Source organism: Bos javanicus, chromosome 6 (genome assembly GCF_032452875.1).
Source record: "Bos javanicus breed banteng chromosome 6, ARS-OSU_banteng_1.0, whole genome shotgun sequence".
Taxonomy (NCBI): Eukaryota; Metazoa; Chordata; class Mammalia; order Artiodactyla; family Bovidae; genus Bos; species Bos javanicus.
Genome location: NC_083873.1, coordinates 11,313,994 through 11,458,172, shown reverse-complemented (window position 1 = coordinate 11,458,172; position 144,179 = coordinate 11,313,994). Strand labels below are relative to the sequence as shown.

Genomic DNA, 144,179 nt, shown 5'->3' with positions numbered 1-144,179 from the left:
TCTAAAGTATTTAATATCTGCTCATTTACAGAACAAGTTTGCCCACCCCTGAGGATAAGCTTAACATTTTGTTAATTACTGGAAGCACTCACTGGCAATCCTGATGCCTTCGCCTTCTCAATTTTTAAAAATAACATTTATCACATTGTACCATACACTGTCTTTGTAAATTATGTATATTGTATCTCTATAAGAGCACAAATTCCACTAAGTCAGAGAATTTTGTCCACTTTATTTTCTGATATACCCCCAGTGCCCTGAACAATGTCTGATACACAGCAAATATTCAATAAAAATATTTCTGGAATGAATGAATTATATGGAAGATACCTGCAATTAAGCAGAAACATATTAAATGGAGTAGTCACAGAAGATTTCAGGGGAAGATGATATTTCAGGGTTGTTCATTGCTAAATTGTGTCCAATTCCTTGCACACCTGGCTTCCCTGTCCATTACCAACTCCCTGAGTTTGCTGAAACTCATGTCCATTGTGTCAATGATGCCATCCAACCATCTCATCCTCTGTCACTCCATTTTCCTCCTGCCCTCAATCTTTCCCAGCATCAGGGTCTTTTCCAATGAGCCAACTTTATTTTAGTGTTAAAAGGTACTAAGGATTCGGACAGCATGTCTCCTGAATGAAAGAGATGTACTGTGTACAGTAGCATGGATGTAACACAGAGCCCATGAGGTTGAGAGAATCTGGAGAATCCATAGAGTCCAGGTTGTGAAAGACTTGGAATGTCTGATTAAGATGCTTGGATATGATCTTATAAAAAATTGGATATTTCAGAAATATCTATCTGATGATTGCTATATACAGCATGAGTTGGAGTGGATAAGATATATGTGAGAATTGTAATAGCCTGGGCTCAGATTTCTAACACTGGACAGAGGTAGATGGAGTGAAAGAGAAAGGATGCAGAGCGTAAGGGAGGAGGAACCATTGGTACCTTCAATAACATGAGTCTTGATGAAAACATGTCATTGTCAAAAGTTGAAAGGCAGCAGAAAAGAGAAAGCATTAAAAAATAAAAACCAGTCTGCTTCAGTTCTTTGTAGTTTATTGAATAAATATGAATACAGTTCCCAGCTTAAGACTTCTGTAGATTTTCTGCCTCAGAGAAGGCATATGTGATGGTAAACCTGACAAATTAAACCAATTAGACTGAGCGACTTCACATTCACTTTTCACTTTCATGCACTGGAGAAGGCGATGGCACCCCACTCCAGTACTCTTAAGAGCCTGGAAAATCCCATGGATGGAGGAGCCTGCTGGGCTCCAGTCCATGGGGTCGCTAAGAGTCGGACACGACTGAGCGACTTCCCTTTCACTTTTCACTTTCATGCATTGGAGAAGGAAATGGCAACCCACTCCAGTGTTCTTGCCTGGAGAATCCCAGGGACGGGGGAGCCTGGTGGGCTGCCGTCTATGGAGTTGCACAGAGTTGGACACGATGGAAACGACTTAGCAGCAGCAGTAGCAGAGTTAGATTAGTAGTACTTCAGAAGTCAGAATAGGTTTCACTCAGCTAGATTTTAAGTCACCTGTGCCATCTATGTTGAATAGAGACAATAAATCCAAATGTCCATGATAGTGCCTAAATGTTTTTTTGTGAAAGTAGTAGCATGATATAATTCTAAGTGAAAGACAAGAAAAAAATATCATATACAATTTGATTCTATTTACATAAAATTTTATACATATTTAGGATGGACTTTCCCAGGTGGCTCAGTGGTAAAAGAATCTGCTTGCCAATGCAGAAGAATCAGGTTTGATCCCTGGGTTGGGAAGATCCCTTGGTGTAGGAAATGGCAACTCACTCCAGTATTCTTGCTTGGAAAATTCCATGGATGCAGGAGCCTGGGCTACATTAGGAGTGGGCTACAGTCAGTCCATGGGTGAAAAAGAGTCAAACATGACTGAGCAACTGAGCCCACACAAGATGGGATTTTAGTCTGTATATTCTTCTCCATATTTTCTGTATTATTTGACTTTTTGCAATGACAATATTATTTTTTACAATCATAACAAAATTATTTTTATGTTAAACTATTAAAAATGACAGGCTAGATGTATAGCAAAAATCTCCATAGATTTGTTTATATATTAAGAACAGATTCATGCTACAAAGTACTTATTTGCTATGAAGACTATTAGGAATTAGTCAGCAAAGTCTGAGATAGTAGTTAATGTTCAAATAAACTGTCTGTCAAGTATATTTGAATTTCTTTTAGTCTAATAAGAACAGGCAATTGACTGATTGAACTAAGATTATGAATTTTGGAAACTAGACCTGTGTCCAATGCCAAAGAATCATTTGTTGCTTAAGTTTTAAAAATGGATTATGGTAATCCTTTCTTAAATGGTTATTTAAGTGAATTGATATGATAAAGAATACAAAATACCTATCTAATGAGTAGCTGTTCCAAAAATGATAGTTATTATTCTTGAAAAATGGGTAAGTACTAAGGTAAAATAAGAGTTTGAGAATCAAGCCACATTTACTTAACCCATTACTCAATTTGTTCCACTTAATGTCATGAACTGTGTCAAGCACTGGCATAAAAATGTAACAGCAAGAGCCTGCCTGCTCTCTCTTTAAGGTATGACCAATAAGGTGTTTAATAAGGTGTTACAGATGCTATGACTCAAGTTCCTACGGAGCAGAAAATTTAAACCAGGCTACCTCCCCAGTGAAAGTTAAGCATATAAAGTCATGTGCTTTTGTGTGCCCCGAGGCTTTTCACTGAAAATATATGTAAAAGCACTTTTATTTGGAAGCTGTTCTTTTATTCATCCATTCATTCAACAGTTACATGTTCAGCATCTTCCATTTTCATACATTCTTCTTGGAGCTGGCCCTATATAAACAAAGACAAACCAGATTTCTTCTCCTATAAAGTTCCAATCTTATGAAGGCAGAAAAATAAACTAGGCAAAAATAGACACAATAAACTCAGTTAACACTAGAAAGAAAATCAAACATGGTGGAATGTTGGACTAGGGTAATTTAGCTTAGATGATTGAGCAAGGCTTCTCTGAGCAAGGGGTATCTGACCTGAGACTTGAAAGATGAAGCTTCCATCATGTAGAGAGAGAATATTTGGCAGAAGGGAATTATAGGTTCAGGAAATGGCTAGTACAAATCACGTAAGGCAGGAGCAAATTTAGCCAGTTTTATAAACAGGAGTGTTTAAAACTATGGTTGAAGAAACAGGGGAAGGAGGAGGAAGCTGTGAAGTCAAAGAAGTGATCTCTTCATCACTTGAATATGAGCTTCTCTAAGTAGGAGAAAGGGCTTCCCAGAACACTACTGGTAAAGAACCTGCCTGCCAACACAGGAGACATGGGTTCGATCCCTGGGTCAGAGATATCCCGGAGAAGGGAATGGCAACCCACTCCAGTATTCTTGCCTGGAGAATCCCATGAACAAGGGAGCCTGGTAGGCTATAGTCCATAGGGTCCCAAAGAGTTGGACATGACTGAAGAGACTTAGCATGCATGCATGGATGTAGCAGAAAGTTACAGAGAATGCTGATGTCTTGAAATGCAAGGAATTAATTCAATATTCTAGAACACAAGATCATCAACTCTACCTTACTATGTAAATAATTTATTCAGTCAACTAATATTTGACTGTGTGGATCACAATAAACTGTGGAAAATTCTTAAAGAGATGGGAATACCAGACCACCTGACCTGCCTCCTGAGAAATCTGTATGCAGGTCAAGAAGCAATAGTTAGAACTGGACATGGAACAACAGACGGGTTCCAAATCAGGATATGAGTATGTCAAGGCTGTATATTGTCACCCTGCTTATTTAATTTATATGCAGAGTACATCATGTGAAATGCTGGGCTGGATGAAGCACAAGCTGGAATCAAGATTGCCAGGAGAAATATCAATAACCTCAGATATGCACATGACACCACCCTTATGGCAGAAAGTAAAGAGGAACTAAAGAGCCTCTTGATGAAAGTGAAAGAGGAGAGTGAAAAAGTTGGCTTAAAGCTCAACATTCAGAAAACTAAGATCATGGCATCTGGTCCCATCATTTTATTGCAAATAGATGGGGAAACAATGTAAACAGTGAGAGACTTTATTTTTTTGGGCTCCAAAATCACTGCAGATGGTGACTGCAGCCATGAAATTAAAAGACACTTGCTCCTTGGAAGAAAAGCTATGCCCAACCTAGACAACATATTGAAAAGCAGAGACATTATTTTACCAAAAAAGGTCTATCTAGTCAAAGCTATGGTTTTTCCAGTTGTCATATATGGATGTGAGAGTTGGTCTATAAAGAAAGATGAGCGTGGAAGAATTGATGCTTTTGAACTGTGGCATTGGAGAAGACTGTCGAGAGTCCCTTGGACTGCAAGGAGATCCAACTTGTCAATCCTAAAGGAAATGAGTCCTTCATATTTATTGGAAGGACTGATGCTGACGCTGAAACTCCAATAATTTGGCCACCTGATGTGAAGAACCGACTCATTGGAAAAGAACCTGATGCTGGGAAAGATTGAAGGCGGGAGGAGAAGGGGACGGCAGAGGATGAGATGGTTAGATGGAATCAACGATGCAATGGACATGAGTTTGAGTAAATTCTGGGAGTTGCTGATAGACAGAGAGGCCTGGCATGCTGCAGTCCATGGGGTCGCAAAGAGTCGGACACGACTGAGTGACTGAACTGAACTGAACCGAATATAAAGCCTTCAAGAAATTTAACCCATACAAAAGCTTTTTCATGGGCTGCTGTAGATAAAATAGTTGATGGTACAACAAGGTCATATTTTTAATAAAGACACCTATGTCCTAAGTAATGACTCTTAGATCTATTTTTTCAACTTGAAATCACCTATCCTCCTGCAATTGTCAGGCACTTGTCATATATTAGTATAAATAGGGCTGGTGTTTGGGTAAATTGGACAAGAGAAAGATTTTTTAAGATTTAATCCTAGTTAAAATCCTAAGATTTTAACATGTAATCCTAATGTACTTTCTGTCAGAAGTTAATGTCTCCTGCAGATAGGGAGGGATCATTTCTTGCTGTGTGAATCTGGAATTTTTATGGTCGGCATTTGAGTGAGGTTAGGTGGGTAGTATTTAGACATAAAATACAATGGTGCTGAGGGACACCAGAAGGCATTCTAGGAAACAACATGGATAAAGGCATAGAGATTTGTTTAGATAATAATAGTATGCTATTTTAAATTCCTCTTATAAAACACCTTGAGTTCTAAAATTCAAGAGATCATTGTGAAACCTTAACTTGACCTTGTCACATTTGTCTCCCACTTTTCTTTGCAAGAAATTATGTGTGTGTGTCAACAGGAATTCTGTGAGCTACACCACAGATCTTCTACATGCATTGAGCAGTAAGGAGAGATGAGGTGGAAGGGCCATTCCTCCTAACTTCACTGTATAGTCATGCCGGGTCTTGTAATAAACAGTAAAATGAAGGAGGAAAGGCCAGAAGGTGATGCTCATCAGCTATGCGGTTCCACAAGGACGGGGTGATCACCAAGGCTACTAGTTGTTTGGGCAGCCCAGTGCCCACCAGGTCTGGTATAGTGATGTTAAAACTTCAGCTCAGCCCTCCTTCTTAATTTGCTTAAATTTAACACCCAAACAAGATCAAACCAGTCAATCCTAAAGGAAAGCAAACCTGAATATTCATTGGAAAGACTGATGCTGAAGCTGAAGCTCTAATGTTTTGGCCACCTGAGTCAAAGACGGCCAAAGTGGGCTGATGCAAAGAGCTGACTCATTGGAAAAGACCTTGATACTGGGAAAGATTGAAGGCAAAAAAGAGAATGAGATGCTTAGATAACATCATTGAATCAATGGACATAAGTTTGAGCAAACTCTGGGAAACAATGGAGGGCAGAGGAGCCTTTGCACAAAAAGTGGGTCCAAACCAACAGATTACCAATTACAATAGAGCCTGACTGCCATGGGGTCTATCCTACTGTGTGGTCTGTAATGACTCCATTCTGCCACATTTTTTAACTTAAACTAATGAAAAACTTTCCTTCCTAAAGCATCTTATGCTGTTACCTGGGTTTCATTTGATGAGAACACACCTGTGACACAAACTCAAATGTGAACACTCAAATTACAGATTGTCTTCCAAAAGTTACAGAATGCACTCAAATTAATTTTGATTTCACATAGAGAATTCTAGAACATCAAAGAGTACATACCAGTTGGAGAAATTCTGACCTAAATGAAAAACAGGCCATTTCCATGAACACATACCCTGTTCATGCAGTGTTAACATCACAGCAGCTACAGTAGAATTAAGATGAGGGAGACATAAGGAAACAAGGGCCAAAAGAAAATGAAATCTCTTTAAAGGCTACGATACAGTTTAATAAATTGCTCATGTAATTATCTTCCTGACTCAGGCCTTGTTCTTACCCCTAAAAGACTAAAGGGAATGGAAAGATGGAAAATCTATTGAAAAGTCACTATACAGAGGCTTATTGAATCACAGTCAAAGCTCCATCTTCCTAGGAGAATATTGCTTGTTTTTTACTCCTCAGAGGTGAATGAGGAAGAGTGTTAGATCTCCCCAGATTGCTAGAGTTTAGAGTGTTTAATAACAGCTAGTCTAAAGGTGCATGATTTAGAGGAGAACACAGACAGCATGTGGGGCATTTAAGAGTTCTGGGATTCCACTCAGGAGATATGGAAACCAGGCATTAGTGGTGTTGACTTGACGCAAATCAGTTCATTTTTTTGTTCATCATTTTCCTTTCCTTTCAAACAGAGCAGCTAGACTATACCGAGGTTTCTGCAGTGCAGCTCAGAGTTGAGGTCTTATGGCTCTATGAGATGGTTGTATAACATGATGGAGGAAACCATAGTCAAGGTTTCATGGACTCGAGCCATGGTGCTACCCTGGTGTCTGTTTTGTAGGATATCATTGAGATGTTTTAATAAATAACCTTCTGCCTGGTTGGTTACAGTTTAAGACATATTCTCTGTTCTGCTATACTCAGAGGGACATACATTGTGTTCCAGTTTATGTTTCTGGAAGGTAGGGTGGAACTTTCCTTCTTGGGAACAAGTTGCTCCACTCTGACTTTTAAAAGGATTGATAGAAATCAACGTTAAGTTATCCAGGAAAAGCAATTTCAACACCATACCCTAAAACACATTTAAGGAAATAATATTTCATCACATTAGTCAAGAAACAATCAATCTTATTAAGGTCATAACTTGTCATATGTGTATTTAGTCCTTATTTCACAATATAAGGGTGATAATGCTACAGTGTGTGTGTTTAAAGCAGTCATCAACTGCAACTAAAGGCAGGCATGTTGAACTAAGAAATGGCAGAATCAATTCCAAAAAGAAAGACTTTATGTATATTATGAACTATATATTATAAAGTTAGTCATATGTGGATGGCTATTTCTTTAAATAACTTGAAATATATCCTTGTATATCAAATTTAATAACTTCCAAACTTTGTCTTCATAAGAACCACCTGTAGCTTTTGCGAAAAAATACTGATTCTTGGTCACCATCCCTGACTTCTGGGATCCTTCTCTAATCACTCCAACCTTGGTTGCACATTGAAATCACTGGAGAGCTTTACAAAATACTCATGCCTGTGAAATAAGCCAGACAGAGGAAGGCAAATACATCTGATCTCACTTATATGTGGATTCTAAACAAACAAATGAAAAATAACTCATAGATACAAAGAACAGATTGGCAGTTATCTAAGTTCAGAAGTAAGGAGTGAGTTGAAATGGTGAAGCAGGTCAAAAGGTACAAACTTCCAGTTATAAAATCAATAAGTCATGAGGATGGATGGTATGGCATGGTGACTATAGTTAATAGTACCATATTGTATTCTTGCCTGGGAAATCACATGGACAGAGGAGCCTGGTGGGCTATAGTCCATGAGGTCACAAAAGAGTTGGATACAACTTAGCAACTAAACAACAAAACAGCAAATCATATATTAAAATTTTCTGAGAGTAAACCTTAAAAGTTCTCTTCACAAGGAAACCAGCGTTTGTTAACTATGCACGTTGATGGTTGTTAAGTAGACTTATTGTGGTGATCATTTCACAAGAACAACAACAAATATTGAATCATTGTGTTGTCCACATGAAACTGACGTCAATTATATTCCAAGAACAAATACTCAGGCTTGGACGAAGCCCTAGAGATTTTGTGTGACCTGGATATCTGGATTTTAAAATATTCCCCCAGGTGATTCTATGGAGCAGGAGAAATTGGGAACTGCTGCCCTAGGAGATAAAGCTAGGAAGGATCTGCTTCACTAAGTTCCCTAATCACCAGGTAAGTGTGTAGAACTTCAGATGATCATCTTCCCAAGATGTTTTCAGAACCCATGTGGATTTACTTTACATTGTGTTCCAGGTCCTGAATCCATATCACACTTTTCTAGCTTACTCTCATTCCAGTGCACCTAGCTAACATTTAAAGCAATGACTCTTTTGCATCAGCAATTCTCAACTAGTAGTTGTTCTTAAAAATGTAGTGAGCCACACTCCAGACCTTTTTCTTTTTTAAAATTATTTTATTTTAATTGGAGGCTAATTACAATATTGTGGTAGTTTCTGCCATACATTCACATGAATCATCCATGGGTGTACATGTGTCCTCCGATCCCCAAACCCCTCCCATCTCCCTCCCCATCAAATCCCTCTGGGTTGTCCCAGTGCACCAGCTTTGAGAACCTTGTTTCATGCATCAAACTTGGACTGGTCATCTATTTCATATATGGTAATATACATGTTTCAATGCTATTCTCTCAGGTCATCCCACCCTCGCCTTCTCCCACAGAGTCCAAAAGTCTGTTCTTTATATCTGTGTCTCTTTTGCTGTGTCACATATAGGGTCATCTTTACCATCTTTCTAAATTCCATATATATGTGTTAGTATGCTGTATTGGTGTTTTTCTTTCTGACTTACTTACTTCACTTTATATAATAGGCTCCAGTTTTATCCACCTCATTAGAACTGACTCAAATATGATCTTTTTTAATAGCTGAGTAATATTCATACTGTGTATGTACCACAACTTTCTTATCCATTCATCTGTCAATGGACATCTAGGTTGCTTCCATGTCCTAGCTGTTGTAACATTGGGGTACATATGTCTCTTTCAATTCTGGTTTCCTCAGTGTGTATGCCCAGCAGTGGGATTGCTAGATCATAAGGCAGTTCTATTTCCAGTTTTTTAAGGAATCTCCACACCATTCTCCATAGCAGCTGTACTAGTTTGCATTCCCACCAACAGTGTAAGAGGGTTCCCTTTTCTCCACATCCTCTCCAGCATTCATTGCTTGTAGACTTTTGGATAGCAGCTATTCTGATGGGTATTAGATGGTACCTCATTGTGGTTTTGATTTGCATTACTCTGATAATGAGTGATGTTGAGCATCTTTTCATGTGTTTGTTAGCCATCTGTATGTCTTCTTTGGAAAAAATGTCAGTTTAGTTCTTTGGCCCATTTCTTTTATTGGGTCGTTTATTTTTCTGGTATTGAGCTGCTTATATATTTTTGAGATTAATTCTTTGCCAACTGCTTCATTTGCTATTCAGTTCAGTTCAGTCACTCAGTTGTGTCCGACTCTTTGGGACCCCATGAATCGCAGCACGCCAGGCCTCCCTGTCCATCACCAACTCCCGGAGTTCACTCAGACTCACGTCCATCGAGTCAGTGATGCCATCCAGCCACCTCATCCTCTGTTGTCCCCTTCTCCTCTTGCCCCCAATCCCTTCCCAGCATCAGAGTCTTTTCCAAGGAGTCAACTCTTTGCATGAGGTGGCCAAAGGACTGGAGTTTCAGCTTTAGCATCATCCTTCCAAAGAAATCCCAGGGCTGATCTCCTTTAGAATGGACTGGTTGGATCTCCTTGCAGTCCAAGGGACTCTCAAGAGTCTTCTCCAACACCACAGTTCAAAAGCATCAATTCTTCGGCGCTCAGCCTCCTTCACAGTCCAACTCTCACATCCATACATGACCACAGGAAAAACCATAGCCTTGACTAGACGGACCTTTGTTGGCAAAGTAATCCCATTCTTAAAAATCCCCTTGCTTAAAGTTTCCTTTGTCCTGCAAAAGCTTTTAAGTTTAATTAGGTCCCATTTGTTTATTTTTGTTTTTATTTCCATTACTCTGAAAGGTGGATCATAGAGGATCTTGCTGTGATTTATGTCAGAGTGTTCTGCCTATGTTTTCCTTTAGGAGTTTTATAGTTTCTGGTCTTACATTTAGATCTTTAATCCATTCTGAGTTTATTTTTGTGTATGGTGTTAGAAAGTGTTCTAGTTTCATTCTTTTACAGGTGGTTGACCAGTTTTACCAGAGCCACTTGTTAGAGATTGTCTTTTCTCCATTGTATATTCTTGCCTCCTTTGTCAAAGATAAAGTGTTCATAGGTGCATGGATTTATCTCTGGGCTTTCTATTTTGTTCCATTGATCTGTCTTTGAGCCAGTACCGTACTGTCTTGATGACTGCAGCTTTGTAGTATAGTCTGAAGTCAGGCAGGTTGATTCCTCTGGTTCCATTATTCTTTCTCAAGATTGCTTTGGCTATTCGAGGTTTTTTTGTGATTCCGTATGAAGTGTGAAATTATTTGTTCTAGTTCTGTGAAAAGTACCATTGGAAGCTTGATAAGGATTGCATTGAATCTATAGATTGCTTTGGGTAGTATACCCATTTTCACTAGATTGATTCTTCTGATCCATGAACATGGTATATTTCTCCATCTATTTGTGTCATCTTTGATTTCTTTAACCAGTGTTTTATATATAGGTCTTTTTTTTATTTAGTAAATTTATTCCTAAGTATTTTATTCTTTTCATTGCAATGGTGAATGGGATTGTTTCCTTAATTTCTCTTTCTGTTTTCTCATTGTTTTAGTGTATATGAATGCAAGGGATTTTTGTGTATTCATTTTACATCCTGCAACTTTACTATATTTATTGATTAACTTTAGTAATTTTCTGGTGATGTCTTTAGGGTTTTCTATATAGAGAATCATGTCATCTGCAAACAGTGAGAGTTTTACTTCTTTTTTCCCCAACCTAGATTACTTTTATATCGTTTTCTTTTCTGATTGATGTGGCTAAAACTTCCAAAACTATGTTGAATAGCAGTGATGAGAGTGGGCACCTTTGTCTTGATCCTGACTTTAGAGGAAATGCTTTTAATTTTTCACCATTGAGGATAATGTTTGCTGTGGGTTTATCATATGTGCCTTTTATTATGTTGAGGTATGTTCCTTCTATGCTTGCTTTCTGGAGAACTTTTAGCATAAATGGGTGCTGAATTTCATCAAAGGCTTTCTTTGCATCTATTGAGATAATAATATGGTTTTTAGCTTTCAATTTGTTAATGTGGTGTATCACATTGATTGATTTGTTAATATTGAAGAATCCTTGCAACCCTAGGATAAAGCCCATTTGGTCATGATGTATGACCAGTTAGACCTCATTGATATCTATAGGACATTTCACCCCCCAAAAATGAATTTCATCTTTTTCTCCAGGGCATGTGGAACATTCTCCAGGAGAGATAACATCCTGGGCCATAAATCTAGCCTTGGTAAATTCAAAAAAATTGAAATCATTTCAAGCATCTTTTCTAATCTCAATGCAGTGAGATTAGATGTCAACTACAGGAAAAAAAAAAAAACTATTAAAAATACAAACATATGGAGGCTAAATAACACACTTCTGAATAACTGACAGATCATGGTAGAAATCCAAATGTGCACAGAAACAAAAGAAAATGAAGACACGACAACCCAAAATGATGGGACTCAGTGAAAGCAGTGCTCAGGGGAAGGTTCACAGCACTACAGGCCTACCTCAAGAAACAAGAGAAAAGTCAAATAAATAACCTAACTTTACACCTAAAGCAACTAGAAAAAGAATACAGGAGGAACCCCAGTTAGTAGAAGGGAAGAGATCATAAAAATCAGAGCAGAAATAATTGAAAAAGAAACAAAGGAGACTACAGCAAAAATCAACAAAACTAAGAGCTGGTTCTTTGAGAAGATAAATAAAATAGACACACCATTAGCCAGACTCATGAAGAAAAAAAGGGAGAAGAATCAAATTAACAAAATTAGAAATGAAAATGGAGAAATCACAACAGACAACACAGAAATACAAAGGATCATAATAGACTACTATCAGCAACTATATGCCAATAAAATGGACAACTTGGAAGAAACGGATGAATTCTTAGAAAAGTATAACTTTCTAAAAGGGAACCAGGAAGAAATAGAAGATCGTAACAGACCCATAACAAGCACAGAAATCGAAACTGTAATAAAAAATCTTCCAACAAACCAAAGCCCAGGACCAGATGGCTTCACAGGTGAATTCTACCAAAAATTTAGAGAAGAGCTAACACCTAACCTACTCAAACTCTTTCAGAAAATTGCAGAGGAAGGTAAACTCCAAAAATCATTCTCTGAGGCCACCATAATACCAAAACGAGACAAAGATGACACAAAAAAAGAAAACTTTAGGCCAGTATCACTGATGAACATAGACGCAAAAATCCTCAACAAAATTCTAGCAAACAGAATCCAACAACATATTAAAAAGATCATACATCATGACCAAGTGGGCTTTCACCCCAGACCTTTTGAATGAATCTGGAAAATTGCAGTTCAAAAATCTATACACTAACAACTCAGAAATTTGCATTTCTAAGCCTCCTGGGTGATGTCTGGGTATAGCAAAAGTTGCAGACTATAGGATTAAAACTTGCTTGGCATGGGATAGCAAAGAGTCAGACACAACTTAGCAACTGAGCATGCCCACATGGCATGGAGAACAAGAGAAGACAATGAGTTATGGGAGCACAAGAGGCAAATAATACCCTGCTCTCATTTCCTCTAGTCACAGCATCTTTCCCACAGTCCAACTCAGCCACTCTCTAGTAATACTAAAGAAAGCTTTTCAAAGCATTTGGTGTGTGGGTTGTGAGAACTGTACATATTTACACTGAAAGGTAAATATGACTCAAGAGGCAATGAAATTGCACCTTATAAACAGAGTACATCATGTGAAATCCTGGGCTGGATGAACCACAATCTGGAATCAAGATTGTCTGGAGAAATATCAGCAATCTCACATATGTAGATGATACCAATCTAATGGCAGAAAGTGAAGAGAAACTAAAGAGCCTCTTGATAAGGGCAAAAGACAAAGGTGAAAAATATGACTTTAAACTCAACATACAAAAAACCAAGATCATGGCATCTGGTCCCATCACTTCATGGCAAACAAAAGGGGAAAAAGTGGGAGCAGTGACAGATTTTGTTTTCTTGGGCACCAAAATCACTGCAGTGTCTTCAGCCACGAAATTAAAAAACATTTGCTCCTTGAAAGAAAAGCTATGACAAACTTAGATACCATATTAAAAAGAAGAGACATCACTTTGCTGACAAAGGTCCAAATAGTCAAAGCTAGGGTTTTTTCCAGTAATTATGTATGGATGTGAGAGTTGGACCATAAAGAAGGCAGAGTGCTGAAAGCCAGTACTTTGGCCACCTGATGCAAAGAGCCAACTTTAAAAAGATGCTGATGTTGGGAAAGACTGAGGGGAAAAGGAGAACGGGTCAGCTAAGGATGAGATGGTTAGATAGTATCCCCATCACTGTCTCAATGGACATGAATTTGAGCAAAATCTGGGAGATAGTGGAGGACAGAGGAGCCTGGTGGGCTACAGCCTAAGGGGTCCCAGAGTCGGACACAACTTAGTGACTGAAAACAACCTGGCAAATATGCTTAACTATGTATTTGCTTGGACACTTAGGTTTTGGAACATGGCCTAAAATTAGGGAAAGTAAGGATGTCAGTGGGCTTCCCTGGTAAAGTAGGCTTAGCAGTAAAGAATCCGCCTGCCTATGCAGGAGATGCAGGTTCGATTCCTGGAGAAGAAAATGGCATCCCACTTCAATATTCTTGCCTGAGAAGTACCATGGATGGAGGAGCCTGGCAGGCTACAGTCCATGGGGTCGTAAAAAGTCACACAGGACTTAGTGACTAAACAACAGCAAACAAGGGTTATCAACACATTGTCACTTTGTAGCTCCTTAATCTTGCAAAGTTTCTGTGTAATACAAACTTGATTGAGATAATAAATTCATTTCCTAGAAAAAAATCTAAAAGTTTTGATTCTTTACCATCCAGTTGTACATTAAGAGGTATTTTATTATTTCCACCAAAGACCTCCCTCAAAAAACACTCAGAAATAAGCAACCTAAAGTTACATACTTTTCATAGAGTACCCACTTGTTTAACCTCAGTTTACCCTGCCAGAATGTGGGCAGTGCAGGAACTGTATATTCAGTCTAGTTCCTGACCATCACTTAATAACTGTACATATGACCTTGTACGGGTCAAGTTTCAGTCAGGACAGAAGCTTGAATGTTACATAAGGGTAAAGTTGTTATTTAAGTTACAGGAAGTAGAATTCTAAATTTCTTAGAGGTTGCAAGTACTGTAAGCAGCCCTCATCTCTAATACGTACTTGGGAGGAAAAGAGACAAAGTTATTGAAATTTAGAACCACAGACGGAGAAGGCAATGGCAACCCACTCCAGTACTCTTGCCTGGAAAATCCCATGGACAGAGGAACCTGGTAGGCTGCATTCCATGGGGTCGCTAGGAGTTGGACACAACTGAACGACTTCACTTTCATTTTTCACTTTCATGCATTGGAGAAGGAAATGGCAACCCATTCCAGTGTTCTTGCCTGGAGAATCCCAGGGACGGGGAGCCTGGTGGGCTGCCGTCTATGGGGTCGCACAGAGTTGGATATGACTGAAGCGACTTAGCAGCAGCAGCAGCAGCAGCAGCAGCAGAACCATAGAAGAAAGGACCTCATGAGCATGGGACCAGGATCTCTGAGGAGAGGGGCTTAATGAATCTAGTTCTACTAGAGTTGGACAATTACAAACTGGATTTTCATGCAGATAGAGAACGTACTTCTGATGGAGTGAGAAACCTTCAAGGCAAAAGAGCCTCTTAATGAAGTTAAAGAGGAGAGAGAAAAAGCTGGCTTAAAACTCAACATTCAGAAAACTAAGATCATGGCATCCGATCTCTTCACTTCATGGCAAATAGATGGGGAAACAATGGGAACACTGATAGACTTTATTTTCTTGGGCTCCAAATCACTGCAGATGGTGACTGCAGCCATGAAATTAAAAAAACGCTTGCTCCTTAGAAGAAAAGCTATGACCACCCTAAACAGCATATTAAAAAGCAGAGACATTACTTTGCCGACAAAGGTCTGTCTAGTCTAAGCTATGGTTTTTCCAATAGTCATTTATGGATGTGAGAGTTGGGCCATAAAGAAAACTGAGTGCCGAAGAATTGATGCTTTTGAACTGTGGTGTTGGAGAAGACTCTTGAGAGTCCCTTGGACTGCAAGAAGATCAAATCTGTCAATCCTAACGGAAATCAGTCCTTAATATTCATTGGAAGGACTGATGCTGAAGCTGAAGCTCCAATACTTTGGCCACCTGATGCAAAGGACTGATTCATTTGAAAAGACCCTAATGCTGGGCAAAATTGAAGGGAGGAGGAGCAGAGGATGACAGAGGATGAGGTGGTTGGATGGCATCACCGACTCAATGGATATGAGTTTGAGCAAACTCCGGGAGGTGGTGATGGACAGGGAGGCCTGGCGTGCTTCCGTCCATGGGGTCTCAGAGAGTCGGACACAACTGTGTGACTGAACTGAACTGAAAGTCCATAGCACATACAAGCAGACAAGAAGCCTGTAGGAATCCCACAGAAAACAGGAAAACACATTCCCCTTCCTCCAACTTTCCAGTCACCCTCACACACCCTTCTTGGCAGAGATTAACATAGATCCAGACAGAGATACAAAAACATTCTCAGGTTCTCAGCCTGAGAATCACAAAGCACAGGGAACAAAGATCAAGAGATAAGTTAATAACTGGTGGAAGAAGCATAATGATAGGCTGGGCTCCCTGGGTAATATATCAACTTCTCACCAGCCATCTGTTTTACATATGGTAGAGTATGTATGTCTATGCTGCTTTCTCCATTCATCCCACTCTCATCCCCTACTGTGTCCGTAAGTTTATTCTCTATATCAATGTCTCCATTCCTTCCCTGCAAATATGACCTAGAGGGGAGGGGTCGGGGGAGGGCAGGGAAGCTCAGGAGAGAAGTGATAAATGTATAATTATGGCTGAATTGCCTTGTTGTATGGCAGAAACCAACACCACATTGTAAAACAATCTTCCTCCAATTAAAGAATAAAAAAAAAAAAAAAAAAAAAAAGCACAACATTAAGTGTTGCATGGTAGACGAGAGGAGACAGGTAGGTTGCCCTAATTTGGTTCCTGGCCCCATCACTTAAAAGCTATGTGATCTTTGGTTCCTTACACTTGATGGATTAATTTGCCCTAGGTATAAAACAGGAACAGTGTTAACATCTAGGAACTGTTGTGAGAAGTGAATTCAATAATGAGGTTAATTGCTTATCATACAAGCACAGATGAGTATGTGACAAATGTTAGCTATTATGAATTTTATTTGTATTATACAGCAAGATATATAATGGTATATTCCAAGTAAAAACTTCTGATGTACACTACAGATTAGTGGTTTTCAATGGTTGATGAGTCTTCAATACCTGGGAAAGCTTGTGTTTGTAGTAATATACCTGGAAATTGGACTTCCCTTGTGGCTCTTGGCAAACAATCTGCTTGCAATGCAGGAGATACAGGATATGCAGATTCTTTCTGTGAGTTGGGAAGATCCCCTGGAGGAGGGCATGGCAAACCACTCCAGTATTCTTGCTGGAAAAATTCCATGGACAGAGGAGCCTAGCAGACTACAGTTCATGGGGTCACAAAGAGTTGGGCACAACTGAAGTGACTGAGTATACATGCACCTGGAAATTAATATGCATATTTCAAGAAGTAAGATTCTGAATATGTATCTACTGTCATTCATTAATTTGTAACCTTCCCATATGTGCCATGTCCCCGTCATTGTAGCATTTATAGTTTAGCAGATGACAGAGACAGCTGAACAATTACAATAAAGTAGCATAAAGGCCAGGAGAGGGGAAGTATAGGGATATGACAGAGATGGATAATGAACCTCAGTAAAGTCTCAGAGGATGTTCTCTAAGCAAGAGAAACCTGAGGCCCGAGTAGGTTAGCTAGGCAAAGTTTTCAGGGAACATGGCAATCCATGTACTTTATAAAGTTAAAAATAAAGAACTTACAAGCAAAAGGTTTCACACCAATGGAAAAGCTAGCATTTGGAATATAATGAGATCTTCAGATTGCACAGTGAAAATGTTTAATCCTGTATCTTGAAAGGTTTAAGACAATGCCATATATTTTATTCAGTCTTTCTAGAGAATTTAGTGCCGTGCTGAGAAAATAAAGCTCAATATGTATTTGTTAGAAAGTACAGTTCTATGGTTTTGTACTGTTATGGCTCAGGGTCTGTCTGGTGAGATTAGTACCCACCCTGATAGCTCAGCTGGCAAATCTGCCTGCAATGGAGGAGACCCTGTTTCAGGGTTGGGAAGGTCCGCTGGAGAAGAGATAGGCTATCCACAACAGTATTCTTAAGTTTCCCTGGTGGCTCAGCTGGTAAAGAATCCATGTGTAATGCAGGAGATCTGGGTTCAATCTCTGGGTTGGGAAGGTCCCATGGAGAAGCGAAAGGCTCCAGTATTCTAGCCTGGAGAATTCCATGGACTGTATAGACACGACTAAGTGACTTGCGCTTTTACTTTTCCATTGGGGCCTTGAATTATTAACTGAGTATCTTGACATACTAGAAAAGAATTACAAACTGGGGAAGGAAGTGGACTGTATTCTGTTAATCCATTTAATAATAATCCAGTTCATATCTCTGTTACGTATATGCATACATTATTCTTTCAGAATTCTATTATATATGAAAAAGTGAAAGTGTTAGTTGCTCAGTTGTATCTGACTCTTTGCGACCGCATGGCCCATAGCCCACCAGGCTCCTCTGTCCATGGAATTGTCCAGGCAAGAATACTGGAATGTGTTGCCTTACCTTTCTCCAGGAGATCTTCCTAACCCTGGGATGGAACCCAGGTCTCTTGCATTGCAGGCGGATTCTTTACTGTCTGAGCCATCTATGTATGGATAGCTGTGTATTTCTACTTACAACAGTGATACAGTGATGCAGCCAAGGCTGTTGCATCACATTTTTTTCCTTCTTGGTCCCTGGTTTTGATTGCACATCCATCGTGTGACAGAGATCAAAGCACTGTTGCTATGAACATCTTGGTGGAGTTATTGTCTCAATGTGAAATGACCCTAGACATCCTGACTTCTTTTTACAGTCAAAACAACACCTTGATTATAAAAGATAATTTTTTGTTTTTAGTTTTCATGTATGATGTTATTTGTTGTACAATATCATTAGCCAGAAAACCTAGATCTCTTAGTTCCCTTGCAGATACGCCTTTAATGATCTCTTATGCTCTCAGCTAATAGTCATACCTTGTGCTAGACCATTATTTCTTTACAAAATACATGTGATGTTTATCATCAACTACCTCTAAGAATTCTACAAATGATTAGTGAAACAATGATTTCAAATCTGTCTAGTATTCTCTGGTGGAAAAGTACCTTGCATGAAATTAGTATTAAATAGAAGAATGCATCCATATACAAATGAGAAATAATGATAATCCTTACATTTTGTGTACTCAAACTTTATTTAGAGTCATCAGACTATTTTTATAATACTCTCTATCAATAGGGAAAGGATAATGAAATATAGATGTCTCTATATATGTGTGTATGTGTGTTTTGAGGAGAAACTCACTCTAGGGAGAATAATTGGAAAACACAGAGATTCTTGATGCCTTAATTTCAGTACAGATATGTCCTTACATGCAAAATGACCCTAATTATAGGATACACAAAATAACCATACACTGTTCAATAATCAAATGAGGAAAAAAAGACTGAGAAAGGGAAAGTTATTTTTACAAAGTCACACAAATAGATGGCCAAGAGAACATACTTTTTCCCCTTCCAGATTAAATCAATAAATAATAAGCATGTGCCAAGCATCCTTTTTGAGAAATGTAGGAGTAAAGAACAGTTCCTCAGGAATATACAATTTAGTATGGTTTCCAGCTCTTCATACATTTATATGGTATTAAATGTATTGTGTTAAGCAATTTGAAGAAAGGCATGAACTGGTGGTGGGGAGTGGGGGGGGGCGGTCCTTGTGATAAAAATACATCATTTTGACACATCCAGAGCAATGTGTTATATATATATACACACACACATACATATATTCCTGCAGATGATACCACTGTAATGTTAGAAAGTGAAGAGAAACTGAAGAGCCTATTGATAAGGGTGAAAGAGGAGAGTGAAAAACTTGACTTAAAACTCAACATTCAAAAAACTAAGTTCATGGCATCCGGTCCCATCACTTCATGGCAAATAGATAGGGAAAATGTGAAAGAAGTGACAGATATTATTTTCTTGGGCTCTAAAGTCACTGTGGATAGTGACTGCAGCCATGAAATTAAAAGACACTTATCCTTGGAATAAAAGCTATGGCAAACCTAGACAGTGTATTAAAAGCAGCAATATCACTTTGCAGACAAAGTCTGTATGGTCAAAGCTATGGTGTTTCCAGTAGTCATGTATAGATGCGAGAGCATAAAGAAGGCTGAGCACCGAAGAATTAATGCTTTTGGACTGTGGTGCTGGAGAAGACTCTTGTAGAGTTCTTTGGACAGCAAGGAGATCAAGCCAGTCAATCCTAAAGGACATAAATTCAGCTTTATACATATGAATAAGGTTTGCCTGGTGGCTCAGCAGTGAAAAGAACCTGCCTGAAATGCAGGACATGCAGGTCTGATCCCTCAGTAGAGAAGATCCCCAGGAGAAGGAAATGGCATCTTACTCCGGTATTCTTGCCTGGGAAATCCCATGGACAGAGAAGCATGGAGGGCTACAGTCCACGGGGTCGTGAAGAGTTGGACATGACATCAACTAAACCACCATGACAACATATGATTAAAATGAACATCAGCACAACTTTGTGCAATATACTTAAAGATTATTAGTTTTCACATATGAATATTCTATGTCCATTCTTTCAGATGGACTTTAGAATAATTTTCTTGAGTGCCAACACTCTTAAAAAAAGGATAATACGCATCTGTTGTAATTAGCTACAATTATTATATTGTTACTATTTCATTTTAATTACAGAATTCAAATCAAGGTTAATTCTAAGATATTTCATAGAAACTTATAATCACAATTTATGATAATTTCAAAGCTTCTATTCTCTCTAAAATTACTGGAACTATACAAATGCCTACAATCAAATTGCCTCAGTTTTCTCATCTGTACTATAAAACAGTGAAATAATCGATTAATTCTGAATCCAGCTGGTGATCAAAATACAATTGGAGGTACTTCCTTGATGGTCCAATGGTTAAGACTTCACCTTCCAATGAAGTGGGTGCCGGTTTGACCCCTAGTCAGCTGAGATCCAATGCCTCGTGGCCAAAAATCCAAAACGCAAAACAGAAACAATATTGTAAAAAATTCAATAGAGGCTTTAAAAATGATTCACATCAAAATTAAATCTTTAAAATAATAAAATTGGAATCTTTTTAAGTTTTCTTATTTTTTATCTAATGTCCTTTTTCTGTTTCAGGACTCTATCCAGCATACATTACATTTAAACATCATATTTCCATAGGCTCCTCTCTTCTATAGTAGTTTCTTAGGTTATTTTTTCCAAGACCTTTACAGTTTTGAGAAATGCCAAGTATGTTGTAGAATGTCCCTCTATTGGAGGTTACTTCATGATCCTTACTAATGTGTTATTCCTGATTAAACTGGGGTTATAAGCTTTGAAAATAAGACTGAAGATTTTCTAAAATATACATTTCTGTATTTATTTATAATTGTGTGGATCATGCACGAGAATTTTTCAAAACCTCTTCAGGATTCAATCACTGCTTAAGTTGTCTCTTCTCTCAGGTGCTATTTGCTCTGTTTAGTAACAATCAGACACCAGTTAAGGATTAAGATCTGAGAATCTATTTTCTTCAGCTTTTGGAAAACTCTTCAGTTCAGTTCAGTTCAGTCACTCAGTCGCGTCCGACTCTTTTCAACTTCATGAATTGCAGCACGCCAGGCCTCCCTGTCCATCACCAACTCCTGGAGTTCACTCAAACTCACGTCCATTGAGTCAGTGACGCCATCCAGCCATCTCTTCCTCTGTCGTCCCCTTCTCCTCCTGCCCCCAATCCCTCCCAGCATCAGAGTCTTTTCCAATGAGTCAACTCTTCTCATGAGGTGGCCAAAGTACTGGAAAACTCTTAGCTATATTATGTCTTATTTCTTTTTATAGTTCCTCCTTTCTTTTCTTCTGAAACTCCACTTACAGGTAAAATTGAGTTAATATATCCTCCCGGTCTCTTCATGTTGGCATGCACGTTATGTGTGTCTGTTTTTTCTCCTCCATCCTGAATTTCTCAGAACAATCTTTAGATTTACTAATTGCTCTTCACAAATGTGTAGAATTTATTCCTCACAATGAACTTTCAAGATTTCTTTTCCTTTCTCATTTTCAAACTTTTTTTGAGATATTTTTGCCTTATAAATTCGAAATGAATTTGTAATTTTGATTTTAAAAGCTTTGTCAAGTAATTCCATTAATATAATTTACGAAGAATCCGTGCTTGGAGCACTGAGGTTTTTGTTTGCTTTTCTTAGAGTTCTTCCTGTGACTTTAGTATACATTTATCTTGACTGGAGGAGGACAGCTTTTTCCCTTGGTCTGGCCTTTCTGCTCTAAGTTTTCAGGTGCCTGTGACTGCCTTCACCTGGCACTCTTGAACCACCAATCCAGAACCAAGTTTGATAACAGCACTTTAAGGTTCTTGCTCTGGGGAGATATTGGGGGTACAAGCTTTATGCAACTAGAGTTAGTGAGCAGCTTGATTTGATTCCTAGTTTGGAGTCCACACCCCCTTTAGCTACTGTTTTCTATGTAGCCGGGTTTTTAGCCTTTCATTCAGATTCCATTCACATGGGTGGGAGTCCTGGCCTCGCCCTTAGTTTCTCTTCCCGAATGGAGTACTGAACTAGTTATCTATTGCTGGATCACACATTATCACAAACTCAGCAGACTGAAACAAGATACACTTACTATCTAACAGTCGTGGGTCACAGGAATGTGAGGACCGATTACCTGGGTCTTATGACCAGGGATTCTCAAGGCTACACACCAGGCGTTGGCCAGGTAGCCTTTTGGCTGGGAAAGAAGACTTTAAAGTGCATTCAAAAGCAACTATACTCCAGTTAAAATAATCTAAAATAAATAAATAGGTAAAATCAGTTTCTTTAGACTGCGTTAAAACAAAGGGGGAGCATTAGGTTGTTTGCAGAGTTCATCCCTCTGCAGCCGTATGACTGAGGACCCTGGCTTCTTGCTGGCTGCTGGTTGGAAGCCACTCTTAGGTCCATGAAGCTGCCTTCAGCTGTTTGCCACAAGGATTTCCTCCACATGGCCCGTTATTTCATCAAGCTTGCAGGCAGGGTCTCTCCTCTCAAGAAGGACCTTCTACTTTTAAGAGTTTTCCCCTGATACCTTTAAAGTCATACACACAGAGAATAATATCCCTTTTGATTAATTCAACATCACTGGATTTGGGACCTTAACTACATTTAAAAAATCCCTTTACCTTTGCCATTTATGGGCTTGCCTTGTGGCTCAGCTGGTAAAGAACCTGCCTGCAATGCAGGAGACCTGGGTTCAATCCCTGGGTTTGGAAGATCCCCTGGAGAAGGGAAAGGCTACCCACTCCAGTATTCTGGCCTGGAGAATTCCCTGGACTGTACAGTCCATGGGGTCACAAAGAGTTGGACATGACTGAGCAACTTTCACTTTCACTTTCTTTGCCATATTATAAGGACCAGAAGCAAGTCAAGGTCCCACCCATACACGAAGGGAAAGAATTACAGACAGCATGTCAGGAGGTGAGAATCATGGGTCACCCTGGAGTCTATTTACTACAAGCACCTTCAGCTCCCAAACCACCATTGATGTCCGGTCCCAGAAAACACAACTCTTGGCCCCAGCTTGGCTCTCTGCTTTGCATTTCTGTTCTTTCACTAGCTCAGGAAGATGTTTTCATTGTTCCTTACTTCCTCTATGTCTATCAAGTATTTTATCCTTTTATATTCTATCAAGTGTTAAATTTTTGTTTGTTACAGAGAGGTTTTGCAAAAGCATAACCATACAAAGCCAACTTACCCCATCAAAAGTGTCTATGTTATCAGGGTTAGGACAGGTTTTTGAAACCTTGGTGTGTTTTAATGGTAAAGGACATGCAAGCAACCTAGATGTCCATCAGCAGACGAATGGATAAGAAAGCTGTGGTACATATTCACAATGGAGTATTACTCAGCCATTAAAAAGAATACATTTGAATCAGTTATTATGAGGCGGGTGAAACTGGAGCCTATTATACAGAGTGAAGTAAGCCAGAAAGAAAAACACCAATACAGTATACTAATGCATATACATGGAATTTAGAAAGATGGTAACGATAACCCTGTATGGGAGACAGCAAAAGAGACACAGATGTATAGAACAGTCTTTTGGACTCTGTGGGAGAGGGGGGGGATGGGATGGTTTGGGAGAATGGCATTGAAACATGTATAATATCATATAAGAAACGAATCACCAGTCCAGGTTCGATGCACGATACTGGATGCTTGGGGCTGGTGCACTAGGATGACCCAGAGGGATGGTACAGGGAGGGAGGTGGGAAGGGGGTTCAGGATGGGGAACACATGCACACTCGTGGCAGATTCATGTTGATGTATGGCAAAACCAATACAATATTGTAAAGTAAAAAAAAAAAAAAAGATGTATTTAACTAAATGGCTTGGGGAAGATGACTAAAGAAGAGGATTATTTTTAGTGTGAAAGGATAGGGAATTGGTCAATACAACTGGGGGCATTTAAAACTTTGCCATCACATTTTAAAAACAATTTTAAAAGTAGTCTATATCTGCTTTACAGCAACAGCCTCAATTTCTAATTATACTCTGGAAAGACCCACACAATCTTCATATCTTCACACTATAGAAATAGCATTGTCAATGACTAGGTTTTTCCCTACCTGTCTTTGTAAGGGATACTTCATCAGACAATTTATTACACCATAGTTCTTTATGACACAAAAGTAAGGGAGGCAATGAATGAAAAATAAGGCAAGAAAAGAGATACTCAGAACAGGATTCCAACCATAAAATAAAATACACACGATAATTTAATGATTTGAACACTAGGGGCAAAGTCCTTAGTGTTTCTTGTTTTTCATTGATACAGAAACCCTCTTTCTTTGCAGACCTTGGGAGAGTTACACTTAGGGCTGACACTTATGAACAAAAATATACTTAATAGTTTCACCTGAGAGTTAAAGCCTGACCTGAGAAAGTGACAATTTAAACACTGTGATTTTAAGATAACCGTATGAAATAAAGGTCACAAAATATTGTTTATATCAATCTGCCAGGGCAAGTCCGCTATTTCTTTTCTGAAAATAATTGGTTCTTTATGTTAAAAGGCAGAGGATATAATCCTTAAAAAAATGTGGATTCTGGGGTTCTTTAACCTTCTCAATAAATGCAAGTTGACTAGGCAGATAAGTTAATGTTTACTTTGGGAAGCTCACAGACTGTGGTACCAGGGGGATATATTTTAGACATATTCAGAATGGCTGTAAAAATTAATGCCTGCAAGATGAATGGGGAAGGAAGCTGCTGTGGCACGGGCTTAGCTTGGCTGTCATGTAGTACCACCTGATTCTCTCTCTTAAATCTTGGTTGGTATAACTGACAGAGACTCAATACAGGGCTCCACAGGACATGACTGAACGACTTCATTTTCACTTTTCACTTTTCACTTTCATGCATTGGAGAAGGAAATGGCAACCCACTCCAGTGTTCTTGCCTGGAGAATCCCAGGGACGGGGGAGCCTGGTGGGCTGCCGTCTATGGGGTCACACAGAGTCGGACACGACTGAAGCGACTTAGCAGCAGCAGCAGCACAATAGAGATACAGAATAGCAAACTTCCCAGTTCTGAAAGGCCAAAGGCCTTAAAAGAGATGTTCTGTCTCCATACGTTTTCCACAACTAACTTTGAACGGAGTTTATCACGAAGTGTTAGAAATTATTTTAAAAGATTTTAACTGACTGGTATAGATTAGAGAGGGTTTCCCTGGTGGCTCAGTAGTAAAGAACCCACCTGCCAATGCAGGAGCTGTGGGTTCTATCCCTGGATCAGGAGGATTACCTGGAGAAGGAATGGCAACCCACTCCAGTATTCTTGCCTGGGGAATCCTATGGACAGAGTTCATGGGATCGCAAAAGAGTCAGATACAACTGAATGACTAAAACAACAATAAACATAGATGATAAAGCAAAGTCTTATTGAAGCCATTTTCTAATCATGAAGATAAATACTGCTTTAGAAAGATATAGAATAAACAATAAATAAGGACATACAGAATAAGTTACATGATGTCTATCTGCTGCTGTTGCTGCTAAGTCGCTTCAGTTGTGTCTGACTCTGTGCGACCCCATAGATGGCAGCCCACCAGGCTCCCCGTCCCTGGGATTCTCCAGGCAAGAACACTGGAGTGGGTTGCCACTGCCTTCTCCGATGATGTCTATCATGTAACCAAAATTACTAAAAGTATAAGATTTTTTTTTGACTTGTCCTTATATCAGATATTCCTTTAGACAATTTAAAGATATATTTTTTTATGAGAATAGAAGTTCCCCATCACTTCCACAGTTCTAGAAATCTCTCTTTGTTTCTTCAATCATTCTTTGTTACAATTTGACCCACAGATCAGCATTTTTTAAAGAAGCCTATAATGCATAATAAAACAGAATTAAGTTGAAAATTGCATGTATTAAGCTTATAAAAAATGAAAAAATGTAAAAATGTACATATTTTAAAAATGGGATATGACACTAAGAAGAGTGTATAGTTAAACCTGAAAGCAGGAAGCAGATGTTTGCAAGAAAATAGGAGATGATGAGAAAGGAAAAAGGAAAGAGCCAAGAGGAGAAGGTGAAGATGTGGTAGTGTGCCTGTTTTTGTCATATGGACTCTGCATGATCTTCATTCTGTTTGCCCTCAGGCTTAGTGTTTTTACAGAGAGTCAGAGTCCATAGGAAATAGGAATTAAACAAAATAATGGCCACAGTTTTAAAGTAGATACACAGAAAATAAGCCTCTCTCATCACTAGGTATGTTTGCAGTGTGATTGCATATTAGCAGCTGTTTGGGGGTGAAAGAGAGGCAGCAAGACAGACTGGGTTTACAGGTTTCTTGAATTCCGAGATTTCCCCAAATGGCCAGGCTGCCTTTATGTACTTCAATGTTTTCCCCGACCAAGTCTTAAAACTGTACTATGAGATAGTCTGAGTAGACATAGTGACTCAGGGCATGATCTTTGATTCAGAATTCAATTCCCAGTTTTGTCAATTTCCCTCTGTGAGCTTGCATGTTTGACTCTCCAATGTTCTACTACTCTACCTTCCATAAGGAAAATGATATTATCTACCTCCAGGATTTTTATGAGGATTACATGAGATCAGTCTTGTTAACTTAGCATTGTGCCTGAAATTACACTTTAGAAACTCAAGTAGAAACCATAATAATCACTATTATTATTAATATTATGGAGTGCAGGACCAAATTAGGCCTAAAGGGTTTTTATGTACCTTCAGACTCTCTGAATTCCTCAGAGCTCTAAAATAGATAGTCACATTTCTTAGGAACTCAGCAGAGCTCAAACATCTAATTTGCAAAGTCAGTGATATTTTCACTCATATGATACCCCACTGTGATATATTCAGATATTTGAGACAATTAGCAAGGGAGTGTTGGAATGTATAGCCATGATTAAACTTATTCCCATTCTTTTATAGTCTATATTATATCATTTACATTACAAGGACAAATGATATAAAACTGTACCATTCATAACTGATTAAAATTCCATAGTTCATGGTTAATAATCACCAGGCTAAGCTAGCATCCTTCATAAGTTATTTTTTTTTGACTCTCCCAATAAAATCATATGGACCCAACTGGTTGAAGAATCATGAACATTAAAAAAAAAAAAAATTAACAACTGAGTATACTGATACACTTTGTCTACTGAAATAATGAGGGAATTTTAATAACATACTTCAGGGTGGCTGGAACTTCCTTACTACAGATGTGCTATTCAACATTCTATAAACTAAAGCTAATGAGCAGAATTTCATGTGAATCTGGATGGGAACTTGGAAAATGGATTTATGAGACATATGCATTCATCCTTGAAGAGAAGTAGCAAATGCTTTCATCATTTACTTTATCCAGCCATTTAGTCAATAATATTAAGTGTTAAATGCTGGTAGATCCTTAAAAAGTAGAGAAAGAGACTCACCGATTTTTTTGAATAATTTCAAGCTCCAAAAATGCAATTCAAGTATGTATACAATGACTGACTTAATATATTTTAAGTTATGGGATGTCCTTTGTGTCCAGAGATGTGAGAAACTCAACAATCTTTATATAAAGAGTGTTGTAGGCAATAGACAAAACAAGGAAACAGCAAACATGGATATATCCTTACATACTAGAGCAACACATTTTCTTTCCAAAAGTCTGACAAAATGTTACTTGACGGTTAGTTTACATGACTTTATTAAGCAAAGGATTGTGACACAAATTCTTAAAAATTTTTCATACAATTGAGTATTTTTGCTTAATTTCTAGTACTTTTTTTAACCAAGAATTTACAAAAACATTATCCAAAAAGTAGCTTGCAACTGCTTGAACGATTACTTAAAGCTTGACAGTTGAGAGAGGGGAGCTTTTAAAGTAAATGCTTAAATTCTCTTATGTCAGATTGTTATCCGTGTTTACATTTTAGGCTTTTCTAATGAAATTAAATGGAAAATGATTATAGAGGTCAGTGATCTCCTTTGGTCAGGTACAAAGACTGAAAAAAATATCCCCTGTGTTTCTAATCTGCAAAGAAGGTAAACACATTCTTTTTTGAAATCCACGTTTAGAAGTCTATCAGTGAACTTTGGACTCTGGTACTTAAACATAGAAACATAAATCAAATGCTAATAGCAATGTATATTAGTTTGTTTTTTTTTTTTTTTTCCCTCCTTTTAATGTTAAGTAATACTATGCACAGTAAAACATAATTTCCGTTTTCTTTTCTAAGGGCAAAAAATCCCAACCTATTTCTGAAATTCGGTTTGGAGCAAGCAAAGAACTGCTTGACTTGGTATTTTTTAAAATTCTCGTGTTTGGTGTTTAAACGTATAATGTTTATGTGCAGCGGCGGCATCTTAGCTTCTGCAGCTTACACCCCAAATGATTTGTAGCTTTTCTGAAAGCTATGTCGTGTATATATACATTGAATACATAGCCAATCATGCTCAGAGGAAAAGCGAACAACTATTAGACTTTCCTAGTTCCCAGGAGGACAGCACTCTAAGATCAGACTCTTAAAGGTACTTGGGCTCTGATTGGGGAAGAGGGGAGGGAAGGTGAGGTACCACAGCAGTTCTGGGTATGCAAAGCTGCTTCCTGGCTTTCTTGCCTGGACGCCAACTTGGCGAAGATCTGCTTCTGGCAAACACAGATCAGTCAGGATAAAGTCGCCACAGACTCAACCAAGCAAAGCATAAATGGCTCTTTTCAGCACGAGTCTGTGAGGAGGGATGTTCCTGAGCCCAGCAACCCCATTTCCTTCCTCCAAGATTCCCAACTCGCCTTTTCTAAACCCTTTCTGACTTACAAGGCAGGTGGCTGATCATCTAAGCACCGCCCCCCCCCCCGACCCCCGCCTTTCCTTCACTTATCTCCTTCACCTCCTAGCCAAAGTTCAACTTTTTCGTGGGTTCGGAAAGGAGGCAGACTAGCAGGCTGGGAAGTCAGGGCAGGCGCGCTCCCACCGCACCACCAGATTCGAGAGGCGCTGGTGCGACGGAAAAAGGCGGGCAGGGGACCAGTCGGGAGGTGGCAACGAGGGCACAGGGCACGCCTCGCAGGGGAACGGGGGCGGGGCCACGTGCCAGTCCCAGGGTTCCCAGCTCCAGCACCGGAGGGCTCGCGCGCCCCAGCCCGCCCGCCGCGCCACCCGCCCGCTAGGAGCCCGGTCGTAGGACTCTGCGCTTCGCTCAGCCCGCGAGCGCGCGGCACGAAAGCGCGTCGGCATCCATGCCCCGGCCGCGGGAGCAGGAGGCGCTCGCAGCTCCAGGCGTGTAATGCGAGGCTGAGCGCTTGGCGGCCCGCGTCGTGCCCTGCGGAGCCAGGCGCGGAAGGTGAGGGGCGCACTTCAGCTCAGCTCGCAGCGCGCGGGGCGGGGCGCGGCTGCTGGCGGGGCCCGGCCGCTTGCGGGGAGCCGCGGAGGAGCAGGCGCTCTGCGGACCCGAGGCAGGTCACGGTTAAAGCTTTGCCATCAATTCCGAGTCCAGAAAGTCCGTCCTAAGCTAACACGCTAACTCTGCAGCCTCCCTCACAACCCCAAGCCACCGAAGGCGGCGACACCTGATCCAGCACACAAACACGGGTCCCTTCTGTCCCCGGATACAATTACGCGGCGGAGACACACTCAAACTCACGCGCAGCAGCCAAGAGCCGAGGTAAGCGGAGGGACCACGAGGTTCCAGCGAGGGGAAGGGGGGCGGGTAGGCAAGAGGAGAGGGGCGTTGTTTGATCCCGGAGGTGAGTACTGGGCGAATGACTGCGATCCTCGGGTGGGGGTTAGGGATCCGAAAGTGCAGTTGCGGTTGGGCTGAGGGAGTTAAGTGTTGGGGGTGGGTGGGAAGGAAGACTGTGAGCTGGGGCGGAGGGGTGTGAAGGAGATCTTTCTAAGCTGCCCCAGTCGCGCCTGTGCGCCCTTCCCTCCCATATGGCTCTCGATTGAGGGTCCTCTCGCGTTCGCGCGTGCAGCCTGAGAGGGCATAACGCGGCGCGGATCTGGCCAAGGACTTTGCACTTGACCCTGAAGGGATGGGCACCGCGGAACCCCGAGGCCATAGCCCGCTGCCAGCCAGGGATGGGGGCCCCGGGAGGTGCTTCTTCGGAAACTCTCCAACTCTCCTCCACTTCGTCCTCTCCTTGAGGGGGAACTAGACCTGGGTGCGTTGAGGAAGGGCATGGCTGGGGGCACCGACAAAGGGACCTTTCAGTGCCAGCAAGCCTGTGCAACCCTGGGGAATGCACAGTAGTGGCAGGGTCTCCGCGCGGATGCGGGGACCATATGGCGTGCCCTTGCTAGGGAAGCATGTGCGGGTGAGAGAGGAATCGAGAGAAAGGACGCGCTGCCGAAAGTAGGGCGCCTTCCATGGACCGGAGGAGCGGCGAGGGGGCCTGGGATATGCAGTTCGGAGTTGTACCGGGCAAACCGCGTAGGGGCGCAAGCCGTGCGACCCGGCAGAAGGACGGTCACGGGTGGCGAGGGGTTTATTCAGTCTGTATATGTAAATTCACTGCTTTAATAGAGGGTTTATGAAGTTGAGTACCGGAACGTGCCGCTCTGCAGCACTTCCTTAAGAAAGGACCACCTCTGTACCTGTACCGCTGGTTCCCATCACCTCAAAGCAACTCTGGGGGCCAGGAGGGAAGAAAGTGAGAGAACTTCTGAAAGTCTGCAGACTAACTCAGTCGACTGGGTTGTGTTAACTAGTCATCCTCAAGGGGAAGAGGGCGTATCACAGGAGTGAGGAGTGGGTAGCATTTTCAACTAGGCATGACCCAAGAGTCACCTCTATTATGAATCAGTGATAGAGGCAGCCGTTTATTTCAGGTGGCTTCTATCCATAAAAGGTAGAAAAAACGCTACTCTAAACCTTCCGTTTCCCCTAAGGCTGTCATCTTGTATAATGAGTTTTTCAAGATTAATGACATGAAGATGTGGTAGTTTGGCTAAATGCCAAGAGTGCTGTTGTTTCTATATCTGATAATTTCGTGTTCAAAGAAAAATGTCTCCACTCAGAATTGGTGTAATTGGTGTGCTTTATTTCCACTTATTCCCAGAAAAAAAAAAAAAAAAAGCCACTTGAAGAAAGGAGGGAAAGTGCTTTTTAAATGGTATTGTAATAGTATTAGAAGTAATCGCATTTTATTCCCTGGAGATTTTTAAATTAATTGTAGAGTCATGCACATCAATATTGTATAGTGAGGGAATCTGCACTTTGCATTCATTGAATCCGATCATAAATCAGTCTATGTTTTTTTCTGTCTCAGAGAAACAGTGGACTAGTTTTCTCCTATAGAAACTTATCTCCAGGCAGTTTGAGGTTTGCTTTTGGAATGTCTCTGTTCAACTATTTTAGATAATTCCAGAAAAAAACACTGGAGTATTATTTGTTTTGCCTGCCACCCACAAGGTAAAATTTTGTGGTTTACTGCTATAGGAGTGTTTAAAAACTACAATAAAGCATAATGCCCTGACATTTAGTAATAGCCTGATAGTATATTAGTAGCTTGGGTGTAATTGAGTGAAAACTGTACTTGTGACTTTCTCTTGATGATACTGCTATAGATAATACTACTATAGAGATCAAACTCTTATATCTAAACTTTCCGGAGCTCTATGCTTGTGGTGTTAATGCCTGGAGCACATATTAGAATAAGTAAACCAATGCAGTAGGTAAAAATACTTATAACAGACTTTATCTTTTGTAAAGTCTTTTTTTGTATGTAAAGAGTTTGATAGTTCACATTTGATTTAAATTACTTAAAACATTTCATGGTATCTTATAAATAACCATCAGCTTAATTACTATGTAAATGTAGATGGCCAAGGAACAAAATAACCACACTCTCAATTCTTAGACTCCTTTTCAAGGTTATTATGTACCTGTTTATCAGATAATATTGACTTGATGCTGTTTAATTCACATTAAGTTTCCAAAGTACACCGAGAGTAAGACACTTTGGATTGTTTTTGCAATATATAATGAAACCGCATTTATTTGACACCATCTGGGTTGTTGCTTATTTCAGTCAGTTCAGTTCAGTCGCTCAGTCGTGTCCGACTCTTTGTGACCCCATGAATCGAAGCACGCCAGGCCTCCCTGTCCATCACCAACTCCCGAAGTTCACTCAAACTCAAGTCCATTGAGTCGGTGATGCCATCCAGCCATCTCATCCTCTGTCATCCCCTTCTCCTCCTGCCCCCAATCCCTCCCAGCATCAGAGTCTTTTCCAATGAGTCAACTCTTCGCATGAGGTGGCCAAAGTACTGGAGTTTCAGCTTTAGCATCATTCCTTCCAAAGAACACCCAGGACTGATCTCCTTTAGAATGGACTGGTTGGATCTCCTTTACATAAGCACATTTTCTAAATAGCTGACCCCTCACACCATTCATTACTGAAACTTTAAAAATTTAGCTATTAAAACAAGCAATGTCTAAATGTTCCCCTCTTAGTTGGTCCCCAGGATGTAAGCTAATTTTTTTGTTGGATTGTCTTTATGAACATGAATTCATAAAGAATTGAATAGTGTTATATTTCTTGAGGTGTATAGAGCTGTTTTTGTTTATGGTAAATGGTCTCAGCCTGCCCAGTTGAAATACTAGAATGGAGACATAAGTACTATTCTCTTTCTCTCTCTCTCTCTCTTTTTTTTTTTCTTGTGGTTTTTCTGGGTCCTCTTTCTGTTATCAGCTATCACTTTCTACTGCTGTCAGACTGTAAGCGGGTCCTGCTGCTGTATCTGTTGTCTTTTTTTTTGGCTTCTGAAATGATGTGGGCTATTGCTTTAGTATAAAGCCTGTGTAATTTGTGACAGATACATGCTGTTCTCATCCTTTGTTTCTGGGCTGTATAGTGAGCTCAGTTGCTGAGGTTCCTAGATGGGTAGCTTCTATATAAGTGGTTTTAAAGTGTTTTTAAAGTGTTTTTTTAAATAGAAAATTTGTATATGAGATCTTTAGAAGGGTGTCTTAATTTCAGACATTCAGTCTTCTGGAAGATCTTTGCTTTTCTGAGAAATCAAAGCAACCCTTTAATAAAAGAGTTTACTTTTCTGATGGTAGCCCCAGCTTATCTTTGTGTAAGGATACATATATGATGATATTTTACATCCTACTTCCTGCCACTGAAATTGACTAGCTGTTCACAATGTTGACAATATTTTTCTTCTCTGAAAGCCACGAATAGTGTGATTTGATAATCCTGGTTCCCATACTTGAAGCTAGGTGAATCATTTCAATACTGTTTTGCATACCCATGTACAGAGGGGCTACATAATCAAATGAATTTGAATAAAGTTGTTTTAGTTAGTCTTGAAAACAGTGGTAATCATATCTTCCTAAAGTATTTTACAAACATCCTTCTTTTTTCAATAAATACTTATTACTTTCAATAAATGCTTATTAAATACATACTATGCATTGGGCACTGTGGTCTTGTACACTGGGGATATTGCAGACATAAAGACCATGGGAGGACTCTGGGTTTAAGAGGATTAGATAGACAGAAAACAAGTTAGTTTCAATATAGTTTTAATATAGTACTGTTTGTTCTGAGAGTGCTGTGATAGACATACTCAGAGCGCCCTAAATAGGCATTTGGATGTGGCCAGTTCCACATGGGGACAGACACTAGAGAGGCTTCATAGGGAAGGTAACAGCAGAGGTTAACCAGACACAGTAATCAGAAGGTAACCAGTTAAGGGCAAGATCATGGAAGACTGTCATCCTAAGATGCATAGACCATTTTCTCTTCAGTGTTGTTTTAAACTAAAGAGTGATGAGAAGACAGCTCTCGCAGCTGTCTAGCAGGATTGATCTGAGTTGGGAGACAGGAATAACAAGTCAGAAGGTATTGAGGTGATCTTGTTAAGAGAAGTTGAGGACCTTACACCAATATGGTGGCAGTGAGATGAAGAAAAGGGCTTGGTCACACAGATGTTAAGGTGGTAGAATCTCTTGGATTAGATGACTGGTTAGCTGGTGGGTGGTATGGGAGGACAGGATAGAGACTTTAACGGAGAAGCAGGTTCGAGGACCAAGGATGGTAGAGTTCAGTTTTGGAAATGTAGAATAAGAAGTGCTTATAGAAAATCCAGCTGGAAATGAGTGTCCAATGGATCATTGCACAGAAGTTCTGAGCTGAGAGGTCTGGGCTGCATTTGTTGTTGTTCAGTCACTCAGCCATGTCTGACTCTTTGCGAACCCATGGACTGCAGCACACCAGGCTTCCCTGTCCTTTTCCATCTCCTGGAGTTTGCTCAAACTCATGTCCATTGAGTCAGTGATGCCATGCAACCATTTCGTCCTCTGTCGTCCCCTTCTCCTCCAGCCTTCAATCTTTCCTAGCATCAGGGTCTTTTCTAATGAGTCAGCTCTTTATATCAGGTGGCCAAAGTATTGGAGCTTCAGCTTCAGTATAAGTCCTTCTAGTGAATATTCAGGATTGATTTCCTTTAGGATTGACTGGTTTGATCTCCTTGCAGTCCAAGGGACTCTCAAGAGTCTTCTGGCTGGATAGGTAGGTACGTAAATGGGTGAATGAGTAGGTGGACTTCTTTAGCCATTTTCAACATATAGGTTGTTGCCAAAAAAAGGAAGTCAGTGGATCTTCTAGGGCAGGTTCAGAGAGTAAGAGGGAATTAGAGGCCTGGGGAGATCCTAAAATTTAAGAGTTGGTAGAAATACAGGGAGTAGTAAAGAAAGAGAAGGTAAAATGCAAGTTGGGAGGATAATTACTGGAGAGTTGTTTTTAGCAACTGAAGGAAGAATTTCAAGATATGAGAAGCTGAATACTAAGATGGGGGGTATTAGACAGTCCTGGTTCTGCCCCTGACTATCTCTGTGAGCTAGAATTCAGAGCTTAGTTCCCTTTCCTCATTTACATAATGAAGATCAAAGCGTGACTTCCCAGGGCTACTGTGAGGATCAAATGAGGTAAATCAAGCTCAGTGACTGGAAGGTTACTGGTTTGTGTTCAATAAGTGCTAGCTGATTTTATGGAAACCTCAGTCACGTCGGACTCTTGGCAATCCCATGGACTGTGGCCCGCCAGGTTCCTTTGTCCATGAAATTTTCCAGGCAAGAATACTGGAGTGGGCTGCCGTTCCCTTCTCCAGGGAATCTTCCTGACCCGGGAATCGAACCCAGGTCTCCCGCATTGCAGGCGGGTTGTTTACTGTCTGAGCCAGCAGGGAAGCCCTTTGTGGAAGCAGAACTTGGATTCTGTAGATACTGTTGCTTTTAGCAGTCCTCCTTTTCAGGGTTTAGGGAGGTTGATTAAAAGATCTATTAAGAGGGGCTTCCCTGGTGGCTCAGATGGTAAAAAATCTGCCTGCAGTGCCGGAAACCAGGGTTCAGTCCCTGGGTTGGGAGATCCGCTGGAGAAGGGCCTGGCAACCCAGTCCAGTATTCTTGCCTGGAGAGTCCCATGGACAGAGGAGCCTGGGGGGCCACAGTCCTGGCCTCACAGAGTCAGACACGGCTGAGTGAATACTCTTTCACTTTAAGATGGAAACTTTATTATGTTTATAGCTTTTGGGGAAGAAGCCAGTACAATAGGGGCAATTGAAAATTTTGAAGGGAGAAGAGAGAACTTTGGAACCTGTTCCTGAAGGGGCGTGGGTGGGGTTGGGTCAGGATCTCTGGAGAGGATTTAGTGTCTTCAGGGAAGGGCATGCTCCCACCAGCCTGGAGGGTCCAGAGCAACTTGGCTGCTTTTTAAAAGCCTCTGGTAATCAAATCATAAACATTTTTAACATTTTATTTAAAGTTTCTTGATATTTAAGTGAATTTAAGTGAGTTCTAATTTCTCAGGTAATCCAATAAGGCCAAAGATTATTCATTTTAAAAGACTCTGAAAACAAAAACAAAAAAGATAGGTGATATTAAAGCAACAAAATATAATTTAATGTTTGTTTCAGATGGCACTTCCATGTCAAATGGTGTCTTAAAAATCAACACTGTGGAAAGCAGGTATTAACCTGTGTAGTAGAGGAGGGACTGATTCATAGATTTCTTAAAAAATTGAGCTGACCATAGTAATATTTTAAAATATCTCCTTTTTTCCTTAGGATTTTCTCTATTTGGTTGAAATAGTGCTGTATATTGGAAACATCTGAAATTAGGTTTCTACTTTAATATGTATATGGATTTTTTTGCCATGCATTTAGTGGGTATTTTGAAAAAATATTTACATATGTGAACTGGTTTGGGAGCCAATCAACAATAACATAGTGCATACTGTTTACCAAGTGGTAGTTAGGCATATTGGTGGTTAATTAATTAATTATTATTCTTTTTTAGTTCAAATTAAGAAGTCTGTTTCAAAACATACTTATCAACATTTACTCCTTATCATTTGTTTATATAGCATGAAGAATAGTACATGGTTTTGGGACACCCAATAAATGTTTTTTGAGTAAAATGAAATTAAATATTCAGTATTTTTAAGATGAACTGAAGTTCATTATGTATGTAGTTTTTAACCTGTGATGACCTTCTTTCCCTGAAGTTCTTTACCCACATTTTTGTTATCGGGACCTCTGTGTTTTGGAGTTGAGTTTTGGTCTGTTGTGCTAACTCCCTCTCAGTGTATGGTCCCACTCTTGCAAACCATAGTGGCCTATGTAGGTGATTTTCAAAGACTTCTGAAAGTTCCATATTGTATATTCACAAACTCAGCTTTGGACTCTATATTGTCCCGTTCAGGACTCCCTTACAGAGATGACAGATGCCACAGTAAAATTGACTTAGACATGAGGTCAGCATTTAGGGGTTCAGAGCCCAGATGAAAACGGAACTTTTGGGTTTGTGAATGGCAGGGTGTGTAGGACAGCCAGGTCAGTTCTCAGTCTCTGGCAATAAGCAGTAAAACATTTGAATTAGGTAGAAAGAACATGTAGTTAGGAATGTTTCAGAGATACTGTGTATTTTGCTAATAACTCTCTTCTGTTTGTCTGAATTTTTAATAATGGAAACAATTACTATATTGGAGGTATAATTTCCCTTGACTTGATTGAGATAACAGAAATGCACCTAGAGGTATTGCCTTTCACTAAATAAATTTATATTGTAACTGCTTTGGTAAGTATTTGCCTCATTTGAGAATATTATGAATACAGACATATGTGTAAAATCACTTCACACTTTTCAGTTAGGTTTTAAAGAAATTTAATACTTGAAACATTTTCAAGACACCAAGTTATACTTTTTTAGCTGTATGTTGGCCATAACTTGCTTTAATAATAACCATGGGGCTGATTTTACTCCACGTGAGATATTTTAGCTTAAACAAAATGTTCTCTTGGATTAAGAAAAATTTTAAGCAGTAGAATCATGTGCAGATATGCCTTGATTTTTATAATATGTTCCTGAAAAGTTATATAAAATTTAGTTTTTATAAATTGAATCATATTTGTAGAATTTAAAAGTTTCAAAACACTTCAAAGTAAGGCAGAATTTAAACTTTAAAATATAGGTGATGGGTATACAGATTTTTTTTATATTAATCTTTATACCTTTCTGTATGTTTGAAATAGTTGACAGTCCAAAAAAATATGGACAATGATTTTAAAGCATATCATATTTAAAATGTACCCATTTAAAACAATCTCAGATTCCTTGATGGTTCAGTGGTAAAGAATCTGCCTGCCAATGAGGGAGATGCAGGATTTATGGGTTCGATCCCTGGGTTGGGAAGATCCCCTGAAATAGGAAATACAATCCAGTATTCTTGCCGTGAAAATCCCATGGAGAGAGGAGCCTGGTAGGTTACAGTCTGTGGGGTCACAAACAGTTGGATACAACCGAGCTACTAACACACACACACACACACCAAGCAATCTCAAAGTACTTCTCTCTCTAAAAAAAAAATCTCATTCTGATTAATCTGTTTTGCAAACTCAGACTTTCCTAATGGACTTAAGCAAACACACACAACAGCAACAAACCGCAAGGACACCTCTGTACCACACAGTAAATGATATAGTCACATCCAGCATCTTAAACTTGTAAGATAAAGGCTTAATCTGTTTCTCAATCATAACCACATTGTAATATCCCTTGTTCAGAAGAGAATGCATAGACAGGGATTTTTTTTTTAAAAAAAACTAGCACTAGAGTGAGCCCTTCAGTGATGTTGCCTTCCTGCATTGAGACAGCTGCCCTGAGACTGGGTGGATGGCACAGATCCCTAGCTGTGGCTGCTTCTTCTGAAGGCCATGTGCTTTTCATAGCCTTTGCATTTGTGCTGTGAACCTCTGGTTCATTTGTACTGTCATCCAATTGGAAGAGCTGGACTTAGAAGAAAACTAGTCAGACAGGTTTGCCTGTCTATTTACAAAGGGGCGGGGGGAGCTGGGGGTGGCAGCAAAATTTGTGCGTAAAGTTAAGGGTGAAGCTATTTTAAGGAATATTAATGCTAATCACTGTTTTTTCCTGGTTTTGAAAACACTTCAGTGGCATTTGTGAGAATATATTAATACCTTATTGGAGCTAAAGTGATCAGAAGACAAACTGGAAGGAGAAGTAGATAAGAAACAGGGAATTAGAGCAAGATGGAGAGTGGGAAAGGAGACTATATGGGAGGGGAAGGAAAAAAAAAAAAGCAGAAGAGAATGAGTGCTTCAGTGGCCTGTGTGGGCTTTGTGTGAACCTGGAGCACCGTAGCAGGAGACTATAGTATTGATCTGAGCATGAGTTTAATAAAATCCAGTGCCTGTGATCCTCCACATTCAGAAGAAGGAACACTACTGGCTCAGGGCTGAGGTGTACTAGGAACATTGGTGGCCAAATGTAGCTACCATCTCGGACACTCCCTTTATGTTGCAAATACTCAGTTCCTTTGAGCAGCAGTAAAATCTTAAGCATTGCTTGTCCAGTAGTGTTAGTCACACAGTCGTGTCCGACTGTTTGTGACCCCATGGACTGTAGCCCACCAGGCTCATCTGTCCATGGAATTTTCCAGGCAAAAATACTGGAGTGGATTGCCATTCCCGTCTCCGGGGTATCCTTACACAGGGATCGAACCTGGGTCTCTGGCATTGCAGGCAGATTCTTTACCACTGTGCCGTGTGGGGAAGCCTGTCCAGTAGGTCATCACATCTTCCAAACCATGGAGACACAGCGCTCTGAGGTCACCAGGACAGGTGTAATGTTTGGACCCGGGCTCCTGGCCCTTCGTTTTCACCTGGCAATGCTGGCTCTCAGAGCTCCCTGTTATCGGGCTCCCCTCTGACCCCCCCTCTCTACTTCCTCCTGTCCCCCGGCATGGTTCTGTTCACTGGGTTCCCTTTGTCTCTCTAGGCGTTTGCTTCAGGATATCCCCTATCTGAATAGCTCTGCTTTTTTCCCTCTGGGCTTGCAAACTGTCATCCTTCATGGTTTCGATACTCAAGTCCCAACTCAGACTATTGTGTCCCAGTTTCTATTACTTTCCTTTGCCTTTCATTTCTGTATTTGGCTGTGATAGTTGAACACTTGGTTATGTTAATTCTCCCTGTGAGAAGAGTATGTGCAGTTCGAGGGTGGACTTTCACTCTGGGTTTCCCCATAAGGCCTTGGACAAACATACTAATCAGAGATAAGATATTTAAACATGGTTGAATGATACCTCCTGTAACTCAGAACAGGAAAGGAGGTAAATTCCCTAAAACGCTGTGTGTATATTGATACTTTTTTCCTGTTTTTTTTTTTTAAAAACCACATCATTCAAACTAGAAACATTCTCTTTCTTTGTAAATGAATCGTCCTGCATAGACTGCTGTATCATTTAGTTATGACAGCAAAAAAAAAAGGTTTGGTCTGTAGAAAGATCATATTATAGGTCTTTGAACTCTTTATTATAAAATATGTAATGGTTTGGTAGATTTTTAAAAAATTTTTTTAAATAGTTTTATTGAGATATGGTTCATACATCATCCAATTCACCCACTTAAAGTATACAGTTGGATGGTTTTTTTATATATATATTTTTTATTTTATTATAAATTTATTTGTTTTAATTGGAGGCTAATTGCCCTACAATATTGTATTGGTTTTGCCATAATCAACATGAATCCACCACGAATGTGCACGTGTTCCCCATCCTGAACCCCCCCTCCCACCTCCCTCCCGGTACCATCCCTCTGGGTCATCCCAGTGCACCAGCCCCAAGCACCCTGTATCATGCATCGAAGCTGGACTGGCGATTCGTTTCATATATGATATTATACATGTTTAAATGCCATTCTCCCAAGTCATCCCACCCTCGCCCTCTCCCACAGAGTCCAAAAGACTGTTCTATACATCGTGGAGATTTTTCTTTTAAAATTTACCCAGGGCTTCTAATGGATGGAAGTACATTCACAGCTAATTTTAGGAAAGACTAATAAGAGGAAATAATGACACAGATAATTAAGTGTATTTAGTTTTTAATTTGTATTTATGTTTGAATATGGACTTCCCTCGTGGCTCAGATGGTAAAGAATCTTCCTGTAATGCAGGAGACCCAGATTCGATCCTTGGGTCAGGAAGATCCTCTGGAGGTGGAAATGGCAACCTATTCCAGTCTTCTTTCCTGGGAAATCCCATAGACAGAGGAGCCTGGTGGGCTGTGGTCCATGGGTCACAAAGAGTCAGACATGACCGAGTCAGACACGTCTGATGTCAAGAAACAGTAGTTGGAGAAAATGATTACACATATTAGGAAGCTCTAACTTGAAGCAATCAAATCATCCTCTCTCCCTGACCCCCTGATAAGACCTTCAGTTAACCAGAAGCACAGGATGAGTTCTTTTCCCTCATACCAAAGTTTTCTGGTTCATAGTGTCTCTTCTTGCATGTCATTATGGGCAGGGCTGTAGGAGTAGCAATAGGAATAAGACTGGATCTTAAGAAATCTCAGCAACAACAAAAAAGGAAATTGACCAGGTAGGTAAGACTGTTAATAAGAACTGATGCCTGACTCTGTTATTTGCCAGTTTTAAATAATTCATGTGAGCTTTAAGAAGTAATTTTGTTTTGATCAGTTAGACTTTATCTGAACATATAGGCTTCCCTTTGTGGTTCAGCTGGTAAAGAATCCGCCTGCAATGTGGGAGACCTGGGTTCGATCCCTGGGTTGGGAAGATTCCCTGGAGAAGGGGAAGGCTACTCACTCCAGTGTTCTGGCCTGGAAAATTCCATGGATTGTGCAAAGAGTTGGAGACTGAGTGACTTTCACTTTCACTGAGCATATGCCTGAGAATAGAATGTACTTTTTGTTCAAATTTCTAAATAATGAAAACCATGCAGAAACAAGGTCCTCTGGCTGTCCTGCATCTTCTTTTTGCTGTCCCACTCTTTCTTTCTGTCCGCTTACATCGTCTTCCTTTGTGAAGATGATGTCCCTGCCTTTGTGGTGAGCTCAGAAGAGTGATCCCAGTGATCGGCTTACACATTGTCAGGTAAGGATGCGGATAGAGGTGTGTGTGGAGAGGGGAGGGCGGTGGAGTCTGCCCATTTCTAGAGTAGGATCTGGTCATTTTAGTCAAACCATCCTGTGTACCAGTTGCCCAGCCTCTGTATAAGCCCAGATGCTTTATGCTTTCTCATCAGTATTTTTACCAGTAAAGATCACTCAGCTTGCCATTTTGATACTAAGCAAATGCAGCCCTATTCCTATATCCCTCCTCTGCTCACAAGGGCATGGAAAGGGAGAGACATTTTGAACCAGACATATTGAATTCCAGGAGGTTTGTGAGATGAGCGTCTGTAACAGAGAAGAATTGATCCAACCATTCATTCACAAGCAGCCTATTATGTGTTAGATGTCTTCTGCCTTAGAGCCAAAATACACAGTGGTTTTTAAAAATCTAGTATAACATTGAAAGGCTTTTTGAATATTGCTGATTTGCTTCGTGTACCCCAGAATTTAAAAAAAAAAAGCCTATTATCTGACATGTGGCAGTGGCAACTTCAGAGAGTCTTTTTATGGTACAGGTAAGAGATACTGAATTAGGACCCAGGAAACCTGAGTGCTAGTTCCGACTCTGCCAATGAGTAACTAGGAACTAGCCAAGTGATGCTTGGCAACCACTGCCTGAAACCTTGTTCTTTTTCTACAAATGAAAGGGTTTAGACTCAGTTATCTTTAGTTTTGAAATTAGGACTTTGATTTATTTTATAAAATGTGAAATACATATTTTAAAACATATTTGGCATCATTTCATAACAAATGTATTAAGTACCAATGTTTAAGCATATTTATATTATGTTTTCAAGACTGTTAACAATGGCAGTGATATACAAAAGCCTTCTCTGGCCTTGCTTCATTCTGTTGAACATCAGGTTTAATCCTAGATGCTTAGAAGCCACAAAACTACGTTTTCACTTGTTAACAAGGGAGTCTCAGAGAATGCATTCTGTCTTTCTGTAGAACCTACCAAAATCTTCCTTTTCTGGGGACTAATACAACTTTGCAGTTTTATCTGATACTCCATAACAAACTTCTCTTTCTGACTTCACTAGCATTTTATGAGACTACAGTTGGGAAATGTGTTATTTGCTCATTCTCCAGGACTTTCAAGGAATTAAATAGGGAAATATCCAGAGTTATTTTAAATTTGTTTTTGGTTATATTTGGTCAGACATTTTTTATTTGAAAACATGTTAAAAATAGCACATAAGGATTTTTCTTTTGATTCTTAATAATGTTAATGTAGATAATGTTTACAATTTAAACTAATTTAAACTAGTGATATAAAGGAAGGGTATTATTAATAAGTAGGAGAAAAAAAACTCATGATCTTTTGTGAACCTAGTACATTTCTGAAACTTTAAGATTCTCTAGGTGATGGTGTATTGAAAAGCTCTCTTCCCCCACGTATGATTTTGTCCCATTGTGGCAGGATATGAAAACTTGATCTGAATTTCCTCCGCATTGACTGTGGTATTCTGCTAATTAAAATCCCAATGAATGAGAGCTAATAAAAGCCCTAATGAAACATTTTAAAACATGAATCAAACGTCAGTTTTTTTTAAGAAAGCAAATGCCTACCGGAACTTAAAGCCTCACACAGAACCAGTTGTATGATGTAGGAAACTTTTCTCATTTGTTTAAGGATGAGATCAGCGTCAGAACAAAGAGTTTCCTTATTGTTGGTTGAGTGTTGAGCGCATGGTACAAGAACATGGAGATACCTGTGCCAGCCTAGCAGCAAAAGAAACCCACGCTGCATCTGTGTGTGTGTGTAAAATCACAAACTTTTCCCTCTATTAATGATTCTCAAAATGATCTTCAGACCAGTAGAAACATCACCTGAAAATTTGTTAGGCGTGCATCCCAGATCTCTGGGAACAAACAGTGGACAGGCCTGTAAGTCTGTCCATTTACAGCAAGCTCGTCAAATGATTCTGCTGCTTGCTGAAGTGTGAGAGCCGCTGATCTGTGATAATAAATGTAATCATTTCCAGTTTTCTCATGTAATGAAAAATTTCTAGTCATTTTAGGGACAAAAGAAAAATCCAATATGAATTTCAAAATGTTTTCCTGCTTAACACTTCCTGGCTAGTTTTTATAACCTAAATTCATGATACTGTATTTTATATACTAACTGGTTATTTAGGAATATTCAAGTATTCTTGGTTCTGCCAGCACACACATATACATACACATACACACACACACAAGCTCCTCAGTTTATTAAAAGACACCACCAGAAAGTGGGTTGGTGGGAATGTAAATTGATATAGCCACTATGGAGACCAGTATGGAAATTCCTTAAAAAAACTAGGAATAAATCTACCATATGACACACCAATCCCTCTACTAGGCTTATACCCTAAGTGAAACCATAATTGAAAAAGACACATGTACCCCAATGTTCATTGCAGCACTATTTACAATAGCTAGGACATGGAAGCAACCTAGATGTCCATTGACAGATGAATGGATAAAGAAATTGTGGAACATATACACAATGGAATATTACTCAGCTATAAACAGGGGTGCATTTGAGTCAGTTCTGATGAGGTAGATAAACCTAGAGCCTATTATACAGAGTGAAGTAAGTCAGAAAGAGAAAAGTATCTTATAATAATGCATATGTATGGAATCTGGAAAGATGGTACTGATGAACCTATTTGCAAGGCAACGGTGGCAACGCAGACATAGAGCACACGCTTGTGGCCACAATAGGTGAAGGAGAGGGTGGGACGAATTGAGAGCATATCACCGAAACATATGTACTACCATATTTAGAATAGATAGCTGGTGGGAATTTGCTCTATGACACAGGGAGCTCAAAGCTGGTGCTCTGTGACAGTCTAGAGGTGTGGGATGGGGTGTGAGGTGGGAGGGAGGTTCAGAAGGGAGGGGACATGTGTATACCCATGACTGATTCCTCCTGATACATGGCAGAAACTGACACAAGATTATAAAGCAATTTTTTTCCAATTAAAAGTTAATTAAAAAAAAGAAAGTGGGTTGGATTAGTTTACTTTTGTGTATTTTACTGTGATTTTGTGTAAATGTGACCTAGCGGCTTTCAGTAGCATAATCCCCTGGGGAGCATTAAAAAGAAAACAAAAAATGCTAAGACCTAGGTAGGCCCCATCTTCAGAAATTCTGACTGATGTAGGATGGGGGTGGCAGGTTTTCGGGTGTCTCTGGTTTTCCTGGGCTCCCCTGTGACTATAATGTGCGTTCATTGTTGAGAGACACTGGAGGGTCGCCCTGTGCTGGAAGATTGGCTCCCTGCCACACATATCAGTTCCTTAAAAGAAATGTATATTAGGTTGCTGCTGCGTTGCTTCAGTCGTGTCCAACTCTGTGCGACCCCAGAGACGGCAGCCCACCAGGCTCTCCCTTCCCTGGGATTCTCAAGGCAAGAACACTGGAGTGGGTTGCCATTTCCTTCTCCAATGCATGAAAGTGAAGTCACTCAGTCTTGTCCAACTCTTAGTCACCCCATGGACTGCAGCCTACCAGGCTCCTTTTGTCCTTTAATTGTTTTAAGCAAATTGTCTTTTGTGTGTGATTAACAAATAATTTGTTTTCCAGGAGGTTATTGGTGGTGTTGACTCACTGACCGCTTTATTGACCGTGTTTTATGACTCTCCATTCTGCCTCTTGGCTTCACTCTACATCCTCGCTTGCTCACCGTGCACTGCGCATACCTGTAGCATCTTGTGTCACCAGAGAGCTTGTCAGAGATAAATCATCTGGGGCCCCACACCAGACATGCTGAATCATAATTGCATTTTAACAGTATCCCTATGAAATTTATCTCCACAGTAAAGATTCTCTAGAACATAAAGTTTAAAGTCAGGGTAAATTGCATTTTTCTTTGTTTTTTCCTCAGCATCCATTGATCTGGCCTTAACTATTTTTATGATTCAAATCATTTCAATCTCATTAAACCTATTCTTAACCTCATTTTTCAATAAGCTTTAGACTATAAGTGGTTTTCCAGACCATCTAATTTAATATCCTCACTGGCAGGTGAAGAAAATTAGGTGCAGAGAAATTAAATGACATGGCCTAAATTACCAAGACTATGGATTTGGGCATCCATAGTTGCTTATCGTCGGAGAAGGCGATGGCACCCCACTCCAGTACTTTTGCCTGGAAAATCCCTTGGATAGAGGAGCCTGGTGGGCTGCAGTCCATGGCATTGCTAGAGTCAGACACGACTGAGCGACTTCACTTTCACTTTTCACTTTCATGCATTGGAGAAGGAAATGGCAACCCACTCCAGTGTTCTTGCCTGGAGAATCCCAGGGACGGGGGAGCCTGGTGGGCTGCGGTCTATGGGGTCGCACAGAGTCGGACACGACTGAAGCGACTTAGCAGCAGCAGTTGCTTGCCGTGTGTGTGTGTATGTGTTTTCCTTTGATTGTAGGGACATCATGATAGGGTCACTTACAACAATTTTACTATCATAATATAAACAACTTGAAATGTGGACTACCTGAAATGACAATCAGGTTACTCAAATATGACATATATTCAAAACACCAAAATTTTAAATACACGTTGACATTTATTTAAATTATATATCTAAAGCAACATTGACATACTTTACTAATAAACTAATATTTCAGATTATAATTTGTGTAATTTAATGGTGATGGGAAAGTAGAATATGTGATATTAAACTTAATGAAAACTGAAAGGTAATGCATGTCCTTATAAATTACTAAAACTGTATCCATGCGTTCCTGAGATATTGCAGGCACTTTATCACAAGACATTTAAAATATTTGGGGAGTGTTTATTTGTTTATTCTGGGTTCTTCAGGATCAGGGGATGGGCCTTGTTCTTTTTCACATCCCCAGGAGAGTTGAGCTTTATCAGATCTTTAGATTTCACCACACATCCACTTCATCACTTGTGTATCTCTCATTGCAGATAAGGATTAAGTGTGAGATCCTTGTCTCTCAAACTGATGGTTAAATTCATCAAAAACCCCAGCTGCTTCTTACAAGTGCAGATTTGGGGATTTCCCCCAGACTTCATAATAGCCTGTGTGTTGAAAAGACTGGAATCTGCATTTTTAGTTAGCACAGTAGGTGTTTCATTTGGATGCACACATTTGAGAATCGTTTCATTAGGGGATTACATTTTGTTTAATATAGTTAAATTTAATTGCTACCATTGAGCATTGAATACATATATTGTACTAGGTACTGACTGCCATGTCTGTTAGTATCCGTATTATCCTGTTTTTCTTTTCTCTCTATTTTCTTGTTCTTTTAAATCTTAGTTTCTCACCTGATGATTTCAGACAAGGATCCCAGGTGCCTCTGGGCCAGCTCTCACTGATAAGCGAACAGCATTGGGCTTCTCATTACAGCTTCCCCACCTGTACTCTAGGTGTCTGGAAAGAGATAACTGCAGGTGCTGGCAGTGTAGAAAGTGATAAGTGCAGCTAGCTTGGAGTGCTGTAACAGCAACGAGAACCATAAAGACCACAAAAACATTCCTTATAACTTCTCCTTCAAGAGGAGGTTTTTCCTGTACCCTTGTGTTGCTCATCAGAGTCCCAAGGGCAGAATTGATTTGTTTGAACGGTATTTCTAATGTTTTATTTCCTTGAGTAGTTTACATTTCTGTAGTTGAGCTGTGCATATCCAGACAAATCAGTTCAGTTCAGTCGCTCAGTCTTGCCCGCCTCTTTGCGACGCCATGAACCGCAGCACGCCAGGCCTCCCTGTCCATCACCAACTCCCGAGTCCACCCAAACCCATGTCCATCAAGTTGGTGATGCCATCCAACCATTTTATCCTCTGTTGTCCCCTTCTTCTCCTGCCTTCAATCTTTCCCAACATCAGGGTCTTTTCAAATGAGTCAGCTCTTCACATCAGGTGACCAAAGTATTGGAGTCTCAGCTTCAACCTCAGTCCTTCCAATAAACACCCAGGACTGATATCCTTTAGGATGGACTGGTTGGATCTCCTTGCAGTCCAAGGAAGTCTCAAGTCTTCTCCAACACCACAGTTCAAAAGCATCAATTCTTCTGCGCTCAGCTTTCTTTATAGTCCAACTCTCACATCCATACATTACTACTGGAAAAACTATAGCCTTGACTAGATGAACCTTTGTTGACAAAGTAATGTCTCTGCTTTTAAATATGGTATCTAGGTTGGTCATAACTTTCCTTCCAAGGAGTAAGCGTCTTTTAATTTCATGGCTGCAGTCACCATCTGCAATGATTTTGGAGCCCAGAAAAATAAAGTCAGCCACTGTTTCCACTATTTCCACATCTCTTTGCCATAAAGTGATGGGACCGGATGCCATGATCTTCGTTTTCTGAATGTTGAGCTTTAAGCCAGCTTTTTCACTCTCCTCTTTCACGTTCATCAAGAGGCTCTTTAGTTCGTCTTTGCTTTCTGCCATAAGGGTGGTATCTGCATATCTGAGATTACCGATATTTCTGCCAGCAATCTTGATTCCAGCTTGTGCTTCTTCCAGCCCAGTGTTTCTTGTGATGTACTCTGCATATAAGTTAAATAAGCTGGGTGACATTATACAGTCTTGACGTACTCCTTTTCCTATTTGGAACCAGTCTGTAATATATGGTCATAATTGGCTTCAGAACACAAGATATTGTTTACATATGAGAGTGAAATGTTTAAACCCGGGCTCTTTAACAACTCTATAGCAATAAAGCTGAATATTCCCCCAGTTTGTCCACAGTCACAATATGTTTTTTCAGCTTCGCTTTCTTCCTGTCTTCGAATGGTGGGGTGAAAGTGGATTAAAAATGGATATGAAGCTCTGCAATATACTAGGTAATTTCTTGTCTCAGTCTTATTCTCCTCATCTGTAAATGGGAACAACTATTTTTGTCCTTATCTCAGTATAAAAAGAGATAACGCTCATAAAGCCTGTGATGCAGAGAAGGTACATAGTACACAGTACAACTCGCTTTACGACCTGCTATTTACTGAGAGTTTTATGTTACGGTGTAGATTTCCAGCTGTGGCATGACAAGCTCCTTCTGGTTTGCCCAGGACATTCCCAGTTTTAGCGCTGAAAGCCCCGCATCCTGGAAATGCCCTCGGTTCTGGGGTGGTTGGTCACCCTACTGCTGGAAACAGTCTGCGAATGACAGTTTCAGAAAAGTATCAGGAGTTTGCTCATGGATGATGGTTACAGTGGCAGAGCAGACAGGGCTGATACTCTGGGGGCACAGTGCTAAGTGTCTTTGTTCTGACACGTTTCCTGGTTTGTGCTTCTATCCTGTGGTCCAAGATGTTAATCATTACCAAGTCCTCATTCCATCGGGCAGAAAGACCAAAAGTGAAAGCTCTCAGGGTGTAAATGAGAAATTGCACATACCACCCTGCTTCTGTCCCATCCTGTTTACTAGAACTAACTTTTGTGGCTAAACTAGCTCCTAGAGAGGCTGGGAAATGGCTTTAGTCTTTTTTGGCTGAGCCAAGCTAAAGTAGAGGATTCCATTACCAGGAAAAAGAAGAAAAATATATGCCACGACTGTCTCTTATATGCCTATTTATGGCATCCAGTTTCCTTTCATATTGTGATTATTTAATAAATGGTCATTTGCTTGGCCATTTACAACATTGCTGTGAATGTATAGGAAGTTAACAAACAACATGAAAAAAGACTCCTAGAGTTAAGGAACGGAGAAGGCAATGGCACCCCACTCCTGTACTCTTGCCGGGAAAATCCCATGGACCGAGGAGCCTGGTGGGCTGCAGTCCATGGGGTCGCTACGAGTCGGACACGACTGAGCGACTTCACTTTCACTTTTCACATTCATGCATTGGAGAAGGAAATGGCAACCCACTCCAGTGTTCTTGCCTGGAGAATCCCAGGGATGGGGGAGCCTGGTGGGCTTCGGTCTATGGGGTCGCACAGAGTCGGACACAACTGAAGCGACTTAGCAGTAGCAGTAGCAGCAGAGTTAAGGAAAAGCTCTAATGAAATCTATTCTTTGACTTGATAACTTTTTCCAATTGCAGTACCCATTAGCCAGAAATTCTCTCCATAATTTAAGTGGGTAGCTAACTACAGTGCCTCGGGCAAAGCTTTTGATTTAGAATTTTGTTCAGAAATAAGGCAATAAATATAACTACAAGTTCATTCATTTCAGATTAAAGGACAAAAAAGAGTCCATTGCTGAAGGTGTATGTGGTCCAACTATGTATCCTGGTTCAGAATCACAGTCACAGTCCTTCATTTAATAAATCTTTATTGAGCGCCACATGGTCAGGCCATAGGAATAAAACAGTTATAAACCTCTACTACAATTTCTACCCTTTTGGAACTTAAATTATGCTACAGGAAAATAGATTTTTAAAATAAATTTGCATTTATTTAAAAGCCCTATTAATGATCTCCAATTAGTTTTTACTTTGCTGGATTTATTTTTCTTATTTTTGTTTTACTGGATGGCATTTTCCAAGGCTTAACTTGTAGAAGGTGCTTAGAAAAGAATGAAATTACTCAACAGTATTTCATGTAGTACCAAGGTCAACCTGTGGTGGCAGTCATGATTGATACATTTTCTCTTCTTATTGCCATCCACATAATCCTCAATGCCAAGGAAACTTAAAAGCACGAAGAAATTCTGCTATGCAGCTTGCTAGACTATATGACGGAGAAGGCAGTGGCACCCCACTCCAGTACTCTTGCCTGGAAAATCCCACGGATGGAGGAGCCTGGTAGGCTGTAGTCCATGGGGTCACTAAGAGTCAGACACGACTGAGCGACTTCACTTTCACTTTTCACTTTCATGCATTGGAGAAGGAAGTGGCAACCCACTCCAGTGTTCTTGCCTGGAGAATCCCAGGGATGGGGGAGCCTGGTCGGCTGCCGTCTCTGGGGTCGCAGAGAGTTGGACACTACTGACTCGACTTAGCAGCAGTAGCAGTAGCAGACTATATGATCTGTGTTGACGACTAAATCACTCTGTTTTTCTAAATAGCCCAATTCACTATGTACAGACATGATCTTAAATTTCCCATTAGCCCTTGTTTTTCCGTTATCATGAAAAGATTTTGATTAGTTCTTGTTTAGAATGTTAGACTATGAATTGTTGAGCTGCTGGGATGGTAGGCTGTCAAAACCTGAGTTCTAATTTTGTTTTGTATTTTTCATATTTTTTTTCCTATATAGTTCATTCTCATGTATGTTTAGTTTAGAGTTATTAATGATCTAACTTCAAATAGAAAAAAAAAACTAGAAATGATTCTTTCAAGTGGTGGTCAAATGTTAGGCACCCTCCTTTTTTCTTTTTAAATAATTGGATGGAAATAGAAAGGTTGCTGGAGGTCTAGCATAGTGTTATGCTCTGATATTTGAGAAAATGGGAGCAATATGGGTTCATAAAGTCTATTGTTTATCTTTTAAAATCTCAGTGGTATGATGGGATGTTCTTGTGTTAAGTTTCTGCCTTTGTTAACCATTGTTGCTTAGGAGCAGGAACAAAAGAGCTATTAATAATTAATTTTTTCTGGTGCTCTTAAGGGGTTTACAAACGTGGGGTCTTGCAGGGATCATTTTTGCAAATGAGTGTTTTGTAGAGGCAACATATAGGAGAATTCCATGGGCAGAGGAGCCTGATGGGCTACAGTCCATGGGGTCACAAAGAGTTGGACACAACTGAGCAACTAACACACACACATACACACACACAAATAGGTACACCCAGATATTCTTGTTTTGCCCAAATTAATTCATAATTAAATGTTGAATGGTTTTCATATGGTAAGGGGTGGGCACACTTATTAAGACTAGCATTGTTTCTTATCTTGAATATGGCCCTAGAAATAATTTTTTATATAAAAAATTTTATATAAAAAAGGAAGGGTGGACTGATAGGCAACAAGAAATTTGTTTTGTTGTGTTCAGTTGCTAAGTCATGTCCAACTCTTTGTGACCCCATGGACTGCAGCACACCAGACTCCTCTTCACTCTTTCCAAGAGTTTGCTCAAACTCATGTCCATTGGGGCTTCCCTCATGGCTCAGATGGTAAAGAATTTGCCTGTAGTGTGGGATACCTGGGTTCCATCCCTGGGTTGGGGATTGAGAATTTGTTTAAAGACTTTGAATTTGGGATTTTTGTCAGTATTCTGGCAGTGCAGTACAGTCAAGTAATAGTTGCATCTCAGAAGCCAAGAGAGAATTTGGAGCAGGAAGGCAATGGCACCCCACTCCAGCACTCTTGCCTGGAAAATCCCACGGATGGAGGAGCCTGGTGGGCCGCAGTCCATGGGGTCGCTAAGACTTGGACACGACTGAGCGACTTCACTTTCACTTTTCACTTTCATGCATTGGAGAAAGAAATGGCAACCCACTCCAGTGTTCTTGCCTGGAGAATCCCAGGAGTAGCCTCATGGGCTGCCATCTGTGGGGTCACACAGAGTCAGACACAACTGAAGTGACTTAGCAGCAGCAGAGGCTCAGTAGTATCTCACGTGAAAGAAAAGCCCAGTCAGGTAAGTACTGGGAAAGAAAGGTGTTTCAGTGAATATTAGGAGATATTTTGGCTTCCCTGGTGGTGCAGTGATAAAGAATCTGCCTGCCAATCCAGAAGACATGGGAGATGAGGTTTCTATCCCTGGTTTGGGAGGATTCCCTGGAGGAGGAAATGGCAACCCACTCCAGTATTCTTGTTTGAAAAATTTCACAGACAGAGGAGCCTGGCAGACTACAGTCCATGGAGTCACAAAGAATTGGACACAGCTGAGCAACTGAGTACACATATAGGAGATATTTAGTGCTCTTGACAATGAGTGTTCAGGCAGAGTTGTGGTGGAGTCAATGGCAGACTGTAATCATTTGGGAAATAAGTGGGGTCCAATAAACAGAGACTGATGTTTTAAGACACTTGACTCCAAGGGGAAAATGAGAATAAGACATGATCAAGTGGCATGTACGTTTTTGGCAGAAACCTTCAGAAGTCCGGAAATATATAACTAGGAAAGTAAGATAAAATCACTCAGTCTGACAATCCAGATTTACTACTGATAAGAGTTTTGATATTTACTTTGTTGTTACTATAATCGTTTTGAAAGTGAAAGTAAAAGTGGTTGTTGCTTAGTTGTGTCTAATTCTTTCTGATCCCGTGGACCTCATTGGCCACCGAGCTCCTCTGTCCATGGAATTCTTCGGGCAAGAATACTAGAGTAGGTTACCATTCTGTTCTCCAGGGGATCTTCCCAACCTAGGAATCAAACCCAGGTCTCCTGCACTGCAGGCAGATCCTTTACCTTCTGAGTCACCAGGGAAGCCCTATAATCATTTTATGTATACATATATATGTGTATGTGTGTATGCGCTCAGTCGTGTCCAACTCCTTGTGACCCCATGGACTGTAGCATGCCTGGTTCCTCTGTCCATGGTATTTTCTAGGCAAGAATACTCAAGTGGGTTCCCATTTCCTATTCCGGGGGATCTTCCCAACCCTGGGATAGAACCTCTGTCTCTTGCATCTCCTGCATTGGCAGACAGATTCTTTACCACTGCAACACCTGAAAAGTCCATATATATATATATATATATATCAGATTAGATCAGATCAGTTGCTCAGTCCTGTCCGACTCTTTGCGACCCCATGAATCGCAGCATGCCAGGCCTCCCTGTCCATCACCAACTCCCAGAGTTCACTGAGACTCACGTCCATTGAGTCAGTGATGCCATCCAGCCATCTCATCCTCTGTCGTCCCCTTCTCCTCTTGCCCCCATTCCCTCCCAGCATCAGAGTCTTTTCCAAGGAGTCAGCTCTTCACATGAGGTGGCCAAAGTACTGGAGTTTCAGCTTTAGCATCATTCCTTCCAAAGAAATCCCAGGGCTGATCTCCTTCAGAATGGACTGGTTGGATCTCCTTGCAGTCCAAGGAACTCTCAAGAGTCTTCTCCAACACCACAGTTCAAAAGCCTCAATTCTTCGGCACTCAGCCTTCTTCACAGTCCAACTCTCACATCCATACATGACCATAGGAAAAACCATAGCCTTGACTAGACGAACCTTGGTTGGCAAAGTAATGTCTCTGCTTTTGAATATGCTATCTAGGTTGGTCATAACTTTCCTTCCAAGGAGTAAGCGTCTTTTAATTTCATGGCTGCAGTCACCATCTGTAGTGATTTTGGAGCCCAGAAAAATAAAGTCTGACACTGTTTCCACTGTTTCCCTATCTGTTTCCCATGAAGTGGTGGGACAGGATGCCATGATCTTCGTTTTCTGAATGTTGAGCTTTAAGCCAACTTTTTCACTCTCCACTTTCACTTTCATCAAGAGGCTTTTGAGTTCCTCTTCACTTTCTGCCATAAGGGTGGTGTCATCTGCATATCTGAGGTTATTGATATTTCTCCTGGCAATCTTGATTCCAGCTTGTGTTTCTTCCAGTCCAGCGTTTCTCACGATGTACTCTGCATATAAGTTAAATATATATACATAACATTCTGTTTCTTGCTTTCTTATGTTATAAGCATTTTCTCAAATTAAAATTGTTTTTAAAAGCATGGTTTTTGATGGTGCTAGAGTTTTCCATAGTAAAATATGCTATACTTTTTCAAATTAATTGATTTTTAATTGAAGGATATTTGCTTTACAAAATTGTGATGGTTTCTTCCATAAATCAACATGAATCAGCCATAGATATGTATATGTCTCCTCCCTCTTGAACCTCCCTCCAACCTCCCACCCCATACCATCCCTCTATAAAATGCACTATACTTTGATCAATCCTTTACTGCTGGCTTCTTAGTGGTTTCTGGCTGTTAGCTGTCAGAAGTGAATGCAGAGAATATCTTTGTAGATACGTGTTGGCAATTCTGATTTCGGATCGTTTCATAAATGTAAAATAATGGCCAATTGTTTTTCAGAACATTTGTGCCTATTTAAATTTTTACATGGTGCTAGTATTACAGGATTGGAAAAGGTCAGTTTTCATTCCAATCCCAAAGAAAGGCAGTGCCAAAGAATGCTCAAACTACCGCACAATTGCACTCATCTCACATGCTAGTAAAGTAATGCTCAACATCCTCCAAGCCAGTCTTCAATAGTACGTGAACTCTGAACTTCCAGATGTTCAAGCTGGTTTTGGAAAAGGCAGAGGAACCAGAGATTAAATTGCTTACATCTGTTGGATCATCGAAAAAGCAAGAGAGCTCCAGAAAAATATCTCAGTTCAGTTCAGTCGCTCAGTCGTGTCCGACTCTTTGTGACCCCATGAATCACAGCATGCCAGGCCTCCCTGTCCATCACCAAATTCCGGAGTTCACTCAAACTCAACGTCCATCGAGTCGGTGATGCCATCCAGCCATCTCATCCTTGGTCGTCCCCTTCTCCTCCTGCTCCCTCCCAGCATCAGAGTCTTTTCCAATGAGTCAACTCTTTGCATGAGGTGGCCAAAGTATTGGAGGTTCAGCTTCAGCATCAGTCCTTCCAATGAACACCCAGGACTGATCTCCTTTAGAATGGACTGGTTGGATCTCCTTGAAGTCCAAGGGACTCCTAAGAGTCTTCTCCAACACCACAGTTCAAAAGCATCAATTCTTCATCACTCAGGTTTATAGTGCAACTCTTACATTCATACATGACCACTGGAAAAACCAGAGCATCGACGAGACAGACCTTTGTTGGCAAAGTAATGTCTCTGCTTTCCAATATGCTGTCTAGATTGGTAGTTATTGATATTTTACTTCTGCTTTATTGACTATGCCAAAGCGTTTGACTGTGTGGATCACAATAAACTGTGGAAAATTCTGAAAGAGATGGGAATACCAGATCACCTGACCTGCCCCTTGGGAAATCTGTATGCAGGTCAGGAAGCAACAGTTAGAACTGGACATGGAACAACTGACTGGTTCCAAATAGGAAAAGGAGTACGTCAAGGCTGTATATTGTCACCCTGCTTATTTAACTTATATGCAGAGTATATCATGAAAAACGCTGGGCTGGAAAAAGCACAAGCTGGAATCAAGATTGCCAGGGGAAATATCAGTAACCTCAGATATGCAGATGACACCACCCTTATGGCAGAAAGTGAAGAGGGACTAAAGAGCCTCTTGATGAAAGTGAAAGAGGAGAGTGAAAAAGTTGGCTTAAAACTCAACATTCAGAAAACAAAGATCATGGCATCTGGTCCCATCACTTCATGGGAAATAGATGGGGAAACAGTGGAAACAGTGGCATACTTTATTTTTGGGGGGCTCCAAAATCACTACAGATGGTGACTGCAGCCATGAAATTAAAAGATGCTTACTCCTTGGAAGGAAGTTATGACCAACCTAGACAGCATATTAAAAAGCAGAGACATTACTTTGCCAACAAAGGTCCGTCTCATCAACGCTCTGGTTTTTCCTATGGTCATGTATGGATGTGAGAGTTGGACTATAAAGCTGAGTGCCGAAGAATTGATGCTTTTGCACTGTGGTGTTGGAGAAGACTCTTGAGAGTCCCTTGGACTGCAAGGAGATCTAACCAGTCCGTCCTAAAGGAAATCAGTCCTGAATATTCATTGGAAGGACTGATGCTGAAGCTGAAACTCCAATACTTTGGCCACCTCATGTGAAGAGTTGACTCATTTGAAAAGACCCTGATGCTGGGAAAGATTGAAGGCAGGAGGAGAAGGGGACAACAGAGGATGAGATGGTTGGGTGGCATCACCAACTCAATGGACATGAGTTTGAGTAGACTCTGGGAGTTGGCTATGGACAGGGAGGCCTGGCATGCTGCAGTCCACAGGGTTCCAAAGAGTAGGACACAACTGAGCGTCTGAACTGAACTGAGTAGTAAAGGATCTGCCTGACAATGCAGGAGACATGGGTTCAGTCCTGGGTTGAGAAGATCCCCTGGAGAAGGAAATGGCAACCCACTCCAGTATTCTTTCCTGGGAAATTCCATGGACAGAGGAGCCTGGCATGCTACAGTTCATAAGGTCACAAAGAATTGGACACGACTGAAGCGACTGAGCATGAAGCACATTTTTGCCGACTTCATTAAACTGCTTTGTACCTTTGCGGAGACTGAGCCTTATCATTAAAAATGACATCCTTGCTATTTTCATGAAGGAAAAAGTCTCATTTTTTTCAGTCATTCAGCAAGTTTTGAGCTCCTTAAGACTAACTGGGAGGTTGAGTCCACACTGCACGTGGCAGGGTGGCATGTCTAGTGCCTGATGCTGCCTCTGGGGTCCACGGGTGAGGAGCCCTCTGCCACCACCACACGCCAACGTTAGGAGGGCTTTACCCTTAGTCATCAGTTCTAACTCCTCTTTAGGCAGATGATCCAGTTTTCCTGGAGAGCTGGTCTTCATCTTTACTGTGGGGGGTAAATGCAACAGCCCCTGCTTTTCCCTGGGAGCGCGTCCCCTTCATCTCTTGCTCCTGGAGTGTCCTCTGAAGCTCTCAGCCATCTGGAAGCAATTTTCATCTCTACTGCAGCTTCCTCTGTGTGTTTTGGGCTGCCATTTCTTTCATTCTTTTGTATCCCTCAATAAGCATTTGTCAGATTACTGACACAGTGTCCAAACTCCATTCCGCTGTTGACTGGTGTCTTGCCCACACCTCACTTCTTCATGTCAGTTCTCAGAGATTTGGGGTATTTGTTCCCTTTAATAGACTTTACTGTAATTCCAAAGGAGCTTTAGGAAGAAAGGACTAGAGACCCCTGTGTTCAGTTAGCCATCCTGGACTGGAAACTTCTGCTCCAGATGTTCTAAACATTCCAAAAATAGTTAGTGATTATGTAATAAAATCTAATGATAGTGATTTTTTTTCCTTTGCTTTATACTCAAAATTATCTTTTTCCTTCCAGAGATCATTTAAGGCTCAACACTCTTAATGACTTTATTAGAAAAAAAATTTCTTTTGACAATCATCAGTCTGATTTACTTTGGGGAAAGTCTAAGGTAAAATTTTTAGTGATTTTCTTTCTCTAATATTATATAATATTATATATATAATATATATATATATATATATATATATAATATCCAGTTTATAATACTTCACATTGAGTGAGTTCTTTCCTCATTTACTTGTGGTACTTCCTTCATCTCATGTTATATTCAAGAAATTCTTACAGACTACCATTGATTTGCATTAAGATTCTTGGACGAGCTCCATAGTGTGTTTTTTTTTTTTTAATTGAAGTATAGTTGATATACAATGTTGTATTAATTTCTGCTGTACAGAAAGATTCAGTTTATATATATATATATACACACACACACACACACACACACACACACACATTCTTTTTCATATTCTTTTCCACTGTGGTTTATCTCAGGATATTAAATATAATTTCCTGTGCTATACAGTAGAACCTTTTTTATCATTCAGTATATAATAGCTTACATCTGCTAACCCCAGCCTCCCACTCCATCCCTCTCCCACTACCCCTCCCCTTGGGGACCACAGATCTGTTCTCTATGTCTGTGAGTCTGTTTCTGCTTTGTAGGTAGGTTCCTTGGTATCACAGTTTAAATTCTACGTACGAATGATATCATATGGTATTTGTCTTTCTGATTTACTTCATTTAGTATGATAATGTCTAGTTATATCCATGTTGCTGCAAGTGTCATTATTTTGTGTTTCTCTTATGGCTGAGTACTACTGCATTGTGTAATTGTGTATATATGTACTACCTATGTGTGTGTGTATATATACACATATGTAGTGTACGCACATATGTATGCCTCATAGTATTATGAGGCATGAGGGTGGACTGACCCTGAAGGAGAGGCCCAGATAGTGTTTTAATTACAAAATTTTTACCTTTCTGTCCCAAGTTGTTACTGTTTCATTTTCAGAAGTGAAATCTCCCTTCTAGCCTGTTGTAACAAGTAAACATGGATATAGTTTGGTCAAATTCCAGACAAAACAAAACCATCCACTGGAGTTTTGAGATGAATTTATTCAATCTATTTATCATATGGAAACGAGTGACTTTTTTAGAATATTGTATTCCATTAAAATAATGTGGTATTGCTATACACTTAATATTCTTTTCATGTATATCTTCAGGGAAAGACTTGCCTTACTTAGAATAGCCAATGTATATGTTTTTTAGTTAATTTTAAAGGTATTTTATGTACTTTGTTGTTACTGTGAATGGGATCTTTCTTATCACATTATTTAAAAATAACACTCCTTATTTTTATTAAGAGAAAAGCAATGTGACCAATGTAGAAAAAGTTAAGTTAAAATCTCTTATAATTTGTACTCTCCAGAAAAAAACCCTGACCTTTGGTGTATATCATTCCTGTGTATAATATTTATATGTATGTGTCTTATATAAAGTGACACTTCACATGATGGGCTTCCCCGATGGCTCAGCAGTAAAGAATTTGCCTGCGATGCAAGAGACTTGGGTTTGATCCCTGAGTCAGGAAGATCCCCTGGAGGAAGAATGGCAACCCACTCCATTGTTCTTGCCTGGAGAATCCCATGGACGGAGAAGCCTGGTAGGCTGCAGTCCATGGGTCGCACAGAGTCAGACACGACTGAAGCGACTTAGCAGCAGCAGCAGCATATAATTGGAATCATACCATATGTAGCCTTTTCAAATAGGTTTCTTTCATTTAGTAAATATACATTTTAATTTCCTCCTTCTCTTTTCATGGCTTGATAGTTCATTTCTTTTTAGTGGTGAATCATATTCCACCATAGCGAAGTACCACAGTCTTTTTTTATTTATTCAACTGACTTTAGGTGGTGTGCTTGGTTACTCCCAAGTTTTGGCAATTATAAATAAAGCTGTTATAAACATTCATGTGCAGATTTTTGTGCAGACATCTGTTTTCATTTTTTTTCTGTAAATGCCAAGGAGCACAAATTCTGGGTCACATGGTAAGAGTATGTTTATAGAAACCATCGATTTGTCTTCCAAAGTGTCTGTACGATTTTGCACCTCCGCCAGCAATGTATGAAAGTTCCTGTTGCTCCATGCCCTCTGCAGCATTTGGTGTTGTCAATGTTCTGGATATTGGCCACTTTAATAGATGTGTAGTGGTATCATTTTTTTTATTGCAGTATAGTTGCTTTTTTAAATATAATTTTATTTATTTATTTATTTTTGGCAGTGCTGGGTGTTCGTTGCTGCATGGACTTTGCTCTAGTTGTGGTGAGCGGCGCTGCTCTCCAGCTGTGGTGTGCGGGCTTCGGGATCGCCTCTCTTGTTGGGGAGCACAGGCTGTTAGGGCTTCAGTCATTGTGGCTCCTGGGCTCCGGAGCACGGGCTCAATAGTTGTGACACATGGCCTTCGTTGTTCTGATCTTCTCGGACCAGGGTTGACCCCACGTCTCCTGCATTGGCAGGCAGATTCTTTACCGCTGAGTCACCAAGGAAGTCCTCATTATTGTTTTGGTTTGGATTGCCCTCATGACGTATGATGTGGAGCATCTTCTCATCTGTTTACTTCATACCTGTATTTTCTTTGGTGAGATGTCCATTAAGATCTTTAGCCCCTTTTAAATCAGGTTGTTTATTTTTTTTATTGAGATTTGAGTTCCTTCCTTACATATCTTGGTAGCAATCTTTATATATATATATATATATATATATATATATATGTATATTGCAAATGTTTCTTCCAATCTGTTGCTTATCTTTTCATTCTCTTGACATTATCTCTCTCAGAGAAGAAGATTTTAATATTAATGAAGTCCAACTATTCAGTTGATGCATTGTGATATTTCTGGACTAGCAAGGATCATACCATTTATTGGTAGTTGTGTTAGTCATTCTGTTATCTATAACGGTGGTATTTATGAGATTAAAGTGCTGTTGTAATCCTTCATAATTACCTTTGTATTTTAATAGTGAATAATGCACTTGTGCAAATGATGCTTCTTTGTTGGTAATCAGTTCTTTTTCCTGAAGACATATGATGACCTAGTAGACATTATTTTTAGAAGATATTTTATTGTATGAATATTGGCATTTCTGAATAGTTTTATAATTTACATGTACAGAGTCTATGTACCTTTTCTAACCTCATTTTGTTATACGACAGCCACTGGTGGCTGAGATGGTCAATTATCTGCCTGCAATGCAGGAGACCTAGGTTCAATTTCTGGGTCAGAAAGATCCCCTGGAGAAGGGAATGGCTACCCACTCGAGTATTCTTGCCTGGAAAATCCCATGGACAGAGGAGCCTGCTGGGCTACAATCCATGAGGTTGCAGAATCGGATATGACTAAGTGATTAACACACATACACATGCAGTACAATACTAGTTTAGAAGTTCCTCAGTCACACTAATCACGTTGGAATTGCTCACTGCTGCTGCTGCTAAGTCATTTCAGTCGTGTCCGACTCTGTGCGACCCCATAGATGGCAGCCCACCAGGGTCCCCTGTCCCTGGGATTCTCCAGGCAAGAACACTGGAGTGGGTTGCCATTTCCTTCTCCAATGCATGAAAGTGAAAAGTGAAAGTGAAGTCGCTCAGTTGTGTCCGACTCCTAGCGACCCCATGGACTGCAGCCTATCAGGCTCCTCCGTCCATGGGATTTTCCAGGCAAGAGTACTGGAGTGGGGTGCCATCGCCTTCTCCGGGAATTGCTCACTAGAGGCTCCCATATTGGATGGTAAGGAGATAGACCATTTTCATCATCACAGGTAGTTCTGTTGGACAGTGTGGTTCTAGAACATAAGCAGTTGTGATTAAACAGTCATTTTGCGTGATTTCTTTTTACTTTGCAGTAATTACTAAAATACTAAAAGAAAAAATTAAGAAATGCAGTGAAAATATTTGTTTCCCTACTGTTATCTTTTGTTTCTTAGTGATTTATGTTCAAGTAATAGTTATGACTACAGCTGACGGAGTTAAGTATGCTCACCGTCTGCTCAGCTAAATGCGAAATACAATTGGCAGAGCAGTTGCCTAACATTGGTCCATCATGATGTTGGTCTTCTTGGACATGCCAGTAGTAATAGGCTCTATTAGTCACAGCAGTGGGCAGTTCAGCCGAAATAACTTTTCTGCATAGATCTCATTCTTATAACTTGTCTATTTAAAATTCCTAATTTTTATCCTCTTTTGGCAAGGGCAGAAGGCTGGGCTTCACTGGTGGCTCAGAAGGTAAAGAATCTGCCTGCAATACAGGAAAACCGGGTTTGATCCCTGGGTCGGGAAAAGAAGCTGGAGAAGGAAATGGCAACCCACTCCAGTATTCTTGCCTGGGAAAGACCATGGACAGAGGAGCCTGACGGCCTACAGTCCATGGGTCACAAGAGTTGGACATGACTTAGCAACTAAATCCCCACCACCATTGGTAGAAGGCTACACCAGAGAGACACATTTGGAGAGACAACACAGGAGAATAAAGGCCTGGAAGGTTTGCTCTAAGATTGGCTATTTAATTTTCTTCTTTCATTGACATTGTAATTATAGAATAAACTTCATTGCTATAGAAACAGTGTTTGCTCCAAATTATTTTTTTAAAGGCTCACATTAATTCAGGCAACATTTAACATAGGCTTTCATATGTTTATAACACATATTACTTCAGTTTACTGTTATAGTAATGATAACTTAATGATATAGTATCATTTGGAATTGGTTTGAAAAGCATCTGGAAATATATTTTATAGTTTAATCTTGGTATTGGAAAAATCTATCATTTGCCTGCTATTAACGTCTTTTTTTTAGGTTTCTTGCAGTGTTTGAATGTTGAGAAGGTATAGTTGTTTAAACTCTGTTTAGATGGCGGGAATTTGTACAAACAGGATGGTTAATATATGATGGGTAAACACAGATATTGGTTTGGTGATAGCATGTAAATCTATTTTGAGTTATTCTTTGAAGTAGAAAAGTCCAGTTCTCATGGGTAGTTATTGTTTAGGTCTTTCCCTATTTGGAGGCTAATTTAGAATCTAAATGTAAATTATATTGGGAAGATAGGGTGAGTTTCCATATGCAGTGGCCCGCATAGGTATTTCTAAAAAAATGGTAGAAGGTGATTCTAACTATTGTCTATACTTAAGTAAAGCAGAAGAGTAGAGGAAACATGAGCCATTCTGTGCACTTGTCCTTTGCACCTGAGTTGCAAGTACAACTCAGAGAGGACAGTCAAGGACATAGTCACTCAGCAGCCATCTCGTTCACAAGTATTTACTGAGATTCAGTTAACCCTCTTGAACTTTTGTATTAAAGGTTTCTCTTTTAGATAATGCCCTGAAATGAGTCAGCAAATTGATATAAATTACATAAACAGAGTTGGCCAGGATACTTAAGGGTATTTAGATAAAGGAGAAAGTCATATTAAAAGTCATTTTTTTCTCTTGTGGAAAAACTTATTTTCTATAGAATTACTACTTGAAAGGATGATTTTCTGATACATAATCTTTCTTTGGTATGCTTTTGTTGTAATTGGGGAATGTTGCTGCTGTGATAAAATGATTTTAAAAGAGACATACATGCTGATATACCCCAAAATAAGAAGTCTTGGCTCTTCCTCCTGGGATTAACATTGATGTTCAATTAAAAGATATACAAAGGTTTCATAGAAGGCTTATAGCTCTTATTCAATGAAGAGAGTTTTTTTTTTCAAATTCAATCTTACAGGTTTCATTTCAAATTAGAAAAAAAAAATGAGTTCTCTATTGTTGTTCCAAAGCTGATACATTTTAAATCTATTTCAGTTTATGGCAGTCTTACTGTCAATTCTATATTTTAAGAGACACCTTTCAGAAATGAAGAGACAGAACATATACTGGGATAATTTTTTAAAGCCATCCCTAGGCAAAGTACTGGATCATCAGATCCTGTGAGAAAGCATGTTTGTGATAGTTTTGAATGGTGAGGATTGCTGTCTGTTTTAAGCAGTTTTCTGGTTGTCATTTCAGCTATGAAGTCTTACACTCCGTATTTCATGCTCCTGTGGAGTGCTGTTGGGATAGCCAGGGCTGCCAAAATCATCATCGTGCCGCCAATTATGTTCGAAAGCCATATGTACATTTTCAAGACACTAGCCTCGGCCTTGCATGAGAGAGGCCACCACACAGTGTTCCTCCTCTCTGAAGGCAGAGACATCGCGCCATCTAATCACTACAGCCTCCAGCGCTACCCAGGGATCTTCAACAGTACCACCTCGGATGCTTTCCTGCAGTCCAAAATGCGGAATATTTTCTCTGGGAGATTGACAGCAATCGAACTGCTTGACATACTGGATCACTATACCAAGAACTGTGACATGATGGTTGGCAACCACGCCCTGATTCAGGGTCTAAAACAGGAGAACTTTGATCTGCTGCTGGTGGACCCTAATGACATGTGTGGATTTTTGATAGCTCATCTCTTGGGGGTTAAATATGCTGTATTTTCAACCGGCCTTTGGTATCCTGCTGAAGTGGGCGCTCCTGCACCCTTGGCTTACGTCCCAGAGTTTAACTCACTCCTCACAGACCACATGAACCTGCTGCAAAGGATGAAAAACACCGGCGTTTACCTCATTTCCAGAATAGGGATCAGCTTTCTGGTTCTTCCCAAATATGAAAGGATCATGCAGAAATACAACCTGCTGCCGGAGAAGTCCATGTATGACTTGGTCTACGGGTCCAGCTTGTGGATGCTGTGTACAGACGTAGCCCTGGAGTTCCCGAGACCCACCCTGCCTAATGTTGTTTATGTAGGAGGGATCCTAACCAAACCGGCCAGCCCACTACCAGAAGTAAGGTTTGCTGAACTCCTTGGTGATCTTTTCTTAATATAAATGTCAATTTGCCAGTTTGGATTTTTAGAAGACAGAGGATTGGGTATTGTTGGATAATAGATGCTATTCTAAAAAGTGGTTAAGAAACAGAACCTGCCAAGGCCCTTTTATTTGTGGGTACCCCACTCCTCTGGAACGCATTCCTGCTTTGAATGAGCATTTCCGTAACACCAGGAGGCCACTGTGCCATATGGTCAGTAGACTCTCTGAGAAGTAGATTTTTGATTAAGTTACAACTCTGAGAGGAATGGAGTTAGAGAGTTCATTTTAATGAGTGTAAGTGACTTCACTTTTAAGTAAACATAGAGTTCCTTCTGATCTCCCCCAGAAAGCACAAACACAAGTCTCTACGTCCAGGTTAGGTCCTGGGAACTCAAATAAGAACAATGTTAGTAGTGGCTCTTCTTTCAGCAGTCATGACCACTAAACAGTTTATGTCCAGCAATGAAAATGAGGTAGTAACTTCCATCAGACTAGGATGCTGATTTTAAGTTAGTAAAACTATTTAAAGAAATCATGTCTCACTGTGATTTCATGTCAGGATGGAAGTAATTACATTTTAACAAAACCTGTTTACTCTCCGAGTCAAACCTGATTTCTTCTTTCTGGCTGAGCTGTCAGCAAATACACTTGTGTTCTATACTTCATCCTAGTTTGCCCCCCCCCCTTTTTTTTTCAATTAGGTATCTCAAAACCTGTAGGAGCCATATTGCATATCTGTTGTTGTGGGGGGAATTTCCAGCCTCAGGTTGACTCTGGATTTAAACTCAACCTCTGATGGCATTTATCAGAAGTGTAGGGCCTGTTCTGTGGTTTTCTCTACCACAACTGTTTCTACTCTTAAAATTCTTGAAGCAGCCACTCACAACAACAGTCAAAGTGTTCGTTTCCAACTCTGGTCACTACATTAAAGAAATCTGCCAGAGTCTTGAGGAAGAGTCAGTCTAGATTTTCTCCTATAGGTGTCACATAAGCACAATCTCTGGCAGAATTTTCTCTTGGGGAAATAAGGTGATTGGGATATAGCCTGTAGATTTCTCTCATGCCTGCATTAGAAGCACATTTAATAAATAACACTTTGATATATTTCATGGAACATGAAGAGATAGAACTTGCCAGATCTTTGACCTATAAACCCTAGTTTGCCGCTTTTGAAGACAGTGAGAGAGAGTAGTTGTTCTTTCTGACGCCAGCTGTAAAGAATAAAGGTTAATCTCAGGCTGTCTCAGCCATTATCAAGCCCACTTGGAAAATTTAATTAGTCTCTCTCAGAGTCACTGTGTGATGTATTACCCCTTTCCTAAAAGTATCTAAAATCAAACTTCAGAAATAGCTTATAAAAGTCCTGGAACCAAGTTTATCTCTACCTGAACTGAGCCATTCCTAATGTCGGGCATATCGGCCCTGCTCCCTTCAAGTCTTCATCTTTTCCCAACCAGAGCACTGCCATTTTGCCTGTTCCTTTGAATTTTTGTTTGAATACTGTCTCCCCTCTTTATATGGAAGAAGGAATTAGTGACGTTCATTTTTCCTGTATTATAGCAGCTTGAACTGTAAGTACAGAACACTATTGTATGCTTAGTAAAATAGCGTGGGTCCTTATGGCTTCATTACAGTAGTCCCTCCTTATCTGTAGCTCAGTTATCCTCGATCAACCATAATATGAAAATATTAATTGGAAAATTCCATAAATCAACAATGTGTAAGTTTTAAATTGTACATTGTTTTGAGTAGTGAAGTATGATATCTTATATGGTCCAGCGCAGCCCTACTCCATTCTGCCCTGAATCCCCATCCATCCACGTGGTCTGCTTCTGACCTCCAGCCAACGGCATCATCATGGCTCTGTGATCCAGCATCACCTTGAGCAGATGATCCTCCTGCTGTCGCCTAACTCTGTATTGTAACGCCTGTGTCATTGACCTTACTCCGTCTGGTCATGTCTTATCTCATGTCATCACACGAAGGGAGAGTAGAGCCCAATAAGATATTGAGAGAAACCACATTCACATAATGTCTATTGCAGTGTATTGTGATCTATTTTATTTTTAGTTATTATTGTTGATACCCTACTGTGCCTGATTTGTAAATTAAGCTTCATCACAGGTATGTATGTGTAGGAAAGAGCATGGTATATATAGGGTTCAGTATTATTTAAGATTTCGAGCATCCCCCGGGGGTCTTGGAACATATGTCACGTGGATAAACTGGGTTACTGTATACTTTGTTTTACTTTAAAAGCATCTTTTGCGTGGTTTTTGGAACTTCCTATAATGTTATTATCCAGGATGTTTTCTGACTTGCCATGATTTCTAGTTTGGCACCAGTTTGACCCAATTTGTGGGCTTCCCTGTTCTTTTTTTCCTCTCTGTGCATTTTGTAATTATTCTTTTGAATATGTGCTCCTTATTTACAATTACTGCTTTGGCTCCGACAGGTGTCACACTCAGAAATATACACATCTGGCATGAGTATGTGTTAGGTATGTGAACCTAGATAAGTATATTTTGTGTGTGTGTGCTCAGTCATGTCTGACTTTCTGCATCCTGTTGGACTATGGCCCACCAGACTCCTCTATTGCTGGGATTCTCCAGGCAAGAATATTGGAATGGGTTGCCGTTTCCTCCTCCAGGAGATCTTTCCAACCCAGGGGTCGAACCCGCATCTCCTGTGTCTCCTGCATTCGGGCAGGTTCTTTACCCACTGAACCATCAGGGATAAGTATATTATTATCATTGAAAATCTGTGAGGTTATAAAGTGTGAAGGGCCGTTTTCACTTCAGTGTTCCATTTACAAAGTTCTTCAATAGGGAGAATTTTGAAGAATGGTGGGTCTTATTTGTTCATATTTTCCCTACCCTTGTGAGGTTTTATATGCTTTGGAACACGTGCATTTCTATTGAGATTTCTCTAGTAGATTTGTTTGATACAATACACTGTACCTCAGCGTTGTAAAAGTTAATGAGTTTCTCAAATGCCTGTATTATTTACAGGTCACAGTTGTGACAGTAAGATAATAGAGCCCACAAGTGGCCTCTTAGAACACATGATTCACTAATAACACCTTAATTGTTAACTGCCTTGGTGTCTTACCCTGGCAGTGCCTTAAGTTTTCCAGATGTCTAGAAATGATTTGACAGTGAGACTTCTTTTCATAGCCTGGGATAAAAAGGTAGAGAAAATGTCTAAAAGACATGTTTTCAGAGGCTTTCACAATGTTTGAGCCTAAAGAAACTCTAGAGAGCGTCTAGTTCAGCTCCACTTTTCCACCTCAAAATACTGGAAGTGACCCATTCACTTGTCACATATGAGATTAAAAGGATTTGAGTGTCTCATCCAGGCCACACAGTTTGTGGCACAGCCAGGTGAAACACGGATTGTGTTCCTATGAATTAGATATTTTGTCAAGATGCGTGCACTCTCGTTACTCATTTTACTCATTTACACATTTATAGCATATTCAAGGAACTTCCCTGTAGCTTGTACCGGTAAGAATCTCCTTGCAATGCAGGAGACCTGGGTTCAATCTGTGGGTCGGGAAGTTCCTCTGGAGAAGGGAATGGCAACCCCCTCCAGTATTCTTGCCTTGAGAAGCCCATGGACAGAGGAGCCTGGTGGGCTACAGTCCTCGGGCTTGCAAAGAGTTGGATACGACTGGGCAACTAAGCACAACATATTCAAAACTATGCAGAGACAATTTCACTCATCTTTATTTGATAGCTCAAAGATTGTGAGGACTTAATATGATAGTCAAGTCACATCATTTTTACCCCTCCTTAGAGGAAGAAATGGCAACCCTCTCCAGTATTCTTGCCTAGGAAAACCAATGGACAGAGAAGCCTGGCAGGCTACAGTCCATGGATTGCCAAGAGTCGTGCCTGACTGAGAGACTAACACTTGTGTTTCAGAGATTTAATGATAGAAATCAGCCAGAATCCAGATCCTTTTGATTACAAAGTGTTGTCTTGGTGTAGAGTGAAGAAATGGTCTACACTGATAATCGAATGATTTCTAAATGCATGTACCTGACTCATCATGCTATTTACTACCGACTGCCTACAATAGGAGTAATGACTTTTAGAGGAAGAGGTTTAGATTGGACTGTATCCATATTGCGGCTTATCTGTATCATTACAGTGTGGTAGAGAACAGGAACAATTTTTTTTTAAAAGTTTACTTCCACCAGGAAGGAAGTCTGTAAATAGTCCCCCATTTGACTAGATCCTTCAAGTATTAAATGTGGATGAAGTAAATAATAACATCTAATAGGGGGTGACTATAGCTTTTAGTAGGTTGACTAGGAGGTAATAATAATAATACTCCCAAAGAATAGTACATTTACTTAGGGAGTCTTTTGATTATTAAAATTCACATGTTCGAGGTGATAAATTTTAGGTGATTTCCCATTGGCAGAAAGTGGTCTAGTCCTGCTACGCTGCTGATCTCTGCCACTTTTCAGCTTCTACAGCCCTGAACTATCGTTGCACCTCACAAATTGTATCTTAATTATTGGTTTTTCACATGGTTTTCTCCCCTACTATGGTGTGGATGCCTTAAAGGGTAGACAATAAGGTGGATAACCTTTGTACCCTGAGTGCCTGGAAAATGGTAGTCATTCAATAACTGTTTAAAATTAAATGCATCAAATAGAAATCGTTGCCAAAAAATAGGTGATTCAGTGAGTATAACAATATTGTTAATATTATAACCATTATTTGTTTATTCCAAATTTATGTTCAGATGCCATTGCAGCCATTAAGTAACCTAACATTCCAAGTTCTTATAGTGAATTAGGATAGCTACTTAATGATATGATATTGAGAAAAGACGATCATCTCACTGCTCATTACCCAGTTGGTGAGCTAAATGGTCCCTAGTGTGTTCCAGATATGAAATAGGGCCAGTAGTGCTCAGGCACTATTGCTGTGTTAAGATGGCTTGGGAGGGTATGACCCTCATCTGATTGGACTGCTACTGCTGCTGCTGCTAAGTTGCTTCAGTCGTGTCCGACTCTGTGTGACCCCATAGACAGCAGCCCACCAGGCTCCCCTGTCCCTGGGATTCTCCAGGCAAGAACACTGGAGTGGGTTGCCATTTCCTTCTCCAATGCATGAAAGTGAAAAGTGAAAGTGAAATCACTTAGTCGTGTCCGACTCCAGCGACCCCATGGACTACAGCCTACCAGGCTCCTCCATCCATGGGATTTTCCAAGCAAAAGTACTGGAGTGGGGTGCCATTGCCTTCTCCAGGGGCTTTATTGCCAGGCTAAGGGTGTGAAAGGCATTTTCATTGCACCATTTGTACAGACATTTTTTTAAATTAGGGAAACAGTCCTGGGGAGAGATACAGATAAGATAAAAAGATGAACAGAGATAAGAAAGAGCCAGAGCCCAAGGACTGGGTCATGAGATCCTCACTGTTGTTCATTTTGTCATTTGCCAGAACTCCCTCACAGAGAAAGGTTTGGTGGCGGCGGGGGGTTGGGGGGGGGAAGAGACATTGTGCAACAGATTCATTAGATTAACCCACTTGTGAACAGATCAGGTTATGAGAAGAAGAATAAAACTGAGGAGCAAAACAGTGGCTTTTTACATGTAGTTTTCATTGAGTAACCTAGAAGCCTTTCCTTATTATTACATATGGAAATGGAAAGCTGACTTCCCCTAGAGTGAATGAATGTCTAGGCTGAGTTATGTATGGGACCACAGTTACTGGGGCTAACAGACTGATCCAGGGTTGCAGCAAATATGGGAAATTATGGTGATGGACAGGGAAGCCTGGTGTGCTGAAGTCCATGGGTCACAAAGAGTCAGACACGACTGAGCGACTGAACTGAACTGAAGGTTATTTAAATAGTTGCTTATAAATTATTTCTTGAAATATAAAGCTAGAGATAGGATTATAACTATTGTATTATATTGATTAAATTGTCTTCTTTTAAGTAAGTATAATTTAATCTATATGTTTCATAGTTGGTTCTTAATTTTGGATACCATCACCTACAAATAATTTTTTAGGGTGTCTTTATTCATGTGCTATATGCAGGGATCAGAAGATTGAGAACTATAACATTTGCAAGAAATGAATGATTTAATTTCAACTACTAATTCTTAGCTGAAAGATTCACCACAACATGATAGTTGGGCATAAATAATAGATTCCCTGTGGGATTTTATAGGCTTCCTAGGTGGCTCAGTGGTAAAGAATTTACCTGCCAAATACTGGAGATGCAGAAGACACAGGTGCAGTCCCTGGGTTGGGAAGATCCCCTGGAGGAGAAAATGGCAACCCGCTCTAGTATCCTTGCCTGGAAAAATCCCATGAGAAGAGGAGCCTGGTGGGTTATATAGTCCATAGATTCGCAAAAGAGTCGGACAGGACTGAGTGAAAGAGCCATGGTACTTCATTAATGTAAAATGTTGCAGATATTTCTTGCAGAAGTTTTGTAGGTGGATCATATATTTTGTCTTTATTTTGTAGTGAGAAACCAGATTACCTAAGTGAATCTATCCAGGAAATAAATTGGGCAGTGTTGCAACTATCAACAAGTTACTGTTTACTTCACTGATAGGGAGGTTTTCTAAGCAGCGCTGTAGTTTTGAATAGCTTATCAGTTGCTTCTGTAAGCATTATAGGCTTTGAAGAGTTTTCTGATACTTTTAGAGAGTATATAATTGAAAGTGCAGTCTGACATAATTTTTAAACGCCTTTCTTCCTCTGCTATTGAGTATTTAAGCTTTAAGATGCCCAGTAGAGTTATTCATTTAGATGTTAGACAGTGGTGATGTCAAGGAAAATGTGTTTTAACTGATCATATTTACAAATAGTAATTCTCACAATTAAATAGTTGTTCTGGTTTTTTTAGAAAAATATTTTTCACAAATACTCTCATTCCAAGCCAAACAGTTCTAGTTTGGAAATGCAAATCGCTACTGTCCATGAGTTTGTCATTTTTTTCAGTTTGTCCATGAGTTTGAATGCAGATTTTGACATAAAGGACCGAGTGAGCCTGAGCTTCTGAAGAAGTGGTGGCTCTGGAGACAAGCCACCCATTTCATAGTTTTGTTTACGGAATTTTTTATACCAAAATGTCCAGGGGCTGTGGCAAAGTAGCCAGATGGAAAAACATGGGCTTTTTCAGCCAAATGGCCCTGGGCTTTAATCTTGGCCTTAATAAGACTTGGAGAGGGAGGGTGTCAGCCTCCTTAAAGTGAGGATGGCAGTGCCTACTTCAGAGGGTTTCGGGGAATGAGAGCCGTGGCAATGCCTGGTGGGAATAGTTCTTGTTCTTATTATTGTTCCGATAACTCTTGTTACTGAAGATGAGCTCTGGTTACTAAATCACCCTCACCTGCTATCTTCCACCTGGCAAACAGAAGAGTGGTTTCAGAGGGGGAGGAAGTGTCTATGGCATCACCCCTACTCACTTCAGGGGTTGGCCCTTGGTCCTTCTCCTTCCATCTTGGGGACATTTATTTCCCTTTCCTTCATCCTCTTTTTCACTGAAGTAGAAGGAAAAGAGCAAGTGAACTATATGGGGATTGGACATCTGAGCCTTAAGGAATGAGCAGAAGCTGACAGGTGTGTCCTGTTCAGGGAGTGCCCTCCTGGTGCTTCCAGATGCTGGCTTCTTTAGGCTCAGTGATGTTATCTGTGGATTTTCAGTCCTTTAAATGGAGGGGCAGTGACGCCAGCCCTGTTCTGCAGGCTCCATCCTTGTTCCTTTTCCTCCTCTGTCCTTCTCATTCCTGTCGGACCTAAGGAGACACTCTGAACAAATAAATACCTGCCTCCTAGCCAAAGATTCTACCCAGATTCTCCTCCACACTCCGACCCTGATGCACTAGATTATTAGATAACCCTGTACTGGTGGCTCAGATGGTAAAGAATCTGCCTGCAATTCAGGAGACCCAGGTACGATCCCTGGTTTGGGAAGATCCCCTGGAGAAGGGAATGGCTACCCACTCCTGTATTCTTGCCTGGGAAATTCCATGGAGGAACCTTGCAGGTTACAGTCCATGGGGTCACAAAAAGTCAGACATGAGCTTCAAAAAAAAAAAAAAGTTTGAAATTTTCTTCTAAGATCTGAGGTGCAGACTCTGCAGTCAACTTCAGTGTTTATCCTTACTTGTGCCTAGATCTCTTTAAGCTGTGCAAGTTGTTGCTTCTGTCTGATTCTTTCACTCTCCACAGTATAGTTCATATCAGAATCCCATTACATTCTTGTTAAAACATGTATTGGAGGGCTAGTTAGGAGGCCTGAGATGGGCCTTACTCATTTGTAACAAGTTCCTAGGTCATGATGAGGCTGCTGTTGCTGGTCTAAGGACTAACCACACTACGGGAACCACTGACCTAGATTCAGACGATCTGCACGAATTATACATTTTAATTACAGCCTGTAATATATTTTATCTGAGAATAATCTTTTCCTCATCATTATAGGGTTTTTTCTCTTCTAGAAAATTACTTTCAGTATAAATTGTACCACCATAAATGTATATATGTATGTAGATTTCAAGGACTAGGAGAGCCATGGATTCCATTGTATATCTGGAGAACTCATTACCTTATCATTTTGTTTTGTGAAATTATGATGATGCTGTTGATGTATCAGCCCTTTCTGTAGGAAGCAGGTCTAAATAGAACATCCATGTGCAGCCATGTTAATAGTAGGTAAGGTCTTCAGAACTAATATCCTTTAACTCTACTCCCTATTTTCCTTCATCTCCACCACTTTTTTTTTTAATAACACTAAAAATATTTTATCTCAGGTTAATATACAGCATTGGATCAAAGCAGGCTGTGATTTTAAAGTCATATTACATAAATGCCCTTTTCTAAAATTCTAAGAAGTCATGTGCTAGCTTTTATGTCCAATCCTTTGTCCAAAATCTAGTAACAAGCAGAGTGTTAGCGTTCTGTAAATGCTCACTACCCATCAAAGTTTTTTTGTATTTATAAGATGTCAATATATCTCTTATAAATAAAACAAAGTGAGGGTTTGGGTTTTAGAGTCAGTCTTTGTATTAGCTTGCTTATTCAGAAAATGCAGCTGACCATTGACAACACACGGGTTGGGATGTTGACCCTCTGTGCCCTCAAAATCCACATGTAATTTATAGTAATATCTGTGTACACAGTTCTTCTTTATTCAAAGTTCCTCATTTGTGGATTCAACTGACCATGGATCATGTACTATGGTACTATTTAGTATTGAAAAAAATCAGTGTAGAAGTGGATCCATGTAGTTCAAACCCATGTTGTTCAAGAGAAACCTGTATTTTTTACACTGTGACAACCACTTTTATCTTTTTACTTTGAAGGCATTTCTCTTATAAATCAGCAAACCCTGAGCATGCACATAAGCCAAAACTGGTCCCTGCCTGATAAACCTAGTGTTGTCCTGGGCCAAGAGTGGCTTTATAATGGGTATTTTTGTAGCAGGCAAACAGGACAGATAGCCAAAGAGAGATAGGCATTGAAGTAGTGGGGTGGACTTTTTCAGGTACTTCTTAACCCAGAATACATTCTTATTCCCCTGAAATCAGAGTCTAGAAAGCTGCTCCTCACACCGTGCGGATAAAGCGTCATTTCACCGAGCAGGGAAAAGTGTGGCAAGGGCTCTCACAGTGCCTGTACTCAGTGGTAGGAACTGGGCACCCAAGGAGAGATGATAAAACTGTACAGACCAGGACCCTGCGTGCTGGTGCTGGAAGGCCTGCTCTTTAGATCCTGATAATGAAGCAGTTGCAGCCCAAGAGACCTTCTGGACAATTAAAACCCAGCTGTGCTGCCAGCCGCACGCTGCCTGGACCAGCACAGCATACACATTCCTCCACCGTTGTCTTTCGGCTTTCTGTCAAGGTGTATTTTTGTAAAGCAGCATTTATCGCTGTTGTAGGAATCACGGTTAGTGGGAGAGTCAAGATTTCCGTTTCTATCAGTATAAATGCAGTCAGTTAATTAGCCTTTTAACAGAGCATTTGTTTTAGAAAGTGCTGTGAGAGAGAGAGAGGCATGAGACAGAGAAAGCATGTCTGCTTTTTTCCTTAAAATGTTTATCCGCCTGAAAGAGCAGAGTACCTATTAAAATGGTCATTTTCTTAGATTATTTCATATGGATGACTTTTTGTCAGAGTGACTTTTGGAAGAGTTACGGTGTTCAAACGCAAGAGGGGAAAACTTAATGTCATGAATAGTTTCCCTCAATGTGCTTCTCTCTTTTTCCTCCTAGATGTATGATACAGTAAGAATAAACCTGGCAAAGTGAGCTGACCTGATTTTATACTTCTTTGAATATAGTAACTACTTAACAATTGTCTGTTGCTTTGAATTGCTTTATGCTCAATTAGATCTAGAGAAAAGTCCTTTTGATAGTATCTGAAAAGATTTCAGCTGCATAGATCTCTAAGAAAATCACTAGGTTCTGAAAAACTGAAGACCTTTCAGAAAGAGTAGTGGAAGAAACTCTGTGAGAACAGGTTTCCCAGTTTAGTCATCATTTATATCCCACCCACTTTCATACCTAGTTCTGCAGCACTTTGTAAAGCATAGGCCCTTATACATATATTTTGAATTAATATAATTTCAAGTTGTAAAAGCTTGTGCATTTGCCCAGGTTATTTAGCAAAACTGGGATAAAATGTTTTTAAATGGTAAATTCCCAGAGCTTTTATCAGTAAAAAGCAGCTCACATGGCTTGATAAATATTATTAAAATCCTGAGGCTAATAGTTAATTTCCTTGCCTAGCATTGTTAGCCCAGTGTGAGGAACAGTTAAACTAACTTAAGGTTTTCTTTTCAGTGGAAAGTCCATTGAGAACTTCTCCTTGTGTGTGACAGGGCAAACGTTTTGCAAAACACAAAGGGATGGCCACTCATAGAAAGGATAGATAGCTCTCTAGTTATATATTCAGGGCATGTTTTTTGAGTGCCCAGTATGTGCCTGGCACCAGGTTAGCAATGTTAAGTGCAAATCATACTTTCTTCATTTGTGCTTGTTGTTCAGTCGCTAAGTCGTGTCCAGCTCTTTGCAGCCCTATGGACTGCAACACGCCAGGCTTCCCGGTCCTTCACTGTCTCCCTGAGTTAGCTCAAACTCATACCCATTGAATCAGTGATGCCATCCAACCATCTCATCCTCTGTCGCCCCCTTCTCCTCCTGCCCTCCATTTTTCCCAGCATCAGAGTCTTTTCCAATGAGATGGCCCCTTGCATCAGGTGGCCAACATGTTGAAGCTTCATTTTAAGCCTCAGTCCTTCCAATGAATATTTCAGGGTTGATTTCCTTTAGGATTGACTGGTTTGATCTTGCTAGCCAAGGGACTCTCAAGAGTCTTCTCCAACACCACAGTTCAAAGGCATCTAGTCTTTGGCACTCAGCCTTCTTTACGGTCCAGTTCTCATGTCTGTACATGACTATGGGAAAACCATAGCTTTGACTATATGGATTTTTGTCGGCAAAGTGATGTCTTTGCTTTTTAATACACTGTCTAGGTTTGTCGTACTTTTCTTCCAAGGAGCAAGCATCTTTTAATTTCATGCCTGCAGTCACTGTCCATAGTGGTTTTGGAGGCCAAAAAAATAAAATCTGCCACTGTTTACATTTTATTCCCCATCTATTTGGCATGAAGTGATGGTACTAAATGCCATGAATGTAATTTTTTGAATGTTGAGTTTTAAGCCAGCTTTTTCCACTCTCCTCTTTTACCTTCATCAAGCGCTGCTTATAGTCTAAGGGGAGAAATGACTAGAAAAGAGGTAGATGGATAATAAGATGCACAATTTTGATGCTGAACTACCAGCAAGGAAACCAGTGGGGCGCAATGATAGAGAACAGGGAGTCTTCTCGGGTGACTGGGTAGGATCTCAGGAGAAGGTGAAGCCACAGGGTGGAAAGCTTTCCCGGCAGGGGACCCACCTGTCCCCAGGTAGGGAGACACTTGCACTTTGAAAGATCAGTGAAGCTGAAGCGCTGAAGGCCTGAGACTTGGGCAGGTGGTTCAGCTGGGTTTGGAGAGGTGAGCAAAGAGCCTGTCACTACAAGGGGTATAGATTTCACTGAATAGTCAAAGTGTTAGTCGCTCAGTTGTTTCTGACTCTTTGCGACCCCATGGACTGTGGCCCACCAGGGTCCTCCGTCCATGGGATGCTCCAGGCAAGAATACTGGAGTGGGTTGCCATGCTCTTCTCCAGAGGATCTTCTTAACCTAGGGATCAAACCTGGGTCTCCTGCATTGGCAGGCGGATTCTTTACCATCTGAGCCAGTGGATTTCACCAAATGAGTTAAAACCTGATGGGGTTTGCATTTAGAAAGACTCCCTCTGGTTGCTTTGTGAAGATAGTATTATAGAAGAGAAAGCGAGAAGCTGGGAGGACCAGTTGAGTGCATGTTGCTGAAGCTCAGGAAGGAGATGGGTTGATGAATGTGGATGTGGTGAGAGAGAGATGATTCCAAATGCACTGGGAGGTAGAATTAACTAAGGTCCAATCTGGGGAGTGGGGACACTTTCAAACAGCCAGGTTTCCTGCTTAAATAACCAGGAGGGGGCATTTGCTGGATGGAAAGACTAGGGAATGAACAGATTTTTGAGGGAAAACACATTGTTCAGTTTGGGACATACTGAATTTGAGAAACCTGTGTATCTCTGAAGATGGATTTGATAGGAAAGGCCAGACTTGCTATTCAAATGTGGGGATGATCTTCAAGAAGACTGTACCGAAGCGGTGGGAAAAAATGAGGTTACTAACAGAGAGGTGTAGAAAGAGAAGAGGACTTAGGTTTGAGTCCCCGGGCCTCAACCACGTAGAGGTTGGTTAAAGGCAGAGGAACCTCCAGGAACTCTGAGAAGTGTCAGCACCTGAGATGTGAAGCATAACCAGGAAAAAGGCATGTTTTAGGATCCAAGGAATGGGTGTTTCTGGAAGCGAAGTCCATCAGTTATCATTGCTACCAAATCAGGTGTTCCCATGTGTTAGTTGGAGGCATATAAACGTGGTCGTATATATCACTGGACAGCTTTAGTTGTTGCTAAGTAGGTAATTGCTTAATCAATATACAAGAACCTATGATCTCTTTGGGGCTTCCCCAGTGGCTCAGTAGTAAAGAATCCGCCTGCCAATGCAGGAGATGTGGGTTCAGTCCCTGGGTCGGAAAGATCCTCTGGAGAAGGAAATGGCAACCCACTCCAGTATCCTTTCCTGTGAAATCCCATGGACAGAGGAGCCTGGAGGGTTACAGTCCATGGGGTCCCAAAGAGTCAGACAAAACTTAATGACTAAACAACAACAATAATAAGTAGATAATAGCAGCAAAGTACTTTTTGTACTCATCTTTAACAATCAGCCTCACATCTGCTACTTCAGTCCACCGGTACAGTTGAAAGGGCACTCCTCGGAATCAGACGAATATATACAGTTGACCCTTGAACAACAGGAGTTTGAACTGGGTGGCTCCTCTTATGGCCTGATGTGGAGGAATCAGAATTACAGAGAGCTAACTATAAATTATACTGGTCTTATCAACAGCCGGGATGTTTGGCACCCCTAGCCTCTGGGTCAGAGGTCAGCTGAATATTCAGCATCCAGCTAGGCCCTGGGGAGATCACGTTCTCATTGTGGGCTCCCCTTCCTTTATCACCAAGCTGTGGGTGGGTGAGTGGGTGAGGGCTGAACTGGTCTTTAAAGTCTTCTTCCACTTCAGTGATGGTGGGAAATAGAACATTTTCAGCACCATACATACATTAAAATCCAGACTTTTATTCTTAACTTAAAACTTTTTATTTTTGATGCAATTAATGTTGACAGAATCAAAGTCAAGCAGACCTCTCTGTAGGTGTATTTTAAGTCGTAGTTCATTAAAGTGGAGGCTTGCAGAGAATGGATGAGGCATAGCTACAGAAGAGGATTGAATTTACAATTTACATATGGTGAACCTTTGAGTTTTTGGTAAATCATAAAGAATAGTTATTAAGAGAAATAATTTTTGTGTTTCTCAACACTGATTAAATTTTTAAAATTAAAAAACTGATAAAATTCAAATCATCATTTGGTTTTATTTTGTATAATACACAAGGTGCATTTTTCCCTTGGGAATATAATTGAATTACCACTTTTATTGAAGAATACTTTCCCGAACTGGAATCTTAAGGAGAATTGTAGAACGCCTCAAACAATGCACATAATTTTTTTCCTGGCTTCAAAGATTATATCTTTTAGCTTTTTCATGATAATTTGTGAATGGATTTTGTAAAATATTCTTCTCAAAGGCAAAAACTGAAATCATAGGAAAATGCTGAAGGCCTTTGCAACTTGATTTCATTTTGGTAAAGTTCATACTTGGTTGAATATTATGTAGAGTAGTAAAATGAGGGAATTTGGCCATTTTGCTGCCAAAACTTAGACGCATGAAAACTTGGGTTAGTTATATGTAGACATACATATAAGATTAATAATCAGTCATCTGAAGCACAAACTTATTTTCTGTTAAAAATGCCTCACCAAATAAGTTTTTATTTCTTTTACAACTTAGTTGATTTTTTTAAAAGTAACTTACTTCATGACTGAAACTTCAAATGAAGCTTATTTAATGGATCTTTACAGATTAAAAGGGTAGAAATTTATGCTGAAATGCAGTTTGGATCACTTTTCTCTTATAGAAAAGTCTCCATTGTTGTAAACTCTTTTAGAAAAGTGTTAGATGTTATGAGGACTAAAGTTGGGTAAAGATAAAAAGTGAAGTTATTTATCTATTAGTTTATTATGTGCAACTCATTTTTAGTTGAATGCTGAAAAGTTCATTTTTTTTCAAAAAATATATGGGCTTCCTATGATAATTTTTGAATATAGATAGTTTATCCCTCTAGGCTTGCTTAGGAATAAAATATTTTTTAAACTATGAAGATTTAATGGAAATCATATATAGTATGTTGTTTATGGATTAAATCAAGCCAGCTACCTAGCCTAGGCTTGTTTTTTTTTCCTAGTCCAAATAGCTTTTTAACAGAGATGAAAAATATTACATAGCTATTAGCTTTATGCACATCTTGTACATAATCAGTGCCTTTATTGATAACTTTACTTCTTTAAGCTAAATAGGGCCTCAAAAGTTTTATATTCAGTATTTGAGTACTTTTGTTTTTCTCTTTAAAAATCAGTATTAGGCACTACTGGTTACTACCAGCTGAAGCCTCACACAGCTGTGCGTTTAGCATTTAATCACACTAAGAATTGCTAATTAGAACATCACACTGGACAAAGCGAACCCAGTGGAGTTGAGACAATACCATTTTTGTTTGAGAAACATAAATAAATGATCTTTACGAAGTAGTCTTTTCATTAATAAGAATTTGTGCCGGGTTTGGAAAGTAGGTGATCTTTAGCAAAATGTTTTAACCCACTGGGAATGCTTTATCAATATCACCCTTTCTCAGTAACCTCTGTAGAATATGGCCAGCCTTAGTCAGGACTGTCAAGCTTACATATGGCTTTTCGATTCCTCTTTCAGTTTTTCACTTTGCTTACTCTTTTCCCTTTCAGCAGCAGCCTCAACTTGACATCCACCCTGCACTAAAGACACAGACCTTCTCCTGTGCTCCCCTTTGCCCTTTTGCCTTAATTTGAATCTCACTGCAGCCCCTTCGGTCAGCCTTACTCAGGCTCGGGTTGCCCAGTGCTCCCAAATCCCCTTCTCCGTTTCTTTGTAAAAGCCACCTTGTTTGCAGACCTTAGCTGCAGTTAGTTAGCTGTAGTGTAGAGGGAGAAGGCAATGGCACCCCACTCCAGTACTCTTACCTGGAAAATCCCATGGATGGAGGAGCCTGGTAGGCTGCAGTCCATGGGGTCACTAAGAGTCGAATAAGACTCAGTGACTTCACTGTCACTTTTCACTTTCATGCATTGGAGAAGGAAATGGCAACCCACTCCAGTGTTCTTGCCTGGAGAATCCCAGGGATGGGGGAGCCTGGTGGGCTGCCGACTATGGGGTCGCACAGAGTAGGACACGACTGAAGCGACTTAGTGGCAGCAGCAGCAGCAGAGGAGGACTAATTTATTCAGTGCTGTGATAATGGCTGATAGCAATTTAACCTATTACCTTTCTGGGAGTAGTGAATATTTTATACTGAAATCAAAGGTCTAGTGACAGTAAGGCATACGTCAGAAGAATCAATATCAGCAGCATAATTAGTTTGGTTAGGAAAAGGGGAAGATAATGGTTCCAGAAAAATGAGAGAGTATACTCTGGGTGTCCCTAATACCAGTTCTTATTACCCACTCCCATGAATGATTATACTCTCAAAGGGTCTAACTTACCCTGGCAATGCAGCAATTTTAGCTTTTTATGGAATCAGATCTCACAGTCCTTATGAGTGACTGTGAGGAATGTTGTGGGGTCTGACATGGTGCTTATATAATGGGTGCTTAACACTCTTGTAGATTCCACGGATTAAATAAGCCAGACAAATAATATGTGGAGAAGTTAAGATGTGCAGAAAATATTTAAATGCATTGAAAATGTTTAAATGGCACAGATTTTGTGGAAAACACTTCCTGGTTTACAGTTATGCATTTGGGAAAGTACTGAAGTAGTGATTTTCTGAAGTTCAACAAATACCAGCTTCTTAGTTTTTTGTGGTTGTTTGCTTTGAGCTGGTGTAGACTAGCGCCACTCCAGTAATTCACATTATTAAACCTATGTCCTTGTAGTAACAGAAGACTTCTGGGTCGAGAGACTGAAGTGTCTCATGTCTGCCACTTACTAACTTTGTCATCTTGGGACTTGTCACCCAAACTTGCCAGTTGCACTTGTTTGTAAAAGGAGGGGGATAATAATGTTTTTGTCTGTATCAAAAAATGTTCATTGAAGATCTGTTGAAATGGTATTTGTTTTCTACAAATGACAGAGTATTATATAAAAGATAATTGAGATATTACGTAGGAACTATACATTATGAATTAAAAAAAGCATATATTAAGATGAGCTGAATTTTTCAGAGAACATTTATTGGAGACCCAAAGATCAGAGTTTTAGTGCCATTTCTCCTACCAACTTCAGTAACAAACAGGCTTTTTTTCTGGCAGTATTGCTTATCTGGATGAGAACCAGGAGCTAAAATCTCAGTCAAAAAGACATTTGGGAAGCCACTATAAATGCCAAAATGTCCAGGAACTAAAATTCATGTATTCGACTCACAGTAGATGCCCTTAGACTTTCTTCCTTCACAGTGAATTCATTCTAATTATATACCTTTGAAACAGCTTGGTTATTTTATTTCTAAGACTCTGGAAGATTAAAAAAGCAAGTAAGTTTTTCATGTTGGCATGCCAAAAATCATGAAAAATAACAATTAAATAATCTGATAGAAAAAGGATACCCTTCCAGAATAACTAGAAGAAGAATATAAATAACTCCAAGAGCATAGCCCCCTTGGGCTATTTAGTGTTGCAGACCCAGGACATCACTCTGTTATAGTGACGCAAAAACATAATTGAGCTCATATGTTATAGAAGTCGCTGTATAAGCAAAGAATAAGTGTCCCTAGCACCTTTTATGAGTCCATCCATCAACAATATGCTTTAGCTATCATGTAAATGAAAATACTCAGAAAGATGCAAATTCACAACAGGCTTCAGATAGTTTGTATTTTAATTTAGGTTAAGGGATCCAGAACTACTTCATCAAGATAGGCCCAGTGTATTCATTTGCAAGGGCTTCCCAGGTGGCAGTAGTGGTAAAGAACCTGCCTGCCAATGTAGGAGATGAAGAGAGTGGGTTCGATCCCTGTCTTGGGAAGATCCCCCGGAGGAGGGCATGGCAACCCACTCCAGCATTCTTGCCTGGAGAATCCAATGAACAGAGGAACCTGGCGGGCTACAGTCCAGTGAGGTCTCACAAAGTCAGACACAACTAAAGCAACTTAGCATGCCCATTCATTTGCAAAATGAAGAGCCTGGACTCTTTAAAATTAACTAATCTTTAAAATTACAGGCTAAAATATGTAGCTTCATATATCTCTTCTATAAGAATAATATTGTGCATTTTAAAATAGCCACATTTCTTGAAATCAATTTTTCCACAGAATATATCTGATAAAAGACAGGATGACATGCAGTACTTGCTTTATTCATGTAAAACCACTAAAAAAGCATTTATCTTTAAGGTCTGAGCACTTAGAAATTAAGTTATAAATATTCATTTATTTAACAAATATACATGAAGCACTTTCTTAAATCCAGAGACCTTGTCACCTCCTGGGAATAGAAGATTTAGCAAAGTGAGCTTGTACCCTCAGGGCACTTAAGTGCCATGGGAAGACAGATACTAAACTTCTAATCACCTTAAATGACATTTGGAAGTGCTTTGATGGAAAACATGGGTAGGGACCCAAAGAGTGTTGCATTAGAACCTAGGAAAGGCAGATAGTGTCCATTATCTAGAGCTTTTTAATTGGAAGTGCCAAGGATAGTCCACTGACTTTTAATAAGACCCTCAGGGAACCCAGAACTAAGGCTTTTTCTAAGGAGTAGCAAGTCTGGGGGCATTCATTTCTCCTTCCCTCCTTCCCTCCCTCCCTCCTTCCTTCTGTCCCTCTTTTCCCCTCTGCCATTCTTTCCATAGTGATTTATTGAAGGTCACCGTGTGTGAGGCACATTTTAAAACTCATCTCATTTGGCAGGGAACAAGGACCTCCTCCTAACACCACTGTGGCTGACATTTTAGGTCACTCTGATCTTTGGTTCATGCTGAGTGTTCTCTGCTGATTGGAAAGTTACTCCGTCCCACTAGCTGCTCGTTTGCCATTTTTTGGTTTCACTAAGCTTTACAGGTTGGCTGCCACCAGCACAGCCATGCTCGGGTCCAACTGCCGTTCTTCGACATCTCTCATTGCAGAAGATTTTCCTAAACTCCCATCCCAAGCTCACCCAGGATTTCTAGGGCTCATAGACTTGCCTAACCTGATGGGCATCTCAGCTGAGAACACTCTTCATCCCTATAAAAGAAAAAGCCCAGTGCTTCATACCTGTGCCCTTGGTTTGCTCACTCACTTACTGAGCAATATTTGCTGAGCTCCTTCCTCGTGCAGGGTACTCCATTAGATGCTAAGGGTTCAGAGTGAAACAACAGAGTCCCTAAATCTCCAAAGGGTCTTACATGTAATCTCTCAGTTTTATTGCCTGTTGGGATTTCCATGCTGGTTCCACTTGTGAAAGAAAGCCCTAAGTGGAAGTGAAGGACAGCAGTTTCTAGCTCTCTGCCAACTTCCGGATCAGATCAGATCAGATCAGTCGCTCAGTCGTGTCCGACTCTTTGCGACCCCATGAATCACAGCACACCAGGCCTCCCTGTCCATCACCATCGCCTGGAGTTCACTGAGACTCACGTCCATCGAGTCAGTGATGCCATCCAGCCATCTCATCCTCTGTCGTCCCCTTCTCCTCTTGCCCCCAATCCCTCCCAGCATCAGAGTCTTTTCCAAGGAGTCAACTCTTCGCATGAGGTGGCCAAAGTACTGGAGTTTCAGCTTTAGCATCATTCCTTCCAAAGAAATCCCAGGGCTGATCTCCTTCAGAATGGACTGGTTGGATCTCCTTGCAGTCCAAGGGACTCTCAAGAGTCTTCTCCAACACCACAGTTCAAAAGCATCAATTCTTCTGTGCTTAGCTTTCTTCACAGTCCAACTCTCACATCCATACATGACCACAGGAAAAACCATAGCCTTGACTATATGAACCTTTGTTGGCAAAGTAATGTCTCTGCTTTTGAATATGCTATCTAGGTTGCTCATAACTTTCCTTCCAAGGAGTAAGCGTCTTTCATCATTTATCGGTTCTGTCTGCAGATATTTATTGAGTTAGATGTTATTCTAAATGCCGTAGGCAAGTAGTGTGTGAACCATGGCCTGCGTTAAAGGAAACTGGAGGAAGCTGATCCCTAAACCTGACCTTCTGCGCATTCTGATGTCCTGGCTTTCTTGTTGAACGAGGACTTTCAGATCCCTGTCATGCCAAGGTGTATAGCCAGAAAGTAGTGCCAGGAAAGGCTGCCTGCCTCTTGTTAATATGAAGTGAAGAATGTAGTCTTTACCATCTCTTTGCTTTGCCTTTTTAATTTAATTTTTTCTTTCTTTCTTTCTTTTTTTTTTTTACTTTACAATATTGTATTGGTTTTGCCATACATCAACATGCATCCACCACTTATTTATTTTAATTGGAGGCTAATTACTTTACAATATTGTATTGGTTTTGCCATACTTCAACATGAATTTTATTGTCCCTTGACTTTCCCCATAAGATCCAAGTACCCTTCTTTTTGGAAACCATCTTGATAGAACCTGATGTAAGGAGTCCACCAGTACTGGAATGGACACAGGCTTTAAGGCTAGGCAAATCTATGTTTTAATCATGGATTCCCTATTGCTAGCCTTAGCTTATTGGGCAGGTTATTTCATTTCTCTGGACCTCAGCTTTTTTATCCATGACATAGGAAGAAAAATCCCATCGTGAAAATAAGCATGATAAGTTGTCAGTACCTGGCACATGTAGACTTGTTTTTCCCCGGTTGCCTAGCATTGTCTTCCTTCCGTCAGGGAAGGAAGGGGCTCACAGGGAAGCACTGAGCTGAAGGGAGGTCAGAGGAGCTTCACTGGGTGCATGAAACACATTGTTGACTCTGCTTTCTTGTGGCATTTGCTGCACTTTGGTTTTCACTGTTTTGATCTCATAGATTGATCATTTTCATGGAAAGAGATATTAGAAAATTTCCTAAGAGTTTTCCTTAGAAGAGAAACTTTCCTCAGGTGTCTACATCTGTAACATTCTTCAGGATGAATACATTTATAGTTATTTACTCTAGTAGCTGCTAGCTGCCATCCAAAATAAATTAGAAAATAGTTTTCAAAATAATTTTAAAGTTAAAGTAATTATTTATTATATAAATATATTTATCTATACAATATCTTAGAGTCATATATTTTTTATTATATTTAATTCACAGATATATTTTAGAAAATATCACCAAAAGAACAGGATATTCTTACCTTAAAAATGAAGCCCTGATGTTTTCTGGCACTTTAATCATTGTTGTCAATCTTAGAGTAATTTCTGTGGAGAAATTCTGGTAAATGTTTGACTGTCACTGTGTTCAAACATGACAGGCAAAATTCTAAATTTAAAAGCTAAGTTCATAGCCTTTTAGAGAGCTAAGGATGAAGTTTGAAATAAAAATTTGCAATGAATAATTGTCAGCTGATAATCAGTTACTAAAAAAGGAGCCACAAAACCCCACTGTTACTGGGATTATATTTATGGGTAATAATGTTTCTTTAAAATACAGCATCATTTTTAGTTTATTCCTTCCCTTTCTTCTGACCATGTAAGAAATCTTTCCCTCTTTGTTCAATCTCACTTTATTTCTCTTGCTATAAACAAACTTGAATTTGGATTATATTAAATTTTGGTCTGGTGACTTCTCCATGACCCAGTCATGGATTCCAATTCATATGAGTGATGAGAAAGCTATGTCTTATCTAAAATATTCAGTATAGAAAATTTTCATAATATAATGTTAGTTAAAAAGAAGAAAAAAATAGTATTTGGTGTGTACAAACCTCAGTGGATATTGTTGTTGTGGCTGTTTAGTCACTAAGTTGTGTCTGACTCTTTGTGACCCTGTCGACTGTAGCCTGCAAGGCTCCTCTGTCCACGGGATTCTCCAGGCAAGAATACTGCAGTGGGTTGCCATTTCCTTCTCTGGAGGATCATCCCAACCCAAGTATAGGACTCAAGTCTACTCACTGGCCAGCAGATTCTTTAGCACCGAGCCCCCAGGGAAGCCCCCAGTGGAGGTTAGTTACAGCTTTATTCACGTGTTCCGCCCTAAGTCGTGTCCGACTCTTTGTGACCTTATGGGCTGCAGCACTCGAGGCTTCCCTGTCCTTCACTGTTTCCCAGAGTTTGCTCACACTCGTGCCCATTGAGTCCATGCTGCCACCCAACCTTCTCATGCGTGTTGCCCCCTTCTCCTGCCCTCAGTCTTTCCCAGCATCAAGGTCTTTCCTAATGAGTCAGCTCTTCACATCAGGTGGCCAGATTATTGGGTCCTCAGCTTCAGTATCAGTCCTTCCAATGAATATTCAGGGTTGATTTCCTTTAGTACTGACTGGTTTGATCTCCTTGCTGGCCATTTATATGTTTGGTGTTACAATGAGAGGCAGACCTCAAGTGTTTTGACAGTATTTACTGATCTATAAAATGAGAGATTAATCACTGTAGTAAATTCATAGAAAATGAGAGAGGAGGATGGAGAAAAAAAATTATTGCCTTTTTTAAAGACAGTTTCATGATACAGCATGCTCGGGGCTGGTGCACTGGGATGACCCAGAGGGATGGTATGGGGAGGGAAGAGGGAGGGGGGTTCAGGATGGGGAACACGTGTACACCCATGGCAGATTCATGTTGATGTATGGCAAAACCAATACAATATTGTAAAGTAATTAGCCTCCAATTAAAATAAATAAATTTATATTAAAAAAAAAGAAAACAGCAAAAAAAAAAAAAAGAGCAGTTTTAGGTTCACAGCAAAATTGAGAATTTGCAGAAGCCCCTTGCTCTCTCATTATCAACGTCCCCCACCAGAGCAGCGCATCCGTATCAACTGGTGAACCTGTGTCACCTCGACACGTCATAGTCACACACAGTCCACAGTTCACACTGGGGTTTACTCTTGGTGCTGCACGTTCTGTGGGTGTTGACAAATGTGTAATGAAGTGTGTTCGTCACTGTAGTGTTACACGGAATCGTTTCTCTGCCCTAAATCCTATGCTTTCCACCTAGTCTCCCCCCCAAGTCCTAGTGACCACTGATCCTTTTTTACTGTCTCCATCATTTTGCCTTTTCCAGAATGGCAAATAGTTGGAATCATGTAGTATGTAGTCTTTTCAAATTGGCTTCTTTCACTTGAGAATATTTACTTAATATTCTTTTATGTCTTTTCATGACTTGACGGCTAATTTCTTTTTTAATGCTGAGTAATATTCCCTTGTCTGGATGTATCACCATTTGTTTATCCACTTACCTAGGAAAGACAGCTTGTTTGATTCCAAGTTTGGGAATTATGATTAAGCTGCTATAAATGCTTATATGCAGATTTTTGTGTGGTTATAAGTTTTCAGCTCTTTTAGGTAAATAGCAAGGAGTTGAGTTGCTGGTTTCAGTTGTAGGAATATTTTAAGTTTTATAAGAAACTGCGAAACTGTCTTCCGAAGTGGCTGTACCATTTTGCATCCTCACCAGCAATGAATTTGAGTTCCTTTTGTCCCACATCCTTGTCAGGATTTGGTATTGTCAGTGTCTGGCTTTTGGTAAGGGCTTCCCTGGTGGCTCAGATGGTAAAGAATCTGCTTGCAATGTGACAGACCTGTGTTTGATCCCTGGGCTGGGAAGATGCCCTGGAGGAGGCTTGTGATAAGCATGTAGTGGTATCTCATAGTTTAATTTGTAGTTCCTCAATAGTGTAACGTGGAGCGTCTTTTCATACGCTTCTTTGCTATCTGTATATCTTCTTTAGTAGGGTATCTGTTCGGGTCTTTGTCGCATTTTAAAATCACATTGTTCATTGTATTACTGAGTTTTAAGAATTCTTTGCATATTTTGGATAACAGTTCTTTATCAGATGTGTCTTTTCCTTTTTCTCTTAGGCTGCAGCTTGTCTTCTCATTCTCTTGAAATTGTTTTTCATAGAGCTGTAAGGTTTTAATTTTAAATGAAGTCCAGCTTATCAGTTCTGTCTTTCATGGTTCATATTTTTGTTGTATCTAAAAAGTCATCAATATACCAAAAGATTGTCTAGGTTTTCTAGGTTTTCTCCTATATTATCATCTAGGAGTGTTTTTTATTATTATTATTTCTTTGCTTTACATTTATGCTTGTGATCCATTTTTTAATTAATTCTTGCCAATGGTGTAAGGTCTGTATCTAGATTCATCTTGTTGGATGTGGATATACAGCTGCTCCAGCACCATTTGTTAAAGAGCAAGTCTTTGCTCCATTGTAGTGGCTCTGCTCCTCTGTCAAAGAACAGTTTGTGCATCTATTTTTGGGTTGTCTGTTCTGTCACACTGACCTATTGGCCTATTCTTTCGCCAATACCATACTGTCTTGATTACTATAGCTTTTAAAGTAAGTCTTGGGAACTTACTTTAGTAAGCTCCCAGTAACTGGGAAGCCAGATTTCCAATTTTGTTCCTCTTCTTAATATTATTAATATGTTGGCTATTCTGGGTCTTTTATCAGAACAAGGACTAGGTGGCACCAGTGGTAAAGAATCCGTCTGCAAAGCAGGAGACTTGGATTCGATCTCTGGGTTGGGAAGATGCCCTAGAGAAGGAAATGGCAGCCCACTCCAGTACTGCCTGGAAAAATCCCATGGACAGAGGAGCCTGCCAGGCTACACTCCATGGAGTTGCGAAGAGGCAGACACAACTGAGCAACTAAACAGCAGCAACAGCAGCATAAGCTTTAGGATCAGTTTGCTGCTATCCACAAGAGAACTTGCTGGAATTTTGGTTGGATTTCACTGAATCTAGATTAAGTTGGGAATAGCTAACATTTTGAAAATATTGAGTCTGTCTGTGAACATGTAGTATCGCTCTATTTCTTTAGTTTTTTGATTTCATTCATCAGAGGTGAGCACTTTTTTCTCATTTAGATCTTGTATATATTTTTTTAAATTTATACCAAAGAACTTTTTGGAGATGCTAATTGAAAAATATTGTGTTTTTAATTTCAAATTCCACTTGTTCATTGCTGGTATAGGGGAAAGTGATTGACTTTTGTGTATTACCTTTGTATCCTGAAACCTTGATATAGTTACTTATTAGTTCCAAGGAGTTTTTATTTTATTGTTGTTACTGACTCTTTTGGATTTTCTAATCATGATGTCATCTATGAACAGTTTTATTTCTTCCTTCCCAATCAATATGATTATTTCCTTTTCTTATCTTAGCACACTGCATTCCCATACAATGTGAAAAGAGATGAGGGGAGACATCTTTGCCTTGTTCCTGATCTTAGTTGGAAAGCTTCTTGTTTCTTTCAATTAAGTATGATATTAACTGTATGGAGTTTTATAGCTATTCTTTTTCAAGTTGAGAAGGTACTTCTCTATTTCTCTATTTACTTTTCTATTTCTAATTTTATCATGAATGGCTGTTCAGTTCAGTTCAGTCGCTCAGTCGTGTCCGACTCTTTGCGACCCCATGAATTGCAGCATACCAGGCCTCCCTGTCCATCACCAACTCCCGGAGTTCACTCAAACTCACGTCCATCGAGTCAGTGATGCCATCCAGCCATCTCATCCTCTGTCGTCCCCTTCTCCTCCTGCCCCCAGTCCTTCCCAGCATCAGGGTCTTTTCCAAAGAGTCAACTCTTCGCATGAGGTGGCCAAAGTACTGGAGTTTCAGCTTTAGCATCAGTCCTTCCAAAGAACACCCAGGGCTGATCTCCTTTAGAATGAACCGGGCCATTTTATCAAATGTCTTTTAATGCATATATTGATATCCTCATTGTGATTTTTTTTTTATTTTAGCCTGTTGATGTGATGGATTATTTTATTTCCTAATCTTGAACTAGCCTTGCGTACCTGGAATCTTATTAGATTTTCGGAACCTAAAATAGATGCAGTTAAACTTGAAGAAATTATAGGGTCTCAATTTCTCCATTGCCTAAATCAATCTTTCCATCTTCATTTGCATTTGACAGTAAAAGGAAAAATTCATAGTCATTTTCCATCCGTCTGTCCACTGAAAGATATTACAACATGACCAGTAATTTAAAAAGTGAATTTGAAATGTTATCAGATTAGATTTAATAGTTTTTCAGTGTATGGTAATTTCTATTAAAGGGAAATAAACATCAGTAAGAGTAGGAAATAGACTCATTATGTCTTATGAGGTAGGCTATATGAGGGTTACTTGTACCTTTACGCTGAGTAGTAGTCAATTGTTAACATGACCCTGTGGATTTAAGTAGAATTGTGAGATCAGGTACACCAATGGCTGGCAGAATATTCATGAACTTTTTCAAAACTTACTTTAACTTTGTTGGAATTTTTTAGGCCATTTGTGTCTTCAAGATACTGGGACTTTGAACTAGCACATATTTCATCTGTATATAGGGGAAACTGTCTACCTTACAGTTAGGTTTTGCAGTTAAATAGGGCAAAAGAGTAAGTAAAGCACATTACTTAATGCCACAGTAAGGAAAATATTCTCTTGTAGTTTTAGTTAGAATTGTATCAATGTGTTCTTTTCAATATGAGATTCTTTAATTAAACCTATTCTTTTTACCAACTTATTAGACTATGAATATTTTGCTTCCTGAATCCACCCTTCTATTTTCAGTTGAATGAACAGCTGTAATGACTCACCCAGTATGGACAGCTGAATAAACTAGCACTCAAGTCAGTAAATAAAGCATCATTTTATTTAATTCTCTTTTCTTTTTCTCAAAGCTACTTTAGTTTGCAAGCAACAGAATCTAAGCTTGCTGTTTGACTTTCTGTTGGTGTAAGAGAAAAATGTATTTATTTAAAGAAAAACAAAAACTTATGCTGTTTTAAAGTCCCGGAAAAAAATAACTTATAGAAAAAATTAATAAAATGAATTCTCTAAAGTCACTGTTTTTCCCCTTGCATTTAGAGAAATTATTTTTAATGAAAAATACAGTGCTTTTCTTTTGTATATTACATGTATGCCTCTGAGATGAGATGTGATCTCTGATAAGCATCATGCTTTAATCAGAATAAAATTAGAAGCAACTAGCCCTTTAAAGGGTTATTTTTCCTCCAAAATGGAAAATCAATTTGAGGTGGGGGTGCTTAAAAGGAAAACAAAGAAGCTTGGGTTTCATTCTTTCTCTTTTATTGGTGTTTTGGTTTGTAAAATTTTGGCTTAAGATCCAAGGTAAAAACTGTGAAATGGCAGGACCCGGTACTTAAGATGCACAGTCACATTCTCTCTGACTTTTTGGTTTAAACATTAAGTTGTAAAAACAGTTTTGGATGCAAGATGATGGCAGTGGCAGTGAAAGCAGCTTCTAGGCCATTAGGCACTTGTGTTCCGGAGGATGGAAACAAATACTGTAAACGTTAAGTTTAAATTTTAATAGTTACACAGTATTGGTGAGTGATAAAGCACCTGAGTAAGGTAGGTGACACCTAACTACAGTTGGTACAATTAGATGGGAAAATTCTTGGGGGCAAAAGAAAGTCCTAAGCCACATCATAACAGGTAGAAGTAGTTTTATGGTATTCCATTCGGTACTGATAAAAAGGTACTTGTAGGGCTTAGAAAAAAATGCTATCAGATTTTCCTGAGTGAGGTTAATATTTCTTGACCTTTGAATAGCTTCTTTGTGGCATTATTATAGAATAATGCACCATTTCAGAAACAGATCAGTCATTCAAATTTATTTCCTTCTGACAGCTCAGAATTTGGCCTACACACAATAGGCCCTCAGTGAATCTCCACTGGATGTGTGAATGCGTTTGTAACTTTTCTGTTAGTTGTTTAGATGAAAACAACTAGTTGTTGAGACTTAACACATAATACATATGGGCTTTCCTGGTGCCTCAGATGGTTAAGAATCTGCCTGCAATGTAGGAGACTCAGGTTCAATCTCTGGGTCAGGAAGATCCCCTGGAGAAGGGAATGGCAACCCACTCCAGTATTCTTGCTGGGGAATTCTATGGACAGTGGAGCCTGGTGGGCTACAGCCCATGAGGTCACAAACTGGAAATAATTTGAGCAACTAACACAACTAACACATATTTACATATTAATATTACTAATGTGGTAATTAGCTCATTAAAGTCATGTTCAGCTTCTACTGTAACTAAGTATTTATAAAACACCCAGTATATACAAGGCTTTGGAGAAGAAACAGGCAACCCACTCCAGTATTCTTGCCTGGGAAATCCCGTAGACAGAGGAGCCTGGTGGGCTACAGATCATGGGGTCACAAAGAGTCAGACTTGACTGAGCAGCTGAACAGAATGCACAAGGCTCAGAGATACAGGCTTCCTAACCATCTTTAAGAACTGAAAGTGAAAAAGGAGACTTTGTGGGAGGAATTCAGACTGTATAGAGGAAAAAAACCTTTATGAGCAATTAAATTAAATTTAATGAGCAGTTAAATGAACAAGTCTATGAATTGGTCAAAATTATTAGGAAAACCATTGCAGAATTTCTTGAATGGGAATAAACATCAAGAATTTCACTACCAAGTTTGCTTGGAAATAATACCGGTTGACGTCACTTGATGTGGGCTTACTATGAAGAGGCATGGTGCTGAGTGACTTACAGGCACTATTTCATTTCATCTTCATGCTTATTACAGGACAGAACTGTGGGAGACACATGAAAACAAGCAGATAGCCCAGGTCATGCAGAGCATAACGTTCTTACTTACGATTACAGTTTCGTCAGTTCCGTGTCACTGGTTTGCCAATTGGGGAAGTTTTCTACCATCAAAAAGCTAAAATATAATGAATTTAACTATTCTTCCAAAGTCCTTTGCCTATTCTATGCCGGGGCATTTAGAACAGAACATTTCTTGGTTTGATTCCCTTTATTTATCTTCATTATATAAGACAGGATATGAAAAGGAAGGGTATGCACTTCATATCTGTGGTGAGGAAGCAGGATGGTGTCATGAACATGAATGCTTAGTAGCATCACTTACACGTATCTTCAGGCACACAGATAACCTGTTTTGTATTCTTTAAACTTCTCAGTCAAATCAAATCCAAGGTAATACTTAGGTTGTATGTAACAATTTTGGGGCAATGTCTTCTTTTAATCTTTCCATTATGACACTAGAATGAGATTTGACTTATGTGTACTTTGAGTCCAATTTTGTCATGAAGTTCAGTTCACTTCAGTCCCTAAGTTGTGTCCGACTCTTTGCAACCCTGTGGACTGCAGCATGCCAGGCTTCCCTGTCCATCACCAACTTCCACAGTTTACTCAGACTCATGTCCATTGAGTTGTGATGCCATCCACCCATCTCATCCTCTGTCATCTCCTTCTTCTCCCTCCTTCAGTCTTTCCCAGCATCAGGGTCTTTTCCAATGAGTCTGTTCTTTGCATTAGGTGGCCAAAGTATTAGAGCTTCAGCTTCAGCATCAGTCCTTCCAATGAATATTCAGGACTCATTTAGTTTAGGATGGACTGGTTGGATCTCCTTGCAGACCAAGGGACTCTCAAGAGTCTTCTTCAACAACCACAATTCAAAAGCATCAATTCTTCAGCACTCAGCTTTCCTTATAGTCCAACTTTCACACCCATACATGGCTACTGGAAAAAACAACTTTGACTAGAAGGACCTTTGCCGGCAAAGTAACCTCTCTGCTTTTTAGTATGCTGTCTAGGTTGGTCATAGCTTTTCTTCCAAGGAGCAAGCATCTTTTAATTTCATGGCTGCAGTCACCATCTGCAGTGATTTTGGAGGCCAAGAAAGTGAAGTCTGTCACAGTTTCCATGGTTTCCCCATCTATTTGCCATGCAGTGATGGGATCAGATGCCATGATCTAAGTTTTTTGAATGTTGAGTTTTAAACCAGCTCTTTCACTCTCCTGTTTCACTTTCATCAAGAGGCTTTTTAGTTCCTCTTTGCTTTCTGCCATAAGGGTGGTGTCATCTGCATATTTGAGGTTATTGATATTTCTCCCGGCAATCTTGATTCCAGCTTGGGCTTCTTTAGGCCCGGCATTTCACTTGATGTACTCTGCATATAAGTTAAATAAGCAGGGTGACAATATACAGCCTTGATGTACTCCTTTTCCTGTTTGGAACCAGTCTGTTGTTCCCTTTCTGGTTTTAACTGTTGCTTCTTGACCTGCATACAGTTTTCTCAGGAGGCAGGTAAAGTGGTCTGATATTCCCATCTCTTTAAGAATTTTCCACAGTTGATTGTGATCCACACAGTCAAAGGCTTTGACATAGTCAATAAAGTAGAAGTAGATGTTTTTCTGGAACTCTCTTGCTTTTTCTATGATCCAGCAGATGTTGGCAATTTGATCTCTGGTTCCTCTGGCTTTTCTAAATCCAGCTTGAACATCTGCAAGTTCTTGGTTCACATTTGTTGGAGCCTCACTTGTAGAATTTTGAGCATTACTTTGCTAGCATGTGAGATGAGTGCAGTTGTGTGGTAGTTTGAACATTCTTTGGAATTGCCTTTCTTATGAAGAAGAAGCAGTTGGCACATTTTAAAAAGCTTCATTGTGCTTCAGGTGGATTAATACATATGTGCTAAAGCCAAAAAAAATTAAAGAAAAAAATAACTAAAAGTGAAAAATAAGAAACACGGTGTTTACCAGTAGCAAAATGAAAGTTGGGTTTTTTTTTTTTTTTCATTTCCTGTTTTTCACTGCCTTCCAGTGCACCGCAAAAGGGAAGATAAAATGCAGTTTTGGAGGACATAGTACAGCATTGTATCTTTTCATTGAGCAAGTAAAAAAAATTCGTTGTGGATTCCCTGGATTAATAGCTTTGATTTATGTAACATTATTCTTCTGAGGAATTTAAAATAGTCTTTGCATTGTCTCATAGAATAAATGGCCATGCTATAATTTTATAATAGAGAGCACTGGAACTTAAGGCTGGGACTCAGTTCCCGCTTGCTTCTGATTTCCTGCCATTGGTTTATGCTTTCTTCAGTTTCTTTAGTTGTAAAATAGCTTAGTAGGACAACATGAGTTATAGCTGTTCAGAGTTTATGATGCTGGCATGGTTTGATTTTCAGGTGCAACTCCTGGTCACTGTGGTACTAGAGACTGATAATATAGTACAGGTAGAGCATTCTAGTTTTAAAGCAACTCAATGATCCAGAAATTAGCATTCTATAGTAATTTGCACTGTACTATTTCTCAGACCTACGCCGGAGTCATGAGTTTGTGCACCTGGGTGATGCTGGGAAAGCATATGCAGTCAGCCAGAAGCATGGACATTTGTTTGAAGACTCCTATTTTGCATCCTTTTTCATAATTACATTACTTAAGAATTATATTTTAATTATACTTAAAGTTTAATGCAAAAGCAGAAAACAAATAAATAGACCCAGTGGAAGTTTATTTTTGTGTCGCAAAAAGGAACCTCTAGGGTGGCAACTGTGAGAAGTCAGCAGTTCTGACGGCAGCCCTTGCACTGCCGTCCTGGAGTGCAGCTCTGGTCCTCGTGGTCCAGACAGCTGCCGTATGCCAGCCATTGGCAGACCCATTACTTCCACATACATCTCATTGTCCAGAACACTGGCTGCTCACCTGTTCATGCTCGGCTTCAGCTAAGGCTGAAAAGTGTCCTCTTTGCTTGGGCTACAATATGTCCAGCTAAAAGCTGGGAATTGTTACTAAGGAAGTCGAGAAAATAGATATTGCTAGGCAACTAGCAGTCTCTCCTACACTTTTATACCTTCATTTGTTTTATTTTTTTAAAAGACTTTAATATTATTTGTGATTAAAATTAACATTCCAGGATGTTTTTATTTTATGGCTTTATGATGTGGGTATTCCTTCCTACACCTGGGTGTTTCCTCACTTTGAGAAGTACAGATTTATATGTGAGTATGTAAATTCAGTACACACCGACTTAAAGTGATACGTGGACTGTTAATTAAAAGCAGCGGTGTTTTGGACCAGTGGGTCTTGAGTTTGGTTGTTTTTGTTGTTTTTAACCTCACTGGGTTGGCATGCAGAGATCTTTCCCAGGCTGAGCTGGAGATTGCATTTGCCTTGAGGACCTGATGTGCTTAGGGACCACTGGTTCCTCTTCTCCCAGGTGCTGAATTCTTCACTGTGACCCAGCTATGTGGTCATGTTAGTTACCTCTGGAGTTGTATTATTTCCAAATGACTGGCAGTTGGCCAACCTTGGAATCCTTTTTCTTATCACCTTATCTACATCTTCTCCTGGAGCAGACTGCAATATTACAAATGACAATTGTTAGTAATATCCCCACATTCACATTTCTCTTATGTATGAGCGACTTTTTTCTTAAGGATGATATGCTTTGAAGCTGTCTGTATACAGCTACTACTTATAATTAATTCACCCTTTTTTTCCTTAAGTTTGTTGTAATTTTTAAAAATTAATTATTTTAATTGGAGGCTAATTACTTTACAATATTTTTGTGGTTTTTGCCATACATTGACATGAATCAGCCATGGGTGTACAATTAATGTATGTATATTCTCATTTTTTGTCATACTTAGTGTAATACTATGACTGTGATTTCCAGTTCCATGAAAATAGTTTCTTTCTTGGTGTTTTTGTTTGGTTTGTTTTGTGACTTTTGGTTGTTGGTTTTTCATCTATTTTGAGGGTTATTCAGTTCGTCAGAATCAACTGTCAGGTAACAGGAATCCAGGATAAACTCATCATAATATGATTTGATTGATCCTGGAAGAACCTGATCTCTGCTTTACTCAGCATTTCTTCTGTACTTTTGTTCTCAGTTTGCCCAGCCTTAGACCTAGATGAGAGTGTTGAGATCTCTGCCAACAAACTTCCCTGAAGCTGTTAATATGGAGGAAAAGGTTGTTTACTCCTTTTCTAATTTTTTATTCTAGTAGATAATCATCATACAAGTTTTCTTTTGGAGTCACATAGTGAACTAAATCATGTATATCAGGAAAACCTGTGAACAATTTGCCTTAAAAGATTTGGCAAATCTTTATTCTTTCCATTTTTTCTCAATTGAGAATGCTAGGAGAACCTACATCTGAGAGTAGTATTACTTAACCCCTTTTCTTTAGTTTTGTTTTTCTTTTATAAGGTAAAAGTATCACATCTTTTAATTTTATGAAAAATTTGGGACAGTTCCAAAATTATAAACAAGAACTGGATGATTTTCCATATATATGTCATTTCTGCTCTCTTGCTGAAATGCTGTTATGGTTTTCCTTTATGTCCCCTCTCTTACAAACATATTTCAGATTCATAAACTCTTTAAGATACTTACTTTTAAAATATACAGAGAGGTGATTTTTTTTTTTTAAACAGATACAGCAAGTCCGTCAGTCACTGATGTCCCAGAATAGGAGTACAGAAGGTAAATTTGTTGTCCCAAATTTCCCACTGGGAAATGATATCCATCACAGCTAGGTTCTTTCAGTATCTCCCAACTGTCTTGTAAATTAATAATTGATCCATAATATCTTTGAAGTATTGACGTCAACTTCAATTATCCTAAATTACCGCCTATAACAATAGCATTTTGTGAAAATCAGTAGATTTCAGAAAAAGATTTCTAAACGAACCTTAAGAATAAACCTATTTATTAGCCGATGGATGTTTGCATGGGTTTGATTTAGCAAAACAGTAATGAAAATATAATGTAATTCATCAGATAGATATATATTCAATGAATGTTTATTGAGTTTAGATAAGTTATGAGAAATACACTATTTTGGGTACTTTAATATTTAAGAAATTTATAGTCTGCTAAAGGATATGACATATATATACAAATAATTTTATAACAAGTTCAGATGTGGATGGTACCATACCAGAGATATAAAGCACTATTGAAGAATAGAAATAAAGAATAAATTCTTAAACTTGGCAAGATCCAAGATTGATGTAGAAGGTGACATTGTTCTGACCTTTAAAGATATGCTGAATTTGGATAAATGAAAATACCCTGATGCAGCAAAAACAGAAAACCCAGTTACCAGTGTGGGCAGGGTGGAAGAAGCTAAGAGAATGTGGAATGATCTGATGTGGTTCAATGTTAGAAGTGAGAAACAGATTGGCCTTGCATTGTCAATGACAATTTTAAGATTTTTCTTAATGGGTAAAGTTAAGAGAAAGTGAGAACTTGAGCCCTGAATGGAGAGTACTTGTATAATACTTTGAAAATATACTGGTTCAGGTTGGGCAGAAAACTTTTGAGAGGGCCCAGGTATTAGGATAAAAAGAAAATTGCTATGGTGAGAAAGGGAATTTGGAGTTGTTTGTTCAGAGATTTCCGCTGCAGGCTTTTCTAGAAGCCCAGTATTAACTGTATCAGTGGAAGGAATTCATGACATTGGTGAATTAGACAAACAGATCAATCCAAGTTTTTGTTCCACAGAATTGACCTGGGGGTGTGCTTCTGTCAGAGCAGTGCCTGGAGGGAGGCTGCGAGGCAGAGCAACCCCACTGAACATTCTCTTGATTTTCCTTCTTTGGTATAGCCTTTGCCAGGCCCAGCCAGGATTTTCATCTTATTCTGAACTTCCTGTTCTCTATCCAAGCAAAGGGTGAGATTTATTTTGTAAATTTGGAGAAGGCAATGGCAACCCACTCCAGCACTCTTGCCTGGAAAATCTCGTGGACGGAGGAGCCTGGTGGGCTGCAGTCCGTGCGGTCGCAAAGAGTCGGACATGACTTCACTTTTACTTTCACTTTTCACTTTCATGCACTGGAGAAGGAAATGGCAACCCACTCCAGTGTTCTTGTCTGGAGAATCCCAGGGACGGTGGAGCCTGGTGGGTTGCCATCTATGGGGTCGCACAGAGTCGGACACAACTGAAGTGACTTAGCAGCAGCAGCAGAGTAGTACATGGAAATACATGGAAGATTACACAGTCTAGCAGGCACTGTTACCATGCTCTGCATGCTTTTGCCCCAGGTAGAAATGCTTTCCCTGGGATGACTCACCTCCTCATCCAAGGATCAACGCACTGTTGCCCAGACCCTTCTGGGTCATTGGCTTTGTTGCATAGGGGGAGATGTACTTCCTGATGAGTTATAGAAATAGATTATCTACAGGGGAGAGAGATGGAGGGAAAGAGGTGGGTCAGTTTTTAGTTTTCTATTCTATATAGTCTCTTAGCCCAACCTGACAGCAAAAGTAAACCAAAAACTTCTCCTGGCCATGTGAACCATTTATGATCTGCAAGGAAAGACACAGGAGTTAATGGAAACATCCAGTAGATGCTACTTGCAGCTTATTGCATATGTTGGTTTTTGTCTAGCTTCTTATTTCTTTCTTTAAGCATTTGGGAGGAGCTGAATCCAGTGCACTCTGATCCTGTTGTTGACCTGGAAGGATCTAATTAAATGATTTATGCTGAAACTGAAATGAACTAGACTGGTTTTAGCTAGTTTTTGCATTTACTGTTCTTTTATTAGGTTTATAATCTGGAAACGAATATCAGTATTAAAATAGAAAAAGGTAGATTTTTTTTTTTTCGTTTACTTAGGAAGGGATTCTTTAGTTTCCAAGGAATTTTTTTGACATAGTATTTTATTGAACTATCAATGTATTTCCAATTGGTTTTGAAACTGTTCAGTTGCTCAGTGGTGTCCGACTCTTTGCATCCCCATGGACTGCAGCACACCGGGCTTCCCTGTCCATCACCAACTCCCAGAGTTTACTCAAACTCATGTCCATTGAGTCGGTGATGTCATCTAACCATCTCATTCTCTGTCGTCGTCTTCTCCTCCTGCCCTTAATCTTTCCCAGCATCAGGGTCTTTTCTAATGAGTTAGTTCTTCGTATCAGGTGGCAAAGTATTGGAGTTTCAGCTTCAGCATCAGTCCTTCCAGTGAATATTCAGGACTTATTTCCTTTAGGACGGACTGGTTGGATCTCCTTGCAGTCCAAGGGACTCTCAAGAGTTGGAAAACCAACACCACAGTTCAAAAGCATCAATTCTTTGGTGCTCAGCTTTCTTTATATTCCAACTCTCACATCCATACATGACTACTAGAAAAACCATAGCTTTGACTACACAGACCTTCGTTGGCAAAGTAATGTCTCTGCTTTTTAATATGCTGTCTAGGTTGGTCATAGATTTTCTTCCATGGAGCAAGTGTCTTTTAATTTCATGGCTGCAGTCACCATCTGCAGTGATTCTGGAGCTCAAAAAAAGAAAGTCAGCCAGTTTCCACTGTTTTCCCATCTATTTGCCATGAAATGATGGGACCAGATGCCATGATCTTAGTCTTCTAAATGTTGATTTTTAAGCCAACATTTTCACTCTCCTATTCCACTTTCATCAAGAGGCTCTTTATTTCTTCTTCACTTTCTGCAATAAGGATGGTAGAATCTGCAGATCTGCATATCTGAGGTTATTGATATTTCTCCTGGCAATATTGATTCCAGCTTGTGCTTCATCCAGCCCAGTGTTTCTCATGATGTACACTGCATGTAAGTTAAATAAGCAGGGTGACAATATACAGCCTTGACATACTTCTTTCCCTATTCAGAACCAGTCTGTTGTTCCATGTCCAGTTCTAACTGTAGCTTCCTGACCTGCATACAGATTTCTCAAGAGGCAGGTCAGGTGGTCTGATATCCCCATCTCGTTAAGAATTTTCCACAGTTGGTTGTGATCCACACAGTCAAAGGCTTTGGGATAGTCAATAAAACAGAGGTAGATGTTTTTCTGGAACTCGCTTGTTCCAGAACAGTCTGGCAATTTGATGTTGGCAATTTGATCTCTGGTTCCTCTGGTTTTTCTAAATCCAGCTTTAATATCTGGAAGTTCACGGTTCACATCTTGTTGAAGCCTGGCTTGGAGAATTTTGGGCATTACTGTGCTAGTGTGTGAGATGAATGCAATTGTGCAGTAGTTTGAGCATTCTTCGGAGAAGGCAGTGGCACCCCACTCCACTACTCTTGCCTGGAAAGTCCCATGGATGGAAGAGCCTGGTAGGCTGCAATCCATGGGGTGGCGAAGAGTCAGACACAACTAAGCGACTTCACTTTCACTTTGAGCATTCTTTGGTGTTGCCTTTCTTTGGGATTGGAATGAAAACCAACCTTTTCCAGTCCTGTGGCCACTGCTGAGTTTTCCAAATTTGCTGGCATATTGAGTGTAGCACTTTGACAACATATTCTTTCAGGATTTGAAATAGCTCAACTGGAATTCCATCACCTCCACTAGCTTTGTTCATAGTGGAGCTTCCTAAGGCCCACTTGACCTCTCATTCCAGGATGTCTGGCTCTAGGTGAGTGATCACACCATAGTGATTATCTAGGTTGTGAAGATATTTTCTGTACAGTTCTTCTGTGTATTTTTGCCACCTCTTCTTAATATCTTCTGCTTCTGTTAGGTGCATACCATTTCTGTCCTTTATTGTGCCCATCTTTGCATGAAATGTTCCCTGGGTATGTCAGATTTTCTTGACGTGATCTCTCATCTTTCCCATTCTACTGAAATTGTTAGCATACAGCTTTTCATTGCTTGTTGCCACACTCTTCCATTGGAAAGTCAACTCTAAAGTGAAGAGAAAACTGACTTATGATGTACATAAATTTAACATAATAGAATGTTTTGAAATTATTTCTTGAGTCTCCATTTCCCCAGCATGGAGGGAAGACATGGGGCAAAGGCCGTATTCATGTAATGATGAACACTATCGTGTAACGATAGTGAATGAAGTCCACGAATCTGCCCTGGACTGTGATGTTCTGGGCAGAGAACCATATCTTGCTCTTCTGTATTCTTGGCCCCTGTTACTTGGAGCATAGAAAGTGAACAGTAAGCGTTTAACTGTTATCGAATTATTGATGACATGAATATGCCTGCAGATTAGTTAAGGGCACTTCACCCAGTCCTATGTCAGTATCAACACACATCAAAAGGGAATGTGGCTGTAAGAATTATTTTGGAAAAATACAAGGTAAATATTTTTCTGTTGAACTATGGATGAGTACCACAAGTCCATGGCTCAGAATCAGGTTCTTTTATTATTACTGGGCCTCACCTTTATTCATTATCTCTTTTTCTTAGAAATACTTTTAGGTGGGTTGATAATCACAGAGTAGGTATTCAGTGATGGACAGTTAATTCCTATTCTCCCAGTCTTTTCTGAGAAAAAAAAAAATGCTATGCCAGGAACTTCATGTGGATCTCTTAGCCCTGTTTTTAGAATCTCCCTGTGACTCTTGAGAAGCTAACCAAATGAAGATCTGTTGAGACATTCCAGTTATTGGAGGTGCGAGGACAACCTTGATGACAGTTAAACAACCATTCATTTGGCCCCCAGGACCTGTAGATGAGGAATTCAGGAAGGACATAGTGGGAAGGGCTTTCCAGTGGTTCCGTTTTCTGCGGCCTCGGCTGGACACCTCGAAAACTAGAAGCTGGCATCATTGTAGGTACAGACAGTGACATGTTTGGCTGTTGGTCCTGGTGGGTGGCTGAGACCCTACTTGAGGCTGTTAGTTAGAACACCTACTTGCGGCCTCTCCATGTGATGGGGATTTATTATAGAATGGGGATTGGGTATCATGGTTGCATGTTGCAAGAGAGAAGCAGGTGGCATCTGTCTGCTTTTTTTGACCTTCTACTATATCAGGTGATCAGGAGAGTCACAAGCTTGCCCAAGTTCAAGGGGTGTGGATACAGCCCCATTGTGATGGGGAGTATTGAGGTTTAGAAAGCACGTGGGCTTCACGTTAGCACAATGGTAAAGAATCTGCCTGCCAATGCAGGAGACCCAAGAGACACGAGTTCAATCCCTGGGTTGGGAGGATCCCCTGGAATAGGAAATGGCAACCCACTCCAGTATACCTGCCTGCGAAATCCCATGGATAAAGGAGACTGACAGCTTACAGTCCATAGGGTCGCAAAGAGTTGGACATGACTAAAGCAATCTAGCATGCGTGCACCTGTTGATCAGGTACTGAAATTAATGGAGGGAAGTTTAAATTTAAAAATAAAAATGACTAGATTATCTAGAATTTTTGTCTTGTATTTCCCAGTGAGGCAGTTACAGTTTGTTAGTACTTTGGAGAGCAGTTAGGATTTATAATAAAATTTGATTGTAAAAGGAACAAAATTATCCCATCCTTCTCTTGCACAAGTAAATAATGAATACTCAGCTTCTAGGGAACTTTTTCCCGTTTCTTTTTGCTGTATGCTGTTTCACTTTTCTCTTGCCTTGAATATCAATCAGTTTTATCTTAATTCAGGTATATAGCAAAGACGTACTTGTCAGTGAGCCACCATGTCTATTTCTTTATGGTCCTAAGCTATATTTTGTGATAGCACAGGGAATTATACAGATATCTCATTCAGGAATTTATCAGTGGACAATCATTCTAAGACAAATAAAAATAGAGACTCCCTTTCTCAAACTTCCTTATTTTGTTTTATGTCATCTCCTTTTAGTGCAGGTGCTAGTTTTGCTCAACAGGAAGTCAGTGTGTTTTCCCTTCCTTATCAGCGCTGAATTTAGTGAGTTAGAGGTAAGCCCAGTTGCTTCTCAGCTTGAAGAGGGTCTGGAGAGCCTAGCAGGGACGCCCAGAGAATTAAAGCCAGCAGATTAAGAGGACTCATTCTGGAGTTGGAGTAGTGGTTATTCCAAGTCTTTGACTTGCTTTGGGATCCTCCCTGAAGGAACCAGATTGACTGTAGGGCCCAACTGCCTTCTTGTGGGGTTCCCCGGGTGGGGTGCTGTGGATTCTCTGCCTCCTGCTTACTGAACTAGGGGACCGCATTCTGACTCGTGCTATGAGCAGAACTGTAACTAATTTATTCTGTCTGTATTCAAGACCCAGACTCTCTTTTGCTCACTTCTCTTTAAAGAGGCTGCTGGTCACCACTTGTCCGTAATGCTGATATGTTTCCCCTGAGGTCATCAAGTGCTCTCCAAAGCTGTATCTGCAGCCCTGTTTTCTTCCCCCAATTTTCTATTTCCTTCTGCTCTCTAGATAGCTCCACATGTATATGACACAGACATCTCAGATTCATTATGTTCAAATAAAAACTATTCTTCTTCTCCCTTGCCGCCAGATCTTATAGGTTTCTTATAGTTCTTATAGGTTTCTTTTCTCCCTTTATAGGTTTCTTCTTTTGGTGGATTATAATGTTATTCCAAGCCAGAAACTTGAAAATCATGCTAGCCCCACATTCTCCCAACCCCTCACTAAGTCTCCTTCTAATAAACACCCGTCTGCACCCACTCCTTCCTCTTTTCAGCTTTAGACCCTCACCTTGTCCCCTTCCAGTCTCCTCACCATTGTCTCCCATCTCCTCTGAAATGTCCTGGGATAATCTTCTCCTATATGAATCTCACTTTACAATAGCCATTTCCCACCTCTGCCTTCACACTAGGGGCTTCCCTGATGGTTCAGTTGGGAAATCTGCCTGCAAAGCAGGAGACGCTGGTTTGATTTGTGGGTTGGCAAGATCTGCTGGAGAAGGAATAGCCTGCCCACCCCAGTATTCCTGGCCTTCACACTAGACATGAATTTCGCCTCCTTCCTTGAGTCTTTGTGGCATCAGTCAGTTCAGTTTAGTCGCTCAGTCGTGTCCGAATCTTTGCAACACCATGGTCTGCAGCACACCAGGCTTCCCTGTCCATCACAAACTTCCAGAGTTTAACCAAACTCATGTCCATTGAGTTGGTGATGCCATCCAACCATCACATCCTCTGTCATCCCCTTCTCCTCCCGTCATCAATCTTTCCCAGCATCAGGCTCTTTTCCAGTGAGTCAGTTCTTCACATCAGGTAGCCAAAGGATTGGAGTTTCAGCTTCAGCATCAGTCCTTCCAATGAATATTCAGGACTGATTTCCTTTAGGATGGACTGGTTGGATCTCCTTTCTGTCCCAGGGATTCTCAAGAGTCCTCTTCAACACCACGTTTCAAAAGCATGATTCTTCAGTGCTCAGATTTCTTTATAGTCCCACCTCTCACATCCATACATGACTTTTTCGCTCTCCTCTTTTACTTTCATCAAGAGGATCTTTAGTTATTCTTTATTTTCTGCCATACGGGTGGTGTCATCTGCATATCTGAGGTTATTGATATATCTCCTGGCAGTCTTGATTCCAGCTTGTGCTTCATTCAGCCCAGCGTTTCTCATGATGAATTCTGCATATAAGTTAAGTAAGCAGGGTGCCAATATACAGCCTTGATGTACTCCTTTCCCAATTTGGAGCCAGTCTGTTGTTCCGTGTCCAGTTCTAACTGTTGCTTCCTGACCTGCATACAGATTTCTCAAGAGGCAGGACAGGTGGTCTGATATTCCCATCTCTTGAAGAATTTTCCAGTTTATTGTGATCCACACAGTCAAACGCTTTGGCATAGTCAATAAAGCAGAAATAGGTGTTTTTCTGGAACTCTCTTGCTTTTTCAATGATCCAGCAGATATTGGCAGTTTGATCTCTGGTTCCTCTGCCTTTTCTAAAACCAGCTTGAACATCTGGAAGTTCACAGTTCACATACTGTGAAGCCTGGCTTGGGAAATTTTAAGCATTACTTAGCTAGTGTGTGAGATGAGTCCAATTATACTGTAGTTTGATCATTCTTTGGCATTGCCTTTCTTTGGGATTGGAATTAAAACTGTGGCCAGTCCTGTGGCCACTGCTGAGTTTTTCAAATTTGCTGGCATATTGAGTGCAGCACGTTCACAGCATCATCTTTTAGGATTTGAAATTTCTTAACTGGAATTCCACCACCTCCACTTGCTTTATTTGTAGTGATGCTTCGTAAGGCCCACTTGACCTCGCATTCCAGGATGTCTGGCTCTAGGTGAGCGATCACACCATAGTGATTATCTAGGTTTGAAGATCTTTGATCTTTTTTGTATAGTTCTTTGTGTATTTTTGCCACCTCTTCTTAGTATCTTCTGCTTCTGCTAGGTCCATACCATTTCTGTCCTTTATTGTGCCCATCTTGGCATAAAATATTCCCTTGGTATCTCTAATTTTCTTGAAGAGATCGCTAGTCTTTCCCATTCTATTGTTTTCCTCTATTTCTTTGCATTGATCACTCAGGAAGGCTTTCTTATCTCTTCTTGATATTGTTTGAAATTCTGCACTCAAATGGGTATATCTTTCCTTTTCTCCTTTGCCTTTCATTTCTCTTCCTTTCACGCCTATTTGTTAGGCCTACTCAGAGAACCATTTTGCCTTTTTGCATTTCTTTTTCTTGAGGATGGTCATGATCCCTGCCTCCTGCACAATTTCATGAACCTCTGTCCATAGTTCATCAGGCACTCTATTGGATCTAATCCCTTGAATCTACTTGTCACTTCCACTGTATAACCGTAAGGGATTTGATTTAGGTCATATCTGAATGGTCTAGTGGTTTTCCCTACTTTCTTCAATTTCAGTCTGATTTTGGCAATAAGGAGTTCATGATCTTTGTGGCATAGCATTATGATTATCACAAAGAAAGTTTCATTTTGTCTTTCCAAGAGAAGAAGGCAGACAGGTACACTGGCTGGCAAGCCCACCTTTATTTTCTCTAGGCAGGACATGTGGTTAGACTTGATTTTAAAAAACCCAACATTCTGTTAGCTCAAATTCTAGGGAATGGACAGTGTTACTGAATGAAAAATATAAAGCTATTTGTTGTTTATCCTTTGAAGGCTGTAGGTTACTACTGGCTTTCTTGATTTATTCAAAGACATAAGTAGTGAGCACCTACTATGTCTCACCGCCCTGGAAGACAGACAGTCCTGTGCGTAAACTCACACACTACAGGGCGTGCTCTTTGTGTCCTGGGAGACAGCACATCTCACAGAAGAGATGACACAGAGTTACTCCAGTCATGTCTGACTCTTTGTGACCCCATGGGCTACAGCCCGCAGGCTCCTCTGTCCATGGGATTCTCCAGGCTGGAATACTGGAGTGGGTTGCCATGCCCTCCTCCAGGGGATCTTCCCGACCCAGGGATCAAACCCACGTCTCCTATGCCTCCTGCATTGGCAGGTGGATTCTTTACCACTGGTGCCACCTGGGAAGCGCATCCTTTGTCATGACTTTGACAAGTACCCGTGGGCTTAGGAGGAAGTGGCAAGCACCCCGTGGCAGGCTGTATCTGAGGAGTGAAGAGTAGATGTGTGGAAGCCTGATGGAGGTGAGGGTAGAAAGTTAGGTTATGGCCATGTGGTTAAGAATGTAAACTGTCTAGAGAGGAATTTTTGGTCATAAATTTATTCTTTGCTATGTCTCAAATATCTGGAAGAATGCCAGGTATGGTATACAGCAGGTCCTCAATAATATTTACTGAATCCATGAATAGACTCTGAAACCCTCCTCACTTGCTGGGATACTATTTAATAATCAAATATTTGATAGCCTTGCACCCCACCCCTTTTTTTCAGCAGAAATGTGAATATTTATTTGACAGCAGATTGTTTTGGAAAGAATGTTCCAGGATCTCAGATCTGAACACAATACTCACATGTGCAAGGAAAAGTATCTCCTCTTCCTGCGTCTTTATCCCCCTGCCCACATCCCCATCTTCCTTGTCTGTTGCAGATCAGCATGCTCAGATCTCTCTCATTTGCCCCAGACCTCTGCATTCTTAATTTCCTTTGGTAACATAAGAAAGATGTAGATGTCATTTTGGGGGACTGATTTTTTTTTTCAGGTGAGATTTTCATCTTTTAACATTCAGTCAAAAGTACGTGCAGTACTTTGCATAGTGCCCGAGTCCCTTGCTGTAATCGCATCCTGGGGACATCCTGACTGTGTGCGGTTTCTTGAAGGTCTTAAGAACTTTGAACACTGAACTCTCTTCACAGTCAAATCAGGGTTTCAAATTTTGCTTACTTCTCTTCATTGTAACTGTAATGGCAAAAATTTAAAAGCCTTCTGAGAAAGAAAAAAGATACTGCAGAATCTCAGTGGAAATGAGTGCACCCTTCTAGGTGCCTATTTCATTCTCCTGGATGTTCATTGTGTTAATGAAGGCATCTTCTGAGAGTTTTGTTTTTTTGTTTTTTAAATAGAACCATCACCTTGACATTGGTCACTGACATTGGTCATTCTTCAGGTTAGTTGTGACATAACCCCTTTGGATCATCTTAGAAATCATTTGAATATTCTGAAAAACTGAGAACTAGATATAAAACATTTTTGTGTTATTTCTCATTTATGTATTTGTTTTAATCAGCTTTATTTTGAAGAATAAACATGACGAAGAGAGTAATATCATTGAGAGAAAATATGTTCGTGCAAATGGCCTTTTTTCTTCCTTTTCTCAGTGTAGCTAATCATTTCAGTCCTCCCTCTGTATATTGTTTTTCAGACTTCCTGCTCTGGGAAAACGACCCTGTAATTTCAATGTGACAAAACACTTTTATGTATTGGATCTCATTTAATCTTTACAATGTCCCTATGAAGTATTATCAGAATTTCTAGAGAAGAGAGAGCTGGGTCTCAGAGAGAATGAGCACTTGATGGAGATTACATGGCAAACCATGGAATTGGAGGTTTAAACCAAATGCTTTCCCAATTAACTCAGTGACAGCCATGATTGGTGCATTTCCATTTTGAATGGTGCCTTCTGTATTCTCAGTGGTATTTTTTGGTCATTTTTTTTGTTTACTACGTCTTGGTTAACTACCTTAGCAGTAGTCAAAGATCACGTTTGATGTCCCATGGTGTTTCTAAAACATTTTATATCAGAAATGGCCAGTATTATCTTATCTGTACTGGATTTTGCAGAATGAATATTTCAATTCTGTGCAGCCCACCTGACCAAATCGGAACATTCTTTGTATCAGGCTCTTTAAAATGGGAAAAGAGAGCTATTGATACTGGTGTTGGAAACAAGAAGAGCGGTCCCAACACCCACCCCCCTCTTCTCCCGCCACCATCTCTGTGTGGGATTCTCTCACAGTCCAGGCATTCTTTGCCTCAGAACGCATGGGGCTGACAAAGGGTGCAGTGTTTCTGGTGTCTCCACTGCGCTGGCCCCCTCTCAAGGCCCCTATTTTGTGGGGAGAAGGGAGTAGGTTTGGGTCATAGGCTGCCGTCAGGACAGATCTGGTCCTCACCTCGGCAGCCCCATCTGTCCCCAGGCTCGAAACTGTGAAAGACTTCTCTGAGGAGGAGGGGGGTCTCTCCACATCCCGCATCCTACAGTGAAGCCAGGACAGGATAGAGGTGGGCCTGCACCATCCACCTTTTCATGATAGTCTTCTGTTGATTCTGAAGTGACTATCTTTTAAAGATCGACTTTTACATTTCTGAAACTGGGGTGTGTTTTACATACATACAATTAAGAGGTAGTTTCTCATTGTTTTTGGATAGGAGGCCTGACGGTATAAAAAAAGGAGTCACTCAATGACTGCCTTCTCTAGAAGTCTCAGGATCTGCTTTCTGCTCCTTCTTTGAGTGTTCCATTGATCCACTGTCTTCATTTCTCGACATTCACCATGTCAGGACATTATGTAGAGTTATTGGACTTTTTACACTTTGGGAGCATTTGCTGCCTCAGTGTAATGCTGGTACTTCTCTTGTACACCCATCTGCAGTCTCACAGGGCCAGGCTGTGTACCCGCCTGTCCTGACCAGCGCTCCACCGAGGGAAGTGGAGAGGGGGAGGACAATATACTTTGCGTTGCCTTATTCTTCTGACAACCAAATCAAGGCACGTGGTGTATAATTACTCTAGGGAAAGGAATCTGGCCATACCAGAAAACACATCATGTGTAGCACTAATGGTCTTTATAAAAAAAAAAGCAAATATGTAAATATATAGCACTTGAATATGATAAATATATTATCCATATTTCCCTATTATGCTACCCTTTTGCACATAAGACACCTTCCCTATTTAATGCTACAGGAAGATAACATGATTATTCTTATTGTAAGGTTGTCTTTTCAAAAGCTAATATATTGTATAATTATAGGAAAATATAAGTAATGTATCTAAATTGGTTAAATTGCATAGATATGTAATTATTCATGGTAATATAGCTGGAGAAGGAAATGGAAACCCACTCCAGTATTCTTGCCTAGAGCATCCCATGGACAGAGGAGCCTGGCAGGCTACAGTCCACGGGGTCGGGAGAGTTGGACACGACTTAGTGACTAAACCACCACACGGTAATATAGCGAGACCTGTGACTGTTGTTGCTTTTTTCTGCTCAGTATTTGACCTAGTACTGTCTGGATTTTGCTTTTACTTACATTGTGGAAATCACAGAGTGCTTCCCCTGAACAATAAGCAGGAAAAACCATAGAGATAGGATGTGGGTTCGGGCCTGTGATGATGCTTTGCAGAGCCCAGACATCCGTGCTCTGCTCCTGCCCTGCCATCTAGTGGAACAGCATAGACGAAGCGCTTGTCCTGCGTTTGCCAAGGTGCGTCAGTCACGTCCAACTTCCTGTGACTCTGTGGACCTTAGCCCACCAGGCTCCTCCGTCCATGTGTTCTCCAGGCAAGAATACTGGAGTGGGTTGCCATTTCTTCTTCCAGGGGATCTTCCTGACCCAAGGATTAAACCTGAGTCTCCTACATCTCCCACGTTGGCAGGGGGATTCTTTACCACTAGTGCCACCTGGGAAGCCGCTGCTGCTGCTGCTGCTAAGTCGCTTCAGTCGTGCCGAACTATGTGCGACCCCAGAGACAGCAGCCCACCAGGCTCCCCCGTCCCTGGGATTCTCCAGGCAAGAACACTGGAGTGGGTTGCCATTTCCTTCTCCAGTGCATGAAAGTGAAAAGTGAAAGTGAAGTCGCTCAGTCTTGTCCGACTACTAGCAACCCCATGGACTGCAGCCTACCGGGCTCCTCCGTCCATGGGATTTGCCAGGCAAGAGTACTGGAGTGGGTTGCCAGTGCCTTCTCTGTGGGAAGCCACAGTGCTGTTCAATTAAGTAGTACTGAATGCATTTCTAAACTCATATGATATGTGAAATGATGTGTTTATGCTGTGCATATATGCATAAATATCAATAACATCCATAAGAAAATGGTACTGCTAATAAATGGTGAAAGTTGCTCAGTCGTGTCTGACTCTTTGAGAACCCCATGGACTCCATGTGACAGTCCATGGAATTCTCCAGGCCAGAATACTGGAGAGAGTAGGCTTTCTGTTCTCCAGGGGATCTTTCCAACCCAGGGATTGAACCCAGGTCTCCTGCATTGTAGGTGGTGGATTCTTTACCAGCTGAGCCACAAGGGAATCCCAAGAATACTGGAGTGGGTAGCCTATTCCTTCTCCAGCAGATCTTCCTGACCCAGGAATCAAACTGGGGTCTCCTGCCTTGCATGCATTGATGTGTTAAAAAAGCAAAGTCCATAAATGGAAAGTAGTGAGAAATTTAGTAGTGCAAATATTAAAATGTTTTGTACCAATAGGTACAGCTCCTTGACACAGGCACAGAAATGGATGGATAGCTCAGTGGAACAGAATAGAATTTAGAGAGAATTCTCTGGCAATCCAGTGGTTAAGATTTTGCACTCTCATTGCCGAGAGCATGGGTTCAATCCCTGATCAGGGAACTAAGATCCCACAAGCCATGAGGCATGGCCAAAAAAAAAAAAAAAAAATAGAATTTAGAAATTGACTGAGAGGGTGACATTTCAAATAAATGAGAATAAGATGAAATACCTAGAAGTGTTGAAAAGGCTGGATATTTAGTTTAAATGGATCCCAGTCTCATTCTTTCCTCAAAAAAAGAAAAAAATGTCCAGATGAGGAAAGGCTAAAAATTAAAGAAACAATATAAAATGAAGTAGAACTATTTAAAAGATAATCTTAAAGTGGGAAATGTTTGCTAAGTAATTTGAGAATAAACTCAGAGACCACTTAGGAAAAGGCATTTATCCTTCTGGCCCCCAAAAGAAAAAAAAATAGTTGACAGAAAATTATAAAGCAACAATACTTAAAGAGAAATGCCACATTCAGTTCTGAAGTTAAAGTGAATCAGGTGATACTGCATTGACAGCATCTGATAGACTGCTGGAGAACGAGAGATGAAAACCATTTGAATTTGCATTTCCCTGATTATCCATCTGAGGCTAAACAGCTTCTGTGTTATGCCGTTGGTTTTTCTTCTGTGAAATAGGTGTTTTCTCAAGTTGTTTGGCGTGGGGGTGTTCCTCATTATTTGTTGTAAGTATTTTTTTAAATTTTTGATTCTGTTTTGAAGTATAGCCAGTTAACAAAGTTGTGATAGCTTCAGGTGTACAGCGGAGGGGCTCAGCCGTACGTATACACGTGTCCATTTGCCCCCAGACTCCCTCCTACCCAGGCTGCCGAATAACACTGGCAGAGTTCCCTGTACCGCACAGTGGGTTCTTGTGGGTTACCCATTTCCTCATTATTTTGTTCTATGTATTAATTCTTTATTTTGTGTGTTACAAATACTCTGCATCAACTTATGGTTCCATTGCTTTTTATTGATAAAACGTCTTCCATTCTCTAGATGTTTATTGTTCTGTGGTCGTATCTGTCGGTCTTTTCTTTATGACTTCTGGGGTATGTGACTGGCTCAGGAAGGTCTTCCCCACCCAAATGCAATAAAATTATCTTTGGGGTTTTTCCAAGTACTTCATCTGTTTTAATTTAGTTTAGCTGTTTAATCCTTCTCTGATTTGTGCTAGCAGAAGGATCTAGCTCACTCTTTTTTCTGAACCCGTGGCTGGAGGCCTCATTTCTGTGCTGATGAAGATGCTGACTTCCTATCCGCAGGGCAGTCCATCTTGTCTGCCACCTCATGGCTCTCTCTGCTCCTAATACTGAAGACGTGCATTGTGATGCTCCTAGATTCTACAGTGCATTTTAATATCTTGAAGCATAAACTCTTGTTTTTTCAAAAGTTTTTTCGCCTTTCTTATACATTTTCTTTTCTAGATAAATTGTAGGCTCAGATTTTTAAGTTCTGTAACAATCCTTTTGGAATGTAGGCTGAGGATGCATTGAACTAAATTTTATAAAAAATCAGCATCTTAATAACATTGATGTTTCCTTCCCATCCCATGTTACATCTATTTGAATAGATTTTCTTTTTTGTCCTTCAGTAAAGTTTTCTTGTTTTCTTTCTGTGGATCTTCTAAATTTTATAAAAAATCAGCATCTTAATAACATTGATGTTTCCTTCCCATCCCATGTTACATCTATTTGAATAGATTTTCTTTTTTGTCCTTCAGTAAAGTTTTCTTGTTTTCTTTCTGTGGATCTTCTATATTTTATTAATAAGTTCACTCTAACTCTTAAATGTGTATTATCTTTGTTGCTATCTTGAGGGTTTTTTTTTTTCAATCCAATTTTTTAAGTTAGTGTTTGCCACAGAGCAGGGGGATTCTAAAGTATCTATAATTTTAATAATGGTAAGTTTCTGGAATTGGGAGAATTTGTTTTACATTAATTACATTTATTATGAAGGGTGGAGAGGGCTTTGTGAAGAACTGTTATTAAAACAATTTACACTTTATAACCAATGGGGTCTTAAATTCTAGAAGATACAGTACATGTACATAGAATTGAGATGCTGCCTGGCCTCCTAGCTCTTTGGCAACCTAAGCACACCTTTCAGTGAAGTTTCAGTTCCAGAGTCTTCATCATGAGTTAAGCAAATTCTAGACCCCCTCGGCGTCTAGCTCCTGCATCTACTCATGTTACCTGAGGGTCGCTGAACCAGTCAAACCCCAAACCCAGCCGCTTCTGTGTACTTGTAGGACATCAGGCACACCAAACCTTTTCTGATGTACGCAGCAGATTGGAGATCTTGGGGAGGGATTCCGTCCCCTCGTGGCCAGGTGGCCCCTGCCCCTCCCTCTCTCTACCCCAGTCTCTCACTATCCTCTTACGCCTCCAGATCAGGACAGAGAGTTGGGAATTCACCTTGGGCCTCAGTCCCCACATTAAGCCAAGTACAGCGCATATACGTGCTAAATCGCTTCAGTTGGGTCTGACTCTTTGCAATCTCATGGACTGTAGTCGGCCAGGCTCCTCTGTCAGGATTCTCCAAGTAAGAATACTGGAGTGGGTTGCCACACCCTCCTCCAGGGGATCCTCCTGACCCAGGGATTGAACCTGTGTCTCTTATGTTTCCTGTTTTGACGAGAGTGTTCTGTACCACTAATGCCACCTGGAAATTGCAAGCCAAATGTGGTATTACCTTCTAAAAATGCTGAGTATTTCCCCTGGAGGGAGTGAACCATAATGAATAAAAGTTTTTCTAGTCTGTTACATACCAATAAAGACAATATATTTGAATATATTCTGTTTATGGCTAATGACTATGATAGGAAAAGCTGGAAAAATAGGTTTATGATTTCATTGTGTATCAAGCAAAGCAGAGAACAACTGAAGAAGTATCTGTAATTCTTTATGTATCCATAGAGTCAGCTGAAACTTAAAGATATTCTAAGTTCTTGCGAGACAAAAATTAAATAATGTTATTCCCATCAGTTTAGTTGCTCAGTTGTGTCCAACTTTTTGCAACCCCATGGACTGCAGCATGCCTGGCTTCCCTGTCCATCACGAACTCCTGGAGATTGTTCAAACTCATGTCCATTGAGTCAGTAATGTCATCCAACCATCCCATCCTCTGTCGTCCCCTTCTCTTCCTGCCTTCAATCTTTCCCAGCATCAGGGTCTTTTCCAGTGAGTCAGTTCTTCGCATCAGGTGGCCAAAGTATTGGAGTTTCAGCTTCAGCATCAGTCCTTCCAATGAATAGTCAGGACTAATTTCCTTTAGGATTGACAGGTTGGATCTCCTTGCAGTCCAAGGAACTCTCAAGAGTCTTCTCTAACACCACAGTTCAAAAGCATCAATTCTTCCACACTCAGCTTTCTTTATAGTCCAACACTCACATCCATACATGACTGCTGGAAAAACCTAGATGGACTAGACGGACCTTTGTTGGCAAATTAATGTCTCTTCTTTTTAATATGCTGTTTAGCTTGGTCATAGCTTTTCTTTAAAGGAGCAAGTGTTTTTTAATTTCATGGCTGCAGTCACCATCTGCAGTGATTTTGGAGCCCCAAAAATAAAGTCTGTCACTGTTTCCATTGTTTCGCCATCTATTTGCCATGAAGTGATGAGACTGGATGCCATGATCTTAGTTTTCTGAATATTGAGTTTTAAGCCAACTTTTTCACTCTCCTCTTCCACTTTCATCAAGAGGTTCTTTAATTCCTCTTTGCTTTCTGCCATAAGGGTGGTGTCATCTGTGTATCAGAAGTTCTTGATATTTCTCCTGGAAATCTTGATTCCAGCTTGTGCTTCATCCAGTGTGGCATTTCACATGATGTACTTTGCATATAAGTTAAATAAACAGGGTGGCAATATACAGCCTTGACGTACTCCTTTCTAGTTCTAACTGTTGCTTCTTTACCTGCATACAGGTTTCTCAGGAGACAGGTATGGTGTTCTGGTAGTCCCACCTGTTTAAGAATTTTCCATAGTTTGTTGTGATCCACACAAACTGTTGTGATCCACCAATTTGTTGTTTGATCTACAGTCAAAGGCTTTGGTGTAGTCAATAAGTAGATGTTTTTCCGTAACTCTCTTGCTTTTTCTATGATCTCACAGATATTGACAATTTGATCTCTGGTTCCTCTGGTTTTTCTAAATCCAGTGTGAATATCTGGAAGTTCACAGTTCACGTACTGTTGAAGCCTGGCTTGGAGAATTTTGAACATTACTTTGCTAGTGTGTGAGATGAGTGAATTCCATGGACAGAGGAGCCTGGTGGGTACAGTACATGGGGTCACAAAGAGTTGGACACGACTGAGTGACTAACACTTCCCTTCCCCTGATCATTCTTTGGCATTGCCTTTATTTGGGATTGGAATGAAAACTGACCTTTTCCAGTCTGTGGCCACTGCTGAGTTTTCCAAATTTGCTGGAATATTGAGTGCAACACTTTCATAGCATCATCTTTTAGGATATGAAATAGCTCAACTGGAGTTCCATCACTTCCACTATCTGTGTTCGTAGTTATCACACCATTGTGTGATATCTGGGTCATGAAGATCTTTTTTGTTTAGTTCTTCTGTGTATTCTTGCCATCTCTTAATACTTCCTGTTTCTGTTGGGTCCATACCATTTCTGTCCTTTATTGAGCCCATCTTTGCATGAAATGTTCCCTGGGTATCTCTAATTTTCTTGAAGAGATCTCTAGTCTTCCCCATTCTATTGTTTTCCTCTATTTTTTTGCATTATTTTTTCCTATAAGTTTTAGTATTTTTGAATGTAAACATTTTGTAAATAGCATTGGCCCTGAAATTTTTGGCTTTAGAGAATTGGATAGTTGGTGATAAATTATTTGAAGACAAACCATAGGGAGAAACCACCATATGTATTCAGATCATTCTACTGTGCTATGTTTATATCTGTTCTAAGTACACCTAGCTTAAGACTGTATATAAAATGAAAATTCTGAATCAGTTTGTTGTGTTTCTTGCTTTGAATCTTCAAATTTCACTGTTAACTTTTTAGCACATGTGATCTTGATAAATGTGGTAGCATGTACGTTAAAAGCATTAATCTACAGTTGATATCTTCTGTTTCTTTCATATATTCATTAATGAGTAAAGTTGCCTGGAAAATGAGGTATTTTGATAAGATTTTCTTCCCTCCCAAATAATGATAGCCTATTTTACTCACTCAGTAGCTGGAAGGATGTACTTCCTTTCCATCTTCATTCTTGGTCATATAATGACACTATTTACTAATTCATTTGGGGCATAAAATGTAGTCCTCTCTTCCCTGCTAAGAAAAAGTGTAATAGAGCCAGTTAACACAGATCTCATTAAGTGAGAGGTGGGAAAGACAGCAGAGAAAATCAAGACATAAAGAGGCCTAAAATTCCATATAAATACTTCGTATTGAGCTGCATGGTGATGCCATTGTGATGGTACTCCATGCTGTACTTCTTACCTCTCGGCTGCAACTCAATTATGCCAGAAAGTGGTGTGCCATGAAAAAGCACAGATGACACAGTCGTCTCAATAACTTCTTCATCCTGAACCAGAGACCTCCCAGGTCTGCAAGCTGTAACTGAGATAGCTCACCCTGCCTGTTGTGACGACAACGTGGGACTGTCCCCTGTTTCCATGACTGTAATAGGGCATAGGTATTGCCAGTGGACAGTATACTTGTTTTCCTTACAGTAGAATTATGTGTTCTTCAAAGCACTGTGGCTTTATGAATTTTCATATGGGAAACTGAAGCTCAGTGCCTTTGATGAAAGACTTAGTCAGAGGGATGAGTTACCCCGAAAACAAGCTGGTGCTTACAGAATAAAATGCTGCCAGGTTCGTGTTCCTTAAAACAAACTGCTTTCATCTTTAGCACAAGTCAGTGATACTGGCGGAAGGGTGTTAATGTGTCTTCCTATGAAATGAGTAATTCCTGCAGTTTGACAGTTTCTTTAGTTAGTATCAGATTTGCTATGGCCCTGTATCTATTAGCTGTAGATGGACATGTTTGAGAATTTAGTGTTTTTCCACACAATGAGGGAAAGCTTCTGCTCGGAGATTTTCAGAACCCTGGGATGCGTCTCTATACAGTACATATGATTTCTGTTCTGTGTGAGTGGAAGTTGAAGAAATAATTAGAGAAACAGTAAAACTTGTTAGGCCTATGGTTCTGTGCCCCTATCAGCTAATTCCTTCTCTTTCTCAGTCATATAATACAGTACGCTTTTCAGAAATGCTTAGACCAAGATAAAATCAGCCTCAGTTCACATCAGTTCAGTTCAGTTGCTCAGTTGTGTCCGACTCTTTGCAACCCCATGGACTGCACCACACCAGGTTTCCCTATCTGTCACCAACTCCTGGAGCTTGCTCAAACTCATGTCCATCGAGTCGGTGTTGCCATCCACCCATCTCATCCTCTGTCATCCCCTTCTCCTCCTGCCTTCAATCTTACCCAGCTTTTCCAATGAGTCAGCTCTTTGCATCAGGTGGCCAGAGTATTGGAGCTTCTCCCTGGGTGGCTGTTGCGGTAGTAGTTTTTATTTTTGTCATATGTCTAATCTTTCAGGTATATCCTCATACAGATTTATCTCTAGCCATGTTTTAAACATAAGTTTCAATTTTTTTAAATTCTGTCTGAGATCTTAGGCCATTAATTACTGATATTTTGTTGTTGTTTATTAATCTTACCAAATTAACTATCTGTTCTCCTTATTTTAGTTAGCATCAGCAGGTGGAATATTTGAAAGGAAAATATTATATCCTCTTCAGGTTCTGATTGTTTAAGAAAATTATCTGAGTGCTTTTTAAAAACAGAGCTGTGATGACACTGATTATAAACTATATTACTCCTTCATAAAATTAACCGCCGTGTTTTGAATTGCAGGATCTCCAAAGGTGGGTAAATGGTGCTAATGAGCATGGCTTTGTCCTGGTGTCTTTTGGAGCTGGCGTCAAGTATCTGTCAGAAGACATTGCTACCAAACTGGCCGGAGCTCTGGGGAGATTGCCCCAAAAAGTGATTTGGAGGTAAAGTAATAATATAGATTGTTTCTTCACCACTGATTTTCTGTATCCTCTTGCTTAGTCCACGGATATAAATAACCACAACACACTGATACCCTGGCAACATTAGCAAAATGCCCTGACTTTTCATTTTGTTTCTTAATGTGTTGAAATCTAGGGATTAATTTATATAATACTCTTTAATATATAAATTAACATATTAATTTATATATTATTAATATATAATATTAAATATAAATTAAATTATATAATTATAATTTATATAAATTATAAAATAATTTATATTTATAAATATAATAATGTACATAATACCCTTTAATATATATTAAATGTTAATATATAAAATTTACATAATTTATATAATGCTTTCATTTTGTTTCTTAGTGTGTTAAAATCTAGGGATTAATTTATACAATACTCTGTGATGGAGAGAGGCATCTAGTCTATAGCATAAAAAGAAGATACAGTGCATAGTGATGTGTCCTTATTGATGTGCATTTTTATGTTACTCTCATTTTTGTTGTTCAGTTGCTCAGTCATGTCCAACTCTCTGCAACCCCATGGACCCTTCCGTTATTTATGATCATTTAAAAATGTATAGTTGCGTGCATTTCTGTGTGTGTGGGTTAGTCGCTCAGTTGTGCCCAACTCTTTGCACCCCCGTGGACTGCAGTCCACAAGGCTCCTCTGTCCATAGGATTGTCCAGACAAGAATAGTGGAGTGGGTTGCCATTCTTTTCTTCAAAGGATCTTCCTGACCCAGGGATTGAACCCAGGTCTCCTGCATTGCAGGCAGATACTGTCTGAGCCACCAGAGAAGCCATTTCTATATATTGCTTCAAATTAGTGTTGGAATGAGATTAAAAACTGATAGATGAATGATTAAATAGGTAAAATGTTTCATGGAACCTTTGGGCTCCCACTTTGTTTATAAATGCTTTTGATTCCTTTCATCCCAGAGACCAGGCCTTAAAAAAGACAGTGACTTGCCAGTTAGTGCTGGTCAAAACAGACCCTTCTTCTTTTGGGAGGCACGGCCAACACCTGTCTGTCTCTGGAATTTTTTTTTTTTAATTATTTACCTATTTTTATTTTTGGTTTTGCTGGGTCTTCATTGCTGCTCTCCGGCATTCTCTAGTTGCAGCAAGCAGGGGCAACTCTTCATTGTGGTGTTCGGGCTTCTCATTGTGGGGGCTTCTGTTTTTGGGGAGTGCCCATGGGCTCTAGGGCACACGGGCTTCAGTAGTTGTGGCACTTGGGCTCAGTACATGTGGTTCCCAGGCTCAACAGCCAAAGGCTCAGCAGTTGTGTCGAATGGGCTTAGTTGTGCCGTAGCATGTAGAGTCTTCCTGGACCAGGGATTGAACCCATGTCCCCAACACTGGCAAGTGGATTCTTAATCCACTGAACCACTGGGGCAGTCTGGTCTCTGGAATTTCTAACCCAGTGTCTAAACTTGGCCCTGAGCACTTACTTAGTACGTATTTATTTAGTACCTGCCCCTACCATTGAGCATTAGGGATACAGAAGTGAACAAGGTCAGCCCCATGGTGTCAAACCTTTACAAGTATGCTGTAAAGAATATGGTTTTCTCCCTTGTACAGACTGTGGGAGAATTAGTTCCCACTTCTGATGCAGCTTGGATGGGAAAGAATCTGCCTGCAATATGGGAGACCCGGGTTCAATCCCTGGGTCAGGAAGATCCCCTGGAGAAGGACATGGCAACCTACTCCCCTATTCTTGCTTGGAGAATCCCATGGACAGAGGCTGCAATCGATGGGGTTAGAAAGAGTTGATACGACTGAGGGGCTAACACTTTTCCTTTTCTCCCGGCTAAGCTATGAAGTGGATGTTGGGTTTCCTATGTTAGGCTTAACCCAGATAGTGCCCCTTCTGTTAATTATCTGGGCTGGTTTGTATCAGCCTATTTCAGGCTCTTGCCTTTCTCTCAATTGATGAGCACTTTATGGTTTGTGTTTCAAAGACCCAGGCAGGAAACAGCCTGCATCTTTACCCTACAGTACCATCCCTGGGGCTCAGTCGGAGAGGAGTACTTCTTGCATTCTCCTAGTTCTCGAGCCTTTCCTCGGGTTCTGAGTGTCCAGATGGGAAGTGGGGACTGCCCACTGGTGGCCCTGCCTGCCTTCCTCTCTCACCTTCTGGATGCTGGTAGAAAGTTGACTTTCTAGCAGAGGTTCATGTGGTTGCTATTTTCCTCAGCTCTGTGAGAATCGCTGAAGGAACATGGATCTCAATATAATCCAGAATGTTTCATATTTGTCCCTCAATCAGTGAAAATGTGAAAAAGTAACTAAAATTTTTGTTGTTATTGAAGCATGGCTTCTCTCTTAAGAATATCAACAAAAGATCATGTAACGTTTATTTTAAACCTGAAAGTTTAACCAGACAGTTCATACCAAGAGTTCAACTTTGATTCTTTGAAGCATTCATTGTCTGGTGTACATTTCAGATTTTCTGGAACCAAACCAAAGAATCTGGGAAACAACACCAGGCTCATAGAATGGTTACCACAAAATGACCTGCTTGGTAAGTCAATGACCCATGGGTGCTTACTTGGCTTTTTGATTTTAATTGTGTAAATGTGAATTTTACACTTGAGTAGCTTATATAGTATATGTGTGGTTTATAATAGAATCATTATATTATCTTGAGTGCTAAGTCCTAGATTTCAGACCAAGTCAGATCTTCAGTTATTGGCAAATCATTTTAAAGCGTAATCATTTAGGCCTAAAATGATGAGACCAGTCACAAATTTTGATTTTCTGAAAAATACACTTAAAACTGCATAAACTAGTAGGAGTAAAGCTATACCTAGTTAGACTGATCAGTTAAAACTAGTCAAACTAAAAACAGTGAAAATTTAGATTTGTATTATACTTTTACTATAGCTGTATCTAAGAAACCAGAGAAAGTTGAAGTTACTCATTTTTTTGAAACCCCAGTCAAGCAGAAAGCCAAAAAACAGTCAATTTATTTCAACTTTATTTGAATTGTCTGACTAAATTTACCCCTAAATCACTGGGAAATTTTGAATACTTTATTTCTTTCGATTTATTTATTTATTGGGGTTCTGATCCTCAACTCAAAATTAAAATGCAAATTATATGCATATCTCAAGATTTGAATATAAACAATTTAATTCTCTTTGATGAGCAGAGATAGTAAAATGTAAGTTGCTTTATTCATTAAATCTCTAGGAAAACATAATGCCATGTTATCCTTTAAGATATTACTTCCTAAGGAAGTTATAAAAAATGTTATTTTTTTGGCAATATCAACTCATTTATTTGTTCAATAGTACTAATCTTAACAGATTATGTGAAAGTAGGTGAAAGTTACATTCTTAAAAATAGACTTTTGGAGAGTATCTTTTAGAAGCTAAATGGACCCTCTAAAACCATGCAAATTGAATTTTGTAACTATTACAAATAGTTGTGAAAAGAAGAGAAGTGAAAAGCAAAGGAGAAAAGGAAAGATATAAGCATCTGAATGCAGAGTTCCAAAGAATAGCAAGAAGAGATAAGAAAGCCTTCCTCAGCGATCAATGCAAAGAAATAGAGGAAAACAACAGAATGTGAAAGATTACAGATCTCTTCAAGAAAATTAGAGATACCAAGGGAACATTTCATGCAAAGATGGGCTCTATAAAGGACAGAAATGGTATGGACCTAACAGAAGCAGAAGATATTAAGAAGAGGTGGCAGGAATACACAGAAGAACTGTACAAAAAAGATCTTCATGACCCAGATAATCACGATGGTGTGATCATTCACCTAGAGCCAGACATCCTGGAATGTGAAGTCAGGTGGGCCTTAGAAAGCATCACTATGAACAAAGCTAGTGGAGGTGATGGAATTCCAGTTGAGCTATTTCAAATCCTGAAAGATGATGCTGTGAAAGTGCTGCACTCAGTATGCCAGCAAATTTGGAAAACTCAGCAGTGGCCACAGGACTGGAAAAGGTCAGTTTTCATTCCAATCCCAAAGAAAGGCAATGCCAAAGAATGCTCAAACTACCACACAATTGCACTCATTTCATATGCTAGTAAAGTAATGCTCAAAATTCTCAAAACCAGGCTTCAGCAATACGTGAACTGTGAACTTCCAGATGTTCAAGCTGGTTTTAGAAAAGGCAGAGGAACCAGAGATCAAATTGCCAACATCTACTGGATCATTGAAAAAGCAAGAGAGTTGCAGAAAAACATCTATTTCTGCTTTATTGACTATGCCAAAGCCTTTGACTGTATGGATCACAATAAACTGGAAAATTCTGAAAGAGATGGGAATACCAGACCACCTGACCTGCCTCTTCAGAAATCTGTATGCAGGTCAGGAAGCAACAGTTAGAACTGGACATGGAACAACAGACTGGTTCCAAAGAGGAAAAGGAGTATGTCAAGGCTGTATATTGTCACCCTGCTTGTTTAATTTATATGCAGAGTACATCATGAGAAATGCTGGGCTGGAAGAAGCACAAGCTGGAATCAAGATTGCCAGGAGAAATATCAATAACCTCAGATATGCAGATGACACCACCCTTATGGCAGAAAAGTGAAGAGGAACTCAAAAGCCTCTTGATGAAAGTGAAAGAGGAGAGTGAAAATTTGGCCTAAAGCTCAACATTCAGAAAATGAAGATCATGGCAACCAGTCCCATCACTTCATGGGAAATAGATGGGCAAACAGTGGAAACAGTGTCAGACTTTATTTTTGGGGGCTCCAAAATCACTGCAGATGGTGACTGCAGCCATGAAATTAAAAGACGCTTACTCCTTGGAAGAAAAGTTATGAGCAAACTCGATAGCATATTGAAAAGCAGAGACATTACTTTGCCAACAAAGGTCTGTCTAGTCAAGGCTATGGTTTTTCCAGTGGTCTTGTATGGATGTGAGTTGGACTATGAAGAAAGCTGAGCATCAAAGAATTGATGCTTTTGAACTGTGGTGTTGGAGAAGACTCTTGAGAGTCCCTTGGACTGCAAGGAGATCCAACCAGTCCATTCTAAAGGAGATCAGTCCTGGGTGTTCTTTGGAAGGAATGATGCTAAAGCTGAAACTCCAGTACTTTGACCACCTCATGTGAAGAGTTGACTCATTGGAAAAGACTGTGATGCTGGGAGGGATTGGGGGCAGGAGGAGAAGGGGATGACAGAGGATGAGATGGCTGGATGGCATCACCGACTCGATGGACGTGAGTCTGAGTGAACTCCGGGAGTTGGTGATGGACAGGGAGGCCTGGCGTGCTGCAATTCATGGGGTTGCAAAGAGTTGGACATGACTGAGTGACTGAACTAAACTGAACTGAACTATAAAACAGTAAATATAAATAATTCCTTTTCATCTAATTTATTATAAATATTATTCTATAAATTATAAAAATTATGGGAAAAAAAGGCAATTTACCTTTTTTGATATTTGCATTTTTTTCTGTTTCTTATCTTTACTGTTATGATGTCAGATGCCGTAGAAAGTAGGAAGGAAGCAGGAAATTTAAATATCTCCGCTTCTTGACCCTCAGCCATCTCACTGCAACAGCAGACAGTGCTATCTGGGATCATCGGAATTGGTTTCATGCCATTTTTTTCTCTGAGGCTATACAGCAGGGTGTAGCTGCTCCCAGAGGGCCTCCCAATTTTGCAGCTCCTCCAGGTTCCTCAGAATCTCAGCTCTCCGCCTTTACTGAGATTAGTATCCTTTACAACTCCAGCAATGACCTCTGTGCATCCTCTGCTGGTTTCTGACTTTGTTCTGAAGATTCCTCCAGGAACAGAAGCAGGAACCAAATCAGGGTCCCCTCCTCTCTCAGTGCACTCCCCTTGCTCTCCACACACCAATCCTCTTTACTTTTTCACAGCTGGCCTTGCTGGTGGTCAGGTTTCACTCGAAGAAAAAGAGTTCTACTGCTGAAAAGAAAGTTTGAAATCCACTGCGAGGGCAGATTCCTTAGTTGGGCTGAGTTGAGAGGCCCCTTGTGGGTCAGGGCAAGAGACACAGTGACCAGCCTTCTAGATGTTGGGGGCAGAGAGTCCTGGAGCCCCACTGAGACCTAGGTTCATATGTGACGTGTGTTTATTTTAAATGCTCAAGGGGGAGGAGCTAAGATGGCAGAGGAATAGCACAGGGAGACCACTTTCTCCCCCACAAAGTCATCAAAAGAACATTTAAACGCCGAGTAAATTCCACAAAACAACTTATGAATGCCGGCAGAGGACATCAGGCACCCAGAAAAGCAACCCATTGTCTTCGAAAGGAGGTAGGAAAAAATATAAAAGACAAAGAGACAAAAGAGGGAGGGATGGAGCTCTGTCCCAGGAAAGGAGTCTTAAAAAGAGAGGTTTCCAAACACCAGGAAACACTCTCACTGCCGAGTCTGTGCTGAGCTTTGGAAGCACAGAGGGCAACATAACAGGGAGGAAAAATAAATAAACAATTAAAACCCACAGATTAAGAGCCCAAGAGTAACTCCCCCAGAGGAGAAGCAGTGCAGACGCCTGCACCCGCCACTAGCAAGCGGGGGCTGGGCAGGGAGGCGCTGCGTGGGCTGCAACTCAGAGTAAGGATCTGGCCTTAATGCCCTGAGCGCTATCTGAGCGAACTAATTTGGGCTAGCAAACCAGACTGTGGGATAACTACCACGCAAAAAGCCAGCCCTAACCTAAGACACCTCCAGACCTGCGCACGGAACAAAGGACTGAACAGAGATAGCGGGCTGCAGACCATCCCCCTCCGGTGACAGGCAGCCAGAGCCGGAATGGGGCAATCGCAGTGCCAGAGAGACATTATCTACAAAACTGTAAGCAGGCTTCTTTGCCAACTAAGACTTCTTGGGGTTCTGGACGGTCAACATCCGCCTGAGAAGGTGCGCTGGTTGTACACCCAGAAAACCAAGTGGTGGGGAGGCGATAAGTCGCAGCAGCTGCGCTCGCCAAACACCTCATCACCTGAGCTGCTCGGACCTGGGAAGGGCGCAAAATGCAGGCCCAACTAAGTCTGCGCCTCTGAGGACTACCCGAGTGCTTGAACCTGAGCGGCGTAGACCTGGGAGGTGCAAGCAGCCCAGGGCCGGCCACGGATGGTTCCCAGTGGAGCAACCTAGAGCCTGAGCAGTGTGGGCAGGGAGGCTGCAGGCGGGTGAGCGGGGGCAGGCCCAGTATGGCTGAGGCAGTGCAAGCACACACCAGTGTTATTTGTTTGCGATGTCCCTCCCTCCCCACAGCGCGACTGAATAAGTGAGCCTAAAAAAAAAAAAAAAAAAAAAAAGTGTCCACCACCGCCCCCTTTGTATCAGGGCGGAAATCAGACACTGAAGAGACCAGCAAACAGAAGAAGCTATAACAGAGGGAACCACCTTGGAAGCGATAGGCAATAGATTAAAACCCTGTCGCTAGTACCGACTACATAGGAAGGGGCCTATAGATCTTGAGAAATATAAGCCAGACCAAGGAACTAGCCAAAAATGAACTGACCCCACAATACCCACAACACCACCAGAGAAAGTCCTAGATATATTTTTACGATCATTCATTCTTTCCTTTTTTTTTTTAATTTTTAAAAAAATTTTAAGTCCTCTATTACTCCTTTAATTTTCACTTTTATAACCTACTATTACTTTGAAAAAAAAAAAGACCCTATTTTTTTTTAAAGCAAACTTCATATATATACATTTTATAATTTTTGTGACCTTGTTTTTTTTTTTTCTTTTTCTCTTTCTTTTTTTCTTCTTTTCTTTAACATTGTATTTTTGAAACTCCAAACTCTACTCTGGATTTTTAATTTTAGCTTTTTGGTATTTGTTATCAGTTTTGTACCTATATATTTTTTATAATTTTTGTGACTTTTTTTTTCTCTCTTTCTTTCTCTTCTTCTTTTCTTTAACACTGTATTTCTGAAATTCCAAACTCTACTCCAGATTTTTAATTTATGCTTTTTGGTATTTGTTATCAATTTTGTACCTATATTTTCTTTATAAATTTTGTGACTTTGTTTTTGTCTGTTTTTTTCCTCTTTCTTTTTCTTCTTCTTTTCTTTAACATTGTATTTTTGAAATTCCAAACTCTACTCTAGATTTTTAATTTTTGCTTTTAGGTATTTGTTACCAATTTTGTACCTTTAAGAACCCAATCTTCAGTACCCATTTTTTTACTTGGGAGTGAGATTACTGGACTCTCCTTTTCCTCCACCAGGTCGCCTGTGTCTCCTCCCTAACCCCTCTCTACTCTACCCAACTCTGTGAATTTCTGTGTGTTCCAGACGGTGGAGAACACTTAGGGAACTGATTACTGGCTGGATTTGTCTCCTTTTCATTTCCCCCTTTTTTCCTCCTGGCCACCTCTGTCTCCTTTCTCCCTCTTCTCTTCTCTGTATAACTCCGTGAACATCTCTGAGCGGTCCAGTTGTGGAGTGCACATAAGGAAGTGATTACTGGCTAGCCTGCTCTGTCCTCTCTTGATTCCACCTCATCTCATTTGGGTCACCTCTAACTCCCTCCTCCCTCTTCTCTTCTCCATGTAACACTGTGAACCTCTCTGGGTGACCCTCACTGTGGAGAAACTTTTCATCTTTAACCTAGATGTTTTATCAATGGTGCTGTATAGAAGGAGAAGTTTTGAGACTACTGTAAAAATAAGACCGATAACTGGAAGCAGGAGGCTCAAGTCCAAACCCTGACTCTAGGGAACTCCTGACTCCAGGGAACATTAATTGACAGGTGCTCATCAAACGCCTCCATACCTACACTGAAACCAAGCACCACACAAGGGCCAGCAAGTTCCAGGGCAAGACATACCAAGCAAATTCTCCAGCAACACAGGAACAGCCCTGAGCTCTAATACACAGGCTGCCCAAAGTTACTCCAAAACCATAGACATCTCATAACTCATTACTGGACACTTCATTGCACTCCAGAGAGAAGAAATACAGCTCCACCCACCAGAACACCGACACAAGCTTCCCTAACCAAGAAACCTTGACAAGCCACCTGTACAAACCCACACACAGTGAGGAAACACCATAATAAAGAGAACTCCACAAACTGCCGGAATACAGAAAGAACACCCCAAACTCAGCAATTTAAACAAGATGAAGAGACAGAGGAATACCCAGCAGGTAAAGGAACAGGATAAATGCCCACCAAACCAAACAAATGAGGAAGAGATAGGGAATCTACCTGATAAAGAATTCCGAATAATGATAGTGAAATTGATCCAAAATCTTGAAATCAAAATGGAATCACAGATAAATAGCCCGGAGACAAGGATTGAGAAGATGCAAGAAAGGTTTAACAAGGACCTAGAAGAAATAAAAAAGAGTCAATATATAATGAATAATGCAATAAATGAGATCAAAAACACTCTGAAGGCAACAAATAGTAGAATAACAGAGGCAGAAGATAGGATTAGTGAATTAGAAGATAGAATGGTAGAAATAAATGAATCAGAGAGGAAAAAAGAAAAACAATTTAAAAGAAATGAGGACAATCTCAGAGACCTCCAGGACAATATTAAATGCTACAACATTCGAATCATAGGAGTCCCAGAAGAAGAAGACAAAAAGAAAGACCATGAGAAAATACTTGAGGAGATAATAGTTGAAAATTTCCCTAAAATGGGGAAGGAAATAATCACTCAAGTCCAAGAAACCCAGAGAGTCCCAAACAGGATAAACCCAAGGCGAAACACCCCAAGACACACATTAATCAAATTAACAAAGATCAAACACAAAGAACAAATATTAAAAGCAGCAAGGGAAAAACAACAAATAACACACAAGGGAATTCCCATAAGGATAACAGCTGATCTTTCAATAGAAACTCTTCAAGCCAGGAGGAAATGGCAAGACATACCTAAAGTGATGAAAGAAAATAACCTACAGCCCAGATTATTGTACCCAACAAGGATCTCATTCAAATATGAAAGAGAAATCAAAAGCTTTACAGACAAGCAAAAGCTGAGAGAATTCAGCACCACCAAACCAGCTCTCCAACAAATACTAAAGGATATTCTCTAGACAGGAAATACAAAAAGGGTGTATAAATTCGAAACTAAAACAATAAAGTAAATGGCAACGGGATCATACTTATCAATAATTACCTTAAACGTAAATGGGTTGAATGCCCCAACCAGAAGACAAAGACTGGCTGAGTGGATAGAAAAACAAGACCCCTACATATGTTGTCTACAAGAGACCCACCTCAAAACAGGGGACACATACAGACTGAAAGTGAAAGGCTGGAAAAAGATTATCCATGCGAATAGGGACCAAAAGAAAGCAGGAGTAGCAATACTCATATCAGATAAAATAGACTTTAAAACAAAGGCTGTGAAAAGAGACAAAGAAGGTCACTACATAATGATCAAAGGATCAATCCAAGAAGAAGATATAACAATTATATATGCACCCAACATAGGAGCACCGCAATATGTAAGACAAATGCTAACAAGTATGAAAGGAGAAATTAACAATAACACAATAATAGTGGGAGACTTTAATACCCCACTTACACCTATGGATAGATCAACTAAACAGAAAATTAACAAGGAAACACAAACTTTAAACAATACAAAAGACCAGTTAGACCTAATTGATATCTATAGGACATTTCATCCCAAAACAATGAATTTCACCATTTTCTCAAGCACACACGGAACCTTCTCCAGGATAAATCACATCCTGGGTCATAAATCTAGCCTTGGTAAATTCAAAAAAATTGAAATCATTCTAAGCATCTTTTCTGACCACAATGCAGTAAGAGTAGATCTCAATTACAGGAGAAAAACTTAAAAATTCCAACATGTGGAGGCTGAACAACACGCTGCTGAATAACCAACAAATCACAGAAGAAATAAAAAAAGAAATCAAAATTTGCATAGAAATGAGTGAAAATGAAAACACAACAACCCAAAACCTGTGGGACACTGTAAAAGCAGTCCTAAGGGGAAAGTTCATAGCAATACAGGCATACCTCAAGAAACAAGAAAAAAGTCAAATAAATAACCTAACTACACCTAAAGCAACTAGAAAAGGAAGAAATGAAGAACCCCAGGGTTAGTAGAAGGAAAGAAATCTTAAAACTTAGAGCAGAAATAAATGCAAAAGAAACAAAAGAGACCAAAGCAAAAATCAACAAAGCCCAAAGCTTGTTCTTTGAAAGGATAAATAAAATTGACAAACCATTAGCCAGACTCATCAAGAACAAAGGGAGAAAAATCAAATGAATAAAATTAGAAATGAAAATGGAGAGATCACAACAGACAACACAGAAATACAAAGGATCATAAGAGACTACTATCAGCAATTATATGCCAATAAAATGGACAACGTGGAAGAAATGGACAAATTCTTAGAAAAGTACAACTTTCCAAAACTGGACCAGGAAGAAATAGAAAATCTTAACACACCCATCACAAGCACGGAAATTGAAACTGTAATCAGAAATCTTCCAGCAAACAAAAGCCCAGGTCCAGACGGCTTCACAGCTGAATTCTACCAAAAATTTAGAGAAGAGCTAACACCTATCCTACTCAAACTCTTCCAGAAAATTGCAGAGCAAGGTAAACTTCCAAACTCATTCTATGAGGCCACCATCACCCTAATACCAAAACCTGACAAAGATGCCACAAAAAAAGAAAACTACAGGCCAATATCACCAATGAACATAGATGCAAAAATCCTTAACAAAATTCTAGCAATCAGAATCCAACAACACATTAAAAAGATCATACACCATGACCAAGTGGGCTTTATCCCAGGGATGCAAGGATTCTTCCATATCCACAAATCAATCAATGTAATACACCACATTAACAAATTGAAAAATAAAAGCCATATGATTATCTCAATAGATGCAGAGAAAGCCTTTGACAAAATTCAACATCCATTTATGATAAAAACTCTCCAGAAAGCAGGAATAGAAGGAACATACCTCAACATAATAAAAGCTATATATGACAAACCCACAGCAAACATTATCCTCAATGGTGAAAAACTGAAAGCATTTCCTCTAAAGTCAGGAACAAGACAAGAGTGCCCACTTTCACCATTACTATTCAACATAGTTTTGGAAGTTTTGGCCACAGCAATCAGAACAGAAAAAGAAACAAAAGGAATCCAAATTGGAAAAGAAGAAGTAAAACTCTCACTGTTTGCAGATGACATGATCCTCTACATAGAAAACCCTAAAGACTCCACCAGAAAATTACTAGAACTAATCAATGATTATAGTAAAGTTGCAGGATATAAAATCAACACCCAGAAATCCCTTGCATTCCTATACACTAATAATGAGAAAATAGAGAGAAATTAAGGAAAGAATTCCATTCACCACTGCAACGGAAAGAATAAAATACTTAGGAATATATCTACCTAAAGAAACTAAAGACCTATATATAGAAAACTATAAAACACTGGTGAAAGAAATCAAAGAGGACACTAGTAGATGGGGAAATATACCATGTTCGTGGATTGGAAGAATCAATATAGTGAAAATGAGTATACTACCCAAAGCAATTTATAGATTCAATGCAATCCCTATCAAGCTGCCAACAGTATTCTTCACAGAGCTAGAACAAATAATTTCACAATTTGTATGGAAATACAAAAAACCTCAAATAGCCAAAGCGATCTTGAGAAAGAAAAATGGAACTGGAGGAATCAACCTACCTGACTTCAGGCTCTACTACAAAGCCACAGTTATCAAGACAGTATGGTACTGGCACAAAGACAGAAATATAGATCAATGGAATAAAATAGAAAGCCCAGAGATAAATCCATGCACCTATGGACACCTTATCTTTGACAAAAGAGGCAAGAATATACAATGGATTAAAGACAATCTCTTTAACAAGAGGTGCTGGGAAAACTGGTCAACCACTTGTAAAAGAATGAAATTAGAACACTTTCTAATACCATACACAAAAATAAACTCAAAATGGATTAAAGATCTAAACGTAAGACCAGAAAATATAAAACTCCTAGAGGAGAACATAGGCAAAACACTCTCCGACATGCATCACAGCAGGATCCTCTATGACCCACCTCCCAGAATATTGGAAATAATAGCAAAAATAAACAAATGGGACCTAATTAAAATTAAAAAGCTTCTGCACAACAAAGGAAATTATAAGCAAGGTGAAAAGACAGCCTTCAGAATGGGAGAAAATAATAGCAAATGAAGCAACTGACAAACAACTAATCTCAAAAATATACAAGCAACTCCTACAGCTCAACTCCAGAAAAATAAATGACCCAATCAAAAAATGGGCCAAAGAACTACATAAACAGTTCTCCAAAGAAGACATCCAGATGGCTAACAAACACATGAAAAGATGCTCAACATCACTCATTATCAGAGAAATGCAAATCAAAACCACTATGAGGTTCCATTTCACACCAGTCAGAATGGCTGCGATCCAAAAGTCTGCAAGCAATAAATGCTGGAGAGGGTGTGGAGAAAAGGAAACTCTTACACTGTTGGTGGGAATGCAAACTAGTACAGCCACTATGGAGAACAGTGTGGAGATTCCTTAAAAAACTGGAAATAGAACTGCCTTATGATCCAGCAATCCCACTGCTGGGCATAGACAGCAAGGAAACCAGAATTGAAAGAGACACATGTACCCCAATGTTCATCGCAGCACTGTTTATAATAGCCAGGACATGGAAGCAACCTAGGTGTCCATCAGCAGATGAATGGATAAGAAAGCCATGGTACATATACACAATGGAGTATTACTCAGCCATTAAAAAGAATACATTTGAATCAGTTCTAATGAGGCGGATGAAACTGGAGCCTATTATACAGAGTGAAGTAAGCCAGAAAGAAAAACACCAATACAGTATACTAACGCATATATATGGAATTTAGAACGATGGTAACAATAACCCTGTATACGAGACGGCAAAAGAGACACTGATGTATAGAACAGTCTTTTGGACTCTGTGGGAGAGGGAGAGGGTGGGATGATTTGGGAGAATGGCATTGAAACATGTATAATATCATATATGAAACGAGTCGCCAGTCCAGGTTCGAAGCACGATACTGGATGCTTGGGGCTGGTGCACTGGGACGTCGCACAGGGATGGTATGGGGAGGGAGGAGGGAGGAGGGTTCAGGATGGGGAACACGTGTATACCTGTGGCGGATTCATTTTGATATATGGTCAAACCAATACAATATTGTAAAGTTAACAAATTAAATTTAAAAAAATGCTTGTGTTTTTGCAAGCTGTAATTTCTTTCTGGCCATCTAACACCCATCTCAAGTGCCATGGTTTTTTGTCTTACATTTTTTATGCAAGTCTCTCTGCTCACAAGGAGATCTGGAGTTTGAAATACTTCACTAACTTTGATAAATTCTCTCTTTTATCTCCAAGACAACCAGATGTTACATGATGTCCTATCTCTTAGAACTAATTTTTGTATTTACCTGTCCCTGCTTGTTTTTGTTCCTAAAATGTAGAATTGGACCCTAAGATTAAGAAGTGCAGGTGGTACAGACATGACTTGAATGTTGTGAAAACTGAGCACTGTGCAGTGTTCCTCCTTGGATAAGCACAGAAACATTTCTTGGACATCTGCAGTCCAGCCTCACATTTTTACTTTTTTTTTACAGAGTGTGTTTGGCTTTAATATAGATAAATGTTTAAGTAGCCAGAAGTGGGTGTCTGCGTTTAGTAGAATGTGGTTATACTCTGGTATTTTTGGTCATTCCTTGCTTTCATTGACCTATTATTAATTACTGGCTATTTGAATGCAGTTGGTATTTGTGTTTTGGGAGAAGATATTTTAATATACTTCTTAAAACTATAAATGTTAACTACTGAAAATGGCTTTTACTTCATATATACACATCTGATAATTATGCTTATAATAAACATTGTAATTGGCACAGAGTAGGAATCAGTGAAACTGTGTCTTTAAAAATCTTATATCTGAAATGCATGTTTATTATAATGTCAACTCTTAAGAAATTTCTGGAAAACATCTTCCTAGAGTAATAGACAATATTCTAAGTGGTTTTCTTTTTTAATCCTTCTTTAGGGCATTCCAATATTAAAGCCTTCCTGAGCCATGGTGGTTTGAATAGTATTTTTGAAACTATGTATCATGGTGTGCCTGTGGTGGGAATCCCGCTCTTTGGAGACCATTATGATACTATGATCCGGGTACAGGCAAAAGGCATGGGGATACTGCTGGAATGGAAGACAGTGACTGAAGGAGAGCTGTATGAAGCGCTAGTGAAAGTTATCAATAACCCCAGGTAAGGTTTCAACTGCTATTAAAGCAGGCGAACTATATTTACCACAGCATATTGTCAATAGCTGAAAATTGCCAGTAAATCATCAATAAACTAAATATAGACATATCCTTTAGATTTCTGTGTGTAATGCCTTGTGCATGCTTCTGTCACTTGAAAAATAAAAATCGCAATCATTTGGCCAGCCATGTATTACCTCGAATAATATTCCACCACTGTTTGCCAAACTGGGGAAGAAACCACCATGGGAACCTTTGGGTCCCTAGAGTTTATCAATTTTTGTGTCCTTTATGTCACTTTAATGCTCATAAAACTTTATATCACCATTTTCCTTATTTCCATTATAGAGAGGAGGCACTTAAAACTCAGAGAGCTTAAGTAATACACCCCTAATTATACAGCTTTGGAGTAGGGATTTGAACCAAGACTGTCTGATTTCAAAACAGGTGCTCTTGATACTGCCAGGTACTGGGTTTCCCTAGCACTGGTCATCAATGAAATGCCAAGATATATTTACTCAGATGAATGACTTGGTCAGAATCTTTTATCTTGTTTCTTAAATTCTTGATGTGTCTTGAGTTAACCCAGTTCACAACTGAGCCTCAAATGGTCGGGAGTTGGCCTGCATAGTTTTAAAACAAAGCATAGGTTTTCCCATTTTTATGCAACATTTAATTGATCCTGCATTTCAAGTGACATTAATGTCTGGAAATGTGTGAGCTTTTCCTCTTAATACCCAGGATATATAGCATAACACTGGATTGAGAAATATTGCCATATTCTAAGAACACACAATAAAGAAAAGCTCTTTCATATAAAATAATGTTTCTTTTATGTAAAAGACTGGATTCAAGTGCCCTGGGGTTCTTTATGCTCCCATATGTGGGCTCAGAGGCAGCCTTTATGCACTGACCCCTTAGAGGATCTAGGGTCTTGGTTGTAATTCTTGGCACTTGGAGCAGTATGTTTGATCATCCAAGGTGTCAGAGTAGGGGACCCCTTCATCTGTGTTCTATAGCTTTCCTTTTAAAACTGTGCTCAGATGCTCAGTCGTGTCCAACTCTTTGCAACCCCGTGGACTTAGCCCACCCAGCTCCTCTGTCCATGGTATTCTTCAGGCAAGAATACTGGATTGGATTGCCATTCCTTCTCCAGGGGATCTTCCTGACCCAGGGATGGAACCCATGTGTCTTGTGTCTCCCTGCTTTAGCAGGCATATTCCTTACCACTAGCACCATCTGGGAAGTCCTTTAAACGTATCAGTTCAGTTCAGTCGCTCAGTCATGTCCAACTATTTGTGACCTCATGGACTGCAGCACACCAGGCTTCCCTGCCAATCACCAACTCCCGCAGCCTGCTTAAACTCATGTTCATCGAGTTGGTGATGCCATCCAACCATCTCATCCTCTGCATCCCCTTCTCCTCCTGCCTTCAGTTTTGCCCAGCATCAGGGTCTTTTCCAATGAGTCAGTTCTTTGCATCAGGTGGCCAAAGTATTGGAGTACATCAAGGCTTTAAAAATATCAGATCAGATCAGATCAGTCTCTCAGTCGTGTCCGACTCTTTGCGACCCCATGAATCGCAGCACGCCAGGCCTCCCTGTCCGTCACCAACTCCCGGAGTTCACTCAGACTCATGTCCACCGAGTCAGTGATGCCATCCAGCCATAAGTATAGTGTTTTTCAAAATGTGATGTTCTTGTGGAAAATGACATGTGTGCCTTGCCTCCACTCTGTAGCTACCGTCAGAGGGCTCAGAAGCTTTCAGAAATCCACAAGGATCAACCTGGTCACCCCGTCAACCGGACTGTCTATTGGATCGATTACATTCTCCGTCACGATGGAGCCCATCACCTACGTGCCGCCGTCCATCAGATCTCTTTCTGTCAGTATTTTTTACTGGATATTGTCTTCGTGCTTTTGCTTGGTGCTGCCTTGTTTTACTTCCTCTTGTCATGGGTGACAAAATTTATCTGCAGAAGAATCAGAAGTCTGTGGTCAAGCAATAAGCACAGCACAGTGAATGGACATTACCATAATGGAATCCTCAATGGCAAGTATAAAAGAAATGGCCACATTAAACACGAAAAGAAGGTGAAATGAGCCAACAGCCCACCTGGTAGTAACAAATCTATTCAGTCATTGAATTTTTATTGCTACAAGTTAGTCTAACAACTACTAAATTAAAAACATCGGTAAACAATTCTAACACTCCCTTTTCTGATCTTATTAATGAAATTCTGTGGAATTAAGACGGCTGTAAAAAGCACAAACCTAAAATGCAAAAATGTATTTTATTCGAATACTGATACAGGTAGTTTTGGCACTGCACCTTTTAGAAGCCTTAATTATTTAAATCAATTAAGTGACTGTGTCAGACTTTAGTTTTAAGTCTTGATATATGTGTGTCCCAGACGAGGAACGGTTTATTTTCTCTTAGAAAGGTTTGTCTGTGTGTGTATGTGTGTATGTCTATGTGTGTGTATGTTTCCTAAATGAGAGACTTTTAGCCAGCTGCTTGTTATATTTGTTGACAGTACAACACATCTAAGAATGAAATAGAAAGTTAGGATCCAAGTGTTTCTCTTCTAGAACTTAATATATGGGAACTCAGAAACAGTACCACGAAAGAACACTTTTTTTCCTTAAAAGTGAATGCAGAGGAAGAAAATGCAAAAGATAAATGGCACCTGTTTTTGTACTTCGGGGTTTTTTAATTTGTTTTCTTTTTTTTTTTTTAACAACTGGATTCTTCTGGAGGGGGAACGTACAATTAAGTAAATGTATAAATTGGTTGTCATAGTTTATTTTTATTTCCCCCCCTACCAATAATTTGCCTCTGGGAGAATTTTATAGTTTTTTTTCTATTTCATTTTAATGAATAACATTATCTTAGCTATATAATTCAGACAAAGCAACAAAGCTCTAATTTTTGTTCAAAGTACTGAAGACTACTGCTTATATAGCATCTTTAAACAGGGCCGTTGTTTGATGACTTTTCTGTAATGTAATTTTTGAATGTTCAGATGTGATATTTCCAAAGTTTTAACTAAAAAACCACCTTCTTCATCCCCTTTTGGTGTCTGGGTCACACAATCTCTTATATAGGTGCCAACATTTAATTCTTTTCATTGGATCTTTTGCTTTTCTCCATATTGGTACCTGCTTTGTCTGAGAGGTTTGAGATCTGGTTACCAAATCAAACTTGCCATGACATACAGAAGTGACAGAGAAATTGTCCCACTTGTTTGTGAAAAGGAGTTCCCACTTCCTCGTCACTCCCTTCACCTCGCTTCAGCCTGCTCTGACTCTTCGATCCTTGTGGCTGACATGGGATAGTGACAGTATTCATTTGAGAATGGGGTGCAAGTCACAGACATCATAAAATCAGGACCTCCCCACTGAACCATATACTCACTGGCATCTAGGAGTTCATTCCATGTCATTCTGTTTACTTAGCATTTGCACTACACATGTTGAGTGTATGCTTTATTTATTTGTAGTTCGAAATCTTATGTCTGACAGCTGAAAGTAGAAAACTACAGCATTTTTACCTGACGACTTTCACTAACATGGGAAGAGTTGTGAAAATTCTAGAATGCTGTAAATCCTTGTCATACACTATGACATACGACTTCATCACACTCCCACCAGGAGCCACTCTCCTGTACTTAGAAATAATGTCACAAGTAGTTTTCTCATGTACAATGCAGGCAAATACATTGCTCTCTGAATACTTGAAGAAATGGTATTACATATATAAGCCTATTAGTTCTACCTTTTCACAATCTTGTAATATTGCCGTTAAAGGGAAAGAAAACACAGGCTATGAGTGGTGGGATGGCAACAGGAATTAGAGTGTATGACTGAGCTGATTTTGCTTTTTTGGAATTGGATGAAGTTGACAGTAGGCATTCACCGGATGATTAAGCATAAGTTAATCTCCACTGTGATAAGAACTTAAACAATAAACATGATTTAAAAATAGAGAAATGTTGTTGGAATAAAATTTTTATTCAGATTTTATTTCACAATATTATGTATATCCATTATAAACATGTTTCTGAGATAGGTCTCCCATCTTTTATATGTGTATATGAGTGTGAAAACAGTGTGTTACATGTGAGAATGTTTTTTTTTATTATTATTAAACAGAGGGGTTTACCTTACAAATACATCAGCATGGATCATAAAATTGTCCCATAATTAAGAATGTTAAGTGTAGGTATTTACTGATCATTGTTGTTGTTGTTGTTTTTTTTTAGTAAGCTTATTGTTAGCCAGTTTTGGTAAATAGAGTGATTTTAAATTTTCCACACGGGCTAGATTCTCTAATAAAGTGAAGTTTTCATGAAGGTATTTATTCATTTATTTTTTTAAAAAAAACTTCTGCAAGTGTTTCTATAACTGGTCATCATCTTGTCAAATGCAAATAAGAATTAAGACATTAATCATTCTTTATCTAGAGCCATAAGTTTCAATATCTCCCCACACAGATGTAGAAACAGAGCTTGGATGTCCAGGATTGGAGGGAAGCAATGTTTGGGTTAAAGCAGTGGTATATGATTAAGCTTGAAGAAAGCTGGAGATTATTTCTTGAGGATGTAGACACTTTGTATTACAATCTGGGGACATTCTCAGATTGCTGAGTACAAAGTTGGCATTTTTCTGGTAAAGAGTCCACTGATGTTTATCAACTTAGATTTGAGTGTATTGTCCTTAAAAGAGTCTCCTCTGAACCTCTCCTGCCCAACCACATATTTACCGCCGCCCCCTCTCCATATTGTGATATGCAACACCCTTCTCCAGCTGTACTGGAATCCACCACACTGGATCCTCTTAAGGACTCCAATTAAAAAACAAACCAACCAACAAACAAAAACCCTCTTCTGTGATCTGGTACCCATCCCTGCTGCCCTGCCCTGCTAGGAACCATAGTCGTGAGGTGCTGCTGAGACAAGACGGACCTCTTGGTTTTTTCCCACCCATATCCTTTTTCTGCCAAAGCTATGAGATTACTTATGCCCAGATGACCTGCTTCAGGGCCCTACTGCCAGCTTTGCCTGTTATTAGATACACAGGCCTGCCTGCTCAGTCGCTAAGTTGTGTCCGTGGACTGTAGCTCACCAGGCTCCTCTGTCCGTGGGATTTCTGAGGCAAGAATACTGGAGTAGGTTGACATTTCCTCCTCCAGGGCATCTTCTGACCCAAAGATTAAACCTGCCTCTCTTGTGTCTTGTCTCCTGCATTGACAGGCAGATTTTTTACCACCTAGCCACCTGGGAAGCCGAATAATTAAGTATATTAGACATTATAATTAAACATTGTGGAACATAAAACTTGCAATGAAATCAACATGAAAAAAGTTCAGCTGCTTGTTGTAAAAATTTTGTGGACCATTGTTATTTATAAACGGTAAGTACTTCCTCTGAAATACACAACTGTAGTGAATTGAAAGAATATTTATCCACCAGAACTTAGGAGCTACCGTGAAGGGGAAGGGGTAGAAATTGTTTGATATTCTGTGGTTGCTACCTTGTTCCAGACAATAAGCTGGATACCAAGAGAATTTATAGATGATAAGGACAGTCTCTCCTTCAAGAAGCTTGTGGTCTATTGGGAGACATGGGCATATAAGTAACTATAAATACTGGCACCTATAGTCAATATATGTGCAGGGTTCTGTGGGGACACTCAGAGGGCAAGAGTATGTGTCAAAAAAGCTTTTGTGTGCACTAGAGAGTTCACTCACTACTGTTTGTCTTATAATACAGCGTGTCCATGAATTGCTTCATCGGGAACATCCTCATGAATTTATTTAGTTTTTGAATCATGTGTTGGACTCAAGCTCTAATTGTCTGAGGGTCCTGACTTTGAAAGCTTACCCCAACATCTACTAATTTTAACTTTTTATTTCTTTTTTTTCTTTAACCATTTATCATTTCTTTATTATTATTATTATTATTTTTACTTTACGATATTGTATTGGTTTTGCAATACATCAACATGAATCCGCCACGGGTGTACACCTGTTCCCCATCCTGAACCCCCTCCACCTCCCTCCCCATACCATCCCTCTGGGTCGTCCCAGGGCACCAGCCCCAAGCATCCTGTATCCTGCATCAAACCTGGACTGGCGATTAGTTTCTTATATGATATTATACGTGTTTCAATGCCTTTCTCCAAAATCATCCCACCCGCTCCCTCTCCCACAGAGTCCAAAAGACTGTTCTATACATCTGTGTCTCTTTTGCTCTCTTGCATACAGGGTTATTGTTACCATTTTTCTTAATTCCATATATATGCATTGGTATATTGTATTGGTGTTTTTCTTTCTGGCTTACTTCACTGTATAATTGGCTCCAGTTTCATCCACCTCATTAGAACTGGTTCAAATGTATTCTTTTTAATGACTGAGTAATACTCCATTGTGTATATGTACCACAGCTTTCTTATCCATTCATCTGCTGATTTCTTATTTGTGTGATAATGGTTACCTCATGGGCTTATCTTGAATACATATATCACAAACATACCCACACACACACACACACACACACACATGCTCTGTTCTGCCCACTGTCAGATCAGATCAGATCAGATCAGTTGCTCAGTTGTGTCCGACTCTTTGCAACCCCATGAATCGCAGCACGCCAGGCCTCCCTGTCCATCACCAACTCCCGGAGTTCATTCAGACTCACATCCATCGAGTCAGTGATGCCATCCAGCCATCTCATCCTCTGTCGTCCCCTTCTCTTGCCCCCAATCCCTCCTAGCATCAGAGTCTTTTCCAATGAGTCAACTCTTCACATGAGGTGGCCAAAGTACTGGAGTTGCAGCTTTAGCATCATTCTTTCCAAAGAACACCCAGGGCTGATCTCCTTCAGAATGGACTGGTTGGATCTCCTTGAGTCCAAGGGACTCTCAAAAGTCTTCTCCAACTATACTAAATGTTTAAAACACTGTATGTTGAAAGCATTTAGCATAATGGCCAGCACAGATTGGGCCATCAAATCCACAGTGTTAGTCATGGATATACTGAATAGCCCTGGAGAAGGACATGGAAACCCACTCCAGTGTTCTTGCCTGGAGAATTCCATGGACAGAGGAGCCTGGTGGGCTACAGTCCATGTGGTCACAAAGAGTTGGATATGACTGAGCAACTAACAAATACACACACACACACACATACTGAATAGACGAACTTCTTTCATATTAGTGTGCCTTCAGTTTTTCAAAGTTATTGTTTAAGAAAAATGTTTTATTCATTCACCCACCAACTATTTATTAAGGCTTCTGTTCAGCCGCTGGTATTTCGGATGTGCATTTGGCCATCACAGTTACATCGTATCCTCTCTCTTCATAGCTCAACTCTGCACCAGATTCCAAAGTGCCACTGAAATGGAATGACTCCACTTTGACAAGGTTTAAACACGAGAAAACCAAATTGAAGTGACAAAACAACTTCAAGTCATCTGTTTTATTATTGAAAGCGTTATTTTTCATTCTAGTTTCTAATTCAGCTGGTTTGTAAATATAAAATCGCACTAGAGAATGCTTATTTGCAATCGATATTATCAAAAACAATTTGAAACAAAGCTTTTAAATCTTATATGACAAAGTTTAAGAATTATATGAATTTTATTAAAGAGCTTCTTTCTTACTTCTGAGAGAGCATGATTTTTAGCCAGCTATTTTTCCCAAAAGAAGGTCTCACATATTTATTACTAAGCCAAAGCACTAATGTGTGTACATGTGTGTTAGTCGCTCAGTTGTGTTCGACTCTTTGCAGCCCCATGGACTGTAGCCTGCTAGGCTCCTCTGTCCACGGAATTCTCCAGGCAAGAACACTGGAGTGGGTTGTTGTTTTCCTCCTGCAGGGGATCTTCTGGACCCAGGGATTGAACCTGTGTCTCCTGGTCTCCTGCATTGCATGCAGATTCTTTACTCACTGAGCCACCAAGAGAGCCCCCAATTATAGTGTAAATCTACTCTAAGAAGTCTAGCACCAACATTAAATATCTCAGGTATTACAAAGAATTTTCATGTATTAAATAATCAAATCTGAAGTCCTCACAGAATTTTATGCAACTAAAAATATTTTATTGCTATGTTAGTTTCTATCTACAATTAATTATTACTCTTTCAGTAACATATTTTGTGCAGTAAGTGATCATTTTTTATTACAAAGGCAGAATTACCTTGAATTCAATATAATATTTACACTTTTAAAAGGTAATTTCTACCAAACCATATTAGTCCTAATATTAAGATCAATTTTCCATCCAGGGCAGAAGCAAAACACAATGTAACAGAAAATAGTTACTTATTGAGATCCTAGATAAAAGCAATTTTGCTATTGAAGGATATATTACTCTTAGCATAGTGCTGCATTAGAATGTAAATTACTAATATGTTAGAAAGGAAGAAATTTATGTATTTATGCTAATTTTGCTTTAGTTACCCTCATGGGACTGTGACTGAGTATTCCTTTTAGCAGAAAATGGTGACTTTGGATATAAACATATTAGGTAAATTGAATGTAACATCTAAATTCACATTAATGATGGTATGTGGTGTTATATTTCTGATTGATGTCTATACATTTTTTTCTCGAATTGAAAGAGCTGGTAGTTAGAGACCAGGCATTAAGAAAAGCCCAAGGCTATGATATAAAAATCATCAATTCTGCTTCCAATTCTGATTCTGCCCTCTGGACATAATAAGTTTACCTTATGAATAAGAAGGCAGAGAAGGCAATGGCACCCCACTCCAGTACTCTTGCCTGGAAAATCCCATGGATGGAGGAGCCTGGTTGGCTGCAGTCCATGGGGTCGCTAGGAGTCGGACACGACTGAGTGACTTCACTTTCACTTTTCACTCATGCACTGGAGAAGAAAATGGCAACCCACTCCAGTGTTCTTGCCTGGAGAATCCCAGGGACGGAGGAGCCTGGTGGGCTGCCGTCTATGGGGTCGCACAGAGTCGGACATGACTGAAGTGACATAGTAGCAGCAGCAGCATGAATAAGAAGGTGGTTCTAGATACTTAAATATGCCACTGTGAACAACTGGTTAAAGCTTGGTCAATAGAAAAAAAGCAAATTCAAATGCCTATATACATGGAAAAATATATAAGACTGTGCATATGTGTAGTTAACATTTAAATTATGCTAAACAATTCTTTAGATTATATAAAAATGAACTCAAACCAATAATTCTTCATCTGTTTTTTTAAATAAAGGCAGTATTTTAAACACATTTTATTTTAAAAAACAAAAACTTCTTTGAAACTGAATTATAGTCAAAAGAAGTAGGGTGTTTTAGCATCTAAGTCAGATGTACCTCTGTAAAACTTATGGCCAAAATATTGCAAAAAATAGGATTAAATAGCTATAAAATAAAATCAAGCTACTGCTCTGAATATAGTCTTCTTTCTGGAACTTCCATCTTCTTATTTATTCTAGAATAAAAATATTTTGAGATTTAGAAGTTTAAACTAGATCCTAGTTATAACATTTTCTCTTAAAATGAATTCAACGGACACAGACAATTTTTCATTTGGGATCTCGAGGAGATGAGGATGAGAAAGAAATTTACTCATGTACCTCTGAATCCATTTCGCAGATCCAGGAGAATGGATAAGTTAGCTTTGCCATTTGTGAAAGCTTTGAGTGAAGTGTGTTGGTTTCCAGTTACAGATTTCATACTACAGATTATACACTCTGCCTTCTTCCCTTGCCTGCTTCCCATCTTCTTGCTTCCAAGCTTTCAGTTTCCTCTCTTGGGTTGTCTGCTGGTCAATGTTTTCTAAGTTGCCTTAGCAGTTCCCGGTTTATGGTGCATAGATTGTGCTTATGTGTATAATAACGTGTTTTTCAACAGAGTATGGAAATCCAATTGGAAGTTCAAGCACTCCTCATTACTGAAGGCCAAATTGAGAAAATGTTCAACTGTCTTAAAAAATATTTTGCATGCACTAGCTGAACGTCCTTTAGGATGTAGTTTCCATCGAAAACGATGAATGTACAGATGGTGCTTTGTCTTTGGTTTGGGAGGAATTGGGAGGAATCCTGCTCTGAGCAGGGGACAGCCGGGGGGCCCTGTGAACTGGTTTAGGGCATAGATTAGTGATCTTTTAAACTGTCAAGCCATGTATTCCCTTTTTTACCTCCTACTTGGTAATCAAAATTGTACAACATCTTTCCCCAGCAAGAGCCTGCCTCATTTCATTATTGGAACTTCTAAAAGGGTCTTCTGCACCAGGATGCATTTTATCTCTGATTCTCTAACTCTCACCTATTTAGCATCACTCATGTCCCCGATATTAACAGAAGATGTTGGAACTGCAGCCAGCTGTCAGGTTAGAGACAGAGAAAGGCCCAGGCCTGATAGGAGGCAGCCATTCAAGAACTTAGCCTAGGA

General features: G+C 39.9%; 1 protein-coding gene across 1 annotated transcript; it reads left to right on the top strand.

Annotated features, from left to right (window-relative positions):
- The first annotated feature begins 29,218 nt into the window (after positions 1-29,218).
- UGT8 (UDP glycosyltransferase 8) lies at positions 29,219-138,110 on the top strand. The gene is made up of 6 exons (XM_061419303.1): positions 29,219-29,789; positions 63,420-64,243; positions 118,346-118,488; positions 120,956-121,032; positions 133,540-133,759; positions 135,495-138,110. Exons 2-6 carry the CDS (start codon positions 63,422-63,424, stop codon positions 135,856-135,858), a joined length of 1,626 nt encoding a protein of 541 aa, XP_061275287.1. The 5' UTR covers positions 29,219-29,789; positions 63,420-63,421; the 3' UTR covers positions 135,859-138,110.
- Positions 138,111-144,179: the final 6,069 nt, after the last annotated feature.

What these genes read in the sequence shown, in the direction of transcription:
- UGT8 (XM_061419303.1), top strand. Translation starts at nt 63,422, where the DNA reads ATGAAGTCTTACACTCCGTATTTCATGCTCCTGTGGAGTGCTGTTGGG. An exon ending in ACCACAAAATGACCTGCTTG is followed by an intron (nt 121,033 to 133,539) that starts GTAAGTCAATGA and finishes ATCCTTCTTTAG; the next exon opens with GGCATTCCAATATTAAAGCC. An exon ending in AAAGTTATCAATAACCCCAG is followed by an intron (nt 133,760 to 135,494) that starts GTAAGGTTTCAA and finishes TCCACTCTGTAG; the next exon opens with CTACCGTCAGAGGGCTCAGA.